Below are 122,894 nucleotides of genomic sequence, written 5' to 3'. Positions count from 1 at the left end.
GCTATAATTTTAAAAGATGACTTTGGCAGAAAAAATTGTAATTTTAACAATGTCATTAGCATTAGTAAGCTGGATGTCTCGAGATAAAAACGCGAATTTGCTAGTAAGTTATATAAAACCTTTTTTCTTTACACGGCATTTCGACACTTACAATTGGGTATTCTTTTGTTTAGCATGATATCTGTTTACTTATGAAAAAAGTGTTTTTTCAAGGAAAACTGCATACTATTTTTACAAGTTAGCACAGGCGTTAGGTTTGCACTTTTTTTTATATTTATCAATGAACATAATTCGTAGATGGAATACTGTATTATAATACATCTACACAACTGCAGCTGGAATATTTGATTGAAACTTGAAACAGTTCATGTAATATTATTTCAGAACATTGTTTTGGGGCTTTCTATTCTCTGAGAAAATCTAGTTGTTTTACTTTATGATGCCAAATCAATCAATGTCTGAAACAGTTAGATTTCGGTACCATTACAGGAGGCGCTACATGCGATATTGCATTCAATCTCAACAAATAACTGATTGGTCAATTGCACTCCCCTTTTGCTAAACGTTTCTCTTTGGAGTTTAAGCATTGTCTTTGACATTCCAATTTGCTCATACAGAAAAATATTGTTTCTTTCCATGCAGAAGGAAAAAAAAATAATAAAGCTGGATTTTTATAAAGAGTTAAAACAAATAAAAAGCGCTACTGATTTCGCTAAACGCCAAAACAAAGGGAACACGATCAGCATATGTAAAATGACTTGATTTCCATAAATAACTCATTAGATATGTTTGTTAACACAGTCTGAATAAACACCAAAATAACAATAATGAATATCATAATATCAAAGTTTAAAACTAATTTTTAGGCTTGATTGTATCAAGAAAACTGGCATAAAATAGACTTTTTTTAAAAATTGGTAAAATTGTCAGATATAAAACAAATCTGATTTAATTTAAAATGGAATTCGAGTAAATTGTCAAAAACCATAATTTCAGTGTTTAATTTCTGTGATTAACTTGAATTTCAAATTGTTGACGAAAGAATGATATAAATCACTAATATAATGCATATATGCATGTATGTAGTTTGTTATCATTTTGATGTTCTGTATAAAGCATGCATTTTTGGATGACACATTTTGTAATCAGGAACTTGCACACATTTCAAGTAAATTGTTTTTTAAAAATGTAAAACCAGACCGCTAAACTATTTAATGTAATTGCACTTTTCTGATTTCTATTATACATGTATACTACTTGTAAAAAATCAGTAATGTATAATAAACACCACTCGATTTGTCTGTGAAGTTCTGTTTAGTTCATTGCACCTTATGGTATCAAATCGATAAGAGAAAAATCCCATATTTTTCAAATATATTTTTAAATTATCTTAACTGAATTTGTTTTAATAAATTTCGAATTAAACCATTCATAAAATAAATAAAATTATATTGTGAATAGTACATGTTCCGATTTTGGAAAATATATGCACATATAGTATGTCAAACGTTCGTTTGTAATCGATGTCATTTTTCAGTGATTATCATAAATTAAAAATAAATTCTTCTTATGCTTCGATATGTTATAATTCATTTGTATGTACATTGGCACGATGCACTCCTTTGAATTGTTCTTTCTAAGCTTGCCTTCATACATCATAGGCGTCGGAACCGGGGGGGCTAGGGGGGGCTTAGCCCCCCCCACTTTTTTTGCAAAGTTATACCTAACCATTAGAAACATAGCATGATAGAGGGTTCAGCCCCCCCACTTTTTCTCGCAGGAAAGATTATTGTTCCTAAATTTACCTTGAAAGATTGAGAAGTTAGATTCAGAAGCATACTAGCCCCCCCCCCCCCCCCCCCCCCCTCCACGGATTAGGAATTTTATGATTTTGGAAAAAAAATTTGGGTAAGTAATTTTTTTTTTTGGAAGTATAGGTATACTCCCCCCCCCCCCCCCCCCCCCCCGGATTAGGATTTCCATGATTTTGGGAATTACTTTTTTCTCAATATTTCTGAGGATTAGTCTAGCCCCCCCCACTTTCAATTTGCTTCCGACGCCTATGTACATCATCGCAAAATAAAATATTTTGTTTTTCCCTTTAGCCAACATGCTTTCTTTCAAAATGCTTTCTTTTCTCTATTACATGTTGGCCAGCAATATACAAATATTTGTACTGTTCACGGAGAGAAAATTCTTAAATTAAATTGCCAAATACCTGCGATACCTCGATATCCAGGTCAGAATTCGGAGTTATCTTTCTTGTTCGTTTATCATTGTGGGCATTTCCCGAGCAGGGGATAAGTTTGCAGGCAGATTTTACGATGGAGTACAACTATTTAGGTCGCTCTGGACTTCGTGTTTCTAATATTTGTCTTGGAACAATGACATTTGGCAAAGAACGGGTAAGAATCTGGATATTGCAGACTTTTTAAAAATTTTCGTTGGTGTATGGATTGTCATTTATGTCATAAAAACTAACGAATGCATTTAAAGCTACATGTCTGTATTGAAATACACACAGTATGAATAAAGTTGGCCCCTTCGGTATGTTCGTTATTTATTCTTTATAAAATTTATTGGAGGCTGGCTCTACTCGGAGCGCAATCATGTTGTACATTATTTAATTATTTAAACTCATAGAGAAAACATAGAGCAACTCCTCCCTATTTTCATTCGTGAGTTGTGACGTGATGAACGTTTGTTTGAGTGCTTGAAAATGTCAAAGTCCCTTGGTTTACGATGCTTTGATAAAGAACAATCCTCTGCTTGGACATTGTCTAGGAACGATGACATTTGGCAAAGAACGGGTAAGAATCTGGATATTACAGACGTTTTAAAAATTTTCGCCGGCATATGGATAGGCATTTGAAAGTGTCAAAGTCCCTTCATTTACGATGCTTTGATGGAGAACGATCCTCTGCATGGACACGTATTAATTTTGATATGTTTGCAAATTGAATGTTACTTATGTTAACATGGATACCAAGGGCCACGCGTCTCTTGATTGATGAGGTTTATGTAATCCAAATTGATATTTCATCCATATAGGTGGATGCAGCATTGTCTCACGAAATACTTGACAAGTTCGTTTCACTGGGAGGGAACTTTATCGACACTGCGAACGTATACAGCATTGGGATATCTGAAAGCATTATTGGACAATGGCTGATCAAGTAAGTCCGGCATTAATATTCATGTACATGTATCTCTAAATTTGAGGTATGAAATTCATGAATCAAGATTTAAATGAAAATGTGGGACATCTATAGGAGAGAACTTACACCCTAGCCCTAAAACTATGGGCGGCGAAAAGGGTAAAAAAGACCTTTAAGTTAATGCAAAACGAACAACTTATTTTTAAGGTGGAATGACACACCTTGAAAAAAGTACCTCAAATTAACAGTAAATTATATGATTATGTAAGATATCATGATAAATAAACTGTACAGATATATGTTCCTATATAACTAAGGAAACGCGCTGATAGAGACCTTTATAAAATAGACAAAAGCGAGAAGACTTAGTGATTGCCACCAAAGTCAGAGGAACGATGGGAGACAATGTGAACAATGTAGGGCTAGGGAGAAAACACATTCTACAGAGCTGTGAGGAGAGCCTCAAGCGACTTCAGACAGACTACATCGACCTGTATCAGGTAAATCTATACACGTGTAATGGTAACGAAGACATACATATGTGTAAGGTAATGTTAGACTTACAGTTATGTGTATAAGGTTATGGGAGACATACACAAGACAACATTGTTTTACGTGTGTGTACGCTAACGGGAGACACGCCCTCAGATTCAATGTTAATGTTCCACTTGGTTTAATACTACATATAACCAATCATACCAAGTTTATTTCCGAAGACCTATAAATAATATTTCAAACACTTCCTCGTTAACAACAAGAACAAACTTACTAATTCACGTTATCATGGTCTATCCTATCATCGATAGATCCACTGCTGGGACGATGCTGTCCCCCCTGAGGAATGGCTGGGGGCCCTGAGGGACCTGGTCAGTGCCGGCAAGGTGCGCTATGTGGGCGTGTCCAACGTGTGTGGATGGCAGCTACAGAAAGCCGTGGACCTCTGTAAATACGAGAAATACCCACCCATTATTTCTCTTCAGGTATGTGAAATTGTACCACGGTTATACGACTATCGTGGATCAGGTAATATATATAACACACTGTCACAAACCATTACCTTAACTGTGCACACGATTTTGAAAATTGTACAAACGATTTTCAACATTTTTAAAGTAGAATTTAAACGATAGAGTACTTATTCCATTTTTGAAAATATTACAGCAACAGTATAACTTACTTTGCCGACATCCGGAGTTTGAAGAGTTCCAGGTCTGCAAAAATGAAGGGGTTGGTGTCTTACCATGGAGCCCATTGAAGGGGTAACTTAATGCCAGCTTGTCAAAATTGTTTTAGGGCACAATGTGGTAACAAAAACAGTTGTTTTTTAGTCAAACTTAATCTTATATCTCCATCTGAATGGAATTGAAAGATTAACATCTCGAACACCATTTTACACTGAAAACATTCGTAACACCAAGATTTATAAGTTTCTTCAAAACGTATTACAGAGGACTTCTGACTGGTAAATACAAGCGTGGAGTCAAACCTGATAAGTCTGAGGGGAGGGTGGGCGTTATAGCCCAGGACGAATCAAAAGCCATGCAGTCCGCGCCTGCATGGAGTCAATATGACAACAACGAAGAATATTGGAAACTGATGGAGGCCTTGGGAAAATGTGCCAAAGAAACTGGTATCTTCTTATTTGTTTATTTTGGTTATTTATTTTCCCCATAAAATATGCTCAATTCCAAAAAAAACCTGAATGCCATTCTAGAAACATCGTCCAGGTCTATCTTTTAGCAAATTCCGATGATTTAATTACATCAAGTACCATAAAATATTTAATCAATTTTCAAGGAAAAACAATTCCACAGGTGGCTATTAAATGGTTACTTCAAAAAGATGTGGTTCCATCAGTAATAATTGGAGCCACTTCAGTCAAACAGTTGGAAGACAACATTGGGGCAGCTTCAAAATGGCGACTCTCCAAAGAACAGGTGCTCGTTTTACACAATGAATTGTAAATGTGACAATTTTTATCAATAGCTAAATAAACATGTATATATAATATTCTTACACGATGTACGTTATGTAGTTTCAAATATAAAAAGCGATTACAGATGGAGGTTTTCTTAAATTTACATGTAGGTGCATTCATTACTGAATATCGGAATTTTAGATATCAAGTTTGGTGTAAACTTAAATTTTGGTTCTTTGATTTTCTGTTTCGTCAGTGAAAATTAATGTTGAATTGCTTATATGATAATTATTACCTTTGACAGATGGACGAAATTGACAGCCTTTCCCAGCCAGATATTCCCTATCCATATGAGATGTCATGGCGCTTCAACAAAATCAGAATCAATCCATTTTTCCCACAGGCTTACGTACAAAATAAACTGTAAATAATCGACATCGTCCGGTGTACGCATTGATCATACTTAAGTTTTCAAAATGATGTGGCATTGCCACAAAACATCGATTTGAATCAAATCATGATTTAAAATGATGATAATCGTAGAATTGCTTTTAAGAATCATTAAATTTGATTACATTGATGGCCAATATTGAGAACAGATAAATACTTTTGTTGGAATTAAAGCAAAATACTTATACATCACGTATATTTGTATGTATTTTTTTTGGACGGAAAATGACAAGTCTTGTGGAATACAATAATTGATATTACATGTTAAAACTATTCTTTGAGAATTATGAAATTAACTTCGTTTATTATTTTGACTCTGATTAGTCGATACAATTTAATGATTTAATATTTTTGGTTTTTTGAAAACTTTTGCATTTATGAGTTTTCTTTCCAAATATTCTTTCGATGCATGCAGGCGTCACCAACATTTTGAGAGAGAAAAAGCATTTTTTTTGGTATGGCCCTGTGATAGTTTTTAGCAAGCGCAGGATTTTGTTGCATCAATGTACTAAAATGAGTCACATAAGGTTTAATTTAACACGATTACCAACAATCAGCTGCCTTCTGAGTCATGTTTTAAAGAACATTCATGACAATGACAATGAACTTTATTCTCATAACTGAATTTACAGTGTAGAGAAAATACCTATTTACAGTATGTACGAACTACAATATATATAATTATATATAATAGATTGGTACAGGCATGATGAAGGGATAACATTTAATTTAACCAAGAGAGCTAACTCTCTCAAATATAGTTTCTAATAGTTCACAAATATTGGTAAGTTGGTTTATGTTTGTGACATTAGACAGTGTTTTAAATTTTACAACACTTTGATTTGTTATGAAATAATTTGGTAAACATATAACCCTTGAATTGGATATATATACATAAGTACATTCAGCGTTGGCGTAGCTAGGGTCAACATATTTGTAAGCAGGGGTCTGGGTGGCGCAATCCCCAGGGGCTAAGCACATTTTTCAATGAAAGAAAAGGTTATCGAACTCGCATATCACACGCTCTCACACTGCATCGCAATGGTACACAAATTTGACAGGGAATGCATTTGATACATCATAAATTTGATTTTAAAACGAGTTTAATTCCCATAAATAATCACATCAAAACTTTCTGCAAGAATGCACATCTATTAACAACAACAAAAGTCTCGCGTATCCCACGCTCTTACATAACATGATAAAAGACAGGGTATGCATTTAATACATATTAGATAATTTGATTTTTTTGAAAACTAGCTTAACTCCCCCCAAAAAATCACATCAAAACTTTCTGCAAGAATGCACATTTATTAATAACAGCAAAATTCTTTAAGGACAGTCTGACATATCTCACGCTCTCACATAACATGATAAAAGACAGGGTATGCATTTAATACATAGATAATTTGATTTTTTTGAAAACTAGCTCAACTCCAAAAAATTATCACATCAAAACTTTCTGCAAGAATGCACATCTATTAACAACAACAACATTCTTATCAAGAAAACAAAGTTTAAACGTTCAAAAGTGCCAAAAAATAAATAAATAATGGAATCGGAATTTTCCGGTGATATGCACATCTGCACGTTACATGTATGTCCTAAATACATAACAAGTTTTAAAAATCAACAAATCAACAGATACAAAAAATCAACAAATCAACAGATACAAAAAATCAAGAAAATAGATAAATCTAAAAAACTAATTCAGATGTTTTTTTTTTAATACGAGACAACCACTCCTGACAACACGGTGAAAGTGGCACGTTTGAATAGATTACGTAGATATATATTTTTTATTATTGGTGCAATATTTCTCAAGCAATATGATACCTGGCATATGTCCAATTAGGGATTAAAAGCTGTCATTTACGGTTACTATATTTTGATTGTTTTAGTACTGTATCAACTTTCTTAAATAAAAAAGTTGTGTAATTTGGGCAATTACCTTTATAAATGCCCTATATTACTATTAAATATATCGTTTTTAATTTTTCTTTATTTTTATGGTTTTATGGTTCTTGGTAATAATACAATACTTTTCTTTCTACTTAAACTGTCCTCCGAAAAAGCAGTGTTGCCTCTTTAATTTCATTTTGCTATACAGAATGGAGCGCTGATCAGTCGATTGATGCATGGTGACCGTTATATTTGTGAATTCGTAGAATCTAGCTAGATTTAAATTTTGAACTTACGACTCAGTCAATATTAATATTTCGAAAAGTGTAATACTGTAGGTATAAACACAAGTTCAGAATGCTTCCTGAAAAGTTGCGGCACAAACGCAGGTAAAATTAAGGTTGTCGGGATTTGCAATGTTTAATAAATTTGAGATTCAGAAAAAATTGTAAGCACGTGCTTACAGTGCTTCAATGTAACAACGCCACGGTTATGTTGATGCATGATGTAAACCTTTGATCAGTGAAAACCCATTTTGTTCTAAATCAAACCATTTTGTTCTAAATCATAACACTGCGTTCATTTAGAAAGTTACGGTGCGCCGGTTCAACTTTCAATGTTTTATTGAGTATACTGACATATTTCACTGACCAGCTGACAGGCGTTAGTCAAGTGTAATATGGTAGCACATGTAGATTTACACCCACTGAGAATTTTCTCCCCTATTTCTTTTCAAAAAATTTAAGTTTCATATATTGTAAACAGATAGCCATGCTATGACCTTAAATTGCTAGTATTAAATAATGGTCATTATGATATTTAAGTGTACCTAGGTACTGCGCATTGAATGGTGTTAATGATAATTGATAGAATGAACTCTGTGAATCTTGTAGCACTGCGTAGTATTCCTAAATGATGTTATTAAACCAGGTGAATAATACGGGCATAATAATATCCAAATTGAGAGTTTAAAAACAAGTGTCATATTTGGCGATTCTGTGTCTGCAACGATAGCTCTAGTACTCTATATTGACTCATGTATTGTGTATTCTATATATTAACCTTTGTAACCTTTTATGCCGTGTATGAATGAACGTATTATGAGTAAGTGATGCCTCATACTAGGTGGGGGACTCCGAGACCCAGGACTCGAAGACTCAAATCCTGCATCCCGACTCTTTGATTGGCAGTTTTGACGGTTTTGTTACTTTATTTTGGAATAAAATATTAATCTTAATTTTGAACACTAAATGTTCACTCATGATCATCGTAAATGGGCCGAACTAGTCAGAACTGTCCATCATAAGTAAAATGTTATATATACCCATGTAAAATGACGTTGAACAGATTGAGATAGATCCCGCATATAGATAGAGAGATTCCGCTTATAGAGATTCTGAGACTCTTGATTTGGGCTGCTTTTAATTGTTGTAACTATACGATCACGCTTAATAAAACCGCTTGAGAAAGAAATACTGGACTTGTCATCACTAAGTTTGAACTGACCCTCAATTGGATCCGTAAGACAGAAGGCTTACAATATAGCGATTGACAAAACCGAATCATGATATACAATGTATCTATTTAAAACCAACTTAGAAGCAAATTTAAAATGCGAATTCCTTTAACCTATTAATTTTTCTTTTCTGGTAAAACTACTTACTCTTAAAAATGATGCAAAACTCAAAACAATTTTGGAATTTGGTTATACCGAGTATGTTTAAAACAAAAGTTTTGTAGATAAAAACTGTTGTGAAAAAACCCCCAGTAATGACCAAATTCAATCAATATATTACATATCTCATAAGGGTCGGGACCGGGGGGGGGGGGCTAGCTAACTTTTTTTGCAAAGTTAGACCTAACCATTAGGCATATAGCATCATAGAGGGTTCAGCCCCCCACTTTTTCTCGCAGGAAAGATGATTGTCCCCCCCCCCCCCCACGGATTAGGATTTTCAAGATTTTGGAAGTTTGTTTTTTTTTGGCTTGGCAAGATTTCTGAGGATTAGTCTAGCCCCCCACTTTCAATTTGCTTCCGACGCCACTGTATCTTGTATGTGCTTTGTTAATGTTGTCATTCAGTAAGGTTCGCGTGTGTCGAAAGTTTGTATTTCAGTCTAAGTAAAGTTTACAGCTATGTAATAAAGTTTATATTCATAAAATGTGGCTTAGAGCAGTGTCAAAAAATTACGTTACTTAACGTTTCATTCTGTTTAAGAATTTATAGAAACAGAAATCCTTGTTAAAAACTGATAATATTGATCGCGAATGGTCCACCATATATTAAGTAAAAGATAAGATAAGGGCTACCCGCGATACCCATCAAGGGGACAACTATATATATATACCCATAATTTACCGTAAGTTCACAAGGGCATCACGTCTGTGGATAACAATACTCGTTAAAACAGTTCCTATAATTATGGAGTATAACTACCTCGGAAAGACCGGACTGCGAGTGTCCAATATCTGCCTCGGGGCGATGACTTTTGGCAGTCCACAGGTAAAAGAAAGCAACCTTATTTGTTAAGATTTGAATAGTTCAGAGTTTAGAGATTTTTTTAAGGTCAGATTTATAAGATTTGAACGCACTAATTAAAAGCACTTTAAAAATATATAGTAATGTTTGATAGCTTGGGAAATTGGACAAAGAAGGTTCGCATAAAATCCTAGACCGATTCGCTGCCCTAGGAGGAAATTTTATTGATACAGCTAATGCGTATACCAAAGGCGTATCCGAAACCATCATCGGAGAATGGCTGGCGAAGTATGTATATTCTTTTCTTGTTCTGCAATATAGAGACTGTAATTATAATTATAAATGCATCAATTTATTTTCAACGAACTGTCAAATATTGGATTTTATTACAGGCAGAAAAGAGAAGACTTTGTTATAGCAACTAAAGTTAGGAGTCAAATGGGAGATGGTGTCAATGACATAGGTCTGGGTAGGAAACACATCATGGCCAGCTGTGAAGCGAGTCTTAAACGACTTCAGACAAACTACATAGATCTCTACCAGGTAATAAAAAGATCAATTGAATGTTACTGTGTGATATATTGGGAAATCGATATAAGAAGTTTCGCAAAAGACCCACGTGTATTTATTTAAAGGGACTTTTTTTCAAAATTTTTGTTTTTTTATTTTTAATGTCTAGAATGGTCAATATGGATGTTGTTCATGCTTTTTCAAAATTTGAAAGTCAAAAATCGAGTCACAAGCGAGTTACATAGCTTTTAGATCTCTTTGTTTTATAAACAAATCTAGACTCCTGTTATTGTTTACAGATGTGTTGTATTGGTATAATAAGGAAGATGGCCGAATAAGGGGTGTAAACTGCCTATATGAGGATAGATAAGATACTATGAAATTAAAATATCAACAAATCTCATAAATTCTTTCTGAGTTATTGAAAACAATGTATATTTACCATAACATCGATTAATAACCCTTAAATATGATAAATATTTGGAATAGGTTGATTCAAACTTGCGTATGCGTGTCAATACCTCCAAATAGTGTCATTTTAGAACTTCAATGCCTTTTCTTTTATAGAGTGGGTCTGAGCTCCATATTTTTGTCATAGTCTATACTCTATATAAGGTTTAAAAGGGCATGGTCACGATTTTTGTCAATTTTTTTTCTTCCGATTTTAATATTTACAATGCTCTAGAAAGGCATTTTAAAAAGGCAACCGAAATTTGAGTGTCATCTGTTGAGTTATAAGTGAGTTACAGAGCATGAAATTCTTCGCTATGTAAACAAAACGTTTGTTTACATTTTGAACGTTAATGTAAAATTTTCAGTTTTAAACCGAAAACGAATGTGTTAAACGTTAGGAACTGTTTATCTATACTTAAAATAAAGAAAAAAAATAGACAAATAAGCTGGAAAAAGATTTTTACTGGTATATTGAACCTATGTAAACAAAAACAGGGCACGAGCTTTGTTTACATGACAAAGAATTGTGAGCCCTGTTTCTTGCTTAGAACTCTACGAATGACTCTCAAATTTTATTTGATCATTAGAAATGCATTTCTAAAGCGTTGTAAATAATAAAAACAGAATTTGACCCAAATCGTGACCATGCCCCTTTAAAGGAAATCAAATCGATTTCAATCAACGAAAACGAAGAGAGACGACCCACTCTACTTTGAATTGGTCATTTTGTATAGCAACATATGAACGTTTTAGAAAAATAATACAAGTCCGTAAATTCGTGGTTGAAGTGGTTGAATATAGCATTTTACAATGGAAATTGTTGTGACTGAAATGACCCAGTGGTTAGAGCACCGGACATTTATAGGTAAATTTATGGAGCTAGGGTTTTTAGGATGTGGGCTCGAAACCACCAAAACTTTAGAATTAATTTTTGCTCTTATCGTTTGTTAAAATATTCAAAACTGAATTATTTAGAAATTGTGCTTTTGTAAACTTGAATTAAAACATTATCAAGTTTATTTAGTTGGAAACAATTACATTTCAAATTGTATTTTACGACTAAACCGAATGGGTATTTTGCGCTACTTTGTTCCCCCATCTTCTTTAATCTAATATTGGTCTTTGTTGTTGATAAAATTATTTATGAACACATTGAATCAGTTTATTTTGTTTCCATAGGTGATTTTGTCAAAGAAATGCTTATTTCTTTGGTTTACATTATTTGTAAACAATATAATCTCGAGCTTTGTTTACTTTACAACGTCCTCTTTCTGATCTATCTCGCTTGTAACATGACTTCTTACATTCATATTTTGGTGAACATTCAAAATACACAAATAAACTATTTCATACATAAAAATCAAAAATAAAATTTTGATCTGAAATCGTGTCTAGGTCCCTTTAAATTGCTATGTTTGTGATCTAATATTTTTGGTCAAACAAATTTTTCCATATATTTAATATAATATAAGCATTTCCCAGAGAAACGCCTTATTAATTTTGCCGAACTTTGAGCTTTGTTGCAAGTAATTTTACCCAATACAAGTACCTGAATCAAAAATATTCCAATTAGTCCAAGTTCATTTGCAGGGAAATAGATCGAAAGATAACAATTTTTTTTTATTAAGAACCAAAAAAACTCTTATTCTCATATATCATAAGGACCGTTTTGATTAAGATTAAAACTTTCCTTTGTGTTTACCATGTAGATCCATGGCTGGGACCTTGCCACGCCCCCCGAGGAATGGTTGGGAGCTCTGCGGGACCTTGTCAGTGCTGGCAAGGTGCGCTATATTGGAGTGTGCAACCTGTGTGGGTGGCAGCTACAGAAAGTTGTGGAACTCTGCAAGAATGGCGAATACCCACCAATTGTCAGCTTACAGGTGTTCATATTATTTTTGCTCTTATTTCAAATACAAGATTAAATTTTTTCCTTCAGTTTTTAACAACATTAAACAAAATAAAAAAAATCCCACAAAATAAAACCCAAAACAAAACGAAAAAACAAAACAAAGCAACCCCCATATATGTTGTATTTATTATATTCCAATAGCAACAGTATAATCTACTCTGTCGACATCCTGAGTTTGAGGAACTTCAAGTCTGCAAGATGGAGGGTCTTGGTGTTTTACCATGGAGTCCTTTAAAGGGGTAAACTTGCACAACTTACAGCCTATTGTGATACAACAGGAAGAAATATTCAAAAGCATTTAAATTTGTTCAGGTTTCACCATGCATAGTCGCAGAACATTTTGGAAATTATTTTTATGACCTGATTAAAACAAGTGCTACATAATGGTGGGTTTGTTTACATGTATGTAAAAGTGACGATCTTTTTTTACCCTTACATTACCGATTTTGGTGTCAGAGAGGGCGTGACAGAAAAAAATATGAGATTTGAACATATTTTTTGCCATAATTTGCAAACTTTTACACGTTTGGAACCTTTGTTCTATATTGGCTGTAATGTTGTAACTAAATCTAACGACGGTGTTTTCAGCGGCATGTTGACAGGTAAATACAAGCGTGGTCAAAAACCCCAGCACACGGCGGGAAGAATCGGAATCGTCGCCCAGGACGAGTCCAAGGCCATGCAGATAGCCCCTGCCTGGAGTCAGTACGATAACAATACTGAGTATTGGAAACTCGTGGAGGGAATGGGGAGGATCGCTAAAGAAAAAGGTTTGCATTTAATTTATCCGTTTAATCTGTCTGCTTACAATTATTGCAATTGATATTGAATTCGTACAATAATAGGATTGTATTTAGTATAGCTACCATTTTTTCCAGGGTTGTTAGACAACGTAATAGAATTTATATGTAAATAATGAGTAATAGATAAAAATGTTCACTAAGTTCTATTTTTTTAACAAATAGGGAAGACGATACCCCAGGTAGCCATTCGATGGTTGTTGCAGAAGGATGTGGTTCCATCAGTGATCATTGGTGCCAGCAGTCTACAACAGCTGGAGGACAACATGGGTGCTTCTCATGGCTGGCGTCTCTCAAAGGATCAGGTAAAGACTTGTATAATTTGAATAAACATAAACACACACAACAGATTGTTGATCACTTAAATATCTATTATCTAAAATGTTTGACTCTTTAGAAATTTAAAAATGGGCGTTTTAATTTATATTCTAATTACAAATTTATCAGTATGAAATCAGGCCGTTAGAGAATCACAAATATAACGAATTTTAAATTGCATGAAGTGAAAGTAGATTATATGTTTCTTTTTTTTCTTTCAGATGGAAGAGCTTGACAATCTTTCTCAGACAGACATCCCTTACCCCTATGAAGTGATATTGCGAATAGGCGCTGACAGGGATAATCCGTTCTATCCTCAACCTTTCGTAAAGAATACCTACTGAATTTCAAAACGCACTAAAGCATTTAGATTTATGGTTGCAACAATGAAAATAAATTTTAATGCTTAGAAATCAATCGCCTTCATTTTCTATGTAATCATTTATCTTATAAAATAACAAATCCGATCATAATGTCGCACGTAGAAAGAATTTAAATTATACGTAATGTACATGTACATCAATATCATAATTCATTAAAGTGTGTTCTTAAAATCCTAATACGGAAGAGGGATAATGGTATTTAAATGAAGACCAGTTCTCGAATGATAACAATTTTTGCAATACAATTTTAGAGCAAGCCCGTGTCTCGAAGAAATTTATCGTTGCATATCATCACTTTCCTGGAATTTAAAATCATTAATAGAGAATAATAGACACAAACTTTAATGATGTGAAAAAGTCACTCCAATTAACAGTAAATTATTTGATTATGAAAGATATAATGATAAATAAACTATACTAAACTATGTCAAATAAGCGAACAATTTGCAGTTTGGGGATAAAAAAATAATTATTAAAATAATCAATTCAGTAAGTTACAACAAAGGCCCCAACGGAATTCGAACTCGGGATGTACGGATCACAAGCCTGACATTTAAAAAAAAAAATCTTTTATTGATCAACAATTAATTATCACAATCATCACATTAAATATCACAATCACCGTCTATATTTTAACACTTCATACTAAAATCTTTAAAAAATAATCAATAGTACACCTTCTGTTTCCTTTAAAAGTGGATTTTTAAAAAAAAACTTTAAAAAAAAACATTTTTCTGTTGTAACGGATCACAAGCCTGACACTTTGTCCACTCGGCTATGGAGTAAGTTACATATTGCCGTCGATAGAATTATTTTAATAGAACGAAATGTCCTTTCGATCAGAGGTCAGCCATTTTTTGATGATGGCTATTCCACATTAAAGCTGACATGAATTCATAAATACGCATTATTTACCTTTTCTAGTTGTCATATTTGTAAAAAGATCTATCTATAATTCAAAAGAATCGTACCTCATCGTGTAGGGAATTCATTCATCACCAAACCCATTATACTTTCATACCTTAATTTCTAAATTGCAAAAACTGGCGATTTAACAAAAATGAAGTAAAACAATTTGCATGTTCACATAAAGAAATTCAGACACCATAGGCGTCGGACCCCCCCCCCCCCCCCCCTTCCCACTTTTTTTTGCAAAGTTAGATGTAACCATTAAAACATAGCATCAGGGAGGGGCCAGCCCCCCACTTTTTCTCCCAGCAAACATAATTGTTCTTAAATTTATATATTGTGATATTGAAAATTGGAGTCATGATTTTGAAATTTTTGTAGGTTAGAATTATAAGTACAAGAAGAAGTTATATAAGAAGAGTTATAAGTATATTATCCCCCCCCCCCCCCCCTCTGATTAGGATTTTCATGATTTTGGAAATTAGTCCCCCCCCCCCCCCCCTTTTCAATTTGATTCCGACACCACTGGACACTACACATTTAATGTATTAACGAGGCCGAGTACAGAACGAGTACGCACGCTTTTGCGCAGCGTTTCATTTGTATTGTGACGTCATCTTTTTGCTTTGTTGACGCCATGGCGGGATAGTTTCAACTGCAGATATTCAGCGGAATTTGTTGAAAATAGCTCGTTTGATGTGTAAAATTGATATTCTATTGTGGAATAAACATAAATGTCTCGAAGTATAAGCTATATTTGGGCTCGGGTCGAAAACGTGAAGAGGGTTCAGCAAGCCTAACCCTCTGTCACGTTTTCTTAACCCGCCTAAATATCGCTTAATTCATTTATTTCAAGACATTAACCATGTATTTTATATTAATTACCCTTAATATGTAATGTTATATACTTATTTATTGCTTAAATATGTCTTAATGTTTTAATAATACAATAAAGATCACCATTTCCGTCTTTGTCAAATAAAAAATAGCCATTATCTGACAAACTGGGAAATTGGGCGTACAAAAAATAACTTTGATAAGATCCCTGGAACAAACCAGGAGGTAAAAGGTTTTTTTTATTTGACAATTTGATGCCTTTTAGCAATAACTTTAATATGTAGAACAGAAAAAGAAATCCCTAGGGCAGAAGTTTAAAAAATGTGCAAATTTTGTACATTTCAAGCAAAATCCCATAGGGTCCTATGTTAAAATTAACAAACTTTGAGATGACCCCTTAAACAAACGGTGTGGTAAATGTCTTATTTTTTTATCTTAAAATAATAATTATATCAGTAGAAATTCTTGTCAAAAATTTCATTCAAAAATCTAGGGCAGAAAAAATTAGACCCGGCCTCGTTAAAATCGATGTTTCACAATGTCGATTGAATAGCTAGAAACAGGTATTGGAAAATCAACCAACAAACCAGATGCCTTAAGCTGTACACAGCTCATACGGCCTGCACTGTTTCACATTCATCGCTTCCATTATTTCAACTCCCGGCTTTCATAAGCATCTGACATCGTTACAGTTCGAAGATTATCAACATAAGAGCCTCTTCATGTTACTTTGCCATTATAACACTATCGCGTATTACCTGTGCAACATTGTGGTTAAAGACTGTACAGTTGTTTACAATGGAGTACAACTTTCTTGGACGTTCTGGGTTGCGTGTATCAAACATCTGTCTGGGAACGATGACATTTGGTCACCAGCGGGTACGTATATTCCTTTGGAGTTTGTTACAGTAGAAGTAAGAAAGGAGACGCTGAACGTAAACTACATTCCCATTATAATGTGTTGCATGATTATTTAAAGCTAAACACCCCACATCAGGGACAAGCACTCGGGTATACAATAATGAATATGATTTCCCCGTATCCAAGTTACTTCGCTGCTCTCAGCCGATCTTTAATTTAGGATCACTGAATTTTTTAAGAAACTGGCGTATATAGTTCTTCATGTTGAATTCTGTTACCAGTTTTGCGTCCCTAGCAAACATGCAGTGTACACATCTGTGCTTAAACACAGTCTCAAAAGTGCAATCAGATTACAGACCCTGAAACGTGCTACTACACCTCTAAAACGAACCGTACCGTTCCGTGCAAGAAATGCACCGTACCGTTTACAAAACCGTTTACTAAACGAAACACAAAGCGAACCGGTCCCAGGTTTAGGTCGAAGGTCAATGGCATCCGTTACCCCAAAAAGTGAAAAATGGGGTTTACGGACTATATAGCCGCACAAGATAGAATCTTGGAATTCAAGGCAACCTCCGTTTTTGGAGGATACACGTAGCTCAATTTCAAGATGGCTGCCATTTTTTTGCCATGTATGGAAAGTCGCTTTGCATTGTGGGTGAAATTATCCTCCATTTTTGGAAGATACCATGGGTATATTTCAAAGGCTTCGTGCATATCTTTAAAGAAAAAAATGCAAGCACCAGACTATATGAAAATTAAAGTTAAGGAAATAAACTAATTATTGTATGCGGCGATTTGAAATTCTATGTACAGTATTTTCAAAATATGCTTTGAAAGTGTGTACTTCTAGGACATTGTCAAATTTTATTTATCAAAATGATACCATTTATAATTGTTATACTTTCATGTTAAATACTGAAATCTGGTTAAGACGCAGTTAATATTATTTACTATTACCCTCAGCGTTAGCAACGCACTTGGCAACGGGTAACATTAAAAAATGTTACATGCGCGAAAATTATGCGCGTACGGTTCGCTGTAGAATTCACGTTATTCCTATATAAAAGCAGTAAAATTTTCTTAAAAATTTTAAAAAAGACATTCAGTATAACAAAATAAATAGTGCCTGTTTGGGAGGATAACAGTTGAAATTGACACCCCTCGAAAACCATTGTCAACCTCCGCTTCGCGTCGGTTGACAATGGTTTTCTCGGGGTGTCAATTTCAACTGTTACCCTCCCAAACAGGCACTATTTATATAATGTCACTTATACTGAATATTAGGAAAAATGTCAGAGTCTTCACTGAAAATATTTTTATTTGAAATCAGCCCTGCAATTATTTAAAACTTTAATATTTATTAAATATTATCCATAAATGTAATTAATGACATCTAAATAAAGTAATTTTTCAATTGTCTAATAATTATATTTCATGTCATAGTTAACTCCGTTTGTAGAAACAGAGATAATTGCCCCTCATCTGAAATAATCCACAAGGGGGCGCAAGCAGCCATGCGCAGATCTAGGGGGGGGGGGGGGGTCAAGGGGGAGGGGGTCCCGAAACCCCTGGAAATGAAAATATATTAAATTCATGTTAAAAATTATCGCAAATATGCCTCGGACCCTTACTGGCAAAACCCCCTCCCCCCACGGATTAGCAATTTCATGATATAGGGAATTTTTTTTATTTTTTTTTAGCTATAGAGTTTATACCCCCCCCCCCACCCCCCCTACGGATTAGGAATTTCATGATTTTGGAAATAAGACTTTAAATTCGGACCCCCGAAACATTTTTTGGATCCGCGCATGTGTGAAAACAACACATAGCAGATCGTGCAGTGACAGCATGGACTTTAGAAAACGGATGGTTTTTATGAGACCGATAAAAGCAATATTACGCTGTTTATACAGCGTTAGATTTGCTATCACTTATCTTCTGTGTTGGATGTACAGTAGTGCGACCGGGGTCTAAAATAAGATGCAGCCGTAATGCACTCTGTATGACACACGTGTTCGATGTGCATGCGAAGTGGGACAGCACAGCACTGTTTGTGCAAGATATTCGAAATTCATTGTAAATTCTATCTACAAGTAAACCATCTTTATTTCTTTATTGATTGTTGTTTCATTTACTCACTTTTACAAACATTTTACTACATTGAGTAGTTCTATCATTTAGAGGTCCATGCAACCTAAATGCGTCCATCGGAAAGCAACCGACCATAACTTTCCCGGCCGGTTTATATACCCCAGTGACAGCTGAGAAGCGATCGAAACTAATATGGCGACCAAATGCTTTTAATATATAAACGGTGTGACCGTTGGACCGAGCGTAGATTTAACACAGTGCAGTTTGATTTTTGTAGAACAAATTAAATTTATTTGAAACGCACACAGTAGGAGTGTTTGCCTACTCAAATCATTAGCCAAAGTTTAACTAAACGTTGCATGCTCATTCTACATTATGGCGGCATGTTTCAGACGTAAAACGTACACGTATTGTCGTCGGAAATAGCCGAAGAGAGTTACGTTATTCCGAACTTTTTTTTCTTCTTCTTTAATTGTTGATCAATTTAATTCAAATTAATGCAGCGGTAATAAAATTGAATACTTTATACAGAACCTTAAAGATCAGTTCCTTGATGTTAATGTTTTTATTTTCCAGCTGATAATTTGATAAGACATACATATAACTAGTCGTGTTTCTTGATTGAAGCACTTTTGAAACTTATCTGGAGTCCTCTTTTATTTCCTTTTTAAAATTCAAATTACCTTATATTGAAACACTGGAACCTTTTTAATCGATTTAATGGGCAATAAACTTCGATAAGTACCAGTCAATCAATGATCGAACTAACTTTTTAAAAAAAAAATTATTTTCACTGATTTTCTTATTACGGGCCGCCGGAAGGCGGTCCGTTATTTGATACACATATAAATATTGTAACTGCGTTTCTGCGGGATAGTTCATTTTTAGTAGAATTAATACTATGCTTATTTTTATGAATTAAAAGTAAATGTATGTAGAAATATGTTTTATGCCTTTTAGAAAATATCACATATTTTTTGTCTTACTCGTAAATGAAAAGTAGGTCATACTTAGTAGATTGTCGTATTTTGCGCGTTTTTATCGAGACTATAATCTATTCGGAAAATTTCGGAGTTCTTCATTCTTTTCAAAACGGTATGCGGGACATACTAAAGACCTGAAATACTAAGGACCTGAATGTCATTAAATTTTATATAAATGATATATTTTAATTACTATGTGTCGTGTCAAATAAAACGACTTTTGTATTTATTAAATTTCCATGTAAAATGTGGTAGAAAATATCATGAAATGACATTATATTAATTATTTACGCAAGAATATGACAGAAATGAAAATTTGAATTCACTGGAAAATTTGAACTAATCCATTTTTATTTAATTATGAGGTCCCTTGAAATCATATATTTAGCTAATGCATTAAGTTTTCATTCAATACAATGCAACAACAAAAAACCCAAAATGGTTTGAAATACATAATCTCCAAGAGAAATTTTAAATGATGAGTTGAACTTTGTATTAGAGTAATGTACAAATCATTGTGTTCTCCACTACTTCATACTATGGCAATGATCATACAATTTCCGTTAGAAATGCTTACAGTAACGAAATCGATTCTTTGTGATAATTGTAAAATGTTAAACTTCAAAACAAGTTGCTGAAAGTATATTAAAATTTACCATAAAAATTAGTACAACCAATTCTTATTTTCCTCTATGTGGTGTGTTTTTCTGTAAACAACCAATGATTCATACAACAATTATATACTTTGCGGCCCATTTGACGCTTGCTTGATTTCTTGTATATACGTGTTACCATTAATCCTCGCTTCGCCTCTCGCTGCACTCGGTATAAAGGACTAAGTGCGGTTTTATGCAATTTTTGCCCCCCAAAATCAAAGTTTTAGAAAGAGCTTTAAAATAAGGTGAAAGATAGTTAAAATCATATTGGAAATAAAGGTGTAAAAGGTTATCACCACAGTGACGTCATAATGTAGAAATGACGTCATGAATATTGCATTATTTTGAAAAATTGATGTTTTGTAGCAAAATATGGGTGTTTTCCGATGGTTTTTCGACTGGGAAACATCGAGCGCAGGCTTGCTCAAGTACCATATTTTAGTATAATGTGTATAACTATCTGAAGAAAAACATATGTTAAAATCGCACTTGAGCAGACCTGCGCTCTATACTTCCGAATGCAAAATATAGAGCAAATATGAGAATATTTTCATTTGTTTGCAAATTTGCGGAAATTGGGCCATTTAGGTGACGTCATAGATACACAGCGAAAGAGCAACGATGACTAAAATCATTATAATAGTTATAAGCATCCTCTATACAATAATTTGTGAAGATTTTATTTTTATACGATACTATTTAAAAATTGGTTAAAATCGGGGGCAGATATTTGACCATACCGCACATAGTCCTTTATGTCAGCTTTATGGTGGTATTATGACAGCTGTCAATATAAACGTGAATAAAAGTACATCTTAATCAAAACGCTTTCACTGGTTTAGAATTTTGAATTTTTACTATATTGAAAAGAAAAAATGAGTTTTGATTTTTTTTAAAAAGGCAAAAATTAGAAAAGTCCAAGAGGGATTCGAACTCATGACTAAAATTTTCGTAGTAAACGCTCTAACCCATTGTGCTATGCTGTTAAGTTACATTTTAGGGAAGAAAATATTTATACAATGATACTTGATTTTGTTGTTTATTTCGTTAGGAAGTACATTACAATATGGATGTGTCCCATACCACCTTAAATAAAACGCCAATTTAATGTCGTTGCGGTCAGTTAACTTAAAGTGTTGATAACAAGTGAATGAACGATACAATATATTTGACTGATTTTAAAAACTTCTTGGGTTCACGAATAGTTAAAGTAATCGTCTCGTGTTACAGCAATGGGGAGCCCTTTTTAGCTCACCTGAACCAAAAGTTCAAGTGAAATTTTCTATCACCTGTTGCCCGTCGTCCGTCCGTCCGTCCGTTTGTAAACTTTTCACATTTTTAACATCTTCTCTAGAACCACTTATCTAAATTTAACCAAACTTGATACGAAGCATCTTGTGGGATGGGAATTCTAAATTAAAAATAAATGACACTACCTTTTTTAAAACCATATCTGTAAAGTTATGTAACACCTTACGTTTTGAGATCATTGTAGACTGATTTATTTTGATTTATACATTTTTTTACAGTGGGGTAAATTGGACAAAGCAGGTTGTCATGAAATCCTGGACCGATTTATTGCTCTAGGTGGAAATTTTATTGATACAGCAAATATGTACACCAAGGGAGTATCAGAAACCATTATTGGCGAATGGCTTGTAAAGTATGTCCACAAAAATATCAAAACAGTTTAAGACTGCACATATACCATATTAAAGACGATTTTTTGTTATTCAAAGTATTTGTTGAACAATATCATCATTGACAATTAGACATGTTTTAAATATTTAATGACTGAACAGACAGAACAGAGAGGATCTAGTCATTGCCACCAAAGTAAGATCACCCATGGGGGATGGTGTCAATGACATAGGTCTCAGTAGGAAACACATCATGGCCAGCTGTGAAGCGAGTCTGAGACGTCTTCAAACAAACTACATCGACCTTTATTACGTAAAGTACTTTAGAAACAAATTGTTGTTCTTCTTTTATTATTATCTAAACACTTTGTTAAATAATTTTATCCATAACATCATCAAAAGACATGTATTAAAAACCCTTTTAAATCTTAGTGAAGAGAATCTGACGGGTTTGTTCCTTGGTCATAGGTACATGGTTGGGACGATGCCACTCCCCCTGAGGAATGGATGGGAGCTCTAACGGATCTTGTCAATGCTGGAAAGGTGCGGTATCTTGGAGTATCTAACCTATGTGGGTGGCAAATGCAGAAAGTAGTCAACCTCTGCAAATATGAAAAGTACCCACTGATCGTTTGTTTACAGGTACTTAATCACATTTTTCAGAGTGAAAAGACTGTATGTACATGTATGCTCTATGTGATTGATGAAAATGAAACGCCCAAGTGACTTATTCTTCAGCAACAGTATAATCTACTCTGTCGACATCCAGAGTTTGAAGAATTCCAAGTCTGCAAAATGGAAGGTCTTGGTGTTTTGCCTTGGAGTCCTTTGAAAGGGTAAAGAAATATTACTTTACAGATTATCATATCATCATCTTGCCCGTTCCTCGTGGTAAAACTGATTTTTTTCTCGAAAACGTTGCGATACACGCTGACACAAAGCTTTAGATAAGGACAATTTTAAGGCAGAAGAAATCCATAACTTAAATTGTTATATATGAGGTATACCATGCAAGAACATAAATTGAAATCATTTGTTGGGTAGCACGTCAATATTATATCAATGAAAACGTGAAACTGCGAAATTTTCACTTTTGGACGTGTGCTTGGAAAAAGGGTTGATTCATTTGTAGGAAAGGATTATAAAAAATAAGGAGAATCGACCAGATAAATTTTATCCGTATACTAGTACCTTCTGCTACTTTTTCACTGGAAGATTTTAGCAGTTGCTTGGACAAATAACAAGTAGATACATGTAAACAGGACTCATGAAATGCACCTTAACAAAAAGACCACACACTTGGCTTCAATATTATGTATGATTTGCAATTGGTCCACATTTCATGTATATTCTAAATGTCTGAAAAAGCTCAAGGACCAATATCATATATCCCTTGCATGTTCGTATAGACAATCTTTTAAAAATTTAGAAAATCTATTTTGAAAAAGGATCAGGGCCCACAATAAGCATCCTTTACAAACTACTAGTATATTATCTTCCCATCAAACTTCGATCATTTTAATCAATAATCGCAATGTCCCGAAATAGTGTTGAAGTTGCCCAATGTTTGATACTCTGTGTACGAAGGTCATCTTTTAATCTTGCCAATCCAAAGCTTTTAAACAGCAAATTAATACACCTTCCTATACACAGATGAAACTAGATAATGTAGCTGGTGACTTTATATATTCCACTATCTAATAATATAGCAGTTTTAGATTGACATGTAAATGTTTTAGCTAGGTAATTGAAGAGTGAATAAACAAACACCGTGACAATGCAATGATTTCAAAAATTGCTTTTTCAGTGGCATGTTATCGGGTAAATATAAGCGTGGAGTTAGACCACAGATTTCGGCAGGAAGAATTGGAGTTGTTGCTCAAGACGAGTCGATGGCACTAGAGGTAGCTCCGGCCTGGAGCCAGTATGATCAAAATGAGGACTTCTGGAAACTCGTGGAGGGAATGGAGAGGATCGCCAAAGAAAACGGTTTTTCCGACTTAAAGAGATTTTTCAAAAACTGATTAAATTACAATTAAATGCTAAATTTTAATTTTGGGATTATATTATTATATTCATAATAAACGATAACATCCAAAATACAATTTGTTCCAATTTATCGCATCGTTGGCAAAGTGGACAAAAGTATTTGGTCATATATACAACTAAAAGTCTAAAAACCATTGGATACACTGTGAGACTCACAACTTTTACATCATTTTAATTTGTAAATTATTTTAGAGAACATTAAAATCTTAGGCGATTATCTATAATGCAATATAAAGGTTTTTTTATTCAAGGGAGTTAATTTATTAAAAAAAACAGTGGCAAGTAGATTATACATGTTATCAATCTTTGTTTTCACTCACTATGCTTATGTTTGCTGAACAGGAAAGACAATACCCCAGGTAGCCATTAAGTGGTTGCTGCAAAAGGACGTGGTTCCGTCTGTGGTCATTGGCGCCAACAGTCTGCAACAGCTAGAAGACAACATCAGTGCTGCTCATAACTGGAAACTCTCAAAGGAACAGGTAAAATAGAGCAGAAGTAAAGTAGTTTCCGTGTTATAAAATGTGGTATGGGACACCTCCATATTGCGACGTACTTCCGATCGAAATTAACAATAAGTTAAGCATAATGTGATAAAATTTTTCTTTCCGAAACTGTTAGTTACAATGTACATGTAACAGCGTAGCGCAAGGGGTTAGAGGGATTACTACGAATCTGTAAGACATGATTTCGAATCCCACTAGGACTTTTAAACGTTTCCAAAAAAAATTAAAAGGTATTTTTTTGGTCTAGTATTGTAAAGTTTGAAAATTTTAAAACGGTGAAAGTATTATAATCTATACTTTTATCCGCATTTATGTGGACAGGTGCCCCGTACTATCTGTATATAAATGTACTGTGGTTTCATCAATATTCGTCAAATACCAATTTTCGTGGATTTCGTTGTTTAGTTGATCCACGAAATCAAATGTTCATTGAAGTGCAATTTTTATTAACATTTTGTATTGATAGGGTCATTGGCCACGAATTTACGTATCCTTGAAATTGTGATTTTCACTTTATCCACGAAAATTGATGCCCTTGAATATTAATGAAACCACAGTATATGTATGTCTTTAAATAAGCCTTTAGGTACCATATGTCTGCGTTTATCTACATTGAAATTTTAAATTTTTAAAGTTTGTTATAAAAAATTAAAAAGAGACTGATTATCAATAAACAATTTCTTTTTCTAATCAGATGGAAGAACTTGACTCTCTCTCTAATCCTGGTACCCCGTATCCATATGAGATGATTTGGAGAATGAACGCTAAAAGGGTGAACTCATTCAATCCTCAGCCGACTGTCACAAATTCCGTGTAAAATGTAAAGATTCACAAGAAGACTTTGTTATATCTTAAACTATTCTTTGTGTGTTACGTGGCATAAACATTTAAATGTTCTTAATCATGAATGTGTGAATTGTTCATTTATGTACAATAAATCACAAAAAGGTTTTATTCTTATGATGAAGAAAGACGTCTCTCTCTCTCTCTCTCTCTCTCTCTCTCTCTCTCTCTCTCTCTCTCTCTCATTCATAAGTGACTTTTAGTTGTGTATAGCTCATCTATTCTAAGTTCAAGTTTTTAAAGTTTATTTTGAATGAACATTATAATTTTTTTCAATTGTATCTCAAACCACTAAATTAATTTGATAAAACAAAATATATAACATTGCTTAGAATACTCGTAACAAAAGACTATTACTTGTCAAATTACAAATTCTGTGTAAAAATAAATACACATAATTAATAAGTAAGGGAGAAAGTGGCATTTATTTGCATATAAAACATGAACAAATGATCTTAATTTAAAACAATTTAATGTTGCTAAGATACAAGTTTTCAGATCCTTGATTATTTGGTTAATTTAGATACTGAACCTCGGCTTTCTAATCGTGAATCTCGTATTTAGAATCTCGTATTTTGAATCTCGAATATCAAATGAACCATCTGGGCTTTCGTACGAATGAGATAAAGTTTTCATTGTCACGATTATATTATTCCAACTGTTCGCGAATTACCTGTGCAACATTTTGGTTAAAGATTGTACGGTTGTTTACAATGGAGTACAACTTTCTTGGACGTTCTGGGTTGCGTGTATCAAACATCTGTCTGGGAACGATGACATTTGGTCACCAGCGGGTACGTATATTCCTTTGGAGTTTGTTACAGTAGAAGTAGGAAAGGAGACGCTGAACGTACACTACATTACTATATCAATAAGTTGCATGATCTTTAATTTAGGATCACTGAATTTGTAAAAAAAAAACAAACCCTGACGTGTTAGCTCTTCATGTTCAATACTGTTACCAATTTTGCGTCATTAGCAAACATGCATTGCACACATCTGTGCTTTAACACAGTCTAATACGGGGCGCCGTTTTGATATTTTTGAGGTCTTTCTGATATCAGAAAACAATTTTTTGATTTCAAGAGTTTGAGTTTTTGATATTAGAAAATTGATGTAAAATATTATATTTTCTGCAGATATCAAAAATTCATATAAATTGGCGAATAAATTTCACATATTTAATGAATTTTTCCTTGACGCAAAACTAAATTGCTGAATTACAGAGTCCGCTTTGGATTATAATATTTGTTAAATAAATTTTAATTTGAAGATATATCTAATGTAAGAATTTAATAAAGGTCCGTGATCATTCCAGTATTGTGTATTGAAAGCGCTAACTGTACGCCTGTATAATTACTTTGTATTATGCGACGCCATCTCTACTATTTTTCTATTGGATTGTCTCATATTCGCAGCGAATTGGAACGAAAGCAGTGCTAACCAATGTATATATGGGCAAACTTGCAAAAATGAAATCAGGTTTTAAATTAAGCATACGATATTATTCTTAGCAATCATCTACAGATTTAAAAAAAGCAATGTTATGAATTACAAAAGTTGCATCTTAGGGAGCGTTCATTAAATTGATACTAATTTTCTGTAGGTCTGATATCAGAAAATACAGTTTTTGATATCAACTTTTTCTGATATCAAGAATTCAAGTTTTTGATATCAAAATATGATTTTCTGATATCAAGAGTTCGATTTTTTTGCATCAAAAATTAAAATTTAATTCTTAATATAAAAAAAAATCTATTTTGTGATATCAGAAAATCTTTTGTGATATAAAAAAATGAAAGTTTTGATATGAAAAGGATTCTCTGACATTAGAAAATACATTTCTTATAATCAATCTTCATATTTTGATCTAAAAAAATTAATTATTGATATCGAATATTCATTTTTTGATATCAGAAAATACCGCAAAATATTGAAACAGCGTCTCATGGTCTACATAAGTGCGAGGAGATATTGATCCAGGTGTTGCCCAACCATTCTGTCTTCAAAACAAGAGATCCATGGGCCACATTGCTCACCTGAACAAACGTTCCTTGTATCAGTTTATATTTCCACACACATTTCTAAGTTAAACTTTGAACTCCTCTTGTAGCCCCAGTGATAGTCTGGGGTCACGATTTTACCAATTTAGAATCCTACCCTTTCTTAGAATGCTTGCATAGTAAACTCGCAAAAAGGAGCCTTTTAGTCCATGCGAAGAAAAGTTTTAAAATATTTCCCCTTCTATTTCTATGTTAAACTTCTTCGAGCCGAAATATTGGTCCGGGTAATTTAAAAATTAAGAATCTCGATATCTTTAGTGTGTGTATGTGGGTGTGTGTGTGTGTGTGTGTTTATATATATATATATATATATATATATATATATATATATATATATATATATATATATATATATATATATATATATATATATATATATATATATATATATACATACATACACATTGGCATTTCCGATGTAGTTGTTCTTGAGAAGAAGACTATGAAAGACAACCCCCCCCCCCATTTTCTGTGTTTCACAATTATCTCCTTTCGAGAAGGGGTTTTCTCTTAATTCATGAATTTAGAAATGCTTTGTACAAAGTTTGGTTAAATTTGGCCCAGGGGTTATTGAAAGAAGTCAAAAAAGTTACAGACAGATGGACACTTGGACGGACGACGGACAACAGGTGATCAGAAAAGCTCACTTGTACCTTTGGCTAAGGTGAGATAAAAAGAAAACAAAAACACATACTCAAACACATTAAACAATCAGAGATTGTGTGATCACAAGCGAACAGTAATCGTGAAGAATAATCATGAAAGTAATATAATTATTGTAACAATATAAACAATTTTCACTAGTGAAAAATTTGTCAATCGAAAAATTATGAATATTTTTGTGAAAAAGACTAATGAGGCAGCCAGTATATGAATATGAACTCTAAATTGTTTGACAAAGGAAATTTTTCAAGGTAATTTAATTTAGTATTTTCCACATATTTTATATACATCGATGTTGTTGATCATGGTTGGAACTTTATTTTTCAGCGCAATTGCGTAAACAGTACCTGACTAAAGTAAAAAAAATGACTTGAAAATTTAGCGAGTAATAATCAACCGTTCGATTTCTGCATCTCAATATCAGGGCGACATCGATCGTTCATGACGTCATCATGAATGTTACTCTTTTACTTTTGATCATGTGCATTTTCTGTATGTATACAATGCATTGACTCTTACATTAGATATTTCAAACGCGAATCAAGATTTTATCCATAAGAGAGAGGTATAACCTTTTCAAAATAAAATAAAAGTCAACTTATTTTTCTTATAAACTGTTGTTTTGTAATTGTTTTATCTTTGCATCCGCGTATATGTATTTGGTGTTACTTTGCTTTTGGCTTGAAATAAATGCGTTCAGTTTGATAACTTATATTATCGCGACTGAGTAAAACGGCAATGTAAGATGTTCGTCTACACAGAATATAATCTTTTACATCGAAATACTTTGAACGCTTGCATTTTTATAGGATTTGCAGGAATAGCGGCAAGGAAAGAGAAATATGGCAGACGTGTGTTTTATGAGTCGTGCTCAGCTATAAGAAATACTAAGAAATATCTATCGCAAAATAAAGCATGATCTGTATGTTAAAACCTTTTTATAAGTTCAAGGTCATATTAAAACTTGTTTGTTTCTATACATCTATATAGACAGTAAAGCATAGTAGGTTTTATAAAAATTGAAACCTTGTTATTTATGAAGGAGGTTGGCACATGAAATACTAGTAATGTCAATCATCTAAAAACCACTTGGATACAAAGATGGAGACATAAAGTGTTCATTTAACTTTTATTTGTGACCCATGTCACTTGCCATTTTTTGAAAATTTAGGGCCTCAAACAGAAATGATAACATTCCTGAAATTTTTACTAAAAGAACTAATTAAAAGTATATATGATATGAGTTAAATTTGGCCCCCATAATTCGCCATTTTTTAAAGTGTTTCTGGCACAATAAAATGTTTTGTTATATTTTAGAAGAGTTGATGTAAAATATATTTCTCACCTATTTATTTGATTTATTTGCACTCACCGACAGTATATGACGTCAGAAGTGACGCTATGTCTATAATTCAATGAAAATCAGTAAAAAATAGACATTTTTCTTATCTTTTTACGAATGGAAAATATAGAGCGCATGCTTGAACAAAGTAATTTTTTTGTCAAAGGAAATCGATAGAAATATCAAAATATCATGAATATAAAGTAATACACAATATATAATGAAGTTTGGTCTGTGCTGAAAATTAGGAAGCTAATGTAATAGTACCCTAAAACTACTGACTAATGAAAATTGTTCATTTCCTTTTTGAAAACCTTCCGCCACAAAATATAGTCCCTTACTAAACTCTGTAAACATGTAAAAAATGTTAAACAATTTTATTCAGTAACTTTAATTTGGCTTTGTACAATTTCGATTTACTACTAGAATTAATATGTGATGCAGAATTTTCAGACTAGAGGTGACCCAAAATGGCAAACCAAAACCTAAAGAGCTAACCTCTTTAAAAATGACGCAAGGAAGTCCCACAAATAGTTGACTTGAAAAACAAAATATAAAAGTATCAGACAAAATAAAGGGAGAACCAATCCTCACGGTTTGCAGTCTGAATGACTTATGAATTATGAATGAACGCAAGTTAAGCAATGTTAATAATGTTAATAATAGATTTTTTTTAATAGTTTGGTGGCAGCAAGATGAACAAAGAAGAATCACACAAAATACTGGACAGATTTGCTTCTCTTGGGGGTAACTTTATAGATACGGCAAATATGTATTCACTGGGAGTCTCTGAGAGCATTCTTGGTGAATGGTTAGTAAGGTATGTACTTCAAATGCTATTTCTTTGTTAAATTTATCAATTATAGTCAAAATAGGTTTTGCCCCCGTGATATCATTGACTGACCTGAATGATTGGGCAACATGCAAAATACAAATTTTACCAGAGTTCATTTACGTTAACCAAGGTCCAAGTGACGATCCACGGTGTTTTTCTCATCTTCGCTAGCCAAGAGTGATACTTGAGATGCAAGAAAAACACCGTGGTTCGTCACCCTTGACAAGCAAAGATGACAAGAGGTTAGCTTAAAGGGACTTGGACACGAATTTTAGATCAACATTTTCTTTTTCTTTTTTTATGTACACATGTATAAAATGATTTATTTACTCATTTTGAATGATTGACCAAAATTTGAATGTTAGAATTCAAGTTATAAGAGAGATACAGAGGTAAGAATTCATTGCTATGTAAACAAAGCTCGAGTCTTATAATTGTTTACAAATAATAAGAACTATGGAATTACCATTTCTTTGACCAAATGACTCGTGCCAAACAAGCTAAACTGATTCAATGTGTTAATACATGATATGATAAACAGAAAATAATTGATTGAGACTTATACCAATAAAACACATATGTAAACCATAACAAAGCTCGAACTTTGTTTTCAAAACAAATATTTTCAAGCTCTGCATCTTGCTTATAACTCAAAATATGACTTTCAAATTTTGACAACGCATTAAAAGTGCCCATATTAACCATTCTGAACAATAAAATTGGAAAAAAAGTTGGAAATATAAAATTTAAAAAAAGCTTAAATCGTGTCCAAGTCCCTTTAAACAACTCACATAATGAAATGATAAAAGATATGATATGCTGTATATGATTATTGACTTTTTTTCATTTTTTGGCAGGGTATTCGACTTTCACAATCAAAAACAAAGGAAATCGCTTCATACATAACATTTCAATTCTTTTTATCAGTTGACAACAAATGAGCTACAAAAAATATGAAGTGAAAATGATGGGCAATTATGCAAAAGTACAATCATGAGGCGACACTAGCTCATACATTTAATGGCATTTACTCAAATTTCAAAATAACGTGTTTATGTTTACGGCGAGGCAGTGCACAGTAAGAACATTACCGGTATAATACCGGTATAAAGCAATAATTTTAAGCCTATATATATATATATATATATATATATATATATATATATATATATATATATATATATATATATATATATATATAAAATACAGAATTATGCTTGCATAAATCATGGAAAACATCAATAACAAGTTTTTATTACAAACATGTATTGAATAAACGTTAACAATATCATTAATGTAAGCCTTGTTTCAAAAAAAATCTAAAGACCAAATTTTGATTGTAATGTCAAAGATTTTGGAATGCATGAAAATTGTAGACATGTAATTGAAAGCACTGTATTATTTAATATAAAACTTTAACATCAGATCACCTTAACGTGACTTTTTATCAAGCAACTGAGTAATTTTTCATATATATCATCAAGCAATATTAATTATCTTATATGGATAACGCAGACGTTAGACTCATAGTTACTTCCCGTAGGTTGAAAAGAAATAATGTCACCATTTGCAATAAATCTACTTTCAATGTAATGTTTCATGCTGCAGACAAAAAAGAGATGACTTTGTGATTGCAACCAAAGTAAGGGGATCAATGAAAGCTGGTGTAAATGATGTCGGTTTGGGAAGAAAACACATCATGTCTAGCTGTTTAGAGAGTCTACGTCGGCTGCAAACGGACCATATTGACCTTTATCAGGTACGAATACACATATTTATACATAATCACATACATAACATTGAATTTCTATACACATGTGTATACATAATAACATACATATCATTGAATTTCTACCCTGAACGATTAAGATAAAATTGTGCTTTTTACTTTGTTTTTGCTATTTAACTTGCTTTAAAAAGTATTAAAAGAGATTTGTAAGACAAGAAAAGGATGCTTCGTTCTATTTCAAAATAAATTAACACTTTAGATAAAGAAATAAAAACAAAACTAAATTGCCTTACGATTTTTGCAAAAAGTAGTGTACAATTCAACATGTCCAAAAGATTTACATTTTTAGTGGCTTTGTCTGTGATATCACTACAAATCGTACAGTCCAACAAATGCATGCATAATTAATACACATTTATTCTAATAATATTTAATCGTGAAATTGGCGAAAATTCTATGATTAATAAGGAATCATTTTTCATATATTATGAGGTGATAATTTTGGTCGGGGCATCATTCCGGCTTTCTTGGATTTTATCTCGCCCCAACCAAAATTACCACCTCATAATGCTCAAAGAATAATTCCTTATTCCTTGAGGTGGTATGGAACATCTGTCGATATAAAGATGAATAAAAATACATTAAAATCCGAAATCTTTCACCGGTTTAGAATTTTCAGATTTTACAATATTTGACCAAAAAATTAAGTTTAAAAATTATAAAAGCCCCAACGGATTTAAACGTATGACTTACTAATTCGTAGTGAACGCTTTGACCCATTGCTCGTCGCTATTAGGTAACAGTTTGGGGAAGAAAATAGATGTACAATTATACTTGATTTTATTGTTTATTTCGTTATTTCGTTAAAACGAAAGAAAACTAAAAATGTAGCAACAACATCTCTGTATTTTTTACACATGTATTTTACTTTTCAATGGTCATTTCCCTACAAATGAATAAAACAGGTCTGTTACGAGTGCAGCAGAACTCTTTTGATAAACCAAATGTAAAAAGTATGTTAACTAAATTGTCAACGTAATGGTACTTAAAGTAACACCATTAGATATAATTTCCTTCAAAATATTCTGTTCATTCATTATTCATTTCAAAACTTTTGAATGAACAAATGGAAATAAAATCACAGGTAACTTTTCTGGCCTTTTATTGGCTAGATACATTGGTGGGACGATGCTGTTCCCCCCGAGGAGTGGCTTGGGACTCTAAGAGACCTAGTCAGTGCTGGAAGAGTGCGCCATATCGGGGTATCCAACCTGTGTGGATGGCAGCTTCAGAAAGTCGTAGATCTGTGTCAGTACGAGAAATTCCCGCCAGTGGTTAGTCTACAGGTAAAGATGTAACATTGCAACATGTTTACGGTGGGCTAAATGCCAGTTAAATTTGTGCGTCTATATAAGGTGTAGGTGTGTCTAACTATAACGTCTTTTTGCGTTTATTTTACAGCAACAGTACAATTTGCTTTGTCGACATCCAGAGTTTGAAGAATTTCAAGTCTGCAAGAACGAAGGCATTAGCGTTTTACCATGGAGTCCCTTAAAAGGGTACTAGGCAACGGTTCTGATCATTGAGAAGTGCTTAACTCCATACAATGATAAAGAGTTTGGCTTATTAGACTACAAACTTATGTATCGAATTTTTGACAGTGGGATGCTGACAGGGAAATATAGACGAGGTGTAAGACCTGATGCATCTGCAGGCAGAATTGGAGTAGTTGCCCAAGATGAATCCCTGGCCATGCAGATAGCTCCAGCTTGGAGCCAGTACGAAGAAAAAGACCACTACTGGAGACTCATGGAAGCAATGGGGAAAGTAGCTAAAGAGCAAGGTAAATGCATTCGTTAAGTATCCATGATGTGAAAAAGTGTCTTAGTTAACAGAATTTCATGCTGGGTTGTATAATAAGCAAAGAGTTTCATATACCTCAGAGGACGCAATTTATGTTTGTTTTAAATAAAATAAAATATTGTGTATCATTTTATTTTATCTTTTACGATGGAAAACTGAACAAAACTATGTAACTTATCTATATAAAGTAAATTATCTTTTATTGCAGCATTATAATTCAATTCCTAAACAGCATGTTTGATCTATTTTTAGAAAAAACAATTTCCCAGGTAGCCATCCGATGGCTTCTGCAAAAAGACGTGGTTTCATCAGTAATAATAGGAGCCACGTCCAAACAACAACTTGAGGACAACGTTGCCGCTTCTAGTGCATGGTGTCTTAATAAAGAACAGGTGGGTTAACGATAGTCAAAAAGTATCTTTAAACAAACGCATGCAGACGTTAACGGTACTTGGACTTAATGTTTAAAATTAAACAAGACAACGTTATGAGTTTTGATAACTTCAATACGAACTCTTTTACATCTTTAAGCATTAAAGTGACATAAAAGGAAAATTTATTAAATTTAAAGATGTCCAGACAATGAAGAATGCGTGTAGGAAATTTCATTTATGTATATTTTAAAAGTTCAATAAGTGTATCATATTTATCATGAAATTGGTAAATTTGTTCATTTCTTACTGTCCTCTGTATATTACTGTAACACTACACTACTTCATACACAATAATAATAATACTAAGATAAGATAATGGAATGATTTCGAAGTTATATCACTTAACTACCACACGATAGCTCTTTCATTAGAAAGAAATCATTTTACTTCATTATTGGTCCAAAATTCAAACAATTGTTGAAAATCAAAATACATTGTAGCGATCCTACTAACTGAAAAGATTTATTCTTATTATTTCTTCCTAGGAAATTGCTACCCTTCTCGGGCTCAACCATGGTCTTCAGGTGGAATAACACACCTGGAAATAGTCACTCAAATTAACTGTAAATTATTTGATTATGAAAGATATAATGATAGAAAAACCTATACATATGTCAAATAAGCGAAAAATTTCCAAATTGGGGATAAAAAATGAATAGCTAAAAAAATCTATTCAGTAAGTAACAACAAAAGCCCCAGCAGAATTCAAACTCGGTATGCACGGATCACAAGCCCGACACTTTATCCACTCGGCTATGAAGTAAGTTGTATGTTGCTGTCGATAAAATCTTTTCGATAAAACAAACTGTCGTTTCGATCAGAGGTCAGCCATTTTATGACGATGTGTTATTCCACCTTAAATTCACATTTTTTTCTACAATGTATTGTTTATTGACGAGTTAACACAAATTTAGCAGTGTAGTTCTGATTAAACTTCTCATCTGGACTTCTCACATGGACTGATGCTTATATAACGCACCAAAGTACATGTAGGTTCCGGGTATGAGTGTCAGGTTTGGGTAATTCGAACATTAATCAACAGCGTATCAGAATGTTTGCTTATTTACGTCATTCTCAAGTTTCCGAGAGCAAAATGAATAGAAGCTACTTAATAAATAACTATTAAGAGGCAATTCCTTCTGTTGATCCATTAATGGCTATTGTATGAACAAGTAAACGTTACTCTACAGCACATATAATTCGGTATACCTGGATAGCAATTGTAAACATTATCAATAATTGTCATTTATAGTTATTGAGAAAAGAACATATTTTTTCTTCTTTCTCCTTTATACCTATTTTTTTTGCCATTTTCTTCCAAAGAAATTAAAAAAAAAATTTCTTTATCCATTTTAATTTTGAAAATTACATCTTTTAACAATTCCGCATGTACATTACAATTGATATTGGCAATTTTGAAACCAGCTGATTTAAGATACCCAGCATGGTTTTGAGTTTATGTTAAAAAAGAAATTCATTTTCAAGAGGTTGATTCCGTTTACTTAGTAATCACCCACGTAAATCAAAATCCTACAGTGTGCTGCTCACAGGTTTTCAACATATTTTTGAAATATTCAACATTTCCAGCTTCTTTGAAAATCGGGAAATTGTGAAAACAGATTTATTTTGTGTGCCAAAAACTTCTTCAATACGCAGAAAACAACTGAAAAGTAATGTGTAGATTACAATCTTCTCCAAAATTCTATTTAATCCAATTATAAAACTGAACCGATTGTCACTTCAAATGTTTTCAAAACAAAAATGTTCAGCCCTGGCACATCTTAGATGAGGCATTCTTTCAATTCTTTTAGAATTTAGAACGTTTAAAAAAATAAACCGTTCAGTGTGTTTTCTGTTTAAACCCTTCTGTTGAAGATGAAAATTTTCTGATTTTATAATTTAGAATGCTTTCAAAGTACATTTTTAATGATTAAATGAAATTTGAGAGTCATTCATGGAGTTATAAGAAAGATACAGAGCTCTCAATTTTTGTCATGTAAACAAGGCTTGCCCTGTGTTTGTTTACATAGGTTGAATGTACCAGTTAAAAATATTTTTAAGCTAATTGTCTATCTTTTTATTCATTTTAATCATATATAGTTTAACACATTTATTTTTGGTCTAAAACTGGAATTTTTACTTCAACATTCTAAATGTAAACACACGCTTTGTTTACATAGCAAAGAATTTTAAGCTCTGCGTAACTCGATTATAACTCAACAAATGACACTCAAATTTTGATTGACTATTGGAAATGCCTTACTGAAGCATTGTTAACATTAAAATCGGAATAATAATTTTTGACCAAAATCGTGACCATGCCCTTTAATAATGATATCAGGGGGAAATAACTTGATAGTTATAAAGGGTTATTACTCAAGTAATAATGATACGGGTTGTTTGTTCAAAGTGTTAAATCAAGATTATCTGATTAAATTAGCCAAATTTGTACATAAGTCTTTAACCATAGAAAAATTTTTCTGCATAGGCAAAATTCATAAAGTCTTATAGGTCCAATGGGCAATAAGCAGTTTAGTTTAATGTTTATTTTGTTTACAGTTTAAATTGCAATGTTTGTAACGCCAATGTCACAATAATAAACTTGCTTACTGACTTACGGGAAAAAGATTTCAAAAATCAAACACAGCATAGTATAATTATGCTCAAAACTACTTAATGCATGTAACTAGAACTGCACCTGATCCTACCTATACTATTTATAGATTTCGTGTTTGCTATGCTCTTGTTTTGTATTTTTCCTGTGGACTTTTCATTTTGAACACTGTTCACTTTATCAACACATTTCATTTTGCTACTTTCAAACTTTTTTTGGTTTTAGATGGATGAACTTGACAAGCTTTCTGACTTAGACTTACAATATCCACACGCCATGGTACGGCTGGTGAATAAAGACAGGGTCAACCTCTTTAACCCGTATCCCTATGTAAAAAACACACAAACAATTTAACACCTTAAAAGGCAGAAATCCGAGAAAATTATGTTATAGATTTGCAAATAAAAATATGCAGAACAAATTTTCTTGCCTAATCAGTATATCGTTTGATTTGAAATTATGCCCCTTGAACAACAATGACTGAATTAATCAATATTTGATGGTTATTAAAATCATTTTTTTTTTTAAAATTCTATTAGATTATAAGTAGATATTATAAGATAAAGAAAGAATATTCTTTATATAGAACACTGTGGCGGATAATTATGCCAGTGCCAAGGTGGCATTTTTGCAACAAGTTTAGCTGCATGTATCGAAACATTCAAAGATGCCATACAAGGACCATTGCTTGAGAAATTTATAACCACCTTTGTTGTAATTGTATCTTATGTTCATCAATCTGTCAGGTGAGATACTTACCTTTAAAGAATAAATTCCTGTAGGAAAACAACTTTCCTGTAGGGTTATTAGAATTTCCTACCGGAAAAAAATCCTGTAGGAATATTAAATTTGATGGGAAAAGAACAAAACTCCCATAGGATTTTAAAATCCGATAAGAAATTTCCTACAGGAAAACTAACTGCCTGAATCAAATTCCTGCTGGAAATACTTTTTTCCTACAGGAAATTTAATTCCATTAGGATTTTTAAATAATCCTTTAGATTTTTCAATTTTTCCTGTAAAAAAGTTATTTCTTCTATTGGTATTCTTGTTTTCCTATAGGATATTATTTTTAAAGGTTAATATCTCACCTGTCATGTGAAACACACTTAAACCAAATGGAGCTATATAGTCTCTAAACGATGGTGTATCGTGTTGGTATATATAGATTTTTATGAAACTGCATTTTAAACGGGAGCAAAATGCCACTAAGGCACTGGCATAATTATCCGGCACAGTGGTGATTTCAAATTGCAATTTTTTAAAAACAATATAAAAGAATCATGTTTTAAGAAAACATTTTATTGAAGTAAACTTTTACGTTTTTATTAGTCTGTTTATACGTCTAAAATCTACCGGTAATATCTTAGGACAAAACTTACATGATTACTTGTCATAGTAAAAACAAAATACGTCAAGAAATACACAATATAAAAAGTTCAAAAATACATGCAGTATGAAGCATAGCTTCAATAGAATATTCACAACATATATTTACACAAAAAAAACTTGCATGATTTGCCTGAGAATTTCTTGCTGAAAAGATGAGGACAGGTCTAATGCATGACCTTCTTTTGAATTTGAGAGATCTTTGAGAGCAAAGATGGTAATATATTTATAAGTTTAATGCGTAAAACAAGTGTCCAAATTACAACTCTTTGATAAACTTCAAAGATACTTGTATAATTTGAACATTTCTGAAAAAGCACCAAATTGTATAATTCGGGAATACGAAGCACCGTTTGTTAAGATTAAAATATTTTTTATTCGGAATTATGAAGTTCAAATAGGGTTGCAATGCATTTTCTTTTCAAGCTTTTCATTAGAGGTCAACACATTCAGTATTTTATAAGTAATGCCTTGTCTATGTTAAGTAATTGTAATAGGCAATGTCAGTGTAGTGATCTTTATGGCCACTTCTATACATATTCTGCCTCACATCTTGGCTTGTGGGGTGGGGCTGTAGACTACTCCAGGGGTGGCCCGCCTACGACCTATAAATAAGAACATTCGTTATAACATACTATCACACACACACACACACACAGAGAGAGAGAGAGAGAGAGAGAGAGAGAGAGAGAGAGAGAGAGAGACTTTATCAAAGTGGATTGGTTAATATTTAAAATGTCGGGAGATTATACGACGGTTTTTTGCCATTTTTGGTTTTTTTTAAGATAGATTTTTCTTCGGGTCGAGAGAAAAAATATTTTGGGAATGTTTTATATATATTTATTATTTTGGCGTCACAATAATTGGTTACTTGTAAAACATCTGAAGATGAAAATAAAAGCGCTTATATGTTTTACTCGGACGGCCTGTTTAGGAGTGCTGAAAGATTACGTGAGTCCTACAGAGACCGTCCGCTGCGTCGGACGGGATTTTTTTTCCCGGGCTTATGATCTTTAATACAAAGATATAGTTGCCACGTTCAAATCCGGTGTTTTATATTTAGTTTTTAGTTTAGTGCTAGTTTTGTAGATGTTTTTCTCCTTTCATATGTAGTTTTTATTTTGTTGTCCTGAAGAAGGAACTGGTTGTCCCGAAAATTTGACAATATTTTACTTTATTGTTCGTGTCCCTGGTTTTTTTTAGTGCCTTTTTTTAAATCTCATCTTATAACCTTGTATCTTTTGATCCGACACTATATATAATGTTGGTTATCAGAATCAAGGTATCACAGGCAATTGGCAATTGTCTCAATGCGCTGGTATAAAAATTGGGCCATTGAGAAAGCAGGGAGTTCGTACCACAACCACTGTGGTTCGCCCCATTATGTGTATTGATTGGTTTTACTCCGTCATATAACTCTGCAATTGATTAATAATAAACAGGGTTTATTGATGTCTGGTTTCCCCTCTAGAATGTCCAATATCGATGATTAAAAAAATTGTGGTCATATACATGTACACAGATTATTGGATTTAATGGGTCATAAAACTGGAAAAGGTTTCCTCTTACCAAACTAAAATTATGAACTCAGACTCAAGTTCAAATTTGAATATTGAAAAGTGTATCTACATTTTATAAGCCTTTAGTTATTTAAAGCTTCTGATTCTAATAATAATAATAATAATAATAATAATAATAAAAAATGATTATTATTATAATAATGATTGTAATTTTCTCTTAAATAGTATTTAAATTGTACATTGATATAAATTTTATAATTTCTGAACTTTCACCATCAAAATGTATGCATATTAGGAGAAGAGTACAAACTGTCTAGAGCTTGAGACAACTCGTAATGTCATTTTATCGTGTAATATTATCAGTTTAAAGTCCTCTTGTTTTAATCAAGTCCTTGTTAAAAATATTCTAAAATGAAACACATCGAATTAAGTGTGATAACCTTGACGTACATTTGCAGATTTATGTACTAGGGGGACATATTCAATTTATTTTTGTTCAACCAATTGCAAGAACTTGCTCTGGGCATAAAGATTGAGAAAAGATTGCCATCAATTTTACTTTAGAGAAAACTTTATAAGCTGACCAAGTATAAAGATTTACTGGCAAAGACATTGTTATATGTAAGCATTTATTGGTACTATTCACACAATAGAAAAACTTAACTTTCTTCTTAAAAATTTCTTGTAATATTAAGGTTGCGACATATTCAAAATAACTCTCAAATTCTCTTTTGAAAAAGAAATTGCCTTCAATTTTAGTATTTATTTGTAGGCTCAAACCTGACAGAAGTTCATTACATGGTCATAATGTAAAATTTGAAATTTTTTTGTTAAGTAGAACATGTGTTACAAAAGTTACAGTTTTCATTATGTAAATGTGGTATTTTCACAATGTATAAAAACAAAATTTACATTGTGACAACTGTTCAAGCACATATTTCACCCATCAAGTTTATTTAACGAGGCCGGGTCTAATTTGTTCTACCCTAGATTTTTGAATGAAATTTTTTACATGATATTCTACTGATATAATTATTATTTTAGGATAGAAAAATAAGACATTTACCACACCGTTTGTTTAAGAGGTCATCTCAAAGTTTGTTAATTTTTAACATAGGACCCTATGGGATTTTGCTTGAAATGTATCAATTTGGCACATTTTTTACAATTTTTTTAAACTTCTGCCCTAGGGATTTCTTTTTCTCTTCTACATTATTAAAGTTATTGCTAAAAGGCATCAAATGGTCAAATAAAAAACCCCTTTTAACTCCTGGTTTGTTCCAGGGGTCTTATCAAAGTTGTTTTTTGTATGCACAATTTCCCAGTTGGTCAGATAATGGCTATTTTTTATTTGACAAAGACGAAAATGGTTATATTTATAGTATTATTTAAACATTCAGACATTTTAAGTAATAAATAAATATATAACATCACATATTAAGGGTCATTAATATAAAATACATGGTACTGTTTTGAAATATATGGATTAAGCTATATTTAGGCGGGTTAAGAAAACGTGACAGAGGGTTAGGCTTGTTGAACCCTCTTAACATTTTCAACCCGAGCCCAATTATAGCTTATACTTCGAGACATTTATGTTTATTCCACAATATAATATCAATTTTACGCATCAAACGAGCTATTTTTAACAAATTTTGCTGAATATCTGCAGTTGAAACTATCACATCAACATCAACGGAGTTATGTGTTTGATGAGTGTGTGGGGGTGGGTGGGGGGGGGGGGCGCACAGTTGTACGTTACTTGATACTACTGTATAGTTATATGATACGTGGCCGGATATTGTTACTTACATTCCTTTATGACGCTTGCCTTGCCTCCTATTATCATTAACAACCCGATATACTTCCGTAGACAATAAGCATAACAAACCCAATTCGTGTTTTGTTTTGTGTTTGGCCAAATAAAGAAAACAAGAGGCCCATGGGCCTTATCAGTGACCTGAGTGACTGCAGTGAGGCTTTTGCAATGTATATTCATGTGCATTATAATTACAGGGCTAATGAAATCATTTTTAGCCGGGCTCTGCTGAAAGCAGAGTCCTGGCTATAGGCAGGCAAATCGTCAATGTTACTATAAATAGCACAAGTAAACAAAAAACCAAACAGCGTCAAGGTTAGGCTTCCGCTATACCAAATAGTTACACAAAGAGCCACGTTTTATCAAAAGTGTTGGCATTTTGTTTCTTTTTTTAAAATTTCGAATGAATTGTCTATCTTTTTTAGTTTTCTTATTAATAACGTGTTTTTAAAACATAACTATGCATTTTGGACACATACAATGCGCATGAATTTCCAAGAACTAATTTGCTGCACGATGAAGAAATGGGGATTGAATATATAATGCTTGTTGCAAAATTCAAGGCAGCAACTGTTGAACATTTTAACTTCTACTAGACAGACATATTTTTTGTTTATAGCCGCTTACAAAATTTGGTCGCTCTCTGATGCTTTGCCGACATTAAAAACATGAGAGAGAGAGAGAGAGAGAGAGAGAGAGAGAGAGAGAGAGAGAGAGAGAAGAGAGAGAGAGAGAGAGAGAGAGAGAGAGAGAGAGAGAGAGAGATTTTCAGTCTTTACTACACAATATGCATAAAGACACACCAAAAAGAGCCCGGCTTTCAGTACTTCAGTACTTTGATTAATATTCTGGAATTGTATAATTCAATAAACTTTCTAAATTCTATAAAAATTATTCAAAAATTGTAGCATAGCATACAGTGACATAATTGAACAACCTTAAGTACAAACAAAATAATCAGTCGAAATTACACCCAACCCTATAAAATCATTAGAGCCCTGCCCTAACACCAGAACCCCTGACATAGGGGCCATTAAATTAAAAATAAATTTTGAAGAGGCACCCTTCCTCATCAAAACTATGTACTTAATTCATCGAATTAATACACAGGAGCAGAGGATAAGATTTTCAAAGAATTTATGCATTCATTAAGAAATCAGAACCCCACCCTTACACCAAAACCCCTGTCCCAGGGGCCATGAACTTCACAATATTGGAAGCGGTATTCTTCCTTATCATAACTATGTAATTATATGGATTCATCTGCATAAAATTCGGGAGGAGAGGGGAGCAGGAGATTTTCAAATAATTAATGCATTGTCAATATATAATTGAGGCGTATAATAAGACTTCCTATGTGTTTTACTGACCGTCAACGGAAATTTCTCAGGTTAGTTACTTCTCCAGGTGGCGAGGCGAAGCGCATATCTATTGTTATTGTGATGAAGTATCAGCGGAATTTGGGATCAGGGTAATAAAACGTGATAGAGGGTTATGTCTGTCGATAAAACAATAAGAGGTGACCTGTTTCCTGAATACTTACGACAACAGATACAGCAGACGACAATGCAGACGATTAGCACCACCAGGCCGACAATAGGGCCGATTATGATCCTGAGGAAAAATTCAACATAAGAAACAAAATTACACCTGTAAAATTATACGTCAACGTACACATGTAAATATTTTGAACGTGACTATTCTGTAAGTAATTATATGTACACAAGTATTGTTATGATTTTAATACTTGGTAGGTTTTGAGTTGAATTTAGAGTATCAAAATAATGATATCATCTTGGCAGTATGATGTAAAAATACATAGAGGGAGGTGCCCAAAAGTGTAAACTAAAAAAAGATGGTCACACCACATAAACTGGGCAAAAACGAGAGACAATTATTGAAACTCTTCTAAAAGTATGTCAATTTACACGACCCCTGATTTAGACCACACGTACAATATTAATGTACAATGTACGTGGAAAGATACATCTTCCAAAGTCAAGTGTTTCTTATCCGCTGCGCTCTACATAAATGCTTGACCGAAAACAATACATATGCGGGTTAACGATGAGAGTAATCATTTTTAAACTTTTGTGACCTCTTGTACTGACCAATCAGAGAATACGTTATAAACAGAAACAATATAGCAATTTGATTGCTCCCATGAACAAAAATCGAATTTGTAGAAAAGATGGATTCACTCCGACTGAAAAACTGATAGCAGTAAGTCAAATACTTACTAGTCCATCTAACGTTTATTTGACAACGGTTCAACATTGATCAATGCACAGTTAACATCATTACTGAAACAACGATTCTTATTGAATCATGCAGACTTGAATGACACCAACCAGCATGCGAGGTTTCTAACATCGTCGGAACCCACGGGTTTTCTATACAACGGATAAAAAACCCGGGTTTTCTATACAACGGATAAAAAACCCGTGGGTTCCGACGATGAGTTTCTAACCTCGTCAAACTCTGCATATTCGGACAAGGGTTTATGTAGAGCGGAGCGCATCAGACTTTGGAAGGTGGTAAATCTACCAAGTATGATTCCCTCCGTTACGGAAACTTATTGTTAATTCATTGTTCTATAGAAACCGCCAAACTGAAATATACAAGCCCCGTTTATTCATTGGTCGAAACCTACGGAAATCTAAGAAAAATCACAGACTGCATGAAATAATTATGATGATGTCAGACGCAAATTCTAATAGGAGAGTCAGACGATTTGGCTGTTTAGCTGTTAAGCTAATGTACTGATGTGCATTAACAGTAATTTTGTGAATTTTACCTACTTTTTACAATCATTTATATCAGATTTTAAATCTTGTTTTTAACAAATTAATGATTGAAAAAGTAAGTATTGATTTCAGTCCTGTCAGTTTCTAAAGAGCTATGAATTTACCACAGGTTTCCGTAAGAAATAGAGGGAATCATACTCGGTAGAGCTGACTCATGTGACTGCAAACGTCAGACGAATGTTTACATTTAATCGTTTTCAGGTTCTGTAAACACGACACATGCATAATTGTACGTTATCGGGCCATGGTGTTTTTCGTGTAGATTCGTACCATGAAAAGGAAGAAGGGTGTAAACGGGCATTAATGTAGGTCATGTTATTGATGGCTGTTGGGGATTTACCGACAGTTAATGAAGATACGGCGATACTTACGCCAGATGTAAACAGGTTGTCGTCCCGGTACATATGTATCCCGACTGACAGCAGAATATGGTCCCTTCACAGTAGTGGTAGTCGTAGGGACACGATGCATCACTTAGTTCTGCTAAAATCACAAGAACTCAAATATTAAAAAGAATATCGACTTGTTTTTCTTTGAATGACCTTAACAATCAGCCTGTGCTCCATTAAAAATCTCCAATATCTGGCTAATCGATGGTATATTAAAATGTTAACAAAACCAAAACCAAACTTCAAAGAACTCGCACAGTCACCGATTTCATTAAACTTTTTAAAAAAATGAATTTTTCTGAGTATGAAGAGTTAACGTCGAAAATATGGTATATCTGCCGCTTTGAACACGCTGAATTAAGGAGAGGGTGCACAAGCTGTTACGACACTTTTTAAAAGTATTCTGAATAGTGAGGCCGATAATCTACACGTAAAACTTCTTAAATTGGAAACAGCGGGGTTATAGTGACGTCATATACATAGAGATTAATGCATACCCTTTTCCATATCACAGCCTGTATCAGCCCAAGACTCTAATATCAGCCCAAGGGCCGTCGGGCTGATATTGGAGTCTTGGGCTGATACAGGCTGTGATATGGAAGAAGGGTATTTATTATTATATTTATTACATACTTAGTAATAAATTTTGTAAAAAAGGCATCAACTTGAACAAATTGATTTTAAATAATATGTTTTACGGTGCTACCGTTCTGGCGAGCGCAGCAAGAATTACACATACCTTGCATCATTGTCAACTTATAGTTTTATTTAGGTATCAACGAACGTCAAAGAATTTTTGAGAGAGTATTGCTCTACAATAAGTATGCCAAAGGTACTAATTTTAATGGTTATGATACATACAGCGCAACCCCCTTCCCAGAGAGAGAGAGAGAGAGAGAGAGAGAGAGAGAGAGAGAGAGAGAGAGAGAGAGAGAGAGAGAGCCCGGTACCTGTTTGTAGGTGTGTAATTTCCCACTTTTAAATTTAATGGTCTGACTATATGCAATATCTACATAATTTTTTTAAACTGTTTATTTTTTCATTTTATTCCTTTTTATTTATTTCAAAATGTCCTATTGTTTATTTCCTCCCTACTCATGCATGCACAATTATAGCTTAAAAATGGATCGATATGACAGTAAAGTATGGCTCTTGCTAATATATATAGGCCTACATAAAATCTCTATATTAAAAAAGATTTTTAAAAATCATACGTCAATGAGGCAGGTATCGCAGTCTATACTGAAATAGCTAGTACACGCATTCCAGATGTTTGATCCACCTCTAAATTTATCGCGGGAAATATAGCGCGAGTGCACTGTGACGTCATCCATGACTTTGTTCGTCTTTGTTTACGTTTCTCAACTCAATACGGAGGTATGGAAGCATGTAACAAATCTTTTGAGTCTCGCCAAAGCATATGCGGTACTCAAAACGTGTCTTCAAACCTTAAGCCACCGTAAATTACGAGTTAAAAGTCGGCCATTTTTGGCATAGCACCACGGGTGAAAACATTAGAGAGCATTATGGGACGTAGACAAAATTTTTTTTTTGATGAACTGTAGGTTTAGCTCGTTCTTTTTCCCGCGCACACTGGTTCTTGGAGCTCGCTTCGCTCGCTATTATTTGAAAGTAGTCTGTATACATGTATTAAATAAAAATATTAGATCTTATTGTTTTACCAAACATCATTTAGCTACAGATCCGGAATTTCCTCGTGATTAAAAATTAAATGCTCCGAAACTGAAATTTTCAACTACGTTTAAAAATGTCGACTGCAAGAAATGTTTCATGTTTTGTCTGTAAACATGCACAATAGCCGAAACGGAAGAAGGCAGAGGAGTTCCGCAAGGAGTGTGTCAGCCATAGGGCTGATAACCTGTATCAGCCCCGGAGGCCGATAGGAATTGTGTGATGTCATCTGTATGCTAAAAACCTGTATTTATTTCTAAGTATGGAATAAATATTTATAATGATTCCTTGAACAGTCAACCTCGACGGAAATATTGGTCGTAGCCTCAAGCTAAAATCGTGAGAAAACAATTTTCTGTTTCGTGAAATTAATTAACAGGGATTGTTTATCTTTCAAGATTATGCGTTTGATATTTTTGATACTTAATATACATGTAGTTGAATTCTGTTTTCTTACACAATAATTATATGAAAAAGCCACCAAAAACAGCTTTATTGTTATTTTTTGGGCTGTTGAAATGGCAATAGCATTAAAATTCTCAATCTCAAAATAATTTGCTTTGTTATGAATCAAGAAATCCGGAGAAAGACTTCACATATATAACCAAAAATCTCATTATTCGGCATTCTAAAATCGGACTTCAGTTATAAACTTGTGTTTACATTATGAAATAATCTACAAACAACCATCATTCCTTTGATTGAGATATGTAAAAATAATTTACCTATCAAACACAAGTAAACATCTTGCGTTTATAAGTGAATATTTACATTTCCCAGTGTCTTTGCCTGTGATAACACTACGTATCGATTTTGTACTATATAACCCATAACTACAAATGACGCCAAATTGAGGCGCCAGCGGGGTTTGCTTATTCATATTAAAATATTTAATCGTACGATGGCTTAAATTTATATAAATATAAGTGTTAAGGAATCATTCTTTCATTTCATTTTATTTTATTTATTCTCATATTGTATAAAACAACATAGAGAAAATATACAATACATACAATATTATACAAAAAGCAAGAGTGTATACTGTACACATCAACCTGGAGAGTTGACTCTCTTATTAATAATATTGATAAATTTACATAAGTTATTAATAACAGCTAATTTATTACATGAAAATAATTCAAAAAATTTGAAAGCATTTGGTCGTCTAAAATACATTGATGGTAAATAAGCTTTTCTATATTCTTTCAATTCCGGACATATCATAATATAGTGATATTCGTCGCCAATGTTATTTTTACATAAATTACAAAATCGTTGATTTCTAGGTACATTGTTCCATCTGCCTGTCTCAATTGGCAGTTTATGGTTGCTTGTTCTAAATCTAGCTAGTGTAGTAATGTTATTCATATAAGCACCAGAGTTTATGTAATTTCTAGGTACAAAAGTGTTATTGGTAAACAAGTTATAGATCAATCCTTTACTAGATGCGTTACAATCAGAGACCCATTTTTGTTGAAATTGGTCAATCAAAGTTTGCTTAACAACATTTAAAATCCATTTTTCATTTTCTACATTATGCGTCAACCAGACATAGCTTAGACCACATTCATGTAAAATATTCTGTATACATTCAACCCATTTGAAATTATAATTATTGATTTGTGTTAGGCTATGTAAAAAATTATACAATATATATGACAATTTTGATTCTTTACCTTTCAACAATCTTGTCCAAAAATTCAACATTCTAATTTTTACTTTCACACACAATGGATATCTAGCAAGTTCACCGTAGATCATAAAATTTGGTGTGGACGTCTTAAGACTAAGTACAAGTTTACAAAATTTAAGATGCAATTTTTCAATGATACATAAATTTTCAAAACCCCACAATTCAGAACCATACAGTAAAATTGGAACAACCATTTTGTCGAACATATCAAGTTGACAATCAATCGATAGATTTAATTCTCTTGACTTTTTAATTATTGCGTACATAGCTCTGGTAGCTCTCGTCACTACATATTTCCTAGTACTGTAGAAAGAGCCTGTTCTTGAAAATATAACTCCTAAATATTTAAATTCCTTGACGATTTCTATTTCGTTACCATTGTTTTGAGGTTTGTTTACCTTTACCAAAAATAATAATTTTAGTTTTCTCAACATTCACTTGTAATTTCCATTTTTCACAGTACATTTGAAAACAATGAAGCTGATATTGTAGATCATCTTCGGTTTCGGACATCAACACAGTGTCGTCAGCATACAACATAATCATAATTCTTAGATAACAATTTAAATTTTGTTCAATTTCTTCAGACAGGCTTTTTAGTCCTATGACATTTTCATGTGATAAAAAATCTTCAAGATCATTAAGATATAATGCAAAAAGAAACGGAGATAAGTTTTCTCCCTGCCGGACACCATTTTGACAAGGGAAATATTCGGAAAAATCATTATTATAAAATATTCTTGATCTACAGCCATTATACATATTGACAACAACCCTTAAACATTTCCCTTTAATTTGATATTCAATGAGTTTTTTCCACAATCCTATTCTCCACACTTTATCGAATGCAGCTTTAAAATCAATAAAAGCACAGGTGATAATTTCGGTCGGGGCGTGATCAAATCTATCATAAAGTCCTTCGGGCTTTATTGGATTTGACCACGCCCCGACCGAAATTATCACCTCATAATAATCAAAGAATGAATCCTTATTCCTTAATTAAGATAATTTGTCTTCTAGATCTTTACATAAGACTTACATTGTAATAAAGAAATTATTACAATTCTCTGAAGCGTTCCCGCTCAGTCTTTTTTTTTCAAATCGCATTTTGCAATACTTTCTAAATGTATCATTAATCTCTGGTCTTTTTTTCAAATCGCATTTTGCAATACTTTCTAATGTATCATTAATATCTCAACAACAATACATGTCTTGTAAACGTAATGTGGCACTGTGCAAAAAAAACAAAACAAAACAAAAAACTCTTTACCATTTCGATGTTCAATTAATATAATGTGTATTGTTTAATGCTCATTTACTTCCTGAAATTATGAATAAAAGTTGAAATATTTAATTTTATTATATTTCAAAAATTTTAAATTTCAACAAAATGAGATTATGTTTCAAATAATTAATGATAAAATTGTTGTCTAAGTCGACCTAACGCACGAGAGTTAAGACTGTTAGTAATCGACTAGAAACAACCATCTGATCTGAGTTCTAACGGCTTGTTTCCAGATAACCTACAGACAGATTTCTTTTCCCCCGCAGGGCTTACGCTAACCCAGTTTTTGCTAACTGACCTCGCCGTGAACGCGGTATTTATTTTTAGAAATGAATGTATGAAGCAAACGCGCATTCAAAGATGACATTAAAATCGATACGATTTTGTGATCAGAAATCAACGCACAACACCTTCCTTTGAAGCAGGCATGAAGTAAACGAATCAACAGAAAAAAAATGAAATGAACTATGATCAGGCAACATACATGACACAAGGGGTCTTAACGTTAAAAACTTGAAAATAAAACAAAAGAACAAATGCATGAAATACTTACACTCAACGACTGAGCTGAATAAAAATATCCAGAGGCATACAAATCCAAGATACATAGTCGCCTTCATTGTCGCGTTATAAAACTGTTGCTCTTGTTTTCCTTACAGTAGAATTAATACCTATGATAATACTGCAACATTATTTTGCATCAACAAACGTTTCAATGTATTTCTTCTACCGCTAGAAGGCGCATCGATTGCAGCGCCCCCTCTCTGCGTGAGGGAAATGGATTTTTTCTCTATTGATTTATCTACTGAATTGTTCCCGGGTACATCAAGTAATATACATGTACACTTCAATTCAGCAAATATCTTTATATTATATCTTCTATCGAAGAGTTGATTGATTAATCATGAAATTATTCCTTTTCATAAATTTAACAGATATCTAGAAATTAAACTGTCGATTGATAAGAAGATATACTTCCTGTCAAACATGTTTCATATGCATTATCAAAATTCTTTGCGAGAGGAAACATACCTCTGTTCACAGTCACTCGTGTCAATATATAGTCCAGGTGTAATTACTGGCCGGCGTGTTTATTTTGGGCAATAAAATTCAACAAGTGAGCTTTTATCATTTAAATACCGTGGGGGAAATCTGCTTTTATGTTCTTGTTTCGATTCTTTCTCAAAGTTTGTTATATATAATTTTATTTTGATGACACTCGATTTTACTATCAGATGTTCTATTTGATGAAGGAAAAATCTGATTAAAATCATCTGTTCTGATAAGCTACCGGTTTTTTGTTTTGTTATATGTGTTTGTTTGTCTGTACAATGATTACGTGTGACACTCAAGCGAAGTTTGCGCTCGGCACAGCCATGCATGTATATTTTGGGGAAAGGTTTTGTGGCCTTTATTTCAATACTAGTTGGTGTACATAATTTTAATCTTTATTTCAAGGTTGTCAAATTTTTTAACGACAGAAGAAGTTCGAAGGAAAATAGCCTAACTACACCCTGATCAAGGGATTTATCTGAAAAGAGGAAATTTTCTTCAAACTATTCCACTTGCTTAACTATGAAACTAAATTGATGTCAAAAAACTTGAATTGGCATTGAAAATGAAACGCATACGTTATATCATGAGATTGATAAAAGTACATTGCTTGTGCAAACACGAGAAAATTTTTCTGGCTTTGAAATAAGAAGCACTGTAAATATGAGAATCAGCAAAAGTGAGATAAAATTAAATTATTCACATTGTTTCGTGAGGGAGTCAACGTCTATGCTGCTGTAATTAAACCTAGTATAGCAGATTTTTTTTTCCATAAGGTTATGAGGGTTAAGGTATTTGCAGAGAAATATAATAATTATGTAATGTAAGTTTATTTTTTCTTTTTTTTTCTTCAAGAACTGCAAGTAATGTTTACCAAGAAAACATTTAATATTTATATTATAGGAGGAAATAAAGGAGCAAATAATTGTGGGTGTAAAATCAACAAAATGTGTTTTTTTCTTTTAGTTATTTGTAACCAATAGATTAGTGGTTGTTTTTGTGACAATAATTAACACCCGTTGGTGTTGTTTGTCCCTCCTTTTTTTAAAGCTGGAAACACAAAAATTACCAATCAGTGGATTTGTTACCCATTCTTACGTATCAGTTAGCAGGTCTATGGAAGTCTGCTCACAGTATCACGAAAAATGCTTGAAAAAGCGTCATTTATATGGAAGAAGATACTTGGACTATAATCACCCGAAGAGACGTATACAATTTTTGAGGTCAATACTTTCTGATCGTATTAAGTTCTGACAAATTGCTAGGTTCTCAGAACTTTTAATTTGGAATTACATGCATACATCAACTGTTGTATAGATAGAAGGGTTGTCCTTACGCAATCAATGTGGCGCCTTTTACGTAAGATTCTATAATTCAAAACAACTTTCAATGCTTAAATTCGAATGATTCACAAACCCAACAAAGTGAATTATATAACTATATATTAGTGAAATGAAAATCGCCGCGAATTTGTCCTATTGGGAATGATCCATGAAAGGTATGTACATGTAACGTTCCCTATAACGTTATGTTCTGATGTAATTTATAATTAGACCCAACCCTTTTCTATTTCTGACAGTTAAAGCGCCTTATGCTGCTGTGTTAGAAAACCAAGAGAAAACAGAATAGTGTAATCACTGCGCATGTGTGTCACGATGTTGAACCAGTACACAATTATATGAATTGTATATGTACATTTATTGTAAGTAGGAAAACATGTTGAGGACCTGTACTTGATTGACTACAAGCAATGAAACATATTTCATCATCAAAGTATAGAAGAGTTGATTAAAATCAACTCCCAAAAATGATGTTAAAGAATCAAAGGAAGAGTTACTCATTAAGTTAGTAAATTTCTATACCTGTATAACTAATTATATTTTAATGAGATACTTCAAAATGATATAAATTCAAAACAGTTGACTAAAATAATGGTAGATTTGGGATTTGTATAGAGGCTTTTGTTATTTCCTAATTTTTTTCGTGCCCTGTTCTAGCATTCGGAACACATCCTCATTTAATGTAACTTAATTTAAAAAAAAATTCTAAAAAAAAAATTTCTAGCGCTGATTGAACAACTGAATATATTATTAAGGCTTCAGAGAGAAATGATGTTCTATATATGAAAAAAATCATTGTTATGTAAAATGTAACTTAATTCCATTAAGTCACAAATAAAGCAATCATGTAGTTAAAGAGTAGCAGGTCATGCTGTTTTATTCTTTAGGGGGGGGGGGGGGGGGGGGGGATCAACTGATTTTCTGAGAAGCCCTTCGGGCTTCACAGGATTTGATCACGTGACTAACCAACTTCACATCCTGGTGAACTTTCTAAATTGAAGTTTATTTCTTAAATAAAATGAAAATGAAAGTTCGTCGCTCGTAATTTCATTTTACAAGACAAATTATCTAAAATTTAAAAAAAAGAAAGAAACATACAGTACTGAATTCATGTAATCGTACATGTAATCGTATTTCTTGTTGAATGAAGAATTTCACGTAAAACTTTTACTTGTGAGTACATGTAGTAGTCAGAGCATTTATGGAAAACTGAAACCATAAATCAATGTTTCTTGTGAGTGATAGTCAGAACGTTGGTATAATGTATACTAGTAGTTATAAAGTATTATATCAATAACACGGGGAAAGAGAAATGTCAGATCCATACGGTCAACAATTATGTTACATGAAATATTCACACAACTAAACCGTCTAGTCTGCAATTTTTGGTTTGAAAAAAGACCTAGGAGACAATTCTTGGGGTTTTGTGCGACATTTGTTTATTGCATATTCTTCAAATTCTGTATATGAACAATGATAGAGCTCGTTTCAATATACCGTCGATTTTCCCACTTGGTGACAGTCTTGTTTTCGTCAGCATCTTGCTAAATCCTGACGGTCATAGCTTACAGGCACGTAGCATCAGGGGGGGGGGGCAAGGGTGTGCCGCCCCCCCCCCCCACTTTTTCTCGCAGCAACAAATATTTTAAAATTTACATATAAAAAAATGAGTTATAATGGAGTTGGCCCCCCCCCACTTTTTTGGAAGTTAGTAAAAAATTGGTATGAAAATTAGGAAATGAGTAGTCAAATTGAAGTTACCCCCCCCTCCCCCCACGGATTAGGAATTTCATGATTTGGAGGGAAAACAATTTTGGGAGGGAAGAATTTTTTTTTGGAAGTATAGTTGAGTCCCCCCCCCCCCCCCCCCCCCCCCCCCCACCGATTAGGATTTTGAAGATTTTTGGAAAACTTTAAATTTCCCTTTTTAACAGCCTCCGTATATTGTGATTGTCTTGCCCGTGACGTCAAATAATGAGGATTCCTGAAGCACCATTAGCGGTGGACGAAATAATGAATAATTATAAGATTCAATGAATAAACATGGTGTGCTTCTTTGTCTCTGTCGTATATCGTTCGCGCATTATCAATTAATCTCCCGCGGAGACGTATCTTTCTTTACAGCTGCAACACCCCCCCCCCCCCCCCCCCTTGCAAGTGATTTGGGAAGTCAGAGTGTTATTACAAGCTGATAAGAGTGTCGCGCGTGAAATAAAATAGATAGAAATAACAAAAATTCTTTAATAAGATGCAAACAATAATATATATATATCATTAAAACTGGTACGATATAACTGAACTTGATTTCTCTGCAAATTCAAAATAAATAGCAACATTAAGTTCATGTGTTTATTGTGTCCCTAGTATCAACGAGAGAGAGAGAGAGAGAGAGAGAGAGAGAGAGAGAGAGAGAGAGAGAGAGAGAGAGAGAGAGAGAGAGAGAGATTTCTGTTGAGAAAAAAGAAGTATACGAATCAAACTTCACAAACACAGTATATCAATCTTTGAATCAAACATCACAAACAGTAAAGAATACATGCACTTCATTGTTAGGCATGCTTCCTTTCTCTTTACTTGAAATCAAAACATCACAAACAGTGTAGAATACTTTATTGTTAGGCATTCTTCTTTTCTCTTTACTTGAAATAAAAACTATTAGAACGAAACTTTTCCCCCTGATCTTGGTACACCTCGCGCGTTGATTTGATTAACAGAGGTAACACGTGGACTCAGACTGAAACTGCATGCTGGATAGAAATCACAATGTACTATATTCTTTTGTGGATACTAATTTTATGAATATATAATATTAGTATATTGAAAATATTTCAAATGAATGTACATAAAATTACGCCTGAAACTCTGTCTCTGTCTCTGTCTCTCTCTCTCTCTCTCTCTCTCTCTCTCATAATGATCATGATAAGAAAATATCTGGATCGACGACATTTATTAATCAAAGAACTGAAGTACTGACGGGAGTTAATTTTATCGATTATTATTTATCTTAAAATTAAGGATATGTTATTTTGCTTGGCAATTAGTTTATAATCTGTATTTGAATTAAGCACATTTTTATAATATGAATTCTCGAACTTTTTCGACAAGAATTTCGAGAAAACCTTTTATGAATCACGTTGTGTAATATTTAAAAATAGAATTGATTTCATCAAACTATGTATCGGTACTCGGAATATTTCAAAAATTGTATGGATCCAACCAATAATGAACTCTAGTCTCGTTCAACCAGATGCTTGGCTGTCTCTGTAAATCTCTGACGAGTAAAAGATACCAGATCACGTGATAGCTTGATGATGCGACCTCTAGCTATAGACTGACTCTCTGCTTGCCGAAGATGTACAGAGACAGCTGATGGTTGAACGAGACTATATTGAACGCTGGCGTAGGAATACATACCACTGCAAAAAAATTCTAAATTGTTCGTACTATTTCAAATATGACTACTAGTATTTTCAAGGTATTTATAATTAAGTTCCCTTTAATAAATTGCTTCAGCGTATATTACATCGAATTTATCGATTATTTTCAAGAACTAAGTCTTGTCAGCGGTGATGATTTGTGCTTAGGTCCAAACACTGTTTCAGTTTCGGTTTGCCAGAGTAACTGCATAGGAGAGTTGAATAAAATCAACTACCAATCAAGAAAGAAAAAGGGGGGGGGGGTTGTACGGTAAGACGAAGTTGTTTGCAATTTAGAGGTTATCTTTTGTCTTGTCTTACACAAGGAAAGAAACGTGTACATACATGTTAATAGTTTGCATTGTATTTTTCAAGTTCGAGTTGTATGCCTTTAATAACATGTACAGCTTCCCATGTTGTTTTGTGATGCAAAATAATTTCCTACTTCCATTTTTGTAAAGAATAAACACCTTAATTTAGTAATATAACAAGCTTATATGGTTAAAATAAGAGAACAACACTAATTATTTTAATATCATCTACCTAACTCTGATGTCACTTGGAAAATATCCTCGCGACCTTAAATTACCATAATACTAAACCGCTTCGCGAAATTCTAATATGATAAGCGGTAAGCGCGCTGTTTTTTTAATTAATATAAAAAAAAATTACATAGTTTAGTTTAATTTCATTCGAAATGATGCCTCCGTCTATCAGTACTTTCAGTACTTTGATTTTGCTTGTCAAGATTTTTTGGATGGGTCTGGTCCCCCCACTTTCAAAAACGATGCTACGTGCCTGGCTTCGCCTGCATCAGGCATGCCGCCGAAACTCATATATTTAGTTTATATATTTTGATTTCTTTAACACCCTTAGGTCACAGGTTATTTACATGTTTGAATTCCTAGCTCTATCTCTCTTAACTCTCTCATTCAAGTCACGAGCGGAAAGATGTCTTAACTCCGCCTACTTCGGTCAGATTGGACAAGGGTCAGTCAACATTTTTCATCAGCGAAGATGTTAGCTTTCACACAAGTACGTCTGTGTGGGCTCAGGGATACACCAAGAAAGATCTCGATACTTAGTAGTACATTCTTATTATCACAATTGGCTGCAACTATAATTAACAACATAAAATGATCAGTGTGCTATTAAAAGAAAAAAAAAGAGAACCTTTTTTGAAAATCTGGCTTCACCGTCACCAAAATAATAAAATTACTCAACCAATCCCAAAATCAAATCCTTTTATAAAACATTCATAAATCTGAGGTCATTATTCAGACCTGAGGCTGAGTATTAACTTCACAAAAGTTGGTGACGGCGGGGCCTGATGAAGCTGTAGTCCTTTAAGCCAGCTAAGTTCTCTCTCTCTCTCTCTCTCTCTCTCTCTCTCTCTCTCTCCCTACATGTATATTTGAATAAAGTCATTACAATCATAAGAATAATTTTAAAGATTAGTTTATATAAAAGAATTAGCTGTTTTTCGATCTGCAGCACACTATCTTTTTTTGTTGCAAGTTTCAACCCCATACTCTCTCTCTCTCTCTCTCTCTCTCTCTCTCTCTCTCTCTCTCTCTCTCTCTCTCAGTGTGTGCATGTGTTTAAACTACATTTTTATAAATCATTCCAAATATGTAAACAAATAATACCAAATATTATAATAGATAAGCAAAATAATTGATTCTCGACCTGCAGTGTACTCTCTCTAATGCAATTGCACTGTTTCTACCTCGTGCGTTGTTGTGGCGTCGGCATGCTTTTGATGCCGGCGAAGTTACAGGCCGACAAAGTCTAGCGAGTGGCTGACGTAAACATTGGCTGTCACCAATTGGGAAAATCGACGGTATTTTGAAACGAGCTACTTGTTAATGGCGTCCAATCAATAGATTATCATTAACAAATAGGCTAGATCTGGAGCTAGGGAACTAATTACCAACTTCTTAGCCAACCATTACTTCACACCGTAATTACAACGCATATGTTTCTAATATTGACTCACATGCCTCGATATAAGTACATTATTATTAAGATACTTCATTATATTTGAATTTCATATTGTAAATTTCTTATATATATATATATATATATATATATATATATATATATATATATATATATATATATATATATATATATATATATATATATATATATATATATATATATATCAATAGAGCCCTAATAAAAAACTGGTTTATTAAATCCTAATAAATCTACTGAAATACATAACGATCTTGCATTATTTCCTAGCAACATTATATAAATAGTGCCTGTTTGGGAGGGTAACTGTTGAAATTGACACCCAAGACAACCATTATCAATCGACGCGAAGCAAACAAGAGTAAACAACCCCCCCCCCCCATGGTGGCCCAAGCCTACCCTCTGATATCATGGTTTGAACAAACTAGAATGAATCAACACTACCCGAGGATGCGTCCACACAAGTTACAGTCTTTCTGGCCAATTGGTTTTTGAGATGAAGATTTTTTAAAGATTTTTCGCTATGTGTTCCTATGTAAAATTTCGACCCGCCCAATGTGGCCACAACCTACCCCCGGAATCATGGTTTCAACAAACTTGAATCTACACTACCTGAGGATGCTTCCAAACAAGTTACAGCTTTTCTGGCCTACTGGTTTTTGTTGAGAGGATTTTTCTCTATGCATTCCTATCTAAAAATTTTGACCCCCCCCCCATTGTGGCCCCACCCTACCCCCTATGATTTGAAAAAAAATGAATCTAGACTACCTGAAGATGTTTTCACACAAGTCAAGGCCGTAACTAGACATTTATTTTTAGTGAGGCGAGGGGTCTGGGGACCAGGGCAGCGCCTTGGTGGGGGGACCAAGGGGGCGAAGCCCCCTGGAAGCTCCTGGGTTTTCGCAAAAATAAAGATTACACTTTAATGTTTTTTGTGTTTATTTTTCAAATTGTATCTTTTTTACGCGATGTTCGATAACCAGTTATAAAAATTTTACATGATGTATAATTTTTATTACTGGTTATCGAACTGTAGCGGACCAATTTTTCTATGTCCAGTTTCATATGTTAGACCTAATGGACACAATGACATATGTATTAAGTATAACATGTTGATCTATCTAGGTTTCCGTTGACTCATTGGTATCATAAATATCAACACCAACCTTTTTCTGGAACAGAATCACTTGACTTTCTACAAGATCCTGTTTTCAACCACAGATCCATATTTTCATTACGTCATTATACACTATGCATAAATGACGAAAGGATCAAACACACCAACAGTGGAGTGTTCTATTTCCGGAAATGGGAACTAATGCTTGAAATAATTCATCAAAGTACAAATAAAAAAAAAATGAAACTTCAAAGGCCTTTTAACATAATAAAAAGAAATAAATCTCAAAATTTTCAGTGAGGCATTTGCCTCACTTGCCTCAATGGTAGTTACGGCCTTGCAAGTAACAGCTTTTCTGGCTCACTGGTTTTAGAGAAGCAAATTTTTAATGATTTTTCTCTATATATTTCTATCTAAAAATTTGATCCCCCCCCCATTGAAACCCCACCGTACCCCCGGGTATCATGGTTTGGGCAAACTTGAATCTACACTATCTGAGGATGCTTCCACACAAGTTACAGCTTTTCTGGCCAATTGATTTTTCAGAAGAATATTTTTAAAGATTTTTCTCTGTATATTTCACCCTAGGTGAATAAACAATTATTTATGTCTCTGCTACATGTACACACATTTTGTATTTCCATCAGTGAAATTAATCTCCGTTTGGACTGAATAAACTAGAGAAAATACTGACAACTAGCCTGTAACACATTGCATTAATCAACTATTACGCAAAGATCATACTGTATAACCATTAGAATTTGTATTTTAGTTGTTAATGTACTGTACCCGTTAATGCATCTTATTTTCCGCAAGTAAACAGTCAGCTGTCTTAGTTACCGATGTCTATGTTTGATTGATACAAGCCGTAATTCATGAAAACGAAATGAAAATCAAAACAAGCTAAAACCACCGTCAAAGGTGAAAATGTCAACGCATTGGAATATTTAATCTCAATTTACTTCACAAAATCGGCATTAATGTATCTTGCATGTTTCAAAGATTCCTTTCGCACGCGAATAGCTCCACAACAACCAAATTCATCATTGTCAGATTGACCAATTTTATCATACGTTCAAAATGGCCGCTTCAAAGAGGTTTTTGAGATATGGAATACCGAACCCGAAGTTATAAACTGATCGAGGCCCACCCCTTCCAATTATTATTTTCGTAATAACTCAAATTCGGAAAAAGATTTGCCCTTAATTTTTGCAATTAATTATTTCCTTTCCATAAGGATTATTTATCTTAAATTACGTTGAATTTGACTCAGTAGTTCTTGAGAAGAAAATTTTTAAAAATGCACACCCCTTTTTCTACAGTTTCGATGTTTTCTCCGCTTTGAATAAAGATCAGTCTTTTTTATTTTTACAATTTATATTCGCCTTACCATAAACATGCTTTGTGCCAAATTTGGTTGAAATTGGCCAAGCGGTTTTAGAGAAGAAGTTCAAAATATAAAAGAGTTTACAAACGGACAGACGGTCGACGGACAAAATGTGAACAGAATAGCTCACTTGAGCTTTCAGCTCAGGTGAGCTAAAAAGAACATTGCTTTAGAATTTTGACTGTACGTGTACTTGCGCCATTTTCATCAATTCTGAAAAAAACATTTTCGAAATTTTCGTGTGTAACAATTACTGTATAGGAAAAAAATTAGATGTTAATATCAGTTTTCATAAAAAGAAATATATTCCAAATAATGCATACCAACGCGCCTAATTGTATAATTTGTTTTAGGAACAATTTGGTATTATATTAAATCAAGAGTTAAACCAGCAGCAACATTCAATTTGAATTTTTTTGCAATGATCGCTACCTTCATAACCCGCATCAATCATGAAAAAAGCATTTTATTGTTTATTTATCCATCTTTGTTTTAACAAATTAATAAATTAATTGTAAAAAGTAAGTAAAATTTACAAAATTATTGTACATCAGTACATTAGCTAAAGAAACAAGCAAACCGTCTCTTATGGGAATTTGAGTCTGAAACCATCATCATGATGATTATTTCATGCAGTCCATGATTTTCCTAAGGTCGTTGTAGGTTGCGACCAATCAATAAACGGGGAGTGTAGATTTTAGTCTGGCTGTTTCTATAGAGCTATGAATTAGCTATAAGTTTCCGTAAGAAATAGAGGAAATCATACTCGGTAGATGTCTATATAATAATATTACATACAATTGAAAATTAAATTTAAAGAAAGTTACTTGTAACATAATAGAATGAATAGATATTATAATGTCAGTTTTTCTATCTCTAGATATAATTTGTCCACTGGAATTTATAAACGCCGAACATACATTACCAGTGTATTTGACAGTTTATATTTTTGCTGCTGATCGTGATATAAATAAAATAAACGTTCAGGATATACATGTAGAGCTCTATGATAAAAATAAAACCGGGCGGGGAAAAAATTGAAAATTTGAAAAATTAAACAAAATTCATGCGTTTGTCACAATATATGGATTTTGAAATACCCGATACATTTTTTGCTTTTAGAACATACCTACTACATGTACAATTTTGAGGGGCTGAGAAAGAAACCAAGACTATCCGTTACCGACGTTCCTGGTACTAAAACTACGCACCCCTTTTCTCTGTCTATCTGAGATGTAACCCCCCCCCCCCCCCAAAAAAAAAAAAAACAAAAAAAAAAAAACAAAACACACACATTGATATTATGAAAACGGGTGAACCTAGGGAATTTCTTAAGATATTCAGATTTTACTGTAATTATCAGTAATGTTCAAATTTCACAAGCAGGATATTGTGGAAAAAACCCTAATACGCTGTACATTTTTGTCACTGATGATGACGATAAAAGGTGAATTTTGACAAACGTTCTGTCTGTCAATCCAAACACAGGATACAGGGGACGAACAAAGGTCACATCTAGAAAATCGTGAACCCACTCCTTTCTTTCATTTACTAAATAAACACTTACTATATGCTCCGAAGAATCAACCTTTAACCCAAATGTAAAAGAATCATTAACTTTCTCATAGTATTGACCAAAAGCTGTGTACATTCTATCTTGTGTCCCATCTTGCCAGTAAGACATACAGAGACGCAGTCTCTTGGTACAGCGTCCAATAGATACAATGATAGCACTTGAATGGTACCTTAAGACTTTGTGGTTGTCGATGAGATTTCTAGGGGAAAGTCCAAATTCAAACAACGAACTTTCAACTTCGGTGTTCCGTAAATCAACATCAAAATGAACTTTAATTTCAAAGTAGTCTGGTTTCAAAAGAAAACTCTCGTTATCATTGTTGTTTTCTTTAAAAGCAATATCACCTAGAACCCCACGGTAAGCCTTTGAAAAAGCCCCTCCCCGTCTAAATTGAATACCGACATTATAGTTAGCTATGGCTTTTCCATCACCAGATGTATATATTGTTTTATGACAAGTCGTCTCATCAAAACTAGCGACATTGCCTACATCTCTTATCACTGTAAGAAGCACTCTCGCTGTACTGTCATTTTTTGTAACTCCATAAACTGGAACAATGTCTTTATTGAATATGTTGTCTTGTGGAAGTTTCAGTAACGGTTTGCAAATCGGTTCTTTGTCCGAGACATGAATAACAATACTGTCATTTTCCTTGGTCATTGTGAGCACTCCAATGTAGCTTCCGACATTTATACCAGTGATTTCCATCTTCTTGTAAGTCACCCCTCGTCTCTGTACAATTAAACACATGTGTTTGCTACTACACTTCTTTCCGAGTATGCTTAAACTCGTTTTGATTTTTCTATCAAATGCATCGTTTTTCAGTTGTTTTCGTTCAGCAAAAGCTATTTCAAACAATGGATCGTCTCCTTTTATTTTTTTCTGTATATCTATTGTAACACTTATTTTTATTTGAAATTCCCCTATGTTACCCACAGAGAAAATACCAAGAATTCCATGGTAATTTTCAAGACGTATCTTAACATAGCGATTTGTATTGGCAATTACATCGCCGTTTCCAGATATTTCCAGGTCATTATGCATGGTAGACACGTCGAAAAACAGCTGGGGACCTTTAAAAAAATTATTGAAATAGTGTGGTTTCATCAATATTCGTTGAATACCAATTTTTGTGGATTTCGTTGTTTGGTTGATCCACGAAATTTAATGTTCATTGAAGTGCAATTTTTATTAACATTTTGTATTGATAGGGTCATTTGCCACGAATTCACGTATCCTTGAAACTTTGATTTTCACTTTATCCACGAAAATTGATGCCCTTGAATATTAATGAAACCACAGTAGTGAGAAGAAATATTAAAAAAAAGAAATTGAAGATCCTTTCTAATGTTTTTTTTTCAATAATGTTCACATTATAAATTCGGAGATATTCATTTGCATACATATAAGTATAAAACGTGAACGGAGAGTAATTATCATAATTAATTATCATATACCAATATTCAAAAGTAACGTATTCTTTTCCCAAATAAGTCTTTTTCTTACTAAGGAAGACTTACATGTGACATCACCACTAGGATTATGTGTTTGATACAATAATACAAGACCAAGCAGCGCCAGACATAGTGATATGACAAAGATTAATCTTCCACCCATTCGACGTAATTCATTTTCAACACCACCAGGACCTCCTGCAAAAAGAAAACGATTTTTATACGTGCAAAGTGTCAATATATATTATAAGAATAACAATTGATAAAATTTAAAAAAAACTTCACAATCAAAGATTAAGCCAATTAATTGCTTTTGCCTCAATCATTTTTTTTTTATTCCAATGCAAGATTCAATGCAAGATTCAATATACCATTCTGGTATATTAAATCGTCGAACGATTTTTAAATCGACATTTGGTCTCAAGAATGACTTGTTATAATATTTAGAAAATATAAAATATCACAATCTTAATTAAGATGTAAACTAGACATGATTTTCTGGACACTCTTTGCTTGAATCTTCTTCTTAAAACGATAGACTTAAAATGATATACCATCAGAAGATGGCCGGAGAGGGGTGTGATATAAATCATGTATCACACCCCTAGGGTTTTAATAAAACGGGTAGGCGAATTTTCTGTTTATATCGTATACTTACAGAAAATATAACCTTTTCCGCCCTGTGCGAAATAAACAGAAAATTCGCCTACCCGTGTTCTATAATCGCTAGGGGTGTGATATACGAATTTTATCTCATACGTGTGGTGTATATTTCCCGTGTGATAAACCTTTGCTTTATCAAACGGGGGATGCTATATCAAATAGTTCCGGTCCGAAATATTTTTGACACAGCCCCTCGCTTCAACGCTACAGTGACCTATTTTCGAAGATTTCCTAGTACTTTTAATATAACTATATTTACTACCAAAAATTGATATAAAATGGGTTTGGTCAAAGATTTAAATTACAAATATGAAGGAAAACACATAACATGTAGCATAGGCATCGGAACGGGGGGGGGGGGGGCTATAATGGGGGAGCTTGGAGCTTAGGCCCCCTTTTTATTGCAAAGTTATACATAACCGTAACCAATGACCTTTTCTTTTGCTTGTCAAGCTTAAGATTTGTGAAAAGTTTAATTTAGCCCCCCCCCCCTTTTTAATTTGCTTCCGATTCCACTGTGTAGTTTATAAAACTGCAATCACGTTAGCTATCAAGGAGTTCATTCTGACGACGCGATGAAAACAGAACGCTTTGGTTGTGTTTATATACAAGAACTTACCGAAATAATGCTTCGTTGGACTTGTTTCCACCATCAGTTAGCATTCATTTTCAATATTTTCAATTCCGAATTGTTAGGCTAGTGATTGTTTTGAGCTTAGCCTCCCCCCTTTTTTCAAAGTTATACATAACCGTAACCAAAAGACCTTTTTCTTTTTTAGTCAAGATTTTTGATAAATGACAACTTTCAATTTCTTTTGTGTAGTTTATAAAACCACAAATTACGTTAACTTTCTAGGAGTTGGCATCCTGACAACGCGATGAAAACAGAACGTTTTAGTTGTGTTTATATAAAAGAACTTACCGAAATAATGTTTCATAATACTTTTATTCCACCATCATTATTCACTATTTTCAATATCGAATCATTAGGCTAGTGTTTGTTTTCCAAAAAAACAACAACTGTTCCTTGTTCGAGTAAATTCAAACTAACGAGCATTCGCAACTTTGTGTATGTCAAGAAACTTAATTCAATTCTTCTGATCAGTATTTCCATTTAATCAGGTGATTAAGCTCTAAGAAAAAACATTTACAGCTTAAAAATTATTTCAAGCTTTATTTCTGTGAAACTTTACATTAAAACGGTTAGATTTATCTCCGATATGACGTAAATTGTATTGCGCAAGGTCATAATAACCGCATAACATAACGTTGCATCATCGTTTTTAACCTTTGAAAAAGTCAATTCGGTTGTCACATAAAGGGCCGTCTCAAAAGCTTCATGATATAAATAAAATTGTATGAGATAAATAGAACATCTATAATTGTGTGATTTTATATTTGCTTTATCCAACTCGTTGAAATGGTTATATTCGCTCGGCAAGCCTCGCGAATATATACACCATTTCTACTGGTTGGATAAAGCAAATTTATAAACGCACACAATACAGATATCCTCTATATATTGCACATGGCGGAAAAGGTTTATTTTCTTTAGGTATTCGATTTAAATTACAAACCCCTAGAGTATATTACACAAGAGTAGGCGCATCTTTGGTTTATATCGCATTGGGCGGAAAGTTTATTTTATCTATAAGTATACGATATAGTTATTTTAATAAATATCACACTCAGTTATGTTGCAGGAGAATGATTTGCGGTATATTTCACCGATGTTTTTCTTCAATGGCGAAAGATAAATGAAAAACGGATCTTCACGTTTTGTGTATTAGTTTTTTCGATCCTTATTTTAATTGCATTGTCAATGTAAAAAGTATTGTGCCCTCTAATTTATGCATTTTTAGCCGGGCTCTGCTGAAAGCAGAGTCCTGGCTATAGGCAGGCCAATCGCCAATGTTACTATAAATACTACAAATAAACAAAAAACCAAACAGCGTCAAGGTAAAGCTTCCGCTATACCAAATAGTTACACAAATAGCCACGTTTTGTCAAAAGTGTTGGCATTTTGTTTCTTTTTTTAAATTTCGAATGAATTGTCTATCTTTTTTAGTTTTCTTATTAATAACGTGTTTTTAAAACATTACTATGCATTTTGGACACATACAATGCGCATGAATTTCCATGAACTACTTTGCTGCACGATGAAGAAACGGGGATTGAATATATAATGCTTGTTGAACTTTTTAACTTCTACTAGACAGACTTATTTTTTGTTTATAGCCGCTTACAAAATTTGGTCGCTCTCTGATGCTTTGCCGACATTAAAAGCATATGAGAGAGAGAGAGAGAGAGAGAGAGAGAGAGAGAGAGAGAGAGAGAGAGAGAGAGAGAGAGAGATTTTCAGTCTTTACTACACAATATGCATAAAGACACACCAAAAGAGCCCGGCTTTCAGTACTTCAATACTTTGATTTTAAATTGTATCTTGTGATTTTTCTACACGGGTTCAGATGATTACAAAGTATATGTTTATTGATCTATTCAACATTTCTTTATCGATGGGACTTATAAACCTCATTCTTAGATTATAACTTTAAAAAAACTCTTAATCAAGATTTGAGATCAACTTTTCTTTTATACACTTTTTATATGAAATGGACATTTTAAACAACAATTTCTTCCACAAAATGAACCAAGCCAAACAAAATAAACCGGTTCAATGTGTTCATTAATGATACTATCGACATCAAAAGAACATTTGATTCAAAATTAAACTATAACAACACACATTAAAACAAAAACAAAACTCGAGCTTTGTTAACAAAGCAAAGAATTTCATATTCGGTATCCAGTTTGTAACTCGAAATTTGATTTTCAAATTTTTAAGAACTATTAATAATACCCATATCATAAATTTTAGACAATAAAAATGGAAAAATGTAATTTAAAAACAAATTCAAACCCCATAAATTGTTAAATTGATACAGCAGATTGCAACAAAAAAGGGATCAATTACAATGAGGTAGATAAAATTAATTAAACTCACTTCAATACAATACGAAATACTTCCTCTGATTCGCTTATGTTCTAACTTAGTATACATTTGTAATAGAGATGCCGACGGAAAAAACCCTCAGGCTCTAAAAAGACGATTCGGAAAAGGACAAATGACGACAATCTTATTAAGATATGGTCCCACAAGACGATAACCGATATCTGGGCCAAATTTTAAAATTCATATAGCCATCATTGAAATTAATTTGATTTTGATTTCAATTTTTGGTTGACATGGTTGCATAATAAAGTTAGGGGCGATCGTGTGATAAATCTGTTTAAAATAATGTATATCAAATAAACTAAAGATTTGTTGGACTTTAACTGTATGGTGTAAATACTTAAGCATCAAATGCTATTTAAAGTCTTTAGTTACATGTAAAGTGACACTCATATGAAACATGGTATCTCTACAGAGGGAATTATTATGCAATAACATACCTTGAACCACTGCATCTAAACACGTTATCTTTATAGAGGGAATAAATATTGTAAACAGGTATAAAAACTAAACTCTAAATAATCAGTATATCATACTGTTTAAATTGTAAGTCAAAAAATAGGACAAACAAATCAATTAAACAGTGTAATATCAAGCGTAAAGGAAACAAACACACTAGGACTCAAAGGTTCTGCTGCAGAAACGAATGTTAAACATGAGTCGCATAATCTGCATAAACTCTATCTGATTTTTTGTTTAAAACACATTCACCGGCTACGAACAGTAAATTGTTCGCATTGATTACATGTATAACCTTAATTAACTTTCGATTTGCTTGTAAATTATCAACACACTTTTTAAAGAATGTCGAGAGCAAGAAATATAATGATTTCAGTTGCAAAGTCTCCTAATTACAGTACATATTTTTTCTCACCAATGTAAGTAAAATATGTTTTATGTCTAAAAATTAACCGACACATGTAAGTGCATTTTTTCATTCATGTATGGAACTTCCTGTCGATCCCTATCTTGCTCTATATAAACTGTGCTTTATCTTTTACGTCTGAACAAAAATATTAATATATGAACTTCTAATCATAAATGAATACTTTACCATCTGTTCAAACTGAGATAAGCAGCCAAAAATAAACCAAAACTTCCAAACAGTAAAAAATATGTAAGTTTACCAAATAGATCAAAATACTGGTTTCGCTATAATTTTTAATTAACAGAAAAAAGGATTTGAGCATGGTTATTCCAACTGATTATAATCATATATGTACGTGTAAAGCAACATGTCAGACGCTCAAGATTTTATAAGCACATTCACACGTAAATCAAACTTGGCATCCTTTTAAACTATGCAGCATTACATTTGACTTTGTATATTTTTTTTTCTAACAGACTGAGCTTATGCGATAACTTCTGGAACATGTCTTGTACATGTTTTATATTGTACATGTAGTCTGTATATACGTATATTACGTCAACCTAAGTATATATCTTTTATAATAAAATTATTGATGTTTAGTGTTACGTCATGCTTTGCTTATTTCCTTAAAAAACCTACTTTTGGTGGCTTCGTATTTTATTAATTAAAAATTAAAATCGATTGACTTGAGAGTTAAGATGGAATTGCACTTGTAATATGTTTGTGACTATAAGTTTAAAAATCAAAATTGAAAAAAAAATCGAATAAAACGTTGAATAATATACAAAATTGTGTTATTGATTTACAAAACCGTTAATTTAAGTTAACACTTACCTTGATTTCCTTCCATTGGTAGCTGAACCTTATTGTCAAACGCAATGTGTTCTTTTTCTGTAAAATTGCATCATCTATATTTTTAGAACGCATCGATTTGAGAATTTCAAACGATTTAAAAAAAAACCACATATGAAATTGAAATAATAATAACGAAAGTAATTTGATCTATTACGTATTAAAGAACGATTAATTTAAAGTCAATAATCAATAATAAATAATACCTGAGCTGCTAATATTATTCAGACAAAGACTAACTTCAAATAAGAATTCAAATTTATAGAACTCAATAAAGGGTGATTTTCTTAATGACAAAATTAAGTTTCCAGTTTTTCAATAGCATAAATAACATACCAGCAACAAAACACTTGAAATGTTCTTTCGACAAGGAAGATTATTAGTGTGGAAATTTTACTGGAAGCCTGCCCACGTGGTACACGGTGTCCTCAAATCGAAACTAACTGAGCAAGACATCTTGGAGGTAAGTCGCTAGGTGGGTTCAAATGTGTAATAAATATATAATATACGTGTACAGTAAAACCGATGTATTCATTCAAAATGATGTAAATATAAAATGATTTATAAAACGACCCAAAACACTTGTTCAAATAAGAAATTAACTTTAACAACACATATTTTAAAGATTACGGCTTCGCTTTGATGTTTTTTTATTTTGACGGTTCTTTGTTATTTAAGTATTCTTTTTTTAAAATACAACGTACTGGTAAACTGCTTGGCATTTAAATATTTTAGATCTTAACGTTTACGTATTTTCAGTTTGTAACTTAAATCATTGCTTAGTTGATTAAAGAACTTATTGATCATTCAAATATCGAAATATTTCCAATTGATTCAAGGTTTTTTAAGCCAGTTTAAATCACTTAGAACAATATTGACGGAACTATTTTATCTACAAACAAAATAACTATAGACTACAGAACTACAGAACTATATGCATAATCTGCATGATGGAACTATTTTATCTACAGGCAGTGATAAAGTTTTTTGTCATATTTTCGCAATAAGCCAATCAAAACAATGATCATTAAATTCAATATTAAATAATTCCTGTCAGTTCTCGCCAGCAGGTTGGGTGCAAAGTTTACTGAACATAACTATCTGACGTAGTACACAGTTTATACATGTATATACATGTATAACAGTTGATATCATCTTGCACTTTGTAAATCTTAAAGATCCATCAATGTCATCTCATTAGTATTGGTCGAATAATTTCAAAGCTGATGCGAAAGATTTTGTAAAATATCAGTCAAACTTGCATTTTGGATATCCTTGTCGATGACAACCAAATTAAAACGGCGGACCATTATCTTATCGACAATAAATTTACATTTTGATTTAAAAAGTAGATAAATTGATTGTTACTCGTTATCAATAATATCAATTAAAATAGATAAACGCAGTGTTCTTCCTGATATAAAAATAACTATGATGTATATTTTATTGTTATAATGTAAATTGTATCAGAAAGGACAACATGTAAGAAAATTGTTTCTGTACGAGATTTTTCAATGATAAGCCTTTTTGTTACAACAAAAGCAATCTTCTGGGAGAAATAATTATTTTTTAATTTTTTGAAAATGAAGATATTGAATCAAGTCAAATGGATGACGTCATTCTCAATAAGTTTCCCCCTACGCATTCCCTGTTAATCAAACTGGAATCAAAATGTGTTAAATTGTTATTACAGGTGCCTAAACACAATGTTTTCCACTTGGACTTGGTCACTTGTGGTAGCTCTAGTAGCGGTGCTTTATGTTGTCAACAGACAGATTAAAGGGACTGCGGATGTTAATTGTGAGTAGTATGTACTTTTTAAATTCCTTTTACAAGTTTAAATGGCAAACAATTGGTCTCACGATCCTTATTTTCTTTCCGTAGGAGAGGTCTGAGTGATGTCAATGTATGCTAGAGGGAGGGGTGGGGGATTTTACGATGTAATTTTAAGAAATTTGAATTATTCTTGGGAAAGGCTTGACCCCCCCCCCCCACTCTCAGTTGACATTAAAGCTTAATATGATCCATAATTCTTGATTGAAGTCTTTGTACAGGATCTACATGGTTTAATAATTCATCTTCAAACTCTTCTATTTCCAAAGGTACTACAGTACATACACGATAATATAGCCTCGATAAATACTAGGGTTGTCACAAAGGTTCGCTGACAAGCGCTTTTTATCAGGCATCTAAAGCCAAACATTATTGAAACTTATCAAACAAAATGTTATTTGCAATAAAATTATACACTATATAAGTGTTTATGTTAAATTCTTACATAATGTACTAGATCACATGGGTAACATCCAGTAGATTTTGTGCTTTAAAATGTTTTTTTCTCTCGATATTTACGTAAGTAAATATTTACTTTTAATTGAATAATTGAACTTGCTTCGGAAAAAAGTCAAAGAAGCTTGATTTTATTTCGAAGCAAGGACTGCTTCGCCTATGCGAGCAATTACGGTGGAATCATTAGAATTCAGAAGTATTAAGAGATCAGTGTGTGCATAGTCTACGGAATTTTGAAACATCTCTTGTAAACGTAAAAGCATACAGATACACACATATTGGTTGCTTGTAAAGACTTTATTCAAAACGTATTAGATGTAAAATAAGTGTATATGTAAATAAGTGCTTTGTGTATCAGATATACTAGATATTACAACTTTAGAAATTTAAATATAATGTAGGTGGGTTTTGAAGCAATATCAATAATAGACATGCAAAATAATAATAATATTTGTTCATAAGAGTGTTTTTGAAAAATGCCCTCATTTTTCCCTTTAGGTCCAACGTTTTATATGAATTCAACATCTCTCCATCCAGATATATACCTATCAGAAATGGATACAGTTGTTTCTAATTACAACGGTAATGCACAAAATACAATGACAGACGAAAAACAATTGAAAAAATATAAAGGAGTAATCGGAAAAGATCAGATAAGTACAGAAACAGAAACTAGATTTGAAATAGGATTTTCATTCCAAATTATTTCTGGCATTGAGAATAATGATGTCTTGCTTCAAGTAGGCGTGGCTAATAATGACGTTATTGACCTACACACGACTATGGGTAAACATCAAACCGCCTGGACGGTATCAGCTGCTGGATGCAGGAGTCAATATGTTTGTCTTATTGCAGAGTCTGATGGTGAAATTTTGAAATCGATACCGATATCTGAAAAGAAAATCAACTCAACAGTTTCCAAAAAAATTATCTACCAGTTATTACCTGATGAAAACACAGTGACTGTCTACATCAATACTTTTGCAAACAAATTTATTGTTTTCAAAAATGTAGAATTCACGAACGCTTTGAGACTTGCTGTAGGTGTGTACAACCCAAAACTAGCGATTACCTCCCTTACCAACATTGGGACAAATCACATAGAGTTTGATGTATCAACATTGCATCGGACAGTCTTTATCTCTGCGGATAATAACACGATATCAAATATAAAATTTAACGACCAATTTTCTCAAAGAAACTCGAGAGGCAATCTTGTCAGCTACAGAGGAGTTCTTGGTGATATTCAGTTCAACAGGAAATTTTTTACAGGCTTACCAGAATATTTTGAAGTGAAAGTAGAGGTCAACGTTATGGCTTATGAGATTGGAGCACAGGATCATTTGTTTGAAATAGGGTTTACTCAAAGACAGTTTGTCGACCATGGAAAATCTCTGCGATCTTTGTCCAATGCATGGATGATTTGTGCAAGGAAATGTTCAAGAAATAAAAATATTTGTCTACAGACTTGGCAGTTTGGCAAAATGCACAAGGAAGAAATTCTTATGCATTCCTCATTTTCTAAACGATTAAAAGAAATTATTTATCTTGGATTTTCACTTCATCTGACTACTGGTGAATTGATGGTTTTCAAAAGATATCCAAGAAAACTCATTGATACTTTGAGTAGTGTACCTTTCAGTAAAGGTGTTTATCCTGTATTTGGAATTGGTAGTCAACAGCTAGTTTCCATTGGTCTACGAATGGGTGAATCTATTCCTCGATTTAGTTTCTTTGGATCTCATTTTAAGAAACCAGTATGTCGTCTATAGTCTATCAGTTTATTGTTCTCAGATGAATGTATTTTTTTTTCATTTTATTTATTATCATGGTTAATTAAATGTCTGTTCTTGTACAAGAACTGGCGAATTCAAAACTGTGTTTCAATGTTTTTAATACTTGTATAAAAGTAAGTAAGAGAATAAAATCGGTATTTTTTTATTCAGGCAACAATATTTACACATTTTATAAGGATAGTCGTACATACATATGTATAATGAATACAGTAATAAATACGTCCTTCGTCGTTCTTCTTCATACTACAAAAATAGTCGAAAAGGAATTTAAATTACATGAAAATGAAAGTAAACAGTTACCAGTACCTTTCCAGTTATCAGAATAGACAATGTAAAATCAATTTGAAATAATGTCAGGTAATTTTTCATTTTCTTATTTCTGGCGAATGGCTTCTTAAGTTTTCTAAAAGTAATATATTTTTCATAATTTATATTCCAAAAGCGTTGCGTATTTGGACTGATCTTCCCCAAAACTGGCAACAAGAACAACTTTAATTCCTCCTTGTGAAGTTGGCTCAATATGTATATCACCCTCCCACACTCCACTATCGGGGTGAAGAACGAGAGGCGTCCAATCGTTATCTACTACCACTGCAACTATTGTTGCTCGTGGGATACGGACTTTGAAAGGAACAACCGTTGTTTCTTGGACCGGTTTAATTGCCAAAGGCTTCATCATAGAACAACCCTCTTTCCAGAAGCCATATTGTTTTGGATAAGGAATGGCGTCAACTTTCATTTCATTGCAATGAATGAGATAATTAAAAAGTCCGGGAATTTGCTGGCTGTTGTCTGTCAAAAGGTTGCCATGAACACAAAATGTAAAGAAACCAGTTTTTGGAAGACATACAAGAAGAGTTATGACATTCATTTCAGATTGAATAAAAACATATTCTGAGTATTCCGCTTGTGTTTCAGTTTCAAAAAGACTTGTCGTAAATCTCATGTTTTGTGAAGTCCCAAATCGTATCTCAAGATAGTTCGTGTCTGTGTGAATAACTGGGTCAGAATGGGTAATGGTACTCACTCCATACTTGACCAACATCGGCTGTAAGCCTAGCAATCCGGATGGAAGCTTAGGTAACTGAACTGTGTGAATTTCCTCTTCACAAAGGATCAGATATTGCGCAACATGCCTCATTTTCTTGCTCTCGGTATCTGGGTCTTTAGCATATATTTCCAGTCCAAATTCCCCTTGACTTGGGGCAGTTATAGTAAACATTGTCAAATTTCCTTGAATTTTATGTGTAACGTAGCCTTCAAATTCCGATGTTTCTTGATGCTGCACAAGGCGTGTTCTGAACTGCATGGGTTTTGACGACATGATTTCAAATTTCGCAACGCCTTTTTTAGTTTTAATGACTGCCGATACCGTATCAGTGAACAAATTGAACTGATAGAAAGCAATTCCTGGTCCCCAACTTTGGTATGCGCAAGGCGGGTAAGGAAATGGTTTTGGTACCAATACGTCCTCTTGCTCAATTATGTATTCACACACTTGCGCAAAAACGTTGTCAGATTTATTCGGGTTATCTTCCTTTGCATACACGATAAATGTGTATTTTCCTTCAACAGGCAAACGTAATCTAAATGTAACCTTTCCGGCATTGGCTTCTAACATTGCATATCTAACAAGTTTTACGCCTTCATACTCTTCGGTCCCGTTGTCGGAAATTACACTAAATGTGAGATGGAGTCGTTTGGACTTCGGATACTTTAGCTCGATGATTGACTTTCCGGTACTGTGCACATATGCCAGTTTGTGGCTCAGAAGATCCATTCCTAAAGCAAAGAAGTGAGGTGTCATAACAGGCATGTTACAGAATGTCTCCATTGTAACTAAAGGATCCAACATTTGCCATTTGGATTCGTCAGGAAAGTGTGTGTAAATAAATTTTTGAGGATTCGTCATGAAGAAGTGATCATCAAACTCGTACTGCATACTAGGTCCGCCTGTAGCGCCCGCTAGAACTGGTCGCTTAGCAAATCGCGTATCGACTAGCTCCCAAACTCCATTCAACAGCACTGCATTCCATGTGTGGTGATTTGATCCTGGAGTAAATGTGTTTCCTGGCTTGTAGTCCATTCCTTTTGCTACTCCAAATATAATTTTGGAAACCAATCCACTATACCTGTAATTAATTATAATAATTAAATATTGTTCACATATATACTTCTTATGAAAGAAGGTAAAAAAGAAACATCAGCAACATACTTGCAGAGGGTGTTGTAGGCCATTGCATACGTTGTTCTTTGGGTTTGAAGGCCTCGGAGCGTTTCCTCGGGACTTCCTATATCCACGGAATCAAAAGTCAAGTTTTGTGGTTTCATCGTAGCTAACCATTGAAACAGAATCCTAAACAAATTGCAACATAGGATTATACGAATAATTTGAAAGTGTTTAACTTGATATAATGAATATCAATGAATATGCCCATTTATTCATTAAGTTTAAAAAGACATTTTTTAAACATTTAGTCTTCAAAAAATTGTCAGTAGAATTCAGTAGAATGGTGCTATAAATTTCTACTATATAGCGTACCTGGCTTTAACAGTATCATTCTGTATATTTCTAGAAAAGACTAAGTCCCTCAGTAGAGTATCAAAACTTCTGTATGTTCTGTCACACACCTACAAAAAAGAAAAACACACCTCAAACCGGAGAAAGAGCGAACTCTTTAAAATCAGAAAACGTGGATAAAACGTGCAAAATATAACCTGTTGCTGCGGCTCATTACCCTGACAGTAAAAGTGAAAATTACGACGTGTAGAGTCGAAATAAGTCAGTGTATTTACCATTTTTTAATATTCAACGAGTCATTTTGCTCGATCTCATAACATTTATTTGAATTATCAAATGAATACATGTTTCTGTTTAATCAAATGAAAACAAATAAAGGGCGTACTAACAACAAAATGTCTAAATTGTCGATTGGACTCTAAAATTAATAACCCATAAATGTGTAAAATTTGGTTTATCATATTAATCATTTTTCAACAAAGGGGATTACTTTGTCCCTAAAGTAAAATGTTCAAAGAGCTAAAAGTAAACAGAAATTGCTATTGCTTACTTCATTAGGTAAATTACACGCACAAACATATTGAATCAACTTTGATTAGTATGAACACGCTACTAATTAAAACGATTAATGATTGAGTGCTGGCTTGTTTTAATTGCATTTTATTCATTCAAGAATAATAAAATGGGTTTAAAATCATAAATTGTGCAGTACTAATGATAACTTGTTGATTAAAAACGGGTTAAAATTTTTGATTGTTTTAATTAAGTTGATATACTATGTACTATAATCGTTAAGGGAATTGGCCACGATGCGAAACGTTTGGAATTTGAAAGCACTTTTTCTATGTAGGCTTATCATTGACTGGTATACAAGCATTACAACAAATTTACATACATATGCATTAATTGATTTTATTAAACAAAAAAACCCCTGTAAATCAAATTCCTTTAAGAAATCCCAGAAATATGTTAAAACGCATAGTTACATAAATATAATTCTTATGTACATGTAACATTGTGATATTGTAATATGCAGTGTTCTTCCCGGAAGATTACTGCATATTACTAGTGCTAAAACGAATACCATAAATCAATATTCGAATATTCGTGAGTGCCATTCGATTCGAATATTCGTAGACGTCATTTACAAGGTATTAAGCATGTTTGATAGTTTATATTACTATGTGACTGTATGTGTAGACTGATTAAACAAGTCAGTTGGAAGTTGACAATATGAGTATCCATTGATTTATAGGTGCGCATTTACAAATAATCTTTAATGCCATTTTTTATTAATCTCCATCAACTACAATCAAAAGATTGATAACGTCAATCTTTAATAAAATACTACAGTCCTGACTCCTGTTTGAGACCAATTCGTAACTTCGTAAGTCAGTCCAAATATATCCGCCATGTTTGATTATAGTATTAGAAAAACCAATAACCAACTAAATTCCGGAAAATGTCCTGAATATTTAAAATTAAAAAACAAATTATATCGCACATCATTAAAAACTAAAATATTATGATTTACCTAGGTAAAGTAAATGTTAAGTAATTACCTATTACTTATTAATATGATTTTAAGTAAAAAATGATTACTAAGTAAAACTTTTTTTAGAGTGTTAAGCTTTCGATATTAACACTCGCACTTTTTAACAAACATTTTAGCAAGATATTTCTTCATCATCGACAAATCCAGAATGTTTGTCTCCGTACGATGTAAACCGTGCTTTTACTTTCAATGTAAACAAGAATGGCAGTCATAGATCAGAGTTGTTTGCAAATGGCTTTGTCTTGACTTTCATTCAGAGTAAAATGCTTCCAAATCTTTTCCATCGTAACGAAATAACTTGATGCTGCATAGTTTATAGTGCTTATAATACGGGTGTTAAATATGTGACTGAATATTCGAATGCTAAATATGCATTCGAATATCAGAAAGTTACTATTCATAACACAACTCTAATTTAATTAAATAATCAATTCCTAGATTTAAATGTCCATCAATATTTTGCTCTCTCTCTCTCTCTCTCTCTCTCTCTCTCTCTCTCTCTCTCTCTCTCGTTGTGTGTGTAAAATACATTATATGAATATAAGTTCTTGTATGTTAAAAATATTATTCATTGAATAACTGATTAGAAAATAATTCACTGAAATATTGACAATTGACAATTTTTTAAAAAAATCCCTTCCGGGTCATCAATTTGATGTATGATCTTCTACAATTACTTCCTTTACAATTACTTTCCTTTAGGAAACAGTACAATGTACAATATACAACTAATTACAGAAAGTACTGCTTAACAAAATGGAGATATACAATTCAAAGTCGTTTTCATTTGGCGCACTAGTAGTTCGCTGTCAAATATGATTCATCCCATTTTTCCAAAAGACTCTTATTTGTCTAAACAAACGTGATGTTAAAATATTATCTATCATCATATAAATAATATCTAGCTCTAGGGTGGAACAAAACAATAATGCAAGAAAGCAATCCTTTAATTGTATAAACGATAAAACACTTCAAACTAAATTAGATCTTAATTGTGGAGTTTTGAGTGTTACGCCCAAGTATGTGACCAAACACAGCCAAAAACCCCGACCTTTGTTTTCACAATCCTTCATTAAGATGCGTCATTCTGATCCGTTTTTAAAACTTAGCAACGATTTGTACACTTATATACACCCTTAGTTAAGTGTTAGTAATTTTCAAAAGAAAATTTGAAGTTTGACAAAAAATGCTCTCTTTCTTGTCAAGCTTACAAAGCGACAAAATTAATTATTTTTCTTTTGAGAGTTAATTTATTCATAAACGAGCCAGTGTACCTTTATAATGAAAGAAATCAAATTCGACACTTAACAATTATACATTGAAAATACCGCAGAGGAAGCGAAGAAATCAAGAACAGTTCCACAGCTGCCTTATTATCTAAACGAAAATGAAAAAATCCCACCAAAACAAAACATGTTTTCAAAATGTTTTGCATCATTACGTAATGATGTTTAGTTTAAAAAAGACTGAAAGGACCTCATTTATATAATCAATAACAAAAAGTTCAGTTTAGTTTAGATGTTGGTATGTCTCCTTCGCTCGTCTGTCGGAGCATTCCTATCGTTTCGCCGTGATGAACTGACAGCACGATGTACTTTTGGTCGTCTCTAGACGTACGTGGCATCATCAATGTATTCCTGCAAGACAAAGTTATCAAATGCAGTATCAATATAAGTGCTTTAATGTGCAAAATGCTAGTTATCAATAAGGATTATAAGATAATACAACAAAATCAAAGAAATTAAATCTTTGTGATTCGATTCAGTCAAATACTGTATATCTATACGTGTATGAAGGGTTTGTTTTTGGAATAAGGCAAAGCATGCATGTGGCAGGGCGGGGGTTGGGTAAGTGGCGATTATCTCGCACTGGAATGCTTTTTTGATTGAACCAATTTTTTTCTGGAACTAGATACATACAATTTTATCATTTTATATCTGTTAGACAATTAATTTAATATTTTTAAATTTGAGTTGTTTCGCTCTGATTATTTTATCAAAACAATCATATATACTGAATTGATAACAAGTTGTTTCGGAAGTAAATTGAACCAACATAACTCAGATTCCGATATACATTGTACATCATCATATACATATGAAGGCATACCATTCAATAAAAGTAAAACTAATGAAATTCCGTCTACCAAAAACTTGCCACTCACGCTGTTAAAGCAAAACTGATTAATACAAACTATTACCTTGGGTGGACGATCCGCTTCCTTTCCCATCAGCACAAGATACCTGTCAAAGTAGTTCTCGATGGCTGGAAGTGGACGCGTTCTTCTATACACATCATGCGCTTTCATCATTATGAATGATTTATTTAATTGGATGATCGACGCATATACATTTTTCGTATCATACATTTAACCTAAAATTATCGTAAAAATTCTTACACTTACGTGAGCTCTGAACATTATAACAAACATTAAGTAATTGTGTTCAATGAAAATAGTAAGTGTATTTCCGTTAAGGTTTATCCTTGCTGTCATGCATATGGTTTTAGTTTGAATATCATTAACTTTATTATCGAATACTGTTTGAATTTTTATCGCAAAGTTAAGATGTCAAAATAGTTAAAAGCTTATTCCATTGTGTTTTAAATTACGTTGAAACAAGATTACTATACGACGCCCAATTCTTGTGCATATGAGCACCGCAATCTTCGTGATGCCGGTATTAACAAACATAAAAAAAAATTATTTATAGCAAAGCAAAATGATTCCTTTTCACCAGGCCGCCATAAACCCATTTTTTAAAATGACGGCCACACTAAAAAAATGACATTCTTTTCTTTAAAATAAATGACCCGAAGTGAAAAGCAGGGGAAGCTTATGTTCTAGCAAGGTTTGACCCGTCAGCACGAACAAGCTGTGCAGCAACAGTTGGACACACGTGTAGAGGGAATGACGTCATAGTTACCGATTTTACGTGATCTTCTAATTCTAGAGACCATCCAATGCTTGGGGACGCTTGCATTAGATCCAAGGGTCTAGGTGCGGGTTCTGGCAAGCTAGATTCATCTATTTTCAGGACAGGTAATTGGCAACTATCGGAATAAATTGCTGGCTTTATCTCCAATTCTTTGTTTTCGAATACCTGTAAGATAAATGGTTTGTTTCATGTGAAATTTTTTAAAAAGGATTTTTAAAATAGAATTTATATATCGTACAAGATTTGTAAATGATTATTAAGAAGTTTTTGTAAAGGTTTTGTTTCTTTCTTAACCATTAATAACTGATTTTGTAATAGACAAGTGTCTAAAATAAAAAAAAAACCGTTCATCATTCCATTTCAAAATTATATACAGTCTTTCTGCAATGTAAAAGCAATTTGACACAGACACGTATATTAAGCTTACAAATCGATAATGGTTTTACAGCATTTGTATTATCTAAAGCATGTTAAGAGTAGAAAAAGTACCGCATCCTCAGCTTCAGTTGTCTCGAGGTATTTCTCCAAGTCCTCGTGAGTGAAATTTTCGTCCCTCCAAGAACAGCTGATCAGATATTGACACACATGATGGTACCCAGCCGTCTTCCTGCTCGGCAGACATCCATAGATTTCCAGTCCATATTCACCAGCGTAAGGTAATGTCACAGTCAAAAAGGACTTTGTATCATTATCCTCGATCTCTATACATTTCTGTAATTTCGATTCCTTCCAACCGTTGCGGCAGAGACGACACAGAATGTTAACGGGTCTGGTTTTGTTGATTTCAATGTCAACTGTTTTCTCGTCTGTAGTTATCAACCCTCGTTTCTGCAGAGGGTACAGACAGAACTTGTCTGTGCGTTGTCCTGGTCCCCATGTTGTGTCCCAGCAGTTCGGCAGAGGGTCGTCCTCAATGCATGTCTTACTGATTTGAACCCTGTATTCTAGTACCTCCAGCATTCGGGTGTACCCTGTATGGCCATTTCTCTCGTGTAAACTTTTTGCAAATATTTTCAAGAAGTAATCCCCAGGAGCAGGTGAGCGCAAGGCAAAAGTGGCCCTTCCATTTTGCACTTCATGGAATATAAAGTTTTTCAGCAGTACTCCGTCAATTCTGTCGCTTCCCGTATCGGAGGACACCAAACGATAGCTGAATTTAGCGGGATGGGTGACTCCTATATCCCACTTTACTTGGCCTCTCCTTGTCTCTATCACACATTTAACGTTTGATATGAAATTCAGCCCGACTCTGAAAAAGTGAGGCTTGACAAACGGATAGTTCTCAAATTCATTCATGGCAATGGGTCTGTCTACCAGCTGCCATCTTGGATCTTCGGCCCAGTGACTGAACTGAAGCTGTTCCGGGTCTGTCAGGAAATAAAACTCGCTGCACTCGGAGGTATTCTATAAATATATAAACAGTCATGTGGTTTATAATACACTGCACCCTCAGGTAGTCTATAAAAACATACACAAACATATGTTTTACAATACACTGGGTTTTGAATTTTAAGACCGATTTTCAAACACTTTTTTAGTATATTTATTCAGGTTTTAAAATTTTATTCTCCATTTCTTCTTCATGTTAATATTAACTTTATAATGTTATTATGTAAGTGAAAATCAATTTTCAAAGTCAGACAGGTAGTTAATAATCCCAGCAACACAGGTACAATGGACAAGTATGAATACTGTGCATATTGGTTTCACCAATATTCGTTGAATGCCAAATTGGTGAATTCGTTAAGTTGATCCACAAAATTAAATGTTCATTGAAGTGCAGTTTATGCTGACATTTGTATTGAATGGGTCATTGGCCACGAATTTACGTATCCTGAAAGCTATATAATTTTCACTTTATCAACAACAATTGATAACCTTGAATATTAATGAAACCACAGTAGTTTGAAAAAAAAAATACCTTAACATTTCCACACATTTGAATCTTTTAAATCACGTACAAGTGTACCAATAAGATGGTCGGATATGATTTTTAAATATCAAGACTATCAACTGTGAACAAATATTATATTTATAGATGCACATGCTAAAACATGTAATTATAATAATTAATTTGTGTATAATGATAGAAAAGGGGAAATATCATTTTTAAATTTCATAATAATTAACCGTAAAAAATATGAAATTCAACATTTTGAACTATTCAGTAAATCAAGATAAAAGAAAAATAAGTATGGTGATAATCTCACATTGTTTCCATTTATAGCACCCCATTTGGCATCTAAAAGAAACCAGTTTCCGTCAAAATACACGGCGTTCCAGCAATGTCTGAATCTCTCGCCAGTGCAGGCATCTCCGGGCCGGAACGTTTTCCCTTTGGCGCATCCAGTGATTATCTTACAATGTAGTCCGGCGAAGCTAGAAATAGCATCATGGGTACAAAACATTTGTATGTCATGAGATACGAAAATTATCTTAAAATTAAAAGCAGTTTATTTTGTTCAATTAATGGTAGTCAATAGTAAAGCAGTTCGATTATCACATTACAGTGCGGTTTTGTTTATGACATGCGGCTGCTTTGTTTTCATTTTCAAAACATCACATTTTTGAAGATTTGTTTCTATTATATTTTATCGGAGAAATATAACTTTCAGAACTGTATTTAAAATAAGTTGTTTATAACTACACAAATATATATAATTCAAGTGCAGTGTATGTGAAATCTTTCTTTTATAAATGCAAAAAATATAAAATCCTCACATGCATAGCAACTGCAAAATTTGAGCATGTGAGATTTTGCCCGACTGGAACTTGGTTATGTATTCTTCCGCAGTATTTGCACTCGGATTATTTTCAAAGCACTGCTTGACGCCTCCGGTGGCGGCCGTCCACCGGTATATGGCCCTGAAAATAAGAAACAGACGGATTGGGAACCTTGCATTTACCGCCAATATGTGTGTTTCGTACAGGGGATGCTTTTACAGTGCTTCTGTCTGCATAAATATCAAAGGCAACGTATTCTCAGTGAAGCAGATAAATCAAAACGAATCTGAAATGTTCTCAGATCGATAATCAGGTAACAAAAGAGAACAGTCAGTTAATTAAAAATTAATGTAAAAGCTATTAAATAACCCTCAAAGAGTAAGGAAGGGTAAAGGGTTTATCTAAAGGGGGAAATTTGTTACTGATTTTTAAAACGCTTTAAACATTATATTATAGGACAAGAGAATAGGGATATTGAAAAGGAAAAGAAAGAAAGCGTTAGAAAAATCAGGTAGAAAACATGATATAGACATAATGAATCTATGGCAAAAAATGTGACTCATGGTATAAAAGAGACTTGGCTAATAGAAAACCAGTCCTATGCAGGAGACGACTTGATAATTACTTGAGAGCGCATATAGAGTCGTTCATTAAGTTTTTTGAAATGCATATAAACCTCAAAGAATGAAAGGCATGGTTCTCATATTTGGCCTAAAGTCAAGAACTTTCATTTATACTTGTCATATTTGTTTCGTCATTCGTTGAGAATGAACAGAATTTCCACATGCAAATATATGCAGATCGTAAGATGAAAATAGATGAGAGATTCGTGTTTAACAAAAATTGAAATAATTTAGACCCAATGTGTATTTAACCTCTTAAAGAGGCTTGAAGGTCAACAAATTAACCATCAGATCTACATTAAAATTTCAACACGATTCGTTTATATTAGCTTTCACTTATTATCTTGTAAAGAAACAGATCTACTCTTCCTCAGGAGACTTACTAGTATATATACCGGTAGTCTACAATCCAGCCGTTCCCATTCCTTATTTTTTTTAAATTTTAGTTCATATTACTAAGTTACTTGTTACATAACTCTTGGTTAATTAAGAAGATTTACCTCACTCTTTCTAAGTCGGACTTGATGTCCTTGTCGCAGAACAGGAGGTGCCACAACAAACCACGAAATGATTTGTGATTGACAGCTGTCACCTGTATAAAAAAGAAAGATATAACCATTTTTTCTATATTGATAAAAAGAACCGACTGACGGTAGACTCGGTCGTCTAGTGCAAATGTAACTTATCTCTTAGGTGTCCCTATAAAGATATACATGCATGTTGAATAATCTTAATCTGTTGTGTACGAACTTAGCGGCATAAGTGACACTCTCTATTGCCCGACTACGAGTTTTATTGAACTATTTAAGTTTTAAATGTACACACAAATCTATTCCAAAATTAACTTACATCACGGCTGATTTGATTTAACCTTCTTTGTATATGTTTTGCATTTTTCTTGTTATCCTACAGAATGCTAAATTTAACCTTAAAATTCGATAGATTTGTACTGTATTTAAACTATTTTACCTTATTAACGTGGTCATCAACGTGTCTAAATCGAGAGGGCCCCGAATACAGGTCACACTTCCTTGTACGGGGTCTTTTGGGGGGAGGGGATTCCAAGCCATTCTTTAGTAAGGTGTCCGGCTCGAAGTCTGTTGGAATCTTCATTTTGTTGGCTAACAAGGTCTAGAAGGAAAAACAATACAATTAATCTTTCATTCAGAGTAAGGCTAAAAACTAAATATCGTCGATTGAGTAATTTCCATCCAGTTCTCCTGAAATCAGACAGATTAAAATACTAATCCCGCACATGAGGTTGGTGTTTTGTGCTGAAATCGTAAATAACGAACAGACGTGGTTTGTGTATAAAAATAAATGACGCTTCTGTATTGTACACTGGCGAATTATACACAGGTGAGGGTGAACCATATTATCTGTATTGACGTACTCTTAATGTTTTGATAAAGTATAAAAACTCAGCCACCAAGAGCTAAACCTGTTTTATGAATACATTTATTATTTTTTCGACGATCTTTTTAACTTCTTATGCAACATGCCTGCGTCAATTCATAAATTTTAAAAGGATCGTTTCATACATACAACTAACTTTCGTTTTAAAGGTTGATTCATTCATGCGTTTTCCTATGGGTTGAATTTGAAGTAGTTTACCCAAGAGATTGCTCTCTGTATTAGAAAACGCTTTCGGTGGAAGAAATTGGATTCCTTAATTGTCAGTTTTCCTGCTGTTGCATTGTTAAAATTTGCTGAAGGTGTAAATTTAATACTCTTAAAGAAACCCTTCCGTTCAACTTTTAACCCAACAATAATTACAGAAAACCAATTTCAGATGATATGAAACACATTAATAGATTTTATCATGAGATATGTTAACATTTAACAACTTAAAAATTCCTTGAATTTTCGTTTAACTAACCACCAATGTATTTTGATTTTTTTCTTCTTTCAATGAATATTTCAACTATTTTTGAGGAAATAGGAGATAAATGAGGGTGACGTTTTCGGTTATTTAATATTTTAATTTCCTTCAACAGGTGTCTTGTCTTAAAGATATGATATATTGGCATCCGAAATTATTGAGATATTTGCCATCGCCAGATAGCAGACGGGGAGAATATAAAACCATCGGGAGGAGTCATCATATTTGCCCTCTGCCTGTCAATAACCTCAATCATAATTACTTAAGTCGAGTGAAAGAGAGACAGAGAAAAAAAAAGAACGATGCTTTTCTACTTCACTTCAAACATTCCACAAGAGCACATATAGCTGTCCGAACCCATCAATCACGTGACTCACCGATTGAATGTTGAAGTACCGAAACACATTGCAAAATAGAACTTACTTCAACTATGTGTGGAAAGCCAACCTGCCTTTATCAAAATGTGCAGCATCAATGCAGTGGCAAGAGGTTAATGGTTTGTTTTCAAATCTTCACAGTTTATTTATAATATCGTCACAAAATTTCCTCATGGTTAGGATTCTTTGTAGCACGGATCGGAAAATGAAATTGCATAAAGATAATGAATCTATTATAAGGCCATTTGCAAAATTGTCCACAGACTATTCCATTATGCAGATTCTACGACAGAAGTTCACAAATCAGACCGCTTTGTTTTGGCTTGATAATAGAAAATTGGAGGAAAAACAATATGAAAAAGCCCACAATTTGTCCCATCTTATATTAATTCAGACAGTGACAGCAAATTAAGTACATCGGTAAATCTGATTGTCATGGTACTAATGGTTAGGGTTCACTGTGTAATAGCTTCAATTCCCGAGGTGTACATAAAGTTAATAGTATCTAGTAATAATTCCTTATTTTACTCCAACAGTGTAAAACCATACTCGCCTTAATGGAAATTATCAGCGAATACGTAGTTATTGTCTCGTAATGGAAACACTTTTTTTTCATTATTGATAAAGTTCTGGTTTCTTCGTTAATCTGCCATGTAGCCAATTGCACCTAATGACGCTTATTAACGCATGCTGCAATCTCTCACTGTTACTCTTATCGTTTATAGTTTTGGTTCATATCGAAAAGAGCAAATAAAACTGTTTACAAATACACTCTGTTTGCGCAACATGATTGTAATTAGTGCAAGCCAAAAACCATGTGGCAATAATTCACCTTCTGCTTATCCGTGTAAAAGAGCGCGAAATGTTAGAGTTAACGTCTGCAGACCTATTGGGTTCTCCCTTGATTAATCAGGACTCTCGTGTCATTCATACAGAGGTCGGGCGATAAAGAAGTGTAAATTCGTCTGAAGATATGTGCAAACAGACAAACGACTGCACACCATAAAAACCTGAAGGATAAGGAGTGAGTAAATAAGGACTAGGTGGAAACTGCTGTCGTACAATATGCTGTTCCTAAACACAGGTCTCCCGTCCGTGTTTTCACTTTGATAAACCGCAAAACGGAGAAGATTAACTGTAAATTATACATTTGTCTGCAATATGAAGACTTACAACTTAAATTCTTTAAAAAAAGGATCAAATTTCACAACGAGTACATTTTACAGTTATACAACGTACAATTTACAGTGTACAACAGTTACAATGGGATTCAATACCTTTACGTTTGTGAAGGTACTTATCGAATACACGTAAATATAGAGAATTTCACGTCAATAAAGTTTGAAGTATCGAATCTTGTTTGAGCAATATAGATATACCTGTTTACATATCGAAACGAAAAGTCGAAGACCAAATGAACCTAACCTACAGAAGGGTTTTCCCTTGGCAGAGAGTCTTGTGCAAAATTTCAGATGTCTGCCATTTGTGGTTATTATTTAAATCGTTCAGTAAAAGATGACATTTATTATACATGCAGTCATTTTGTTTTTGACGCTCAATTCAATCGATGATCGGATCGCGTTCAGACAAACAAAAAATAATTAAACCTTTTCTGAATTTAATTCCTCAAAGGAAATGAAAGGAGTGAGAAAAAAAATAATTTCTGGAATTTACAGGAAGAGAAGTGACATCGAGAGCACATAAAATGTTGTTCTCATTTCAAAACAGTGGAACAACGTACGTTTTGCAGCATGAAACCTGATTGATCGCTGAAAGATGAAGAAAAGTTATCATTCGTTGGTCATACCCCCCCCCCCCCCCCCATCCCTACCCCCCCCCCCCAAAAAAAAATGGGATAGAACAAATTGTAATTGCAAAGATAACAGGTGGGGGAAAATATCGGAGGGGAGGAGGAAGGGCAGTGACTTAATATGGCAAAAAAGGAAAGCTTCTACGATTACATCGGAGTCATGCTAAGTTGGTATGATATTGTTTTCGGGTTCACTGGCAGGCACTTTAATGGTTTATTTTCGGACTGTCTTTCACTCCATTAAATGAAAACGGAGGCGCTCTGAGATAACCCTGAATGTAATTACGTGTTATAAGGGGTGTCCCCTTTCACCATCTATTTTCGTTCTCTACATTTTGTAACATTAGAATGATTTGAAATCTTTAGGAATTCTTTCTGACAGTTTTAACTAAAACTCCCTGGTGTTTCATATCATTTACAATTATAAGGCAGTAAATGATTGTAAAGTCAGTCCCAGAAAATGTATTAAAAAATAAAAACTATCAAAACGTGCAATCATCAGTTAAAGCATGTATGCAGTTTATTATTACACCCAGTGGCAAAACAGCGCAGTATTATGCCAACCAAAAATTATACATTACTGTATTGAAAAATGATACGCTATCTTTATGAAAGAAGGTGCGCTTACCTCTATTTATCGTGTGTTTGAAGCCGATAACTCACACAGAATCCAATGGATCCTTATAAAAATCCGATGAGAAACGCCCCCGTTTAATGACTTAGTGATATAGTCAAACTATTCCGAAAATTGTAGAAGCCTATGAACAGCGCAAGATTCGATAATTCATTGATTGCAGGAAACTTATCAGTCAAAAATAAATACCGAATCACATGGTCTAAAGATAAACGTTTAACCATCGATAATTACTCCGGCGCATTGGCGTTTGAGTAAAAGAGGCAACGAGATTTGGAAATTGGATAGGAAAAACACGTGGGTAAATATGAATAATAGAGTTTTTATGGGCTGAATAAAATGACCTCGCTGCTCGGTTTAAAGAAAATAAAAGAGTGTGTATACTTGATATTGTTTAGCACCCTGTGTTCATTGATAAACTTTGAATGGATATTATTTTTTGTCCCGAGACCCATGCATGGCTGGTTATAATTTCTATTTTGGTGTATAGATATTCGTATAGTTGAAACTAAAATATTTTTATAGCTATAGATAGGATTAAGACAAGCACATTCTTCAAAATCAAGAAACTCCCGGTTCTGATGTGATGGCAGGGAAAAAATCGCGAAAATATGTCCAATGTCTTTTGTTTAACAAAGCTCTTCAATTGAAAACGGGTACAAGGGGTGTATTTGCTTTAGAAAGTTCAGATGTTTACAGTTGGATTATTTTTCAATAAACTGACAAGAAAGTTAGTAGCAAGTCTATTTGAATGTCAAACAATTTCACTAAACAAATTCGTTTCTCATTTAGACAATATTGTAGTTTAACCCTGTAAGATCAATCACATATGTACCAGGTGGGCATTTATATTTGTATAAATGTATAATATGTAAGGCATACACGAATATTTAACAGAGATTCATTGTGAACGTACATCGATTGTAGAACTGTGGTCGTCCAGACAGCTGGGTTGTTTTATTCAAAACTATCCCGGTCTCTGATCTACAGCTGTTTTCTTTTGCGCATAATTTGACAGTTATTATCTCATTAATATACAAAATGAATCTGTTGAATAAATATCACACAAACAACAGATTTATTTTTTCACAAAATGTTTGGATGGCTTATAGTAAGGAGATGTTAAATTACAATAACGAGAAACTTAAACATGACAATATTAGGTATTACCCCCGACGGTTTATCGTTAGATTCATTCAACCTGTACAATATAATGCTCTCTCTAATCATGTTCCATGCATGGGTTTAAAAGATAGAATCTGTCTTACCTGCCAGAATTATGCAACCACTTTCACACAGGTTTTACTCGACATTAAAATTCCAGGTAAAGCAAATCAGGTGGTTTTAGTCAGATAGACAGGTAGTTCTGGGGTCATGGCCACAGTCGACCCGCTAATCCGGACCAGTGACACACACAATCTAATCTCGGTGTATCGTCTGCGACTCGTCTTTCCAAAATACAATGTCGTGCGCGTATGAAAAAAACCCTACCAGTTGAACCGAAGCCACGATTTAACTATGTAGATAGCAAAATATGTTGACGATTTTGATCGAAAATGCCATGTGTACAGTCCAAGGAACATGGATTTATATCAGTGAGCGAGTCAACGAACCACAAAAAATCGCTGTTTTGACAGTACCTGGAAGGCGATAACACGAGACGCGAACAGATTAGTTCACAACACACCATCCCCTAGTAATTGCCTGCGTTCTTTCTCCTGTTGATATCCTATACCCCCTCCCCTCAGATACATGGTATCACTAACAGTAGCGTACTGTCCTTCCACAAATTCATTTAAAAATTAAATTTGTTAATTTTTAAATGAATTTGTGGAAGGACAGATAGATTTAACGGAAAAGATTCATTAGAAATTGTATCATTATCTTTATATTTTTAACTTTTCACTACATGAACGAATATGCAATATTTAAAGAATTAGATAACTTGTTTACTGAATTTTAACAGTTCATTGTCAATTTCTCTTTTATTCATTCAAATGTCAAATGTTCAAACACATGACAGCAATTCCTCTGGACATTGGGTTGTTTATTTGGTAAATAGTTTTTTTTACAAAATGTAAGAAGGTGTAAATTGAGTAATCCCTAGCATGTTCACTTAATGGACCATCCATTGTATTGTGTGTAAATAGTTTACTTATCAGTCTTTGATATCCGGCCTAGTCCGAAATAGGCTTAATCAATTACGTAATCAAGTTTCATTTTTATTGTACTTTTTTTCTTTTTGCAAATGACCCACGGCTATGTACAGCTGCGCTGAGTTATGTCAATTAAACGGATAAACTGTACGGGTCACGTGATTTATCACTAATAGGTTTTTTCTTAAAATGGTAAATTTTCACACTTTTGATATTTCCGATCATCTAATACTGAATTTTGATTGGTCAATGACCTGCAATCCAAGCGCGTGGGGACGTCGCTGGAAATTTGGCCTAACTCGGTCACTTCCATGCGACGCTCCATTCAATAAACTTGTATTCATATTTTATCATCATTTTTCTTATTTGGATTGCAGGTATGTTGCTCTCTATTTTATTTTCTATTGTTTCAAAGTTCATAAAAGTTTGATTTTAAGAAATTAATAATTTGCTTAAACGTTTATTTTTTAATTTTGGTATTTAAATAAGTTATGATTTTAAAGGAATAAGTTTCTAAATTTGAGCTTGGTCGTTTATGAAATCATTCATTATTAACCTATCGGCTAGGAGGCAGAATAATTGCTTTTACATCCGTCTAAATTTTGCCGTTAACACATGTATTTTTTTTAGTAAATAGTTTTATTTTTGATAGTCGTAGAATAGACAAGTAAATGAAATACTTTTGTTTGTTGCATTGATGCGTGGTAAATTAGAATTTGAATTTAGCGCCATTTCTAAGTTAAAGAGACTCTTTAGTAAAAGGAGGTAATTTAAAGTTAGTTCGGGAAACAAAAGACGGGAATCATGTTTAGATCAAATTGTAAGTTCTCAGTAAATATTGACAGTTAAATTAGATAAAATTATACCATAAAGGCTTTCAAATCATTCATCGTTTAAGATCTTTGTAATCGCTTTTGGTTCTAATTCACATACGCGTTGTCAAGTTTTAGTTCGAATTTCCTCGACGTTAAGTCTTTGTTTATATTCTTTATATTGTTTACATTGGATTTTATTATTTTTCATATTGTTAATTAATAATACAGAGGTTATATTTTTATTACATCTTGTTTATACCTCTGTTACGGTCACCAGAGTTTTAAAATATTATACGTAAATGAACTTAAACTTTTGTAACTGGTGACTGTTGTTTATAGCACTTCCATGCGACGCTCCATTCAATAAACTTGTATTCATATTTTATCATCATTTTTCTTATTTGGATTGCAGCCACGACAGATTGTGTGCAACATATAACAACGTCAGTAGAGCTGACACCAATAAGAAATTACATCAGCGAGTTAAATTTAGTTCATCACAGCAAGCGAGTGTTCAAATTAAAGTTAAATTTCCCCAAATTTATAGTGAATTCAGATCACGTTATTAAGGACAAAAACAAGACGTGACAGTACACACACACGTTTTCACTACAAGCCAGTGGCCAGTGTTTATCAACGTATATCTATCTAGTAACCATTAAAAAACCCTCAGCCTGAGTAAATGTGTTAACAGATTTATCTTATGTTCCCGCTCACGTTCGTCATCATTTTCAGCAATGTGTATTAATTTGAAATATCATTTTATCTATTACTTAACTATCTAATTTTTAATTAGTGTTTCTTAATTTCTAATTAATGGCTACTCTACTGGGCACTTAATCCCTACAAATATTGAAGTACAATATTTATCTATAGGGAGCACCCGGAGTCGACCTTGTTCATTAACCAGAGAGGGTTTGTTGAGATAGTGAGGCGCTCAAACGTTAGATCTAGATTACAGTGGATGGTAATTACATGCAGAGATTAAGGCTAGCAATGTAACAATTGCTGCGAGTACAATTAACTGACTTCCCGGTTGGTTTTACATCCAATACATAATGGTTTGTGTCAGAAAATTAATGACTATCTATTGTATCATCTGAAATCATCTGAAATCAAGTCCTTGTCCGTGAATGTCCAATGAAGCTCATTGTCGAAGAGACTGCATTTGGGTTTTTTTTTTATCCGCGTAGCTTCGGTATTGTTGAATGATGTAAGTATCTAACGGCAGTTTCCTTTATTTTATGGGTAATATTTCAAAACGAGATTGCCTCTCTGAGCAAATATGTACTCGCGTTTACCATCGGTGTCGTAAGTCTATCGGTTTTTATAAATGCATCACAGACTCTTGAATCTTAGATAAATTTTATAACAATTTTATACAAACAAGCGTCTTTTGTTATAAATGCAATTTTAAAGAAGAGGATATTTTTTAAAAATCTTGTATTATTATTCTATATGAATGTATAAACTGTGAATTCAACGTACATTTTCTCTTTCAGACAATATTTTCTTTACTAGTTTCTTAACCCAACATTGGAAAGATTCTATAAACTTGATATAATTTACAAAAAGATATATACATATTTGTTAAAAAAAACACCCTTTCTTAACCCATTTTTCAAAAATAAATTCAATGTAAATACTTTCTGCCACAAATATTAAATGCAATCAAAGTTCTTTTTTTGTCTTCATAAAAATGCAACCCCTTTCCTTCAACGAAAAAACGTGATTTGTTTCCTCCACTCTACAAATGACATAAACTTCTGACGTCACTTTGTTTAAATACTTTCAGTTCTTTGATTTTTATAATTGATCGAGAATCTAGTAAAATGGCGATACGCGTTGTAACTATTAGAAAATTACAAAAAGGAAAAACATTTTTGTTTATCACGCTACTGAGTTTTCATGTCTAATTGACTTATATATTAGGTGCTAATCCCCATGTGCACTGACGAATGATCTTTGCCAGTTCGTTATCTTTTGCAGCTAAAATTGGTTTTATCCAGCACTACAAAAACTATCGCCTTGCGTGATTTCCGAGAGTTATAAAGACGGAAAAAGCTTTGTTTGCAGATTGCAGACTTAAACATTTTCAAAATCAAATGAGATTTTGGTAATTCACTATTTAATTTCTCGGACTATATCGATCTAAGAAAGAAATATGTTATCGAATTCTGACCTTAGATAATCTAAAAAATCCTGAAGTGTGGTGGATTTTTCTGACTGGTGCATGGGAAATCCGGTTGACAATATTTTCAGTTTCGGTTTTGTTATGATCGTGGAGTAAAGCGTTTCTTTAAAATAGTTAAATTGTCAACCTGTGGAGAATGTGAAGCACGCGTCATATTTTAGATATATTGATGTTTCGTATAAAATGCACTGATTGAGGTATACATATACATTAAGCCCTATCCGCATTTTTTCTAAAACTAAAAATGGTATTAGCTAGCTTTTGAAAATTTTATCAACTTGTAAAATGTTTCAATAATAAGTTTGAATATTCATAAGGTTATATAATTACTGGTCTCTGTGTACAAACTAACATCGATATGAATTCCAACGCAGAAAATATTTTTTGTTTGTCTTTTTTTCTTTCTTTTTCTTTTTTTTAATTGCAAATATGGTTGCTATCTATTACACAGTTTATACCTATTTAAGAGGTAGATTTTACTTATTGATATGATTTCAACTCGAAAAACAAACAATACACAGATAAAACATTCCATACACATTACAGTTTAAAAGATACATATGCAATAAGATGCAGCATGATAGATAATGTATAGAGATAGTGTTATGACTTTTTCCTTGGTGGTAATTTAATCAAAAATAAAAATATTTCAAAGAATGTTTAATTACATCATGGTAAAAAATTAACAAACGACAAATAACAAAAAGCTTAATTTCTATTACAATGTATGAAATTACCCATGTATTGTCAAATTATGACGCTGTTACTTAAACATATAAAACTAAAACAGAAAATTTTTAATATCTATTTATGTTTTTTACTGAATTTATTTTATCGTGTATTTAATTGAGTAAACCAAATAAAGAGATAAACAGGAAGAGACCCTTTTTCATTAATGCATAAAACTACAATCAATTGAAATTTTGCAGCGTCTGGTTCATTATTGTTTCTTCGATTGTGGGTCTTCCGGAACACATACATGTACAAATAATTTGTGAGTAACACAATGGCATACGTTTATTGACGTGAGCTATTCATGGCTATAAAAAGATTAGATTTCATATATCAACTGTTTGATCAAACGTGTCACATTCTGTTGAAAATTTATACATGATGTTTATCTAACAAACCCGGTAAACTAGAAATAGAGGCGCTTTAGTTGCGTGTAATAGCATGTAACTTAAGTTTTATTGCAGGTAATTTGTGATACGAGTCCACTTAAATTTCACACCATGCACATTTATTTATCATACATTACTGTAAAGTTAGCCCAAATAAAAAAAAAAATCCACCGTCCACGAAAATACATATGGTACCTGGTGTTTTATCAGTTTGGTTCTGCTTCTTACACAGGTAGTTGCGGCCCCATCTGAGTTATATTCATATCACAGTGCTTTTCAAGATAGCAACATTGCTGTAAATTTCTTTTCATATTTTTTTCTTCAAAATCCATATCGAGTCTCATACTTAACTGCATTGCACACCAGAAACATTTCACTATCTCATTATCATTATCATTAAACAATGCCGAAACATAGGACTATAGTACAATTTTTCATCACATTTAGTCGGTCTTCTTAAGCAAAGCAAAGAAAAGTAATTATTATACAAGAAAGCTTTTGTGTTTGTTTCCTTTTTTTAATTTTTCTATAAGACACAAAATCTAGTGTATGTGTAAATTTTGATTGACTCTCCTTACTCTGATGATGATGTATGGGTAACCTTTCTTAGCAAAGGGGCAATGTGCCGTAAGCTTATAGATTAAGATTAATATAAGGTATGACAATGAAGTATCGCATGTGCCTCTTTTCTGACAGAATATACGCAGTTCATAATAATCGTACAGTGATAATTGAATTCATAGGCGACGAGCTGAGATAGGGAAGTAAATATAGTCATTTACTCATTATGGATTTTTATACGTGGCATGGGACATTGCAAAATTGATCTCCGTGAATATCCCAACATGTAACTATAAATATACATGGATCTGAGCTTTTTAACATGCACAGTCGCATAAATTCAATTTTGTTAAATGCGCATGTGCAAGTTTCTCACAAAACAAGAGGGTAATTATAAATCCATTATCCTCCTAACCAAGGACTCTTGTACGTAATGATGTTTCTCTCTTGGATCAAATAGTTGGATCCCCATAACTAGCACGGTTAAAATCGTTACCTCTTACAAAAGCTAGTGCGCAAGAGAATTTTGCTTTCATCAGGTCAATGTATTCGCAAAATGACAACACAACTTCTCTTTCATTTTGATAGGACAACTTCATGCAATCTCAAAAATATTCGGTTCTTATTGCAACAGTAAACCGGAATGGTGCGTATTTACTGATAATTCCATTGAGAGAATAAACATACATTATGTTGTATTTATCAGCGTACTTTATGGTGACAAATGCACGGCTTCCGGAATTCCCGACATGTCAATACATAGATCTGATTACGTTAATATGTTTGCTATGAATGATTACGTCATAACAACAGTTTCGGTGACAGATAAATACTCCTGCTGTGCGTGGGAAAGAAATAGCAAACTCGAGTTACAAGAAAGCAGACAGTTTTCTAACGTTCACCCTGTTCCAACTGCGCCTTAGTCATTGCATCCATTACGCAAAAATTTCATATATTATAACGCACAATATCAAACAAATTCCCGGTGAGACAGTTTTGTTGCATCATTCTCTTTTGTTTCTGAGTGGTGTTCTATAATGCTGTGTTTTACGTAACGTTCATGTTTGATATCAAAAGCAATATTTCAAAGGTAAACAAAAAAAGAAGAAGCCAAAAACAAAAACAAAAACAAAATGTATTTCAATGAAATTAAGGTCAAGGTTAAATAAGTTTTTTGGTTGGGTCATGACCTGCAAACAGATTGTAAATTGCAGATTGAACATTCCAAAGCACGTACTATCGATTAATTTCATTGTAGTCAATATTTTCGTTTTGAGGGATGTATACATGCTACAAGTGAATGCTCTTTTCATTTTAAATAAAAAGAAAACACTTACTTTTTTATTGTCGACATGTAATGCCACCATAATAATCCAAGCGAAATCACCGTGAAGAAATGACCCTTAACTCGGAAAAGTCAGATGGTTTTAGTGAAGTTCAAAAACTCTACGAGAAGATCTGTTATCGTACCTCCATCGCTGCTGCACGCTAGAGCCCATTAAGACAGTGTTAAGGAAGATTGCAATCTCCCTCCGTCACTTTGTATCGTACGGAGAACCCAATATAAAAGAAGCATTTTGCTAGGAAAGGTTTTTATCGTTGTTAAAGCACGGGAGTTCTGAGGATTAAAGTAATTTAAAGAAGGGCTATCTGTAGCACGCTAATTATGACAATTCAAAGAGATGTTTGCAGAACGGATGAGAGTTCTAGAATTTGAAAACTGCGGTCTATCCATCGCTTTTTTGCAGATTTAATGTGATAAAATATTTTTGTAGACGTATTTTGAAAATCTACATTCTATGAGATGTACTATATGCAGTATCAAAAATTCAAGATTTTGGGATACTGTGAAATGTAATGAAACGATCCCTATCTGTAATATTCAAGTCTTAAGAACCACACTACATGAATATATATATATATATATATATATATATATATATATATATATATATATATATATATATATATATATATATATATATATATATATATATATATATATATATATATAGCTAGTAGTTGAGAAAGAAAATCATTTCTTTTAAAAAGTTGCAAAGAATATTTGAACTCAATATCCCTTGCTTGATCGATAGATATCAAAACGATCACCTGTCAGAATCAGAAAACAGAGTCAAAAACCACAACTTGATGCAATAAAAATGAGTGGGGTATTGTAATCTGATTACATTTACAAAATATTCAAAATATTTGGGTCTTTTTTTAAAAAAATCTAAATATAGGTTTATGACCAAATGTATCATGCTAAATTTTTTAATGTATATGTATATCTGATGGGCAATTTGTTAACCACCCAGCATCCTTAATATTTGTGTGGAAAGAAAACAAAAACCATGATCACTTTTAAAGGTTAACTTACTAATAGTAAAACTCAAAGGGAGTGGACACTTAGTTCTACTAGATGAGTGGTGACAAGGATGATGCCAATACGGTGAGCTGGTCTCTTTAGGCGTTTAGACATTCTTACGGGGATAACAATCTCATGCATGGCACCTGCCGACAACACAAGAATATTCCCCGAGGGTTAATGGAAAAGGGCACTTGTTCATTAGTGCCAATCTTCTGCTTAACTTCAAAACAGAAGATGGGGATAACATTGAGCTTATTAACAATGTTTGAAGTGGAATTTACAGAGATTTACTTCAACAGAGAGGAGGAAACGATACATACACAAAAACGTGTCGGCTTTACATAATGTTGCTACCCTTAAATATAGCAGATTTCGGTTCAGGATTCTGTAAATAAAAGCAAAATAAGTATATCTTTTATGGTGTGCCGCTTAAAATGAATTATATGATTACATGTATTTGTTTTTTTTTCAGTCACGAGGAGAAATATATTTATTGTAATTCTAGGATGGTTTTATGTTCATATGTAGCATTAAGTGACTATATGCAGTGCCGTACAAATATATGGACTTTCGTATATTGGTAACTGTATATCTAGTGCGTTATATGACTACACCGTGTAATGGGTATTTTCGGCGGTATTTTGCGGGTATGAAAAATTTGCAGAAAAAATAAAATAGCAAAATATTGAATAATGCACAAAATGCAATGATTATCGTATATCTACAGGTTGTACTCTCAAATGTTGTCAGTATGTTACTAAGTAGTTTGTATTCCGTAATTACCCGTGTTTTATTTGTAAAATCATTTTAGTTCAATATCATTTGGGTGGAGCAGTTCTTAAAATTAACACTTACCATGTATATATGATGTCTGGGACTAAAATCTCTCCAAATTACACAATCGAAAACTAACAAAGTTATCAGTCGTGATTTATTTTTCTTATTACATGTATTGATCTGCATGTGCAGATACTGTATTCCAAACGCTTATATGAAAATCATTTGCGAATTGCATTCAATTAAGAGGTGGATTCTTTGATAAAAAAGAACAAGAGGCCCATGGGCCACATCGCTCACCTGAGGAACAATGGGTATGATAAAATCAGCTTAATGAAGTCAGAATACAAACAATCTGGACAATGTACAATAATACATGCAGATCCTGTAAAATTAAAATCCATTTTCCCCCCAGGATATTCTTATGTTTATAATCATTAGTCCCTTTTCTAACAGGATGATTTTATAGTCATATCACATGTTGAGTATTGCAGTCCTCAAAAAGATCCTTTACAATTGTTTATATATGGGATATTAAGCTACATCAAACTCTGAACCTTCTTGTGAGGCCGAGGAAATGTCCTGGAGCCAAAGTCTAAACAATTATAAAGAATCATCTGGCTGATTAGTTTCTGAGAAGAAGATTTTAAAAGATTTACTCTATATATTCCTTTGTAAAACTTTAACACCCCCCCCCCCCAATGTGGCCTCACCCTACCCCCAGGGATCATGTTTTCACAACTTTGAATCTACACAACCTGAGGATACTTCAACACAATTTTTAGCTTTCCTGGTTGATTAGTTTCTGATGAGAAGAAATTTAAAGATTTACTCTATATATTCCTATGTAAAACTTCGACCACCCCATTGTGGCCCCACCCTACCCCCAGGGGTCATGATTTTCACAACTTTGAATCTACACTACCTGAGGATACTTCCACACAAGTTTCAGCTTTCCTGGCTGATTAGTTTCTGAGAAGAAGATTTTAAAAGATTTACTCTATATATTCCTTTGTAAAACTTTAACACCCCCCCCCCCCAAATGTGGCCTCACCCTACCCCCAGGGATCATGTTTTCACAACTTTGAATCTACACTACCTGAGGATACTTCCACACAAGTTTCAGCTTTCCTGGCTGATTAGTTTCTGAGAAGAAGATTTTTAAAGATTTACTCTATATATTCCTATGTAAAACTTCGACCACCCCATTGTGGCCCATCCCTACCCCCAGGGGTCATGATTTTCACAACTTTGAATCTGCACTACCTGAGGATGCTTCCACATAAGTTTCAGCTTTCCTGGCTGATTAGTTTCTGAGAAGAAAATTTTAAAAGATTTACTCTATATATTCCTTTGTAAAACTTTAACACCCCCCCCCCCAAAAAAAATGTGGCCTCACCCTACCCCCAGGGATCATGTTTTCACAACTTTGAATCTACACTACCTGAGGATACTTCAACACAAGTTTCAGCTTTCCTGGCTGATTAGTTTCTGAGAAGAAGATTTTAAAGATTCACTCTATATATAAATTCCTATGTAAAACTTCGACCCCCCCCCATTGTGGCCCATCCCTACCCCCGGGGGTCATGATTTTCACAACTTTGTATCTTCACTACCTGAGAATGCTTCCACACAAGTTTCAGCTTTCCTGGGTGATTAGTTTCTGAGAAGAAGATTTTTAAAGATTTACTCTATATATTTCAATATAAAACATCGACCCCCATTGTGGCCCCACCCTACCCCCGGGGGTCATGATTTTGACAACTTGGAATCTACACTACCTGAGGATGCTTCCACACAAGTTTCAGCTTTCCTGGCTGATTAGTTTCTGAGAAGAAGATTTTTAAAGATTTACTCTATATATTCCTATGTAAAACTTTGACCCCCATTGTGGCCACACCCTACCCCCGGGGGTCATGATTTTCACAACTTTGAATCTTCACTACCTGAGAATGCTTCCACGCAGGTTTCAGCTTTCCTGGCTGATTAGTTTCTGAGAAGAAGATTTTTGAAGATTTACTCTATATATTCCTATGAAAAACTTTGACCCTCCATTGTGGCCCACCCTACCCCCAGGGATCATGATTTTCACAACTTTGAATCTGCACTACCTGAGGATGCTTCCACATAAGTTTCAGCTTTCCTGGCTGATTAGTTTCTGAGAGGAAGATTTTAAAGATTCACTCTATATATAAATTCCTATGTAAAACTTCGACCCCCCCCCATTGTGGCCCCACCCTACCCCCGGGGGTCATGATTTTCACAACTTTGAATCTACACTACCTGAGGATGCTTCCACACAAGTTTTAGCTTTCCTGGCTGATCAGTTTCTGAGAAGAAGATTTTTAAAGATTTACTCTATATATTCCTATGTAAAACTTCGACCATCCCATTGTGGCCCACCCTACCCCCAGGGATCATAATTTTCACAACTTTGAATCTGCACTACCTGAGGATGCTTCCACATAAGTTTCAGCTTTCCTGGCTGATTAGTTTCTGAGAAGAAGATTTTTAAAGATTCACTCTATATATAAATTCCTATGTAAAACTTCGACCCCCCATTGTGGCCCCACCCTACCCCCGGGGGTCATGATTTTCACAACTTTGAATAAACACTACCTGAGGATGCTTCAACACAAGTTTCAGCTTTCCTGGCTGATTAGTTTCTGAGAAGAAGATTTTTAAAGATTTACTCTATATATTCCTATGTAAAACTTCGACCATCCGATTGTGGCCCCTACCTACCCCCGGGGGTCATGATTTTGACAACTTTGAATCTACATGTACACTACCTGAGGATGCTTCCATACAAGTTTCAGCTTTCCTGGCTGATTAGTTTCTGAGAAGAAGATTTTTAAAGATCTACTCTATATATTCCTATGTAAAACATTGACCCCAATTGTGGCCCCACCCTACCCCCGGGGGTCATAATTTTCACAACTTTGAATCTACACTACCTGAGAATGCTTCCATGCAAGTTTCAGCTTTCCTGGCTGATTATTTTCTGAGAAGAAGATTTTTAAAGATTTACTCTATATATTCCTATGTAAAACTTCGACCCCCCATTGTGGCCCCGCCCTACCCCTGGGGGTCATGATTTTCACAACTTTGAATCTACACTACCTGAGGATGCTTTCACACGAGTTTCAGCTTTCCTGGCTGATTAGTTTCTGAGAAGAAGATTTTTAAAGATTTACTCTATATATTCCTATGTAAAACTTCGACCCCCCATTGTGCCCTGCCCTACCCCTGAGGGGTCATGATTTTCACAACTTTGAATCTACACTACCTGAGGATGCTTTCACACAAGTTTCAGCTTTCCTGGCTGATTAGTTTCTGAGAAGAAGATTTTTAAAGATCTACTCTATATATTCCTATGTAAAACATTGACCCCAATTGTGGCCCCACCCTACCCCCGGGGGTCATAATTTTCACAACTTTGAATCTACACTACCTGAGAATGATTCCAGGCAAGTTTCAGCTTTCCTGGCTGATTATTTTCTGAGAAGAAGATTTTTAAAGATTTACTCTATATATTCCTATGTAAAACTTCGACCCCCCATTGTGGCCCCGCCCTACCCCTGGGGGTCATGATTTTCACAACTTTGAATCTACACTACCTGAGGATGCTTTCACACGAGTTTCAGCTTTCCTGGCTGATTAGTTTCTGAGAAGAAGATTTTTAAAGATTTACTCTATATATTCCTATGTAAAACTTCGACCCCCCATTGTGCCCTGCCCTACCCCTGAGGGGTCATGATTTTCACAACTTTGAATCTACACTACCTGAGGATGCTTCCACACAAGTTTCAGCTTTCCTGGCTGATTAGTTTCTGAGAAGAAGATTTTTAAAGATTTACTCTATATATTCCTATGTAAAATTTTGACCCCCCCCCCCATTGTGGCCCCACCCTACCCGCGGGGGTCATGAATTTCACAACTTTGAATCTACACTACCTGAGGATGCTTCCACACAAGTTTCAGCTTTCCTGGTTTTCTGGTTCTTGAGAAGAAGATTTTTGAAAATTTCTCGAAATTTTTCATTAATTTCTAATTATTTCCCCTTGAAAACGAGTGTGGCCCTTAATTTTCACAACTTTGAATCCCCTTTGCCTAAGGATGATTTGTGCCAAGTTTGGTTGAAATTGGCCCAGTAGTTCTTGAGAAGATGTTGAAAATGTGAAAAGTTTACGGACAGACGGACAGACAGACAGACGGACAGACGGACGGACGGACAGACGGACAGACGGACAGACGGACGACAGACAAAATGTGATCAGATTAGCTCACTTGAGCTTTCAGCTCAGGTGAGCTAAAAATCACATAAAAAAGGCATCGGTCAAGTATATTAAAAAATTACCGGTCAAATTAACGAAGGTCAAACATAAACGCTTAATTAATTTGATTACTGGTTACAAGTAGATAACAAGAAGTTAAAGTAGTCCGAGTATCGCACTACGTCATAATACGGATTTTACAATATTGGTCCGACTTTTACAAAGCGTTTTTGATACCCGGTATTGATTTTGCTCTACATCGCTGTTGTAAACAATGGCAATAATAAGCAATTAGAACGGTAATATATGTATTCTATGAGAGACAGAAATGATTAATGTTGAGAAACTCGATTCTGTTAAAGTAAAATGAAAAACGAAGTTTTTGATTAACCAGGATCTCAGGTATGCTTATATCTTCTTTGTTTTGACCCCCCCCCCCCCCGAATTTTTCTTTTTCTTTTACTAAAACCGGTTTAAATTTAGAGACAGAAGCTATTTCGAATTTAATCAATCGTCAATTAATTAATGTTTAAATGATATCTAACATTGTTGACAGATTTATGCAGAAAACTGTAGCAAAATGTGATTTTTACGGATTTTCTCGTCAGGGTCTACTTGGTTTAGAGCTTATAGCGTGAAAAGTAATCCGTCAACATATAATTTATTTTACCAAATCTTTTTTCTAAGATGTCAATCTATAGAATAAACACCATCAATTTAAGTTTGAGTCCATAAAATAGTAAAAAAATTACCAAACGCGATACTAGCATTGCATTTTTTGTATTCTATTTTGATACATCAGGTCCATAAAGCGTACTTACTTACAAAAATTTGCGCAAAATTATTGATGAGATATGGCTTAAATGAATATTTATACTCTATTTTGTATGTTCAGTTCTAATTTTCCCAAAATTGGTAATTATTTTTAGGAAAAACGGACGTCTGGCAAATTTCATAATTGTCAATAATTTTCGCAAGGGGGTACACCCGTCTGAGAGGTGATAACAAACAAACTAGCATGTAAACATACATATTTTCTTTTGTATATGTATTGCTAGAATGTATATCTATCATTTAAAGCTAAGCTTTTAATGATTGAGCCCATTTAGTGCCGAGTATAGGACTACCTTAAAAGCGGATATTTAATCCAATCAATATATATATATTTTTTACAAAATGTTCATCCGTTACACTGTGTTCAAGGATTAAACTGTCATGTTTTAAATTTTGAATTTACTGGGTGGGTGTAAATACTAAAAAAAAACATGTTGTTTCACCCACCCAGTAAATTCAAAATTTACAACAAAACTATTGACCGAAGCATTTATGATCCGCTCCTGTAAGATATGGATCACACTCCCTCCTTGTTCATTACAGTAAATAGATGATCTGGGTCTGGAGTCGTGACATATCGCCAGTAACCACCGCCGGATGTATCTCTCTACAAGTTGTTACAACGCTAATGATGAGTGATACGGCTTCAATCACCATCAGTCAGAGAAACAATTCATTATATCGCAGCGGGAACTGGCCACTATCTTTGTGTCAGAGTATGTTATCAGAGAGAAGCGATCCACTAACCATCTGTGGTATATTTTGTCATTAGCATCTCTCTGGACGCGCTCTTTCAATGTATACGCATTGTGGTAGTTTTTGGAGATTTTGTAACTATATATTATGCACAGTACGTACGTCACTATAAACTAGTAATATCAGTAGTACATTGCACATACAAATGTATTGTCATGTAAAACAGAACATTAAGACTTGTGTAGATTCATACATTCAAATCTTTGACACGATATGCCTGATTGAGGAACCTTTACAGTATCTTTAAAAGCAATACATGTACATTACGTTATATTATTGTCTAAGGACTGGTGGCATTGTTTAAATTTCTCAGTTTTCACCCTTTAAAAAATTACATTGCATTTGCAACATTTTAGGGAAAATGGCATAGGAAGTGCAACGCTTTCTTTTGTGATTATATAATATGATATCTCAAAAGTTTAGCAAGATAGCGACAAGCTAAAATTAAGTGACAACATAATTAATATAATTTAAGAATGATAAGACACGCTTATATATAAAATATCTTAATTTCGGCCTTCCGACGCCCCTGTTTAATATGTTTGGTATATTGTGAATATTCAACTCTTATATACAGCCTATAAACCATCACTAAACATGAATGATCGTATATCGAGTGTGACGATCGGCTGACAAAAATTGAATCCCCTTACCAATCATTCATTATCATGATTATGGTTATGAAACAACAATATAGGCCTTTCCTAAGAGTGTACATGTATTTTGTTATTTTAAATTTAGTATATGCATGTAGGGTATGATTTCGATGATGAGTAACATTTCTCATTCGGTACTGCGTGATAGTGAGATTAAAGATTGAGTGACAGCAATAATTTAAAAGACCACGAAAAAGAAAGTTCACATATGAGCTCATCTTGTGCACGGGTGAGCTAAAACAGACAGCCAGAGGCCTATCATACTGATCAATTATTTATGCAGGAGTACGAAAGACCTTAAAATTTGAATTGACCTGAAAATTTGAGCTGACCTGAAATTATATATAATTGAAACATTTCTAAGTTCTGTGTCAGTTTTAATGTCTATTTGTGAGTTTTTAATCATATTTCCAGGTATATAAATTAAGTGTTAAAATATATCATACTGATCAATTATTTACGCAGGAATACGAAAGATCTGAAAATCTGGGCTGACCTGAAATTATATATAATTGACACATTTCTATATGTTCTGTATCAGTTTTAATGTTTATTTGTGAGTTTTTATTATATTTCCAGGTATATAAGTGTTAAAATATATTATTTACACAGGAATATGAAAAACCTGAATATTTGAATTGACCTGAAAATTTGGGCTGAGCTGAAATTTTGTGATGGTGTAGTTGTGTAGGTCATCTAACAGCCCATGTTTCGGTTTGATATATTTTAACACATATATACCTGGAAATATGATAAAAACTCAACAATAGACATTAAAATTGACACAGAACATAGAAATGTATCAATCATTTAAAATTTCAGGTCATTTGAAAATTTTGAGGTCAATTCAAATTTTCAGGTCTTTCATATTTCTGCGTAAATAACAGCTCATTATAATATTTTTCAACACAATTGGAAATATGATGTAAACCCCCACAAAGTAATTTCATTAGACCAAAATCTTATAAAATTATCATTTATATCATTTATATAAAATTTCAGGTCATTTAAATTTTCAAGTCAATTCAAATTTTCAGGTCTTTCACATTTCTGCTTGAATAACTGATCATTATGATATTTTTTAAAACAAAATTATACCTGGAAATATGATTTAAACCCCAACAAAGTAATTTAATTTGACCAAAATCTTATAAAAGTATCATCTATATCAATTATATAAAATTTCAGGTCATTTGAAATTTTCAGGTCAATTCAAATTTTCAGGTCTTTCATATTTCTGCTTGAATAACTGATCATTATGATATTTTTTTAAACAAAATTATACCTGGAAATATGATTTAAACCCCAACAAAGTAATTTAATTTGACCAAAATCTTATAAAAGTATCATCTATATCAATTATATAAAATTTCAGGTCATTTGAAATTTTCAGGTCAATTCAAATTTTCAGGTCTTTCATGTTTCTGCTTGAAGAACTGATCATTATGATATTTTTTTAAACAAAATTATACCTGGAAATATGATGTAAACCCCCACAAAGTAATTTCATTAGACCAAAATCTTATAAAAGTATCATTTATATCAATTATATAAAATTTCAGGTCATTTAAATTTTCAGGTCAATTCAAATTTTCAGGTCTTTCACATTTCTGCTTGAATAACTGATCATTATGATATTTTTTTAAACAAAATTATACCTGGAAATATGATTTAAACCCCAACAAAGTAATTTAATTTGACCAAAATCTTATAAAAGTATCATCTATATCAATTATATAAAATTTCAGGTCATTTGAAATTTTCAGGTCAATTCAAATTTTCAGGTCTTTCATATTTCTGCTTGAATAACTGATCATTATGATATTTTTTAAAACAAAATTATACCTGGAAATATGATTTAAACCCCAACAAAGTAATTTAATTTGACCAAAATCTTATAAAAGTATCATCTATATCAATTATATAAAATTTCAGGTCATTTGAAATTTTCAGGTCAATTCAAATTTTCAGGTCTTTCATGTTTCTGCTTGAATTACTGATCATTATGATATTTTTTTAAACAAAATTATACCTGGAAATATGATTTAAACCCCCACAAAGTAATTTCATTAGACCAAAATCTTATAAAAGTATCATTTATATCAATTATATAAAATTTCAGGTCATTTAAATTTTCAGGTCAATTCAAATTTTCAGGTCTTTCACATTTCTGCTTGAATAACTGATCATTATGATATTTTTTTAAACAAAATTATACCTGGAAATATGATTTAAACCCCAACAAAGTAATTTCATTTGACCAAAATCTTATAAAAGTATCATCTATATCAATTATATAAAATTTCAGGTCATTTGAAATTTTCAGGTCAATTCAAATTTTCAGGTCTTTCATGTTTCTGCTTGAATAACTGATCATTATGATATTTTTTTAAACAAAATTATACCTGGAAATATGATTTAAACCCCAACAAAATAATTTCATTTGACTAAAATCTTATAAAAGTATCATTTATATAAAATTTCAGGTCTTTCAGGTCTTTCAGGTCATTAGTATTTCAGGTCTTTAGTATGTTCCTATTCAAAACCATTATTTGTAAAGGCTCGCTCCCATCCTCCGTTTTTAATTTATGATATCACTCAAGTGAGATTTCGAATAACTGTTTCATCAACAGCATGTAAACCTCATTCAAGAGTACTGTTTGCAGTGATAACACATTCCGGATAAAAGTTGTTTAACTTGTCTGGTTTTAAATTAAGTGTGAATCTGAAAACATCCTGCTTGACTCACGTGATAAAAAACACAATAAGGAAAAGACCAAGTTTATCAACTTAATGCGGTAGACAGAGTTTTCTAACAATGATATTTACTGTTCTCTTGTTTATTTGTAACCTCTCACTATGTGTGGATAGAGCAGCATCGGATGCATACACGGTAGATGACAGTTCCGGTCTCGGGAGGAGGTTTGACGGAATCGGAGGTCTGAGCGGAGGAGGGGTAGGGACAAGGCACTAACACAAAGATTTATATGCTTACAATGTTGAAAATTGATTTTATCAGTCTCCTTTACTTAGTAGCATTTTTCTATGATACATTTTTAAGTTTCATGGTCAATTTGTTGATCTTATTTATGACCACACATACTAGTTAGAACCACGGGTAAATTTTAACGTGACAACTAGACGTAGCTGGTTAATTAAGTATGTTTTGCATCTCTGAATTATTAAATGGTTGAAATAGATTGAACGCCGATGTTTTTAAAAACCGTATACAAATTTTTTTTTAAATTTATATTGTATGTCAACATGTTTTAGGATATTTGATATAATTGCTACAATGAAAAAGTTAAGTTTTCGTTGGGTTAAATTTTTGTTGTTGCAAGTATCCATACCAAAGTTCACTAATCCCTCAGGAGATCAAGTCATGATAAAGATTTGATATACTACTCCTATATGTTATCAAACTACTGTGTCATTGTGACATTTAACTACTTGACCTACAAACAAATATTTAGATTTGTAGAAAGAATTTACAATGTTAATTTTATCATTCAATTAACATTTCGCAAACTAGGAGATTCAATGTTTAAATTTGTTGCAGGATGCAGATGATGTAATCATCACTTAATTAGCGCAAAGTAGACAGAAAATGGTTTGATATCATAAATAAAAACTTTCTTTGCTTTTTTTCAAGTAAAAGTGTGATTATGATATTTATTTTTGTTATGCAGGCTACATCCAGGCTATTGGTGAATTATCCACAAAAACAAAGAGATGAAATACTGGATTACCTTTTTAAAGTAAGAAACTCTTTATTGCAAATTTAACGTAGCTCGCGGGTTTGCTGACGTCACAATAGGATTCGACGTAAAGAGTTGACCGTCATAGCAAACTCATACATTTCTTTTAAATATAACAAATGATCTTTAGAAACATAAAATGAAATATTTCAAAAAGCTAAATTGCAGTTTATACAAACACTTATAATTATCAAGTTCTAAAAATTTAGATACGTGATATACATTTTCATATTTAGTTCTATAGGGTATGAGTGTGCGTTGGAACTCTTTCATCTAAAATCACGTTTAGACAAGTACACTGTAAATAAATTGAACCGTATGCATGAACTTCGCTCGTTTTACAATTTTCAAATACCGATCTACTATTAAAAATCATCTTGGCTTTAGCTAGTTATTGTATAGTTACGATTACAAACTTACTGATATGTCAATATTTGTATGGTAATTATTTTGCATTGAATGATTGACTCATTGAGTTTCATGAAAAGAAAAGTAGCCATGTTTCTTCTCCTCACAACCTTACATTAATTAGATTTGCATGTTCTAATATGTGTTAATCGGCTAGTCTTGTCAATCAGCGCATTTTCATTTTTGATTCTCGGACGCAACAAATGGATGACGTCGGGCTAATGTCGTGATGAAAATATCGGTTTTTGTAAAATCTTTTAAATCTTTAAAGTTGTTTTGCGAAAAATTGGCCGAGAACACATATTAATCATTTTTTATGAATTGATTCAAAATGATCTCTTCTGTTATTGTGTTGAGTAAAATTAAATTCGTCTAGATCGTTTAAAAGTTTGGAGCATAGTTTTGAAATGCGGTTTTCGACTAAGATATGCATTTTACTATATATTTCATTGAAATGGCGTTGCATGATTTTATCACCGACACTGTGTTTTAATCACGATAACATTATTACTACGCAGACGAATCTCAAATAAATTTTAAATATAAAACTCTGAAACCTATCAATCACGCGGACAAAATTTCAGGGTAGGTTTTCTCATAAGCAGTAAACCCGCGAGCTACCTTCAGTGTGTGATCTTTGCTTATCATCAAGTTTGAAAGTGAAAAAAATGTTACAGATATCAACTGACCATTTATACTATATATCTTATTACAATATATTTTTACAATCACAGAAATATTCTTTGCATACATTTAAAAATAAATAAGTATCTTTTTTAATTTTACTATAGCCTAATTTTGCTGCATCACTACATATTCTGAAAGTGGAAATAGGGGGTGATGCCCAGAGTACAGGTATCAATTATTGTTTGAAATCAGATTTAGTGTACAGTAGATAATTTCCATCAACAATTATAAGCATTTATTTTACATGCATCCTTTGATATCATGTTTGAATTTTTAATTAGATGGAACAGAGTCATCTCACATGCATCATCCTGGTGACCTTAACTTCCAAAGAGGCTATGAATGGTGGCTAATGAAAGAAGCCAAAAAGGTGGGGAAAATATGTACATTCATGCAGTTAAACTGTAGGTATATAGTCCTTTAAAGAGACATTTAGAAACATTTTCATCTGATTAATAAATAAATTAAGCAATTGAATATTGATCAATATCACAAGAATGCAAGAAAACTGCAAGAATGATGACAGACTAAATACTGAATGAAATGATTTTTTTTAAACTTTGCAGAGAAACCCTGATATTCTGCTCTATGGACTGCCTTGGGCCTTTCCTGGCTGGATTGGGAATGGGACCAGGGATCCCTATCACAACCCTCCACTAACAGCTGATTACATCGTCAAGTGGATTGAAGGGGCCAAGCAGGTCCACAACCTTACCATTGACTTTGTTGGGGTGTGCTTTTTTCTACTTTAAATATCTTATACATGTAATAATTTTCAAAAATTTCAAGAAGTAGAATTAATGGCTGAATTCTATGATAACCTTTAATTACTGTGGCTATAATTTGTTATTTTGTGATTATTCAGAATTTATAGTCTCATACCATTTAAAAACTAATTTTGAATATGATCATCATGAAGACATTATTTTCCAGTATATATTATTTTGGAAAATTATCATGATTCTTGATGAAATACTGCAATGAATTGTGAAACAGTTCTTTTTCTATTTTAGATATGGAATGAAAAACCATACAATGTAACATATATAAAGGTAATTTTGAATTTTATATCAGGTTTTCAGTAATTAACAGCAAAACTAATATGGTTGTATCACCAGTATTAACTGAATGCCAATTTCATGGAATTTTTTGTTGGTTTGATTAACGAAATTCATTGTTCACTGATGATGTGAGAAATCTGATAACTTTTTGTATTTATAGAATAATTGGCCATGTTATTAAGTATCCTTAAAACTGTCATTTTTGTCATTTTTACAAAATCCATGATAATTGATACTAATGAATATTATTGAAACTGCAGAAATTTTGTTTTTGATTATTGTATCTTCTTTTAGATATGCACAAAAATACCAATAACCTTGTACATACATTTATGTATGTAAATGTTGTAGAATATGTATTACTTGTTTACTTCTCATACATCAGTCTTTATAACTTCACAGACTTTGCGGAAAACTTTAGATGCTCGTGGATTCACGAAGACTAAGATTGTGGCCTCAGATGGGGGATGGGGAATCGTGAATGATATGAACAAGGACAGTGAACTGGCAAACATTGTAGACTATGTGGGGTAAACTTTGATTGACAATAATCAATTACACACAATCTGAATACTGTTAAATCTTTGCTTAGCTTTCTTGATCATTTAATCCTCACAAAGTTTTACTTTAATTATTAATATGAAAAATGAGCTGTGATACTTTTGATTAACTTAAAAAAAAATTCTAAATTTATCAGTTTGATTAAAGTATGCATAGATGTAAATGTGTGTTCATTTTTAAAAAAAATGTGACAATATGTTAAAAAAAAATGGAGAATAAATGAAATACTTCAAGATTATTTATAATTCATATATATACATGTAGTTATCTAATAAGAGATTATTTTTAAACAGTGTTCACTATCCTGGAACAATTTCTCCAGAATTTGCTAAAAAGCAAGGGACACAACTGTGGTCCTCCGAAGATTACTCCACATTCAATGACAATGTGGGAGGAGGCTGCTGGGCAAGGGTAAGTCTGTGTGTCTGTTCCAAAACCTACAGATCTATGGAAGTAGACCAGCCAAACATACATGATATGTAACATTAATGGCGTTGGAAAAGTTAGATATGTGTGTTAAAAAGACAATTTGATTACAGCATGAACAATGGGTATTTCTTTACTACCTTGACAGAGTGATACTAGTCTTTAGACAATTTGAAATCTACAATCAGCACTTTTTTGTATATATATTAGTCTTGTTTTGATTTTTTTAATAGATTTATTGATAATAAAATGACCAAAACAATATCTCACCATTACACAGTGAATATACACATCAGATTACTATTTTTGCCAGATTGTTAACCAGAACTACGTAAATGGGATGATGACAAGGTATGTGTATACTATTCATAATATGTACATGTATATTATAATATATTTAAGCAGTTTATAAAACATAAATTGCTCCAGTGCGCATCTTATTGGGATGTAGGCAAGTTATGTTACATGTATATGATAAAACATCTTCGCTAGCCAAGGGTGACGATCCAAGCAGAGTTGATCGTCACCCTTGGCTAGCGAAGATGATGATAAAATGGAACACAAATGAGGCTTTACAACCTGAATTAAGTTTTTTATATTTAACGAGGCCGAGTACAGAACGAGTACGCACGCTTTGGCGCAGCGTTTCATTTGTATTGTGACGTCATCTTTTTGCTTGTTTGACGCCATGGCGTGATAGTTTTATCTGCAGATATTCAGCAAAATTTGTTGAAAATGGCTCGTTTAATGCGTAAAATTAATGTTATATTGTGGAATAAACATAACTGTCTCGAAGTATAAGCTATATTTGGGCTCGGGTCGAAAAAGTGAAGAGGGTTCAGCAGGCCAAACCCTCTGTCACGTTTTCTTAACCCGCCTAAATATAGCTTAATTCATATATTTCAAGACAGTAACCATGTATTTTATATTAATGACCCTTAATATGTGATGTTATATATTTTTTTATTACTTAAATATGTCTGAAGGCTTTAATGATACTATAAAGATCACCTTTTCCGCCTTTGTCAAATAAAAAATAGCCATTATCTGACAAATCTGGGAAATTGGGCATACAAAAATCAACTTTGATAAGACCCCTGGAACAAACCAGGAGGTAAAAGGTTTTTTTTATTTGACAATTTGATGCCGTTTAGCAATAACTTTAATATGTAGAACAGAAAAAGAAATCCCTAGGGCAGAAGTTTAAAAAAATGTGCAAAATTGATACATTTCAAGCGAAATCCCATAGGGTCCTATGTTAAAGATTAACAAACTTTGAGATGACCCCCTAAACAAACGGTATGGTAAATGTCTTATTTTTTAATCTTAAAATAATAATTATATCAGTAGAAATTCAGGTAAAAAATTTCATTAAAAAATCTAGGGCAGAACTAATTAGACCCGGCCTCGTTAACATCTTTTATTAATTTTTTAAAGGGGCATGGTCAAGATTTTGGTCAAATTTAATTTTTTTGGGTTTATAATGCTTTAGTAATGCATCCCAATGATCAACCAAACTTTGAGTGTCTGTCATAGAGTTATAAGCAAGAAACAGAGCTCTCAATTCTTTGTTATGGTACTAAACAAGGCTTATGTCATGTTTTTGTTTTTAATGTTGCCATGTGTTAATACATGTATCAATGAGCATACCCAGTTGCTTCAACTACAATAATGAAAAATAATAATATGTATATTGCTAATATGCAGTATTTATTTCTGTTTGAATATCTTAATATAAAGATTGATACATAAAAAATTATAATAAAGTAAAGTAAATTCAGACCCTTTGGAAATAAGATTTACTGCATCAGATTAACATATACACTTCTCACTTAGATCAGAAAATCTTTTCTGACACTGTAAATACAAATGATAAACACTTACAAGAGATTAATCAAAATGACTTTTAAGTTATTTTTGGCTGGTTATTTTAGTATGACCAGTTCAATAATAACGTCAGTAGTATTTATTATATACATCCAAATCACTGTGATTATCTATGGAGAATTCTGCATCATTTAATATTATTAGGGCCTTTTTATGACAAAGGTTTTGTCCCCTTTTCTGTATAATTATTTACTTATAAATAAATTACATGTACATGTATCTAAAATAGTTAAAGTAGTTTCTTAAGTATATGGACATCAGGTGACAGCTAGGTCCTACTTATTTAAACAAAAAAGAGAGTTAAATGGTTTTTAAGTACATGAAAATATAAATCATATACATGTATGTATTTTTAAAAGAACACACAGCTGTAAACTAAAAATTAACCAATTAAAAAAAATTCCTCAACAAAGCAGAGCCATATATGCAATGTATGTTAATGTATCACATTTTAGTGTCAGATTGAACAATCCTAGCTGGCCTTGTTATATTCCACACAATGGCACACATCTCTCCTCTTCTGTTGATGAAGTTAGTGTCGAAATGTAAGCTCTAACACTTCTTAGTGTTGCGTGGTAAACTTTTAAAAGTGCGTAGAGAAATCTCCAGAATTGATCACATCATTCTTTTTTCAACCTTTTAGAAAACACATGTACTTTTACTCTCATTACTGTCCATAACGTACAAGCTTGCGATTCTGTTCTTCATGGTTAGATTTCACACACAGAGATATCAGGCTTAAATTTCACTTAAAACCCATGGGTGATCCATAGAAAGGCGGTTTCATTGTCCATTAGCCTATCTGCTAGCTGCTTCCTCTGACGAAGAATGTCCAATAATAGAAATATTCTGATGAGAGCAAGATGTAGCTTTTTTTGTTGAAAGTAAAATTTTGCAAATTGAAAACTTTCTTCTATCACATTACATGTAATTATAGCTACCATTAAACAAATATTAAACAGTTCCGTACCTGTGGTGGCTAAAGGTATAGAAGAAGGTCTGTCCACAAGTCTTCGACAGGGAGGCCAAGGGCCTAAAGCACTAACCTATACAATACACAGATTGACAAATCATCGCATTTATCGAAAGTCAAAACCCAGCTGGAATGTTGGCGTTCTTTTTGATATTGTCATTATACTTACAGTGTCAGATAAGATCAAAGATAAAAAAAACCCTCAAAGTATGATTCCTTATTACTTATTTTTATAAAATATTTAGCTATTGTATGATTAAATGTTTGAATATAAATAAGCAAACCCCACTTGCCCGTCAATTACATACGTCATTTGAATTTAATGGTCTTTTCTTGATATTATATTAAGATTCTAATTTTTTGTAGCACTTTTTGATACTTTAAATGAGAAAATAAAGCAAATTAAAAATAATAACTTACTGTAACAAGTCAAACCAATGCATATAGATTTAAGCCTAATTCTGTGTTCCATACATTTTAGCACCATCTCATGGAATTTGATTGCCAGTTATTACGAATCCCTGCCGTTTCCTCGGAATGGACTGATGACTGCAGGGACTCCATGGAGTGGACACTATGTTGTTGAAAGTCCTGTCTGGATCACAGGTGTATACTAGCGCTAAAACCAAAACATATCACTGAATACGAGAGACAAATTTTAAATATGCTATATCAATTTAGATCGAAAATATAGGATTTTACTTCATCAGTTATATTTTTAAGTCGTAAAGGAAGGCTTGATGTTTTATTTTGAGAATTACTATATAACACATCATAAGAGGTACATGTATATTTTCACCTCATGACATCATTTATCTGGATTGTAGCCCATTACAAATGTCACAAATATTAAATTATTCTAGATTTTAAAATTCACCCAAGGTTAATAGAGAATACTCTTTTTTCATGAAATTCTAAGTGTACCATGTCATCCAAGTTTGTGTAATTTCTAATTGTTGAATTGTTGTAGAAATCATATAAAAATGTAAAATTGAAAAACATAATACACTTATGTGCTTTTTGTGCCTAGAATTCACCTTCTGATTCATGTTTGTCAGCCCATACCTCACAGTTCACCAAACCTGGATGGAAATACCTGTCCCATGATCACGGAGTCTGTAAGTTACACCAGGGGGGAAGCATGGTGTCTCTAACCAGCCCCAACAACAAGGATCTCACTATAATTATAGAAACAATGGTAAGAATTCGAAATAATTACAACAAACTCTATGTTCATTTACTGTCAAACTTCATTAAATTTTTAGACAAAAAGGATTTAGAATTCTAATCAATTGTTATACTAATTAGCCTCGTATTACTTGCTCGACTTTAAAATAACAAAATGTCTTTTTGGAATATAAAATTTTACGGGAAAAGCACATCTTATTTGTATTGATAACAAATTACTTTAAACACACAGCTAATAAAACTAATGTATTAATATCAATGGGATTTTCAACTTCTGAAATTTTGAAATTATTTGAGAAAACAAATTATATATATAATGAAGGAAAATTATGTCTCTTGAACGTATGTCTAATATGAAGTGTTCTTTCAGAGTCATGACCATTCTATTTGTATTCGCCCTCCTCTCCCTCCATATTCTGTCAAACCACAAAATGTCAGTATACAACTTAAAGGCAGCTATGTAAGTAAAAATATTTACATTTTTCATTGTCTTTGACTGTGATAAGACTACGTATCGATTTTGGTACTATAAATCCCATAACTTCAAAAGAAGTACAATTGGGGCGCCAGTGGGGTTTGCTTATTTATATTTGAATATTTATTCGTACAATGGCATAAAATTATATAAATATAAGTGATAAGGAATCATTCTTTGAATATTATGAGGTGATAATTTAATTCGGGGCATGATCAGATCTATCATACTAGATCTATCTAAGATTTTCACTACGTAATTCCAAAATTATATTTTCATTTTTCTATTTGGTTATACACTATTTCAATTGAAAGTATATACTATGACTTTATTAATAAGCATTTAATTGCATTTTACATGCTATTGAAAAAAAAATTCAAAATAGTCTAAATCCAAATAATAGCCTTGTAATGCACCCTGATTTTTTTTGGCATTAATCAGGTTTGAATGCAAAATAAATAAGAAATAATTTATCAAAGAAAATTACCTAAAACTGATGAAGGTCGCACGTGTCCTTAAAAACGTCTTCAATGGCCTATTTTGTAATCATTCAACTAATAGTATGCTATAAAGAACAATAATGCATTTATTCTGTATGTGATCAAAATAATTATTGCAGGCTAGTATTTCAAGCGTATATGTGTGGAAGAGTAGCCTCCATTTTGGACAGAATACTTCCCAGTCTGACTTCTTCAGATCTTTTGGACAAGTCAAGGTATATTTAATTTATTCATCAAGGATCCAAAGTCCTGATTGGAAACCATAATCATTTCTTAACAAAACTGTCGTAAAGAGATGTTATATTTGCTAAATTATGTTTAAATGGTGTGTCAAAATTGCATGTATTTCAAACATTTTCTGATGAAAGATTAAAATGTAAAGAACAGTTTTTCAGCCTTGAGTGATTGAACATGAATATGAAAATCTTTACAGGATAATCTCTGCTATTCAGTCAATAGAATACAAAGTAAAAGGACTGAACATGTCACTGAATTGAGGAGTTGTTTTAACCAATCACCTTCACTTACAGTTCAGTCACCTTTTAGGTTTTTTTAGCTTACTGAATGATCAGAGCTTCGTTCTATGTTTAACCCTTTGTTAAGGTTTGGTAGTTTCTTGCAAAAATGAAAAGATCAAATTACGTGTTATCTTGAGACTCCATTAATGCAAAATCTTTGGAATGTATTTTCAATAAATATTCCTATGCATTAAAAATCTAGGTAAACAATGGACAGATCATTATCCCTGTTAGAGTTGATGAAGTGATCACCATTACAACATTGTCAACAGGACAAAAAGGACAATACCCAAACTCTCCAGATGTTAAGCCATTCCCACTGCCATATATTGAAAACTTTGATGGTTTGCACTGTTTATTTCATTTCACGGAATTTATTGTAATTGTAATAGATGCAACTTAATTATCAACTTATCTACACTTAAAATTAAGGTAACAACTATCTTTTGCATGAATAGATATATACCAAATTTCAAGGATGCTGATATCTGTTCTAACATAATGATTTAATAACTTTTCTGAATAGGATATCCTTATTTTTCTGAACCAAACAACTTTGCACAACAGACAGGTGCATATGAAATCATGAAATCGTCAGACCCCTCCAGAAAACAGATTTTAACGCAGACTGTTTTGAATATTCCTGTTTCTTGGTGTCAAGCAGAGAAAGCAAATAAGTCTGTGAATATTATAGGCGATCATAACTGGTAAATGACCATTGTCATGGTAACTTTATTTGAAGGAGTTTAACAAATACTCGCAAATACATTAGTATATTTTCATTTGAAAACACCTAAACTATCTCATTATGCCAATAAGAGGTAACAATTAACAAAGGCGTACTTACTGGCATACACTTTGTTGGCTTGTTTAAACCTAATATTGCTTTCATGATCATCCAAGCAATAGAAAAATGTTATGAATTAGATATAACAAAATTGGTAAATTTTGAAGGCAATTTTACGTATGTTAAGTGAATTTTTGTTAAGTTGTGAAAAATACAAATCTGTCAGTGCATCATTTTCTAATGTTTTTTTCTGCTCTTTGACTTTATATTCTTGTTACTTACCGTGATCATATCAAATAGTCTGTCTTTCAGTTTCCTTACAACTGACTTTCAAAACTTTCTCCTCTTCTCTTCGGACTAAATCTATCAATATTAAAAGGAAAATAGGATATCTTAATCTTGTTCTTTGTTTTCACTACATGTAAAGATCTTTTTAGACAATTCTCTGTGAATTGCTGTACTAGTGCACACACCTTGCACTCTTCTCCTTAAAACTGTCCTTCACTACTTACGATAATTCAGATGTCATTCTGTCTATTCTTGCATCCCCCTTTCAAGAAAATCATTTGAGTCATGTCTTTCTGTACACACAGGGTACCCAGAAAATGTTGAGCCTTCACTCTTTGCTCAACAAGTAGGTGTGTTTGAAACCAGGAAATCTGAGGATCCTAGTCATGGAATGGTGCTGACCCAAGTCGTTACCTATCCACCTATATACTGGTGTATATTGAATCTAGTCTTCCCAATTGATCTCATAGGAAACTTTTCTTGGTATGTAGCAGCTGCCCTATCTTATTCATACGAGTCTTTCGTCCAACAATAATCACATTTCACTGCTGAAACATACTTGCACAAAAATTATCTCACTATTATGCACCAAGGACAGTGCAGTGTTCTGTTGATATAATGATACATGCAAAACACGGGACATACCTTTCATTTCTTATTCTAACAAAGACATGCTGTTATGCAAGGGATTTGTTTTTGCTTGTAGGATCACTAAAAGTTTTGTTAGTTTCAGACCTTGATCATTATTGTGTGTTTGAAGTCTTAAGTTTCTGCTTACATCAACTTAAATGAGCTCTGTTTGCTACCTGTTGTCTTTAACACTGTTGTAAATTATAGTTTCCTCTTAAGGTAGCTCACTACACCTTGAAATATTTTCTCATATCAGCTGAAAATCACTTGATTAAGAGAGATATCATAATGGATAACAAGTATTTCAATCCAATAGGCCAAAAAATGTGCAATTTTTTATGAAATATTACATTTTCGAAAATTTAATTCAGTAAACATGAACAAAAGCTCAAGGCGGATTCGAACTCATGAACTCATGATCACAAAGCCCAATAATATAACCACTGAGCTACTAAGTTATACACCACCAATGGAATGATATAAACAGTTTGACAAAACATATAAATCGCAATCTTGTGACGTAGTGCCTGGATTGTTTGTTGTAAAAAAGTATAAATCTAGGTGTAGTGAGGTACCTTAAACCGAATCACTGATCAAACTTTTCTCGAACTGAGTACATTTTAGTACGTTTGGCCATCAAGAGATAAAGAAGAAGCCACAATGAGAGATAACATTTTAAGGAAAAAATATCAAGAAAGTTATTTTTCATTCGAAAGAAGCAACAAGTTGAGAATCTGTTATAAGTTGAGTTCCACAGTGAAACTATTGAAAGCTTAAATCAATATTGATTTGATATAAGTTATGTGTATTTGTTAAACTTCTTCAGCTAACAATATCAAAACGTTTTGAAATAATTTTGCTAATGCATATAAAATTATCCTTACTATATATTTTTACACCGATTATAATTATGTTACTTTTTGAAATAGAAAATCTCTGAGAAAAATCTGTAACATGATTTAAATCTATATATAATTGAAATATTAATCTTCTGTTGTGCATATCCATTAAGAAAGATATAGAATATGGCCTTAATTTGTATTTTTTTTGATTACCCATTCTTTGACATGAGTACCTGTCTTTTTGTAGGACTGATATTTCTGTGACTGTCGAGACACAAATCCCCAAGGTCAATGGAAGTTCAGGGACATTTGTTGCTGTCAGGGTGGATCAAGGGGGATGCAATGCTTGGGAAGCCAAGGGGATTTTTCTCTTTATACTTCCCGATCAGCAGAAATTTGTTCTTGCTAATGACTTGTGTAAGTGGTCATGTATTTTTGTTTCTAATGTATTGATTTTTTGTTTAATTTAATGCCCTTTTTATTTCAAAATAATTTAAATTTTAACCTCTCTTTGTCTGTTGTTGTTTTTTTTCTAATTCATTTTAGTGTACATGTGTTGTAATACTCGCATTTAGATTTTAATAATTTTTGGTTACAGCTCGTACAAAAGTTATTAAAGAGGGATCAGTTAATGTTTCAACAAAAGGTTGGAATAATATAAGCCTCACTGTCAAAGTAAGTATACTGCTGGTAAAAGAGGGAAATAAGTAGTACTGTGTAAACACTTGCGTGTCTTTAAACGAAAAATAACCGACAATTTTCAATTATATACGTTATAGGCCTTTTCTAATTGGGATGTTTTGCTCATTTTCAGTCTGAGGAAAAAGATTTTAGAAAAATCTCTGTATGCATAAAATAAAGAAACATTGATACCCAAGTACTGGATATAAATATGTTTGTATCTATAGATGTATAACCTCTGTGGATCATATATTTAGTCCAGCAATAACTTACTGGTATAAACTTTATGCATAATTATCTTTTTCCCCGTTTCCCTACTTTCTGTACTTATGGTATACATTTACTCAAAAGACATGATCAAAGAACCAGCGACTAGAGTCGTGTATACAGGTACTTATCGTTAACCAACTAAGCGATCTTTTCTACTTATCATAATCTATCGCTAATAAGGGAGATACATTTTGGAAATTTAAAAGAAATTATAATCATATTTTGTAAACATGCATGGCTATTAAGCACACAAGCATTTGCGAGATTGGCAATAATTACTTAACCAAATTACAACAAAGCCGATATAAATAGCGCGCGAGTTTTTGATTGAATAAAATTCGTCGAGTTGAACCATTGTCAAAACGTGGATGTTTTACTAGCCGACAACTTCGATATAATTTCTCTTTCATTCTCAGAATTCTACCGCTGTTGGCAGTGTGAATGGAGTTCCTTTGTTTACAACAACCATTCCATCTAAACCATCCAATGGATTTGTTGCCATAGGTACAGATTCTTATGGCATAGCAAATTTTGATAATTTTAAAATGATGAGCTCCAAGGATATCGATATTTCAAAACTGAAAACATCCCAAGAACTCGTATTTGTAGATGATAGAAAATTATATTTTGAGCCAAAAAGAAATATGCCGTAATTGATTTTACTGATGTTCATTAACTAGCCGATTGTTAAATGTGTAAGACTGTGATATGTTAAACAAAATGTTCCATTGTTTGACTACTGTAAACTGTCCTGCTAGGTAAAATATTCGTGCAATAAATATTTGCGAAATGCTCGAGTACCTATGCTGAAGAATTGTTCTCTTAAATGATTACACGCAATATATTGTACTTTCATTTGTAATATATTGAACTACATGGAACTAACTGCATACAAATGAAATTTGTTTGATTTTACACAACTTTCTACAAATGCATGTTTTCGTTTCGCATCAGTGTATGAATGTTTATGAATATATGTATTTAGATATATGTGTTTCAGCTGATAAACAATTTATTATGTAAAATGTACGGAGCTTTTCCCTATAAAATTTTGTTTTAGAAAAGAGACGACATTTTAGGAAGTTATCTTTATATAATGAAAATAATTCCTAGAATATTACATTATTTCTCAATTTGATTTCATTTATCTTAACTATGAAATTGAATCCGTTAATAATCATGATGTATTTTGTACGAAAGGAGACATATCAGCCTGTTTGTAAAACCGCGGCCTGAATTGGTTCATTCGGAATTTATGCTTGACTCACAATGTCAGTCAATAATTTTTTTGTTTTGTCATCGATTCTTATTTTATGACAGTATATGTAAGCAACGCGCTGTGCGATTGCATGGGATATTTTACACTTGAATAAACACATATATTAAAATATAGATTTATTAATTTATTTTTTTCTCTTTAGTGTCCAATCGTTTAATCTTTTAGTTTATTACCTGATTCATAACCATATATATATATATATATTGATTTGAAGAAAAAAAATGAGCTTTAAATTTATGATTTGTAACAATGCTTTAGCGCAAGAGTAAGGCACCTTTAGTATGATTATATTTCAGTTTTATATTGAATTACAACCTATGATCACCACAGTTACATGCAGCAAAATACTTGGGTAAAAAACCGTTCTTGTTTGTGTGAACGATGTGGCCCATGTATAAGCTACTTGCTGTTATTGTTTTATTTTAAACCACGTAAATCGATTTAATTTTTTAAGAGTACATTCTCAGTTTTGCAATGAAAATTGTTGTACTAATACAAAAATGGTGTTTAGAAATGGTTCATATAAATGTCAAGCACCTCTGTATAGATAGGTAAACGATAACTTCTTTGTATTCATAAAGCATAATGTCATTGATGAAGACATATGTGATCTTTTCTTGAGTCATTCCAATATGACTTTTAAGTTTTTTTTATTTTGTTGTTCCTCCTTTTTCTTACACTTACTTATCCAGGGAGGGTCAATTCACGATGTCATCAATTCAGTCAAAAATAATATAACATTGTAGATTTTTTTTGCTAATTGACCACAAACTCCTTCTGTTACTTAAATCAAGGTCTAACGATAATGCAATTTTTAAAGTCGGCATGCATTCCAAACAACCAAAACATTATATCAAAATTATTGTCGAACACGCCTGTGAATGAATCTGAATGAAACCGGAGAGGAACTCGGGTTAGACTGCAAGAAAAGAAAATAGAATAAAAAGTATATTAACCATGGGAAAGGTACAGTGTATAGTTATGTATTTTTTATCTTCATTTATATAACAAACTTAAATATTGATGGCCTGTAGTTTTACTAGAATCCATCGGTCGTCCTTATAAATTGCAACATCCTTTAAATAAATTGCAATAGTGCCAAAATAAAATCAATCAATATTCATAAAGATTAATTTCGTTTTCTTTACAGGCTTTCAGGTTCACATAGATGTACATGCAACTATGCAATTTTAAAAGCTGAATTTAAATAGAAATATTCTCAAGCAAAAAGTTTTAGTTTGAAGACATTTCATAAAATTTTATTCTGCAAGACGATATGTAGAGGTTTTGCACCTATATATAATTGACTTTCAGAGATCCATTTTGTTCTGTAGAATTATGCATTGTAAACAATTGATATGCCTTGTAGTTGAATTAAGGTATATAAAAAAACTACTTTTTTTTCTTGTACCTTGAATCTTGATATTGAAATCCCATAACATACGTTAGCATAGAAATGTTCCTACCTTAACGTTTACCTGTATATTCTG

The 122,894-nt window shown here is 33.0% G+C and overlaps 9 protein-coding genes across 17 annotated transcripts; 6 read left to right on the top strand and 3 right to left on the bottom strand.

Moving 5' to 3' along the window:
* Positions 1–2,245: 2,245 nt before the first annotated feature.
* On the top strand, positions 2,246–7,518 carry LOC105344603 (1-deoxyxylulose-5-phosphate synthase YajO). Of its 2 annotated transcripts, none has more exons than XM_011452408.4 (8): positions 2,246–2,405; positions 3,052–3,176; positions 3,508–3,658; positions 3,965–4,138; positions 4,320–4,417; positions 4,607–4,788; positions 4,956–5,095; positions 5,381–7,518. In XM_011452408.4, exons 1-8 carry the CDS (start codon positions 2,325–2,327, stop codon positions 5,501–5,503), a joined length of 1,074 nt encoding a protein of 357 aa, XP_011450710.2. In that variant the 5' UTR covers positions 2,246–2,324; the 3' UTR covers positions 5,504–7,518. The 2 variants fall into 2 exon arrangements, with proteins under 2 accessions (XP_011450710.2, XP_034330005.1); XM_034474114.2 differs by lacking the exon at positions 2,246–2,405 and adding an exon at positions 2,681–2,810.
* A 2,211-nt stretch (positions 7,519–9,729) lies between these two features.
* LOC105344604 (1-deoxyxylulose-5-phosphate synthase YajO) lies at positions 9,730–14,317 on the top strand. The gene is made up of 8 exons (XM_011452409.4): positions 9,730–9,931; positions 10,062–10,195; positions 10,300–10,450; positions 12,580–12,753; positions 12,924–13,021; positions 13,371–13,552; positions 13,748–13,887; positions 14,122–14,317. The coding sequence occupies exons 1-8, from the start codon at positions 9,851–9,853 to the stop codon at positions 14,242–14,244; spliced, it is 1,083 nt and encodes a 360-aa protein (XP_011450711.3). The 5' UTR covers positions 9,730–9,850; the 3' UTR covers positions 14,245–14,317.
* A 2,384-nt stretch (positions 14,318–16,701) lies between these two features.
* Positions 16,702–25,748, top strand: LOC105344605 (1-deoxyxylulose-5-phosphate synthase YajO). The gene is made up of 8 exons (XM_034474120.2): positions 16,702–16,908; positions 22,153–22,286; positions 22,426–22,576; positions 22,732–22,905; positions 23,002–23,099; positions 24,071–24,252; positions 24,655–24,794; positions 25,513–25,748. The coding sequence occupies exons 1-8, from the start codon at positions 16,828–16,830 to the stop codon at positions 25,633–25,635; spliced, it is 1,083 nt and encodes a 360-aa protein (XP_034330011.1). The 5' UTR covers positions 16,702–16,827; the 3' UTR covers positions 25,636–25,748.
* Positions 25,749–26,281: 533 nt separating this feature from the next.
* On the top strand, positions 26,282–37,895 carry LOC136269427 (1-deoxyxylulose-5-phosphate synthase YajO-like). The gene is made up of 8 exons (XM_034474119.2): positions 26,282–26,455; positions 30,410–30,549; positions 32,173–32,323; positions 33,466–33,639; positions 33,755–33,852; positions 33,955–34,136; positions 34,409–34,548; positions 37,430–37,895. The coding sequence occupies exons 1-8, from the start codon at positions 26,375–26,377 to the stop codon at positions 37,556–37,558; spliced, it is 1,095 nt and encodes a 364-aa protein (XP_034330010.2). The 5' UTR covers positions 26,282–26,374; the 3' UTR covers positions 37,559–37,895.
* A 601-nt stretch (positions 37,896–38,496) lies between these two features.
* On the bottom strand, positions 38,497–50,550 carry LOC105344606 (uncharacterized). The gene is made up of 4 exons (XM_011452412.4): positions 50,352–50,550; positions 45,111–45,222; positions 43,476–43,546; positions 38,497–39,198 (listed from the first exon to the last, which is right to left on the bottom strand). The coding sequence occupies exons 1-4, from the start codon at positions 50,416–50,418 to the stop codon at positions 39,140–39,142; spliced, it is 309 nt and encodes a 102-aa protein (XP_011450714.2). The 5' UTR covers positions 50,419–50,550; the 3' UTR covers positions 38,497–39,139.
* Positions 50,551–58,431: 7,881 nt separating this feature from the next.
* Positions 58,432–68,994, bottom strand: LOC105334304 (uncharacterized). Of its 2 annotated transcripts, none has more exons than XM_011437699.4 (4): positions 68,857–68,994; positions 68,503–68,559; positions 63,188–63,319; positions 58,432–62,740 (listed from the first exon to the last, which is right to left on the bottom strand). In XM_011437699.4, exons 2-4 carry the CDS (start codon positions 68,516–68,518, stop codon positions 61,461–61,463), a joined length of 1,428 nt encoding a protein of 475 aa, XP_011436001.3. In that variant the 5' UTR covers positions 68,519–68,559; positions 68,857–68,994; the 3' UTR covers positions 58,432–61,460. The 2 variants fall into 2 exon arrangements, with proteins under 2 accessions (XP_011436001.3, XP_065924079.1); XM_066068007.1 differs by lacking the exon at positions 68,857–68,994 and adding an exon at positions 68,727–68,838.
* Positions 68,995–69,982: 988 nt separating this feature from the next.
* LOC105334315 (uncharacterized) lies at positions 69,983–73,517 on the top strand. Its single transcript, XM_066068008.1, has 3 exons — positions 69,983–70,002; positions 70,214–70,320; positions 71,308–73,517. Coding segments are annotated over exons 1-3 (1,383 nt in total). The 5' UTR covers positions 69,983–70,000; the 3' UTR covers positions 72,582–73,517.
* Positions 72,736–96,011, bottom strand: LOC105334279 (uncharacterized). Of its 5 annotated transcripts, none has more exons than XM_011437665.4 (10): positions 95,852–96,011; positions 83,934–84,095; positions 83,465–83,556; positions 82,339–82,482; positions 81,828–81,996; positions 80,107–81,021; positions 79,606–79,782; positions 75,148–75,236; positions 74,821–74,961; positions 72,736–74,737 (listed from the first exon to the last, which is right to left on the bottom strand). In XM_011437665.4, the coding sequence occupies exons 1-10, from the start codon at positions 95,879–95,881 to the stop codon at positions 73,027–73,029; spliced, it is 3,630 nt and encodes a 1,209-aa protein (XP_011435967.3). In that variant the 5' UTR covers positions 95,882–96,011; the 3' UTR covers positions 72,736–73,026. The 5 variants fall into 5 exon arrangements, with proteins under 5 accessions (XP_011435967.3, XP_034330688.2, XP_011435976.3 ...); XM_034474797.2 differs by lacking the exon at positions 95,852–96,011 and adding an exon at positions 92,821–92,924; XM_011437674.4 differs by lacking the exon at positions 95,852–96,011 and adding an exon at positions 88,936–89,420.
* Positions 96,012–106,920: 10,909 nt separating this feature from the next.
* On the top strand, positions 106,921–121,222 carry LOC105334333 (galactocerebrosidase). Of its 3 annotated transcripts, none has more exons than XM_066070245.1 (18): positions 106,921–107,141; positions 107,875–107,943; positions 109,143–109,206; positions 109,320–109,408; positions 109,605–109,769; positions 110,052–110,090; positions 110,502–110,629; positions 110,954–111,071; positions 111,400–111,437; positions 114,428–114,552; positions 115,005–115,144; positions 115,505–115,594; positions 116,229–116,324; positions 116,830–116,971; positions 118,008–118,185; positions 119,422–119,591; positions 119,773–119,849; positions 120,542–121,222. In XM_066070245.1, exons 1-18 carry the CDS (start codon positions 107,004–107,006, stop codon positions 120,776–120,778), a joined length of 2,103 nt encoding a protein of 700 aa, XP_065926317.1. In that variant the 5' UTR covers positions 106,921–107,003; the 3' UTR covers positions 120,779–121,222. The 3 variants fall into 3 exon arrangements, with proteins under 3 accessions (XP_065926317.1, XP_065926316.1, XP_065926318.1); XM_066070244.1 differs by lacking the exon at positions 118,008–118,185 and adding an exon at positions 117,154–117,334; XM_066070246.1 differs by lacking the exons at positions 119,422–119,591; positions 119,773–119,849; positions 120,542–121,222 and adding an exon at positions 117,154–117,334 and having other exon boundaries at positions 106,923–107,141; positions 118,008–118,160.
* The last annotated feature ends 1,672 nt before the right edge of the window (positions 121,223–122,894 follow it).

Source organism: Magallana gigas, chromosome 8 (genome assembly GCF_963853765.1).
Source record: "Magallana gigas chromosome 8, xbMagGiga1.1, whole genome shotgun sequence".
NCBI classification, from domain to species: domain Eukaryota; kingdom Metazoa; phylum Mollusca; class Bivalvia; order Ostreida; family Ostreidae; genus Magallana; species Magallana gigas.
Note: the sequence above shows the minus strand (reverse complement) of the source record. Positions and strands in the feature narration are given on the sequence as shown.

Bases quoted from the DNA above. Each gene is read 5' to 3' on its own strand.
- LOC105344603 (XM_011452408.4), top strand. From the start codon at position 2,325: ATGGAGTACAACTATTTAGGTCGCTCTGGACTTCGTGTTTCTAATATT. The intron at 4,789-4,955 runs GTATCTTCTTAT...TCAATTTTCAAG, and splicing joins AAAATGTGCCAAAGAAACTG to GAAAAACAATTCCACAGGTG. The intron at 5,096-5,380 runs GTGCTCGTTTTA...TACCTTTGACAG, and splicing joins GGCGACTCTCCAAAGAACAG to ATGGACGAAATTGACAGCCT.
- LOC105344604 (XM_011452409.4), top strand. From the start codon at position 9,851: ATGGAGTATAACTACCTCGGAAAGACCGGACTGCGAGTGTCCAATATC. The intron at 10,196-10,299 runs GTATGTATATTC...ATTTTATTACAG, and splicing joins ATCGGAGAATGGCTGGCGAA to GCAGAAAAGAGAAGACTTTG. The intron at 12,754-12,923 runs GTGTTCATATTA...ATATTCCAATAG, and splicing joins CACCAATTGTCAGCTTACAG to CAACAGTATAATCTACTCTG.
- LOC105344605 (XM_034474120.2), top strand. From the start codon at position 16,828: ATGGAGTACAACTTTCTTGGACGTTCTGGGTTGCGTGTATCAAACATC. The intron at 22,287-22,425 runs GTATGTCCACAA...ATGACTGAACAG, and splicing joins ATTGGCGAATGGCTTGTAAA to ACAGAACAGAGAGGATCTAG. The intron at 23,100-24,070 runs GTAAAGAAATAT...TTGCTTTTTCAG, and splicing joins CCTTGGAGTCCTTTGAAAGG to TGGCATGTTATCGGGTAAAT.
- LOC136269427 (XM_034474119.2), top strand. From the start codon at position 26,375: ATGGAGTACAACTTTCTTGGACGTTCTGGGTTGCGTGTATCAAACATC. The intron at 26,456-30,409 runs GTACGTATATTC...TTTTTTTAATAG, and splicing joins TGACATTTGGTCACCAGCGG to TTTGGTGGCAGCAAGATGAA. The intron at 33,853-33,954 runs GTACTAGGCAAC...AATTTTTGACAG, and splicing joins CCATGGAGTCCCTTAAAAGG to TGGGATGCTGACAGGGAAAT.
- LOC105344606 (XM_011452412.4), bottom strand. From the start codon at position 50,418: ATGAAGGCGACTATGTATCTTGGATTTGTATGCCTCTGGATATTTTTA. The intron at 45,223-50,351 runs GTAAGTATTTCA...TTGTGATTTTAG, and splicing joins ATTCAGCTCAGTCGTTGAGT to CAGAACTAAGTGATGCATCG. The intron at 43,547-45,110 runs GTAAGTATCGCC...ATTTTTCCTCAG, and splicing joins ACAACCTGTTTACATCTGGC to GATCATAATCGGCCCTATTG.
- LOC105334304 (XM_011437699.4), bottom strand. The intron at 62,741-63,187 runs GTAAGTCTTCCT...ATTTTTTTAAAG, and splicing joins TCCTAGTGGTGATGTCACAT to GTCCCCAGCTGTTTTTCGAC.
- LOC105334315 (XM_066068008.1), top strand. The intron at 70,321-71,307 runs GTGAGTAGTATG...TTTTCCCTTTAG, and splicing joins AGGGACTGCGGATGTTAATT to GTCCAACGTTTTATATGAAT.
- LOC105334279 (XM_011437665.4), bottom strand. From the start codon at position 95,881: ATGGTGGCATTACATGTCGACAATAAAAAA. The intron at 74,962-75,147 runs GTACGCTATATA...CAATTTGTTTAG, and splicing joins AATGATACTGTTAAAGCCAG to GATTCTGTTTCAATGGTTAG. The intron at 74,738-74,820 runs GTATGTTGCTGA...AATTAATTACAG, and splicing joins GCCTACAACACCCTCTGCAA to GTATAGTGGATTGGTTTCCA.
- LOC105334333 (XM_066070244.1), top strand. From the start codon at position 107,004: ATGATATTTACTGTTCTCTTGTTTATTTGTAACCTCTCACTATGTGTG. The intron at 117,335-119,421 runs GTAAATGACCAT...GTCTTTTTGTAG, and splicing joins ATTATAGGCGATCATAACTG to GACTGATATTTCTGTGACTG. The intron at 119,850-120,541 runs GTAAGTATACTG...TTTCATTCTCAG, and splicing joins ATATAAGCCTCACTGTCAAA to AATTCTACCGCTGTTGGCAG.